Source organism: Talpa europaea (assembly GCF_964194135.1).
Source record: "Talpa europaea genome assembly, chromosome: 7".
Classification (NCBI taxonomy): Eukaryota; Metazoa; Chordata; class Mammalia; order Eulipotyphla; family Talpidae; genus Talpa; species Talpa europaea.
The window spans coordinates 118906571-119044731 of NC_140074.1; the positions used below are offsets into that span (position 1 = coordinate 118906571).

Here is a 138161-nt window from a genome sequence, read left to right on the forward strand (position 1 = left end):
GAAGAGGAGCCCCTCTCCTCCCCTGTGCCTCAGGCCCTGCCTCTCAACTTCTGCGACCCCCCTACCAACTCCGACCCCCAGAAGCCTCTACTGACTCATCTTAGAAAATCCTGGGAAATCCCACCTACACCCCTATCTCTCACCTCTTCCCCTTACCACCCAGTCCCCTTTCCTCAGGAGATGGGGCCTCCCCACTTCCAGGGATGCTCAGGGATGGGAGAAAAGACTAGGATGTAGGATATTTCGGAAAGCTGCAGCTTTCCCCCCTCTACCCCAGCTCTACCCTGGCCTGGGCCTTAGAAGCCTGACCCCACCCCTATCGCTCCCCCCATGAGTGCCTCCCCTGGCACCCTGAGCCTGTCCAGTCTGCTCCCCCAGCCCCTGCTAGAATCTAGCTGCAACCATCTCTCTGGGTTCTGGGAAATAGTGGGGGTTGGGGGAGCAGCTGGAGCCTGCGGCTCTGTCTCTGGTGGCCATTTCAGGAGCCTCCTTCAAGCCCTGTTCTCTAAACAGCAGAGACAAAGTCTGCAGACAGTCACTTCCCCAACGCTGACACCTAGTCCAATTCTCAGAGGGGAGCTCAGGAGGGCAAAGGAGGCAGGGAGTGAAGCTGAGCCTGCCACCTGCGACAGAGCGGCCCTGGAGCCCTGGGTAAGAACTGCTCTGCCGCTTCTTCCCCTGGCCTCCCTCTGGCTCAAATCCCTTCCCCACTCTGGACCTAAGACAGAAGGAGAAGGAAAAGAAGAGGAAGGACAAGGGGACAGAGAAGGGAATTTGGGGAGGTGGCAGGAGAGATGCTCATTAGCTCCCCTCCCTGGGGGTTAAGGTCCCTGCATCAGAAGCTGTGGCTTCAGCTCAGCCCATCACAGGAGACTGGACAGAGAGGCATCCCCACAGACTCAGAGAGGCTCCTGTGCAGAACAGTCACTGAACCCCTAAGCCCTTCCCTCAGCACCCTGGTCCACTGGGCAGGCAGGAGGAAGTGGCATAACTGGTTTCACCCCCATCCTTATCTCTGCCAGGGACCAGGGATCACAGTACCCACGTTCTGAGACCAGCTGGGCACTGGGAGATAGCTGGACAGCCTCCGACGTGTCCCCTCCAGCCCTTCCACCTGGTATAGAGGAAAAGGGGGAAACATTATAGGACCAACCTCTGCTCCCCCACTGTGCAGATCTAGGAACGAAGCCTCCAGGGACCAAGAGAGCCCAGGCACTCACCTGGTCCAGCTGGGAGGCCAGAACTCAGGAGCCTGGGGCAGCCCCCAGCTTGGCCTCCATGCACAGGCGCCTGCAATCAGCAGTTGCAGGGAGGGATAGGAGAAAAAGTGAGCCCCTCACTCAGCCCTCCCACCAGCTTCCTCCAGCCCTGTGGAGCACATGCCTGCAGGGGTAGAGAAAGCCGACACTCCCAGAGGGGGGCCCAGTCTGCCACAGAAACAAGAAGCTAAGTCAGGGAACTCCCAGACTAATGGAAGAAATGCATCGTTTCTCTCTGGGGAGCTCTAAACCGGGTGAGACCAAGATGTGCCCCAGATGCAGAGACTTAAGCTCAGCCGCGCCTAGTTATCTACAAAAGGAAGAGCTTGAGAGCATATAGATGGCGGCACAACCCCCTACTCCTATCCTGGCACTTGTGCAGGCATTTCCAGTCACCACTGTGCTCTCCTCCCATTTGGGGGGATGCCAGCCTCACCCCAGAAGCAACCCAGGCAGCTTACTCAAGAGGAAGGGCCCCACCTCCCCCCATAGAAGAAGGGTTGTAGCAACTGGACAGTGTCCTCCATGGCCGTGGGGCTCGCTCATGGCAGGGCTGCCACACCAGGAAGGTGGAAAACAGCAGAATGGGGGAAAAGGGAGGATGGAAGGTGGAGGCTGGGGGACTAGGGGGAAGGTGGGGGGGGTGGCTGAGAGCAGCCCAGATGCCACCACAAGGCCACTCGGCCATTCAACAGCATTTATTGAGTTATCACTGTGTGCCAGACACCTGCAGGTACAGACATGAGGAACACTGGGCCCCCTCCCCCAATGGGGACCTGACAGGTAATGCCTTGGTGATGGCAGCCCAAGTGGCAGGGGTGAAGGGCGAACAGGGCCCTGTGAGCCCAGAGGCGCATCTGAAGCAAACACCCACTGAGGTTCATGGACTTTGTTTACAGGAGCGAGCATGCAGACCCATTTATTTTGTCTTAGTTCTCATAATGCTGGGACTACGACTTTCTGCATACAACAGGTTAGACGCAGCAAGACGTATACAACAGAGTAATGTGGTCTGATGGCAGGGAGGGACATTATTCAAGTATTCATAAGAACTCAAAAAATACTGCGGGGACTCTTAGTCTCTGATAGATGGTCCTGTGAGGGCAAACAATTCTCCCTGCCTCAGGGGGGCCTAGCAACGTTGGCAAAATGCATATAACTTTGAGTTACCAGCCCAAAAGGTCAAATCTCAGTGTCCAATCTACAGGCGGGGAGCAGGTGACGCATTTGAGAAAAGGACCCTCTTCTCAGGGCAGAAGTCAATAATGCAGAGGGCTGTTGGGAAATGCTCTTTCTACCTGCCCTGCCTCCTTGCTCCTCCTCCGTGGGTGCCAGATCTGTCCCCAGGGCCAGACCGGAGCAAGCCCAACCTCTCTGGGGCACCACTACCCTCTGGATACATGATGGTGGCTCTGGAGTCCCCAGCACTTGGAGTCAGCACATCATGGTTCTCTGTTCTTGTCTCTGTGTCCTCATTTAATGTTCCACAACCACCCCTACACCTACATACCTGCCTTGGATCCCTGGAATCCAGTTTCTCTCCTCCAGTCACCATACTTATCTCTGCACTTAGGATGATTACCATCTATCTTCCTCTTGGAGAATACTCAAACAAGAAAATACATCTCCATATTAATTCTAGTGTTTCATTCACTTTCAGGGTTAGGGGCAAAGTATGCCAGCCTGTCCCGGAAGGTTTCCTGCAAAGGATGTGTGGGCACCAGCCCGGGAGCATCTCTGACCTAGAAAACTAAGACCATAGAGTCTACCGTCTTATGACAAACTATCTTAGTTAGGGGCAAAAGTCAAATTCCCTTGACATCTCAAACCTCAAACATTGAGAAGGATCTGGAAAACCTAAAAAGAGGTGAGCAGCAGAGTGGAACAGGAAGACGGGTTGAGGATTCCAGGCCAGGCGAGAGGAATGGACAGCATGGGCAGGCCCCACCCGGGACGGCACAGTCTGTCAGTCCCAGGGATCTTGGTTTTACAAAAGGCCCAGAGAGGGATGGAGAGTTTTCTGATATCACACAGGAAATCAGGGAAGACAGACTGAGTTGACTAAAATAAAAGTCTCAATAATAGACAGAGTTGAGTAGATATTCAAAGTGAAAATTTGAACCCAGGAAGCAGTCAGACAGGTTTTACTGTGAGAACTGTTCCAACAACTACAGGTTTGAGTTTAATTTATACAGATAGGAAGAGTGAGTCACTGACATCAAAAAGTGTAATTATTCTTGATGGGGGGCTTCTGGGGTTTTGTCTACAGGCTTATATCTTTCAATTTCCTAATTTATCTTGACTTAGAGAAATGCTGATGTTATCTATAAGCAGAAGAAGGCAAATGCTGGGGTTTAGTCACTTCCCTGATTTCTAAAGAATGCACTCGGGAGACACAAAGGCTGGGTACCCATGCTTAAGTCTTCTTTATCTGGCTGACTCCTTGGTATTAGTGGAGGTTGAAAGGCTGGTTTACCCGCAGGCAGCAGATTCTTACAAGGCTGCTTTACAGAACAGGAAGTAGCCAGCTCTGACTTAAAAGCCTATGCAGGAGCCTCCCTGGTGGTGCAAGGGGTTAAGTCTCAGCACTTCACTTTGAAGCTATCACTAGCCACTGCAGCATGAGTTCAAGTTAGTTCCCCTGGCCAGGGAGCTCAACCACATGGCACAGCAGACCTCTCCTATCTCACCTGCTGCTCCCCTCAGCAGTGTATTTCAGCAGATTTGCCTGCTCTGCTCCCCACTCTGTCTCTAGTGAATCCTCTCATGCCCCACACCTCTGGCCTGCATCCCAGATTTTGTATGCATAAATAAATAAAATAAATCTTTAAAAAAAAAAAAGCCTATGCAGACACTCTGTTCTTACCTGCTAGTCCACGGAGCAGGGTTCCCAGACATTTACATTATGTTCTCTATCCCTGTTTTTGGTCATCATCAACCTCTATTCATTGCATTTGTGACCACAGTTGCACCTTCCATACAGCAATAAGGCACCTGTCACCTTTCACCTGCACTTTACCTAACAAGGTATGTCGGTACTCAAGGTCCCAGCCACCTTCCCTTTGGTGGTAATGGGATTTGGAGTTCCCAGTGTCTTTGGCTGAGGGTACATGGTACAGGTCTGAGGTACAAGGTGAGAGGATTCACTAGAGACAGGGTAGGGAGCAGAACAGGGCAGATCTATTGAAATACACTGCTGAGGGGAGCAGCAGGCGAGTTAGGAGAGGTCTGCTGCGCCATGTGGGTAGCTCCCTGACTGGCCAGGAATTGAACTCGCTCTGCAGAGGCTGCAGATAGCTTCATAGTGCTGTGCTTAACCCCTTGAGCCACCAGGGAGGTTCCCTTAGCTATTGACATATGAATTAGTTGATTTCCTCCTTTTTAATTGCGATCTAAACCTTATGGTAAGTTTCTATTGCTCTGTGGAGAACATCGATGAGTTCATTGTCAAAAAGGTAAAAGTTTCTCCTTGGGTCCTTGGGTCTCCATGGAAACAATTTAACCAGGAGGTTTTAATTCAATCTCCTGGTCAGTGCTAGTGACTGCCCTTGTTGGTTAGTTCAGAGTCCAATTAAACACTTGTGTCCAATTCATGGAGGCAGCCCCATAGGTGGGTGCAATAATAAGAGATATTTCCATGGAAACAAAGGAGGGGAAGCAAAGGTTCAAGATTGAAGCAAACCACAAATTCAGCAAGGAGTTCTAAGGTCAGCCAGTCAAGATTTTTAGATATCTTCAGATGACACGTTCTTCTGGATCATGATGTCTCTGTCATCAGGTATTTCAAAAACAACATTCAGGCATGAGGGTGCTGGCTGCACAGCCATGGCAGTGACCTCTCTGAAGCTGATACCAAGTTCTCTATTTCCAGCTTTTGTGGTTTCAAAATAAAACCAGTGTTAGTTTTCAATTAATCCAAGCCAAAAGATTCAGACCATAATTAAGATCTGATTATAACACAATTGACAAGGAAGTTTGCTCAATTTTGTGACACACAATATTTTAAAGTAATAGCCAGATTTGACAAGTAATAAAGTTATACCAGAATATGTCAGACTTTTAGGAAGTTTCGCATAGTTTTTTTTTAGAACACTCATATTAATACTTAACCACCCGGGAGGACAAAGATTTTGAGAGCAAATGTATTTTTCTGAGGAGGCTCAGCTCTAGGCTGTGCTGAAGGATTAGATTTCTCTCTCTCCAGCTAATCAGAAGCCTTGAAGCACCAGATATTTACATTATTTAAACAGTTTACAATCTGTTATTAAAAGACCAACACAATTTAGGAATACTTTTATCCAAATTAGGAATACTTTTATCCAAATTAGGAATACTTTTAGGAATACTTTTATCCTTTAGCAGATGAAAACAATGTTTGGTTTTGAATAAGTATACTGATGATATTAATTTTGAAGAAAATATTCATGACAATTCATTTGATCTTATCCAGCTTTACCACATAAAGTTTTTTCTTGAGATTTCGCTGTCATAAACTTTTGACACATTCCTTTTACTTTTCCATTTTCTTACAGCATCTCATTCCAAAAATAACCAGTTTCATCTTGAGACTAAATCTTTCTTCTCCTTTAACAAAAATATCTCCATTCCTCTTGCCTTCCTTTTTTTAACCAAATACACACATTTTACCTTCTTTACATATGGAAATGTTTCCTTTATTATTTCCACTAGCTTTAATTTCATACTTTAAGTTGAATTCCTGACCCTTCAAACCTTTATTTCCTAATTTCTAAATTGCAAGCAATTATAAAAACTGTTAAACCATTATCCCTTTAGATCAGAAGACTTACAAAAAACTTTTCGTAATTTCTAGAATAGGTCCTTCAATTTTTCCTAGGTGACATGAGATATTTTATTCATAGATCCAAATTTCTCTAATTCCCTTGTAATAGGAGCCAAAAGTAAATCTAAGTTCAGTAATTTTAGCAGAATGATCTGGAATGAATTCCCATTATTAGACTTTGTAAAAACCTTAATTTTCCAAACAAGATTTGGGAAATTACTTAAATAGTATTAAAAAAAAAATTAGAGCCTACCCGGTGGCACAGTGGGTTGAATACCACGCTTTGAAGCTGTCCGCAGCCTCTGCAGTGGGTTCAATCCCGGCCGGCCAGGGAGATTCCCACATGGTGCAGCAGACCTCTCCTGTCTGACCCGCTGCTCCCCTCAGCAGTGTATTTCTGTCATCTGCCTGTTCTGCTCCCTGCTCTGTCTCTGGTGAATCCTCTCACCCTCCCGTGCATCTGGCCTGTACTCCAGCTCTTGTATAAAAATAAAATAAATAAATCTTAAAAAAAAAAAAGAAACAAATTAAAAATAGAGTTACCCATGTTAAACTTTTCTCAAAACTTAATAACAAAGAAATTATAGTTTCAATTCATCCCAGCAGTGAAATCCCCAATTCAATCAATCTGAATTAAATCAATAAAGTCATTTTTTGGGCCTCCTGGGTGGCGCAAGGGGTTAAGCTTCACAGCACTGTGAAGCTATCTGAAGCCTCTGTAGCACGAGTTCGATCCCCAACTGGCCAGGGAGCTACCCACATGTCTCAGGCAGAACTCTCCTGTCTCACCTGCTGCTCCCCTCAGCAGTGTATTTCAGTCCGTCTGCCTGTTTTGTTCCCCACTCTGTCTCTGATTCTAGAATAGGCTCTTCACCTATTCTAGGGGTGAATTCTAAGGATGAATCCTCTCACCTCTACACCTCTGATCTGTACCCCCGTTCTTGTATGCATAAATAAATAAATCTTTAAAAAAGAAATCTTGAAGAACTATGAGGCAGTCCTGAAAAGTCCTCCAAAAGCCAGGAGTTAGAGTCAAATCCAGAAGCCACACCACATAACATGTAACACAAACATAACACGGCCCAGCAGATGTCGAAAGTCTCAAGACCACCAAGAGAGAACACAACCAGATCCCACTTCTCCCAGAAGATTCAAGAAAAAAAAGTCCTTTTCTATCCAGTCTTTTACTTTACTTTTAGAAACTATGTGGGGGCCTCCCCAGTGGTGCAGCGGTTGAGCGCTGGGTCGCGAAGCTGCCCGCAGCCTCTGCAGCACTGGTTCGATCCCCGGCTGCTCCCCGGCCACCGGAGGAGGGTCCCGCATGGCGCACAGATCTCTCCTGCCGCCCACTGCTCCCCTCAGCAGTGTACTTCGGTCCCTCTGCCTGCTCTGCTCCCCGCTCTGGCTCTGGTGAATTCTCTCACCCTCCCGCGCTTCTGACTGTACCCAGTGCTTGTATAAATAAATAAATAAATAAATCTTTAAAAAAAGAGAAAAAAAGAAAGAAAGAAACTTTGTGGACCCCCTGGTAAAAGCTAGTAAAGCCAAGTTTGTAGACAATAATAGTTAATTCAAATTCTTTAACAAAACCTGCTGGATCCTGAAATAGACCTAAGAAATTCCTTAGTTATAGCCCTAAGTTCTGATTTTGTTCATGGAGCACAATGAGGAAACAATGAGGCTGTGCCTTCTTTCACAGTTGTAATCTTTTCTCAAAAGGGAGCCTCAGAAAATTCCAGAATTGAGCTCTTATTGTTTTGACTTCAGCAGGAGAGAAGGAGGCAGTGAGACAACATCAGGCCCTGCAGCTCTGAAAGCTGTGGAGATAATGGAGGTGTCAGAAGTTCTACCGGTTTGGGTATTAATCTACCTTTTGTAGTTTTCTCTAGTTCTTAGACAGTCTTGAACTAGGAAATTCCCTTAGGAAATTATTCTAACATTTCCATGCTCAGATACTTCCAGGAGCCACACAAAGTATGCATGCCATTCATTCTGTTTGACTTTTGAGCTGGCTTCTTCTAATTGTGTATACAAATACATAAACTTGGGCCATTCCTGTGTGCCCCACCTTGGCCACCAGCCTCGTCTGGTGAGACCTGTCCACTCTTAGAGCCACTTGTGTCCGTATGGCCTGCTGGAGTGCTCATAGGTGGTTAGTCACTGAATGTCCCACAGTTTTCAATTCTGACAGCTCGTTTCCACACTGGTTCAACAACTCAATTTTTTGGCTCAGTGAACCTGTTTGTCAACTTAAACATCTGAATAGGGAAAACGCAGGGTTGAGCCACAAACTTACTCCCTCTAGTTCTCTGGTTATTAGAGCCAGGAAAAACTTAGCACCAAAGTTTGGAATTTCCTGCAAGAGCAGAGGATGATCTTTACTACCCAGGCAATATCAAACAATTATCTAATAGACTCGAGGACTATCAACCATCAGCCTGGAGGTCCCAGATCTGAGAAGGACTCACCCTTGCCAAAGGGGTGCTCCAGGGAGGGGGTGGGCTCAGTGGGTCCTTCTGGTACCAAGGTGCCAGTCCTCTCTGCTCCAGGTATTCTCAGGTAGTTCTTCTGGGTCCCTTCATGGTCACCAACTGTTGATTGAAACAAAAGTCTCAGTAATACTTAGACAAAATTTATTAGATAATCAAAGTGAGGATTCAAACCCAGGAAGCAGTCCAACAGGCTTCACTCTGTGATGACTATTCCGACAATCACTCATTAAAGTTTATATACATAGGCATACAGAGTCACTGACATTTAAAAAAAAGTAATTATTCCAGACTGGGGGTGGGGGAAGCTTCTGTTTTTCATCTATAAATTCAGATCTTTCAATTTCCTAAGTGATCTTGACCTAAAGAAAAGTTTGGTGCCAGCCATGAGCAGAGGTGGGCAAATGCTGGGGTTTAACCAATTTCTAAAGAATGCACTTGGGGGCCTCCCTGGTGGTGCAGCGGTTGAGCGCTGGGCTGCGAAGCTGCCCGCAGCCTCTGCAGCACTGGTTCGATCCCCGGCTGCTCCCCGGCCACCGGAGGAGGGTCCCACATGGTGCACAGACCTCTCCTGCCGCCCACTGCTCCCCTCAGCAGTGTACTTCGGTCCTTCTGCCAGCTCTGCTCCCCGCTCTGGCTCTGGTGAATTCTCTCACCCTCCCGCGCTTCTGACTGTACCTAGTGCTTGTATAAATAAATAAATAGATAGATAAATAAACAAACAAACAAACAAATAAATCTTTGGGAAAAAAAAAGAATGCACTTGGGAGACACAAAGGCTGGGAACCCACTGCTTAAATCCTCTTTATCTGGCTGACAACTTGTTCATTAGTGGGGGTTGAAAGGCTGGTCTACCTGCAGGCAGCAGATTCTTGCATGGCCCCTTCACAGAACAGGAAATGAGCCAGTTCTGACTTAAAGGCCTACACAGGTGGCTTTGCTCTCCTGTCCCTAGGAGAGAAGAGGGAATTTCAGAACATTTATAATATGTTCATCCCAGTCCCTGTGGGGGACACACACACATATATACACACACTCCACTTCCCAGGGAATGAAATAGGGAGCAGTGAGGAGAGACAAGGGGCATCTAGGAGTGCAGCTGAGGAAACCAGGCATGGACAGGACAGGGTCTCACCCACACAAGCCAAGCCCTGCCCCACCCGCCACAGGAAGCTGAAGAAGCTTCAGGAGTGTGCTCAGAGCATGTGCTTGTCACTGAAGCCGTTGAAGGACGTCACCCTGGAGAAGGGGGACAAAGCCGGAGGGGGACAAATCCCCCCTCTTACTGCTATGGGATTCAAGGTTGGGAATCATCAGGATGCTTTATCTGACCCACCCCCAATCCATACACATACTTGCCCCCACTCCTGCTCTCCCATAGCCCTTGAGTCTCCCCTACATGCTGGCCTATCATTGGGACACCCGAATATCTCTCTCCTCATCCAGACCCACCGCTCTTCCAACTCCCCTAAAAACAGCATTTTCATCTTTAATAATACCACTTTTCCTGTTTTCTAAGGACATTTCCATCTATTATCTTACAAAACTGTGAGATAAGCTAAATTGCTGTTTTAACCCTATTTAGGAAACTGGCTCAGGAAAGCCTCGTGGCTCACCAGCTATTCGGTGAGTCTGTGAGCACAGGCGGGTTTCCAGGTTCCCAGTTGTGCTTTCCCCTTGCAGCTCCACGCTCACCCACTGCCAAGCTCCTCTCTTTCCTTTCTCAACCATCTCCCCTATCTTGCCTGTCTTTCGTGAGTTCTCTCAGTTCCACCATCTGACATCTTGGCCTCTCTCCTCAAAGGGCAGTCACTGGAAACAACCTCCGAGCTTGTTGGGTGCAATGTGAGGGGAGGTGGGGAGACAGACCTGGAACAGCCCCCAAGTCAGGCCTTTGGAGTCAAGCTGAAATCTGGGAGGTTAGGGTTTTCCATTCCTGTTCAGGCTCCCCCAAAAACCAGCTTATGAACCCAGCCCCTACTTGGTCCCTTCCCAACTCCTTCTGTGTGGCTCCCTGAGGCCCGTCTTCTCCTGCACCCACACTGTGTTGTGTATAGTGGTGAGGGGAACAGCCCAGAGAAAGCAAGAGGGTCAGGGAGTCAGCCAGTGCCCCCTCTCTTATCTCACAGACATTCCCCATTCAAAGACAAGGCACTGAAAATGTTCCCCTCTGAACGTTAAAGAAACTGAAGGACTCTTGTCCCCTTCCCCCATAATGTGATGGGGTCTGGGGAAAGGCTGACGAAGTCTTACAAGGCTAGAGGCACACAAAGACCCCTTTCTCCAGCAAAGAAAGAAACCGCCAAGTAAGGAACACAAACCCACAGCACCTTCTCAAAACCCAAGCAAGGTGGGTGGGATGCAAAAGGGTCCCTCACACTTCGACAGAAAGTGGAGATGACTAAGATCCCAGTGCCTGTTTCTTGGGCCCTTTGTCCATCCCCCTGCCCCTGTCTCCACCATGCAGATCTGGGCAGGTGAGGGCTGCTCCGTGCAGGCAGATGCCTCTTCCCTTGAGGTTCTCCGTCCTCCATCTCCATCTACCCTAGTCACCCATGTGTGTTGCCTTCCCCTCTCCAGAGAGGTGAATGTCTGCTGGAAAACAGCGTTAAGGACTTGAGTTCCCCTAACACCCCTCACCAGATCCTGCCCTATCATCGTCCCCTGAGGAGGGGTGCCTGAGGGAGGGCCCAGGATGCCAATTCCCAGACACCAAGCCACAGCCCCTGTGCCTGGGATGGGGGACCCGCTGGGTGAGGTCATGTCAAGGCGGATGGAAAGGGGTAGAGTCCTGGTCACCACTCTCCTGCAGCTCAGTCAATTCCACCCAAAGTTTAGTCCGGACCTGAGCCGGCGCCCCACACGCGCTTTCAGGTGCCGCAGGTTGAGGTGGAAGAGGAGCTGCTGACGCTGAAGGGCCTGACCGGGTTTCAGGCGACCGCCAGCCGGAGAAAAGAACCCGCGCGGCTAGCGCAGGCGAGGACGCTGCAGGCGCGGGAGGACAGGGGAGGAGGGGCGGGGGCGCCAGGGGCGGGGCCTGTGTGTATGGGCGTGACCTATGCGGATGGGCGGGATTTCCAGCAGCCGGGCGATTGGGAGGTTTGGGGCGGGGCTTGAGAAGGCTTGGGGCGGGGCTGGATCCCCGGAGGCGGAAGTCGGGGGCGGGGCTGAAATGCCGAAAGCGTGACTGGGAGCGCTGGGGGCGGGTCCGGGGCGGTTTTGGCGCGTGGGGCGGGGCTGGGCGATGACTGACGGAATACGAGAGCGAGGTGGGGCTCAGGAGCCTGCCGGGGCGTGGCTGCGGGCGACTGCCGCCCAGGGGGGTCTGGATGGGGCATAAACGATCTTCTTCTCCAGGGGGCGATAGCGGCCGCATCCACCTTGGGACAATGACTCGGCCCTTGCCGTGAGGAAATCCCCACTCTGAGCGGGTAAACCTGTCCCCCCTCCTGGGGAGTTTCCTGTCTCTGCCTGCAAGGATTTCCATCTGATCACTAAGCATTTCTCTGCCTGGAGGATGGCGCCCTGGATCTTATTGAACCAGCTCTAACTTTTGGGAGCCTGAGGGGCGGGGATGGGGACTCAGTTCTGAATGACCACAGGAGACTGTACGCATCTCCCATACTGTCTGGGTTCATCCTCTACCTGCTGGAGATCAACATGATAAGGCTAGGGAATGGGGATGGGGTCAGTCAGGCCAACCTGGTTAGGCCCCCATGGTATTGCAGGCCCTGCAATATAATTCATGGGCCCATATAAAATGAAAATGTAGGGCTCTAAACATCAAACTAGAAGAGAAATCAAGAAAGCAATCCCTTACAATCACATTTTAAAAAAAAAACCAGACACATGAAAAAATACTCATCATCTGTTGTCAACAGGGAAATGCAAATAAAAACCACAAGGTACCACCTCACTCCTGTAAGAATAGCGAATATCAAAAAAGGGGGGGAAAGGAACCATCATACACTGTTGGTGGTAATGTAGAGTGGCCCATCCACTATGCATAACAGCATGGAGGTTTCTCAAAAATTTAGAAACAGATCTACCAAAAATAAATAATAAATTAAAATAATCTACAATCCAGCAATCCCACTCCTAGCTTATCTACCCAAAAGATGCAAAAATACTAATTTGAAGGACTATGTTCATTTCTATGTTCATGTAGCACTATTTATAATAGCCAAGTTATGGAAACAACCTAAGTGCGCATGAACAAGTGAGTGAATAAAGAAGGTGTGTTGGGCCTCCCGGGTGGAGCAGCGGTTGAGCGCTGGGTTGAGAAGCTGCCTGTAGCCTCTGCAGCACTGGTTCGATTCCCGGGTGCTCCCCGCCCACCGGAGGAGAGTCCCACATGGCGCGCAGACCTCTCCTGTCGCCCGCTGCTCCCCTCAGCAGTGTACTTCGGTCCTTCTGCCTGCTCTGCTCCCCGCTCTGGCTCTGGTGAATTCTCTCACCCTCCCGCGCTTCTGACTGTACCCAGTGCTTGTATAAATAAATAAATAAATCTTTAAAAAAAAAAAAAAAAAAAAAGGTGTGTTATATATACACAGTGGAATACTACTCAGCTATTTAAAAAGATGAAATCTTGCCATTTGTGACAACATGGATGAAGCTAGAGGGGGGTTGCTAAGCAAAATAAGTCAGAGGGAGAAGGACAAATACTGGATGATTTCACTCATATGTGGAATATAGAAAAAACAAAGGAACAAAAAAACTAAGCCAAAACAAACTCTAGAAATCTGACTATAGAACTGAAACTGCCATCAAAAAAGATAAACACATGCAATTTGCAGCAACATAGATGGCGCTGGAAGGGATAATGCTCAGCGAAATAAGCCAGAAAGAAAAAGAAAAATACCGGATGGTCTCACTCATAGCAGGAATCTAGAAAACTTAAATAAGGGACCAGGAAAATGAATAACTATAAGAAAGTGAAAATCAAAATCAACAAAAAACTATGAACCAGAGACACTCTATGGGCAGTGAGGGGCAGGGAGGGGAGGGATTGGGGTCAAAATAAGGGGGTTGCAATTGTATGGGGAATATAAAAATAAAATTTATTTAAAAAAAAAAAAAGAACTGAAGCTACCAGAGAAGGAAGCTGGGGGGAGGAGAGTAAGGAGGATATGGAATATGGCAGAGGTTTATGGGTCTTTGGTGGTGGACATGGTGTTGAAACATACATCTGAAGAGGTGTGAAACATGTAATCCCAAATTATATATATTGTTGTAAACCACTGTTATGTCAGTAAAGATAATACAATAAAAAATAAATGAAAATGTAGGACTCCTTGTTAAAAAACTAAGAATTATCATTTAAGATGGCAGCAGTAAAAATTAAAACATGCCACTCACCAGCTTGCATGCCCTTGCAGCTGGCTCTGGTGCCAGGCTACTAGCAGAGTAAATCAGGGTCCAAACCTGAGGAGCTGAAGCTGAGCGAGGTCCTGGTGGGACTCTGTGACCTGGACATGCAAGGGATAGACCCCTCTGTACCTGGGATCCTAAGGAAGGCCTTGGCAGCACCGTGTGTCCTTTCTATCACCTAATCCACCTTTAAGGTGCTGGCCAACAACACCCAGCTTTCCCTAACCAGAGCTGGGGGGAGCAGAGAGGGGCATGGTGTGGACCTGGTGAAATGGTGTGGTGTAATGGAGAGGCACTGCCCATCCATGCTTCTCTTGGAAGCTGACCTTCAAAATCTCAAGCTCTAGTCTCTTTAGCATTGATCTGGGGGCTCTTTTCCATCAGCAGGACCAGCAATCACGTGGTTGGAGGGACACTTGGTTGTCTTTCATCAACCATGAAGTGGACAGAAGCTCAACTACCGACCCCAGCTGCATAATACTAAGTTCAGAAAGAGTTGAGATCCTGAGAGGATCAGGTGACAATGGAGGCTTCTTTGGTTTATACCGAGGGATGGTGCTGAGCTCCTTGCCCAATCAGCCTGCTGGGCCTGGGGGTTGGCAGCAGAGGGCTGACAGTAAGGGCTGACAACTTGGAGTTTGACGCTGACAATGTCTGTCTGCCTGCGTTGTCTGAAGTTCACTCTGTGAACCAGAGAGAAATTCTGGTTCCCAGAGATCGGGTGCCTAGGACTCTCTCCTCTAAGTCAATTCTCTTTCTTAATCCCCATCTTCTATGAACCACCCACACACATCACAAGTTTGGTCCTCACACCAGCAGTGATTACCACCCACTACCTCCCTTGATTGGCCAGCAGAGGGAGATAGAGAGCAAAGCCAGCCACTCACATCAGCACCACAAACCTCAGCCTCCTGTTTGATTAAGTTACTTTTGATTGACCTGAGGTGTACTTATGTATTAGTCTTACATCTCTTCCAGCATGATTTAAATCCTTCCCAATCCCCCTAAATGTAAACCACGACTCTGAGAAGGAACCTCTGGGCCCTAAAGGGGATCTGTGGTGTATCCCTAATGAGGATCCCTAATGATGGGGATATGGGAGTGTGACAGAGAGGATGGTTATCCTGGAGGCGGGGGTGCACCTGGAGGGAGGCAAGCCAAAGGGTGGGGCAGGGAGCAAAGACCCAGACGGGCAAAGTCCAGTTTTTTTAAAAGATACAGAAGCGAGATATAGGAGCAGCTGCCGTACTGGATGAGACTTTGGACCCAGAAGTGAACTATTCAAATTTAGAGTTTTGCTGAGTGTGGTGTGGTGGTCCAGTTCCCCCCCCCCACTCACCACCGGCCCCTCAAGAAAACTTCCAGTTAAGATCAAAATTACTCTTCATGGCTTTCGAACATGTTTTGTTTTTGGTGAGATAGTGAGGAGAGTCTTGAGGCGAGAACTGGAAGGCGTGGCTGTGTTCTGGCTGCACACACAGACCATCTCCCCATCTCCGGGAACCTTACTCGTGACTGTCTCGTCTTGTCATCTACAGTCCTGTGTAAAGTCCTCTTTAAAGTTCCTTCCAGGCAAGGACTTCAGACATGGCCAGTGCATAAGTGACCTACAGTGAGATGTCTGAACTCCCATCACAGACACATACTTGAGGACTTTCCACAGATTTCACTAAGCCTCTGCCTCTGTGTGTGTCTGTGTTTATGTGTGCATCTGTGTGTATCTGTGTATACCTCTATGTCTGTGTGTATATGCGTGTGTGTGTCTCTGTCTATATCTGTGTGTGTGTGTGAGCGCACACATCACAAACTCCATGAGGCACAGAGACGCTGAACAGGAAACAACAGAATCCATTTGGCCTATCTCCTTCTCCTGCCTACACAGACATATGCGTCTAGCAGGGCCGTGGATACATCCATGCAGCTAAAACAAATAGCGCGAGGTTGTCGTGTGCTGGCTGACAAGCAGGAAGATGGAGGACAACTCCTCAGCTGCTCTGCTCTCTGCTGGAATCTGAAGACACATAGGATTTCTTATCCCCTTATCACACCTCGAGGCCTCATCACAAATCCTAGATGCTTCCTCATGACCATGGTGACGTCAGAACAGAGATGGCTTCCCTCATCCCACACACACCCCACACACCCCAACACCTACTGCCTCTGCAGCCCATCTACCAAAGATGCCCTCCTTCCTTTCCTCTCATCCAGTCAACATTCATTTGCCACCTGTGTCTGGGCCCAGCTCCCCCACCCACGCTGGCACCTGCCTGGCAGCTCCCCACCCACCCCCTCAGCCCTTAGCAGGTCAGGGCCCAAGGCCTGGGGCAGGGCACACATGGAACAGGTTGATGCTGTTCTCCCGGAAGTGGAGCAGGAGGGGAGGGGTGACTGGGGCGGGCGGGGGCCCTGGAAGCCTACATCCCTGCCTCCCTAGAAGCATAAAGCATCAGCCTGTGCTGGTCATCCTGCAGACCGAGCGAGACCTGGGCCCTCACTGCAGACCCAGCTGCTGGACGGGACCTGGTGCTGCTCCCTGGTAAGAACGTGATGAGAGCCAAGGAGGCAGGAGGTGTCTCAGGGATGGAGAGGAGGTGGGTGGGACCAGAAGGGCCAGAGGGGCCCTGGGTTCAGCAGGGCAGGTATCCAGACAGGCCTTGGGAGGGAAGGGAGAAGTGGCCTGGGAGCCTGCCTGGGAGGAGATTTCAGTTACCTGAGCCCTTCCCAGGTGCTTTCTGGACACAGGGCTTGTCCTGTGCCATCCTGTCCCTCCTGGGCATGAAGGGTGAGAAAAGGGCACTGGACTCCTGTGGATGGCAGAAAGGCCCACGCACCTGCGCACAGGCCTGCTGTGTCCCTGCCTCTGTGAGGTGGGGAGGTAGGTGAGCCAGTTCCACGTCAGCTGGCGTGTCCTCTTTTGCCCACAGAGATGATCCAGCTGTGCCAGCTTTTTCCAGTCAGAGCACCTAGACTTGAACACAAAGCCACTGAGCCCAGGCTCCCGCAGGCCCACTTTGTCGGGGGCCCTCTCTCCCCAGCCTGTCTCTCAGGGTCGCATTCATCCACTCACATGCCCTTTGCTCGTTCATTCTCTCCACAAACATTTTCCAAGATCTGAGTCTACGGCTCCACACTCGGCACTGATGCCCCAGAGATGACTCAGACCCAGGTCCTGCCCTCTGGCAGGTCACAGTCGGGCAGGGAAGAGGTGAACAGATCCTAATGGCGGGACCTTGCAGGTGTTTCAGAAGGCACTGACGAAGGGCTTCAGGAGCGCAGGGTGGAGACCTTAGCTGTCTGAGTGGGTGAGGGAGGTGGACACAGAGGAGGTGACTCTAATTGAGTCTTTTCTTTTTTTTTTTTTTAAAGATTTATTTATTTATTTATTTATACAAGCACTGGGTACAGTCAGAAGCGCGGGAGGGTGAGAGGATTCACCAGAGCCAGAGCGGGGAACAGAACAGGCAGAGTGACGAAATACACTGCTGAGGGGAGCAGTGGGCGAGACAGGAGAGGTCTGAGCGTCATGTGGGACCCTCCCCAGTGGCCAGGGATTGAACCGGCACCGCAGAGGCTGTGGGCAGCTTCACAGCCCAGCGCTCAACCGCTGCGCCACCGGGGAGGCCCCCTAATTGAGTCTTAAAGGATGAATGTGGCTTCTTTAGCTGGGGAGGGGGCATTCTGAGCAGCGGAAGCAAAGGCAAAGCAGACAGAAGTGCCTGGATCTATTGGTCAGTTCATGGAGGGCAGAGGGTCCACTCACCCACGAGCCAGGATTGGCACAAGGGAGGTACAAGGCACAGCACAGGGACCCAAAATAAAAGGGCAGCTGGGTGAAGGCACCGCCTCCCCACCCCTGGGCCTTGTGGGCGGCCACCTGGCCCAGGCCCCCCTGGCCCTGGTGGTCACAGCTCTTTTCTGGGCGCAGCTGTGTGAGAGGAGCTGTACTTCCAACGGGAAAGGAAAAACAACTGGACTCCAAGTGTGTGTGGAAAATGAGTGCGGGGCCAGGAAACAGCCCTTGGGAAGAAAGGGAGGTTCTGGCTCCTCCAGCCTGCCCTGTGACCGCAGGGAGCTGCTTCAGCTCCTGAGGCCTTGTTTCCTCACCGTTATAAAGTGAAGCTGCCTTGGCTCTGCCTCCCTTCAGCTCTGAGTCCAAGTATCCGGCATCTCTAAGCAACCCCCCAAAAAAGAGCCCCCTGAGAGATCCCCCCAGGACAGCTGGGTGACCTCTCTCCGCAGGTGCCTTCCTGGGTCCTGGTCTCTCAACTTGCCACTCTCCATCTGCCGCCACCACAGACACAATGACCTTGTTCGAAAACGTCACCCGGGCCCTGGCCAGACAGCTAAACCCTCGCGGGGACCTGACACCCCTTGACAGCCTCATCGACTTCCAGCGCTTCCATCCCTTCTGCCTGGTGCTAAGGAAGAGGAAGAGCACGCTCTTCTGGGGTGCCCGGTATGTCCGCACGGACTACACACTCCTGGACATGCTCGAGCCGGGCAGCACACCCTCAGGTCAGCCTCGGGCGAGGACTCGGTGCTGAGGGAGGGGGCCAGGCACCCGCCATGAGGAGGACACAGAGCTCCCTCTACCCAGACGTGATCGGGTATCATGCAGCCCCAAGTTCTCCTTAGGAGCTCACACGTAGAGGGGGAGGGATGCGCTCAGCCCAACCCTTCTCACCTTCTCCCTCCTACAGATCCAACAGATGTGGGCAAATTTAGCTTTAAAAATATGCTGGATGCCCGAGTAGAGGGAGAGGTGGATGTGCCGAAGACCGTCAAGGTGACAGGGGCGGCAGGGATGTCCCGGAGCAGCACCCTGGAGGTCCAGACCCTCAGCGTGTCTCCCAAAGCCCTGGAGAACTTGCACCAGGAGAGGTGAGAGCGGGCACCACTGGGGGCCTGACGGGATGAGGTGGGGGGTGCATGGAGAGCGTGCTTTGGTGCCTGAGAGCCCTGAAGGCCATCCCACAACAGGGAAGCTTTGGCAGACCCTTCTGACTAGTGGGGGCACCCAAGCCATTGCCTAGTCACCCTCTCACCTTCCCATCCAAGACCACCCGCCCATGATTACACTTGAGCGTCCGCATGTGCAGATTTACTTGCTGTGATCACTTCACCTCTTGGGAACCTCAGTTTTCTTTCCTGAAAGAGTGGTAAGTTTGGGTGAAAATCTCTAGGGTACCTTCCCACTCTAAGACTCTATGACAGATACTAAAAAGGATGGGGTCTTAAGTGCTCCCTACTGTGGCTTGACCACAGCGTCTGCTCCCATAAACGAAGCCTCCCGCCTGGCCACCTACACACTCCAGGCTACCCTCGGAAAGGCTGCCCCAGCCGCACAGGGGTGTGGCAGATGCCATGGCGATGCTGGGGATCTCAGATGTTTGGCTTGACGGGGAGCAGGCTTTTAAGTAGTGGTTGAAAGAAGGAGATGAGGACTGCAAGGCAGGGGGAGGGCCAGGTGCTGGGGAAGTCACCCAGGCAACATTTTATATAGACTCCCTGAGTGCACAGCACCCTGCTAGGTGCTGAGATGCCCTCAAGCATGTTGTCCGAGAACCCTGTGATCTGAGATTACAGGACAATGGTAGCTGTAATCAAAGGTAAGATGTGTCCATGGGGGTGAGGGGTTGGCTGAGTCGGGGGACTTCTGGCTGGGGAGAGGACAGACTTCACAGAGAAAGCCTGATCTAGGTCTTGAAAGATGAGTAGAAATTGGACATGCAGGCTGGGAGAAGGGCATTATGAAGGCTTGTAGGTAAGAAACCTCAAAACCTGTCAAGTACCTTGAAATAGCCTGTTTGGCAGGAGCAAAAGAAGTGGGAGTGGAACAAGTGGGAGACGTGGGGGGGATGCAGGTCATGGAGGACACAGGTGCTCTGCTACGTGTTGTGACTAATCTGCCAGGTGCAGGAAGAGTCTCAGGTAGAGGATGAGGGGCGGGCCTTGAAGCAGGCAGACCAGGCAAGACCCTCTCTACTCTCCACCAGAGACATCAAGGGGAAAGCTGAGCCAGGAAGAGCAGGCAGAGTCAAGGAGGAATGGACACAGTCCTCTGGGGAGACAGGGCAGACTAGACACCACAGCTCACTGCAGGGTGAGGGCGAGGGCTTTGTCAACGATGATCGTGATAGGGCCTCCTTGGTGGCCTAGGGGTAAAGTCTCAGCACTATCAACACAAAGGCCTGAGTTCGAATCCCTGGGCAGGGAGCTAACCCACATGGCACAGCACCTCTCCTGTCTCGCCCGCTGCTCCCCTCAACAGTGTATTTCTATAGATCCACCTGTTCTGCTCCCCACTCTGTCTCTGGTGAATCCTCTCACCCTCTGCACCTCTGACCTACCCTCCTGACCCCGTTCTTCCAGGCAAAAATAAATAAATGAATTTTTTTAAAGATTTATTTTCGGGTCTCCCCGGTGGCGCAGCGGTTGAGCTCTGGGTTGCGAAGGTACCTGCAGCCTCTGAAGCTCCAGTTCGATCCCTGACTGCTCCCCAGCCACTGGAGGAGGGTCCCACACGGCGCGCAGACCTCTCCTGCCGCCCGCTGCTCCCCTCAGCAGTGTACTTTCGTCCTTCTACCTGCTCTGCTCCCCGCTCTGGCTCTGGTGAATTCTCTCACCCTCCCGCGCTTCTGACTGTACCCAGTGCTTGTATAAACAAACAAACAAACAAATAAATAAACAAATCTTTAAAAAAGATTTATTTTCTTTATTTATGCATACAAGAACTGGGGTATATAGGTCAGAAGTGCGGGGGAGTGAAAGGATTCACCAGAAACAGAGTAGGAAGCAGAACAGGCAGATCTACTGAAATGCACTGCTGAGGGGAGCAGAGGGTAAAACAGGAGAAGTCTGCCGCACCATGTGGGCAGCTCCCCGGCCAGGGTTCGAACTTATGTCAAAGTGGCTGATGATAGCATGATAGTGCTGAAACTTTAACCCCTGCACCACCAGGGAGGCCCGCAAATGAAATCTTTGAGAAAAAAAAAAAAAAAAGATGCTTTTGATAGAGACCTTGATAGAGACCAAGATGACTATCAATGATCTCTATTGTACACAGGAAAGTTAAGAGGGTTGATTTCACTACACATACAACATGGTAACCATGTGATGAGATGGATATGTCCAGTACTTGGACTATAGTGGTCATTTCTTTGTGTATGTGTACATGGAAACACCATATGGTGCACTCTAAATATATACAAATGTATTTAAATACAGAAGATACATGATAAGCTTTTAAAGGATGACCCAAGTGGTAAGAAATAGGAAGACAGAGACGGCAAGCAAATTTGGAAAGGAAGATCATGAGTTCCTTTTGGACGCTTTGAGTTTGTGGCTCCAGTGGAACATCAGCCGAGAGTGTTGAACAGGTAGTTGGAAATGGGATGTGGCGCCCAGGAGAGAAAGCCCAGGTGAAGACATAGGTGATGGTCAGCAACATCAAGATTAAAATTACAGAATCAGGAGAAGAAACTGTTGCGGGGAGCTCAGAGAACAGAATCTTAGAAAACATAACATTTTAGGAAGCCAAAGAAATGAGAAAATGAGATGCAGGCAGAATGGATAGGATTTAGAAGCCAGAAAACCAGGAGCAGAAGCGGGAGGGGGGTGGGGGGAGCACAGTGCCATCGGAAGCCGGGAGCAGGCAGCATGGCACTGGGGAGGTTGGATGGCAGGGTCCGAGGCTGCAGAGGGAGAGAAAAGGTCTTAAATTTGGTGGGTGGGAGATCCATGTAATTTCAATTGAGGAATGGAAATAGAAGCCAAATTATAAAGAACTCGAAAGGGGCAAGACAATGAGCAGGGGCAGAGCCTGCAAGAGACATGCTAATGAAGTAAAAGAAAGAAGTAGATTAGTAATTCCAGGGCGTAGCAGGACATGCTCCTGCATGCAGGCAAACAGGAGAAAGGCCTGGTGTAAATCACGAGAGGGTGAGAGATACAGAGAGAGGGTCCCACAGAGATGAGCAGGACTGAGAACAGGGAGGAGAGGGAGGGAAATCTCCCCTTAGAATGAAGGAAGAGCAAGAAGGCAGCAGCCAGGAGGCCCTGTTTTGAGCCAGGTACTGTGCCAGGTGATTACCCAGTGTCTCTCTCAACAACCTGGGAGGTAGGTGTCATTATCCTCATTTTATAGATGAGGGAATGAGGACTCAGAAGCTGCCCCACCAGTAAGCGGGAGACCAGTGTCCACCTCAGTTGAACTTGGCACCCTCGTCCCTCCCCTGACACCACCTTGCCTTCCTTCTGGAAATGACAGAAGGTCCTCGCCGGGGCGGGGGAGGAGCTCTGAGCCATTCCCTTGGGCTTCTTCTGCCACAGGAAGCTGACGGAAGAGCACCCCTTCCTGAAGGAGATGCGGAATAGAGGAGAGAACCTGTATGTGGTGATGGAAGTGGTGGAGACGGTCCAGGAGGTCACTCTGGAGAGAGCTGGCAAGGCAGAGGGGTGCTTCTCCCTGCCATTCTTTGCCCCATTGGGGCTACAGGTTTGGCACTGCACACACATACACACACACTCACACACTCACACCCACTCTATTCAGAGGGAGCATTAACTTTGCACCATCAGTGCCCAGGACACCAAAAAGGACCCATTCCTTCCCCCTACCCTTCAAGATCCAGGCCTCAGCTGGTGAGATATAGGCCCCAAACTCTGGTCAGTGGTGCCCAGTGTGGGCCCATCCCTGTGCCCAGGTGTGGCAGGGAACTATCAGGAAGGGGAAACTCAGAGCCATGGGTTTTTCCTCATGGTGCTTCCAATTTAAGGGAGAGACATCCTTGCCCTCAGAAAGTTCTTGTCTCATAAACAGGTGACTTAAAGCCCAGAGAATCAGGCTTGAAAAATTTAATGTAATCAGTGATGCCCTACATTCCTATATCTATTTTGTATAAATATTCAAGTGATGAGTTGTAACTGGGAGTAGGGGTTAGTCATGGAAGGCTTCCTGAAGGAGGTGTGCACGGGACAGATGGCAATGAAGAAGGGACCAAGGCCTGGATGGGAGCTCTAAGGTAGGACAGAGATGCACAAGCAGCTGATGGAGCAGGTCTGCCCAGTTCCTTCATGTGTCTGACTCAGGAAGTAAGATACAGATCTTTAGAGGGATGATTAGTGGACATGAGCAAAAGGGCTTTGAAGTTCACTCCATGGAGCCTGGACTCGAGACACCCCTGAAGGGTCCCAACTTCTTATCTCCCCAGAGGCACTGAGGCCTGGTCCCCCCACCTCCCAAACCCAAAATCTCATTTTTGGGATTGCTGCAGATTCACAAATATTCCTTGTCTAATCCTAGGGATCCTTAAACCACAAGGAGGCTATAACCATCCCCAAGGGCTGCATCCTGGCCTTCCGAGTGAGACAGCTGATGGTCAAAGGCAAAGATGAGTGGGGTGAGCAGAGACCGCATATTCTCCCCTCAAGCCAAGAATTACCCACACCAAAACTAAGGCATCCTGGTCCCCTCTGGAGGCAACATCAGGGAAGGAGTGCAGATGCGTGCTGCGTGTTGTCCAGCTGCAGGGGCTGCTCTGGAGAGGGCGGAGGGACTCCTGGGCTGAGAGCTCTGTGGCCAGGCACCGTGTGCACTGGGGGAGGGAGACACAGAGATGATAAGCCAGCAGGGTCTCTGCTCCAGGGAAGTCCGTGGCCAATGGGGGTCGTAGACACAGAAACAGATTCAAGGATGCAAGACAGAAAGTCATGTTATCCTCGAGATGGATTCACAGGGGAAGAAAAAATGATTTCTAGCAATAGAGGCAGAGCAGGGGCTGGGTAAGGCATTTGGGGGCAGGGTCCTAGCCCTTAGCAGAGCCCAGGGACTTGACACTAGAGCAAAAAAGGTGAGGGCAGCTGTTAAGAATCCTCCTGCTCCCCTCTCTCTCTTGCTCCTGACAGATATTCCGCACATCTACAATGATAACATGCAAACCTTCCCTCCCGGAGGCGGTAAGTGAGATTGTTCTCTGGCTCCCCACATCCCCTGCCCTAGCCCTGACCTTTTCTGCTAAAATCCTGCACCCTCTCACTGCACACACTATTACCACCCACCCTCAGAGGTTTTGTTGCCCAAGTTCCTTAAATATCAACTCCCAACTTTAGGAAAGACAGACAGAGGCATAGACATTCTGCCCAAGAAAGGCAGAGAGGCAGAAAGAGGGAGCAGGGAAGGCACAGCCGGAGCAGGAACGCGCCTGGAGACAGCGTGTGTTCCCAGATCGCGGGGGCGGATGAGCTAACCTAATCTCCATGTGTTTTCACAATGATCACTGATAAAGCTGCCTTGACAACTGCGCTAGATAAAAAGGCACAGACAGGTTTTATGCTGACATGTGTATGTTTTTCTGTCTCCAGGAAAGCCAGAAGAGGAGAAGTTCATCCGTAAGTGTTTCCTTTCATGTCACTGCAACTTTCTTGACTCAGAATTTTAAAACTCCAGTCTTTTCCTTCCTTCTCTGCGGGACTGCTGGGGGAAATGGCAAGAGCAGGTCTCAGCCATCAACTATCCCCGAACTGTGGCAGAAATTCCAATACCAGGGAAAAGGCAGTGGGTGGGCAGAGTCTTTGGACAAGATGCTTGGGTGGGCGACAGCTCCAACCTCTGTGCTTGGGGCCCTTTGTCATTCTGGCCTGTTACACATCTGTGGGGCGGAGCCTCTGCGTCACCTTGATGCCCACTCAGTCCAGATGTCTGGCTTCCATCACGTTGGCTTCTCCCTGATCCATTCCTTCCTCCCACGAATGGAGCAAGAGGACCCTTAAGACAGATGTTGTCTTCCCTGGGTGTGGCTGCCATTGTGGGGGATGGCATTCTTACTGTGATTTCTTTTTCCCCTCAGTTATCCAGGCATGTGATGCTGGTATGGAATTTTGTGAGTTTCCCCCAAGATGTTGGCTTGAAGGTAGTGGAGATGCATTGGGGTGAAGGGACGGGAAGACAAGTGCTGAGTCCCAGGTCCTCCAAAGCAGGCTGGGACGCCTTCCCAGGATGCCAGGCCCCTAGAGGGTCAGGTTAAGGGTCAGGCGATCCCATCCACCCACATCCGCGATAACGGACTCACTGCTCTCCGAAGCAGTGCCTTCACTAGGTCGCCAAGGCCACTCTTTATCAACTAACTCATCAGTTCATCCTCAGCTTGTAGCTGGAGTATTAGAAAAAGGGAAATCCATCACCTCCTGATCCGGGAGGGGGCCTGGGATCTCCTGGAGAAAGACAGCCTATTTAGATGTTAATACAGGTCCTGGCTCACCACCTCCCTACAAACTCACCACCACCAATACCCCAAGTCAGGGCTGGCAGATAACTTCAAAACCACATTCCTTGGCCTCCCACAAGGGGAGCAGAGCACAGGGATCTGAGAAGGGCCCCAGAAAGGAGCCCCACAGAGGGAATCTGACTGAATCCAAGTGGGAAGGAGGCCGGCTTGGGGGGGGGGGGTCTGCCACATTTCCTGTCCCACAGGGGAGGTGCATGAGGACTTCAAGACACTGAAAGAAGAGGTTCAAAGAGAGACCCAAGAAGTGGAGAAGCTGAGCCAAACAGGGAAACGCTCCCTGCTCAGCTCCCTCAGCAAACTTCTAGGGAAGAAAAAGGAGTTACAAGACCTGGAACATACAGTGCGTCCCAATGGAAGGAGGGAGGAGGGAGGGCCTGGTGGGGTGCGCACAGTGGGCACAGCAGCTGGCCGGGGAGTTGACTGCCAGACTGTCATCAGTGGCCAGGGGAGTGGACTCTGCATGCCTCCTCCAAAGCTACCAGGCTGCTGCCCCTCCACTGCTCCTCCCCTAAGCCAGACCCCCCAAAGCACATGCTTCTCTGGGGACAGAGGGTAAGCAGCAGGCAGAGGACCCTCTGCTGGAAAGAGGCTGGAAACTTTGCAGAGTCAAGGCTCAGGGAACAAGGGACCCAGGAGTTCAGTATTTTTCAGGACAGGACTAGAAAGGGAATGAGGAAATGGGAATGTCAAGACATTTCAAGGGGTGACGAGTGCTGGGCCCTTTACCTGCGCCATCTTACCTGCCCACCTTTCCCCACAGCTTGAAGGGGCTCTAGACAAAGGACATGAAGTGAGCCTGGAAGCGCTCCCAAAAGATGTCTTCCTCTCCAAGGACACTACAGGTGCCATCCTCTATTTCCTTGGAGCCCTCTCAGGTAAGTGGGGAGCAAAGTTCTCATTGATACTTCTTGGTGGTGGTAGGAGTGAACCATTGAATTCACTTCCAAATGAATGAATGAGTGAATGAATGAATGCCAGGCAGACAATGCCCCAGTTGACTAGCTTGTGTGCACATTTTAGAAACTGGTTCCATCCCCAAAGATTTACCTGGTCACCTTGTTGTCTAAGAAGAAACAGCCCTAGTTTTATCAGTCACAGATTGAAAACTTCTGCACCGGGCCTCCCCGGTGGCGCAGCGGTTGAGCACTGGGTTGCGAAGCTGCCCGCAGCTTCTGCATCGCCGGTTCGATCCCAGGCTGCTCCCCGGCCACCGGAGGAGGGTCCCGCATGGCGCACAGACCTCTCCTGCCACCTGCTGCTCCCCTCAGCAGTGTATTTCGTCAGTCTGTCTGTTCTGTTCCCTGCTCTGGCTCTGGTGAATCCTCTCACCCTCCCGCGCTTCTGACTGTACCCAGTGCTTGTATAAATAAATAAAATAAATAAATAAAAATAAATCTTTAAAAAAAAAGGCATTATAAAAAAAAAGAAAAAGAAAACTTCTGCATCTAGCTAAGCTTATCCCTGTTACACAGCCACACCTGTTAATTTTCATTTCAGCAATTCTGACCTTGCCCCTGAATTCTCTTCTTGCATGAAACATCCCCCTCACCCTGCCACCGCCCAGTCCTTTAGGGGTTCAGCTGAGATGTTCATTCCAAGAAGCCGGCCCCCTACTCTAAGACCAAGGCAGACCCCTCAGCTCTGGGCTCCCCTAACTCTCCAATGTGATTACACATTACTTTGTTTTTTCACCATACTCCATGTTCCTTCAGTGAAGGGAATATGACTATTTCCTAACACCCGGCAAACGTATCTAGCACAGAGCAGGCATTCAACCGGGGTGAATGGATAAATTAATTCATGATGTGATTCTGGAAGTGCACCCATTTGAAAGTGGTAATCCCCTTTGCACATCTCTCTCTCTACTTTTTTCTCCAGAGCTGAGTGAAGTCCAACAGAAGCTGCTGGTAAAATCCATGGAGAAAAAGATTCTACCCATGCAGCTAAAGCTGGTGAGAAAAAAACAGCAGATGCCAGGGAGAGCTTGGGAGGGAGTCAGCTAGAAGGGGAGGAAAGATACAGATCTGGCCCAATGACAGACCTGTCCTGTCCCCCAGAGACCCTGTCCCCTCCAGGAGCTCAGGGTCACATCTCGTTTCTCTTAGCTTTTCTTCCTTTTTGCTGCCTCGTGACCAATGATGAGAGTGGCTTTCTAGGTATTTACCTGGGGTTTTTAACCTGATCTTGGGAAAAGAGACACGAGACTGACTTTGCTTATTCCCAGGCCAGTGATGCGAGCAAATCGCTTTGTGTCTCTGAGTCAGCCTCAATTTACTCCTCTGTAGAATGGGGTTAAAAATAAACATGCCCCAAAAAAGATACATAAATAATAATTTTTTAAAAATAAAAAATAAATAAACATGCCACCCACTATACAGGGTTGTGTTAAAAAGCCCCCACGGCATTGTAAGGCAATGTCGTGAAAGGAGTTAGAATATGAGAAATACAGCCTTCTTTGTGATTTGTAAGAGACCACAAAAGAGAAAGTAAGAGCGATTTCCAGTTCTTTCTTTTCTCATGCTATTTTGGTTCCTTCCAGGTGGAGACCACCATGGAACAGAATTTCCTACGGGATAAAGAGGGGGTTTTCTCCCTGCAGCCTCAGCTGCTCTCCTCCCTTGGAGAAGAAGAACTGACCCTGACTGAGGCCCTTGTGGGGCTGAGCGGCCTGGAGTTACAGAGATCAGGCCCCGAGTACACGTGGGACCCAGACACCCTCCCCCACCTCTGTGCCCTCTATGCTGGCCTCTCCTTCCTGCAGCTACTGACCAAGGCCTCCTAACTTACTGTTTGCATCTGCTTCCTGCTTCCCTCAAGCCTTCCCTCCCTTCCTCCTCTGTGTTATTAACACCTCAGAGCCATCAGGCTGAGGGATGGAAACCCTAGCTGATCACCCCAGATTCCCACTTCCCCCGTCCAACCCTGTAGCTCCCCCTGCTCCTACAACCCCACAGCCAGATAAGCCTTCTCTGCTGATGCTTACTCCTCTAAGAGTGGAAATACTCAAGCTTTTAAAACTACATGAAAAGCATTTCTGCAAAACCAAGTAAAAAAAAATTAATTTATTTCGTCTCCCAATCCCTCCTGCTTCTGCTTCCAAAAATCAAGCTTCACTGGAATTAATGGCAAATATTATTTTTGGATGAGATGTCTTTGTTGTTGCTCTTTAAAGAATCTACCACAAGGAAATTCTTAATTTGTTCCAGAAAAAAAGAAAGGCATACTACATATAGATTATATGTATATAAACGCTCTATGTTCTTCAGACCAGAAAATGTTCAAAGAAGAACTTTGAGGGTATAGCATGTGGAATCTAGATTCTAAAGTAAGAAAACCATGAAAGCAGATTGCCTTCAGAGAGGAGCCTTTGGAGTCCTAAAGACTTGGGTTGAAGCCTGGGCAAAAGCAAAGACCTAGAAATATGTGGCACAAGCCCAAAACAGGAATAAGACAACTTAAATGTTTAGGGGCTAGAAAATGTAGGCTTTTCCCAAAAATATACCTAGCAGTGCATTGCCTGCCTGTGTCTGTGCGGGCGTCTCTTACCTTTTTCTCTTTTCCTTAATAAACTTGCCTTGTTCTGATGAACAGGAATGTCTGCTAAGTTTCTTTCTCAGAGGAACCCAGGAATCCCACACACTGAACCCCCATTATCTGAACCCCAACAATCCTACACATGGATAATTCCTCCCAATCTTCATTATTTTTCCAGGTAGTTAAAAGAGGGATGGTTGCTTCTGCAATTAGGTAAAGGGTATAAGCTTCTTCACTGACCTCACTGCCAGAGCAGGGTGTCCTGGAGGTCACCTCAGAGAATCCTAGGGAGGTCACTGCCGAGCACCTTCAAGACAGACTCAGAGGGGCATCTCCCTGGTGGCCTAGGGGTTAAGTCTCAGCACTATCACCACGAGGACCTGAGTTCAGTCTCAAGTTCAGTCTCAGCCCGGGAGCTGACCCATGTGGCACAGCAGATCTCTCCTGTCTCGCCCGCTGCTCCCCTCAGTGGTGTATTTCAATAGATCTGCCTGTTCTGCTCACCGTGCTGTCTCTGGTGAATCCTCTCACTCCCGGCACCACTGACCTATGCACCAGTTCTTCTACGCAAAAAATAATAAAATCTTAAAAAAAAAAAAAAGACTCAGAGGATTTACTAATTGTTATATAAGGTCCCAACCACAAAGGTGCTCATTTCCACCAGATACATACAATCACAATAGGAATTTATGGGGGGGTCTACATTACAGCCATATGAGCATATAATTCAGCTGCATTAAAAGGAGGGGAGGGGGCCTCCCCGGTGGCGCAGCAGTTGAGCGCTGGGTTGCGAAGCTGCCCGCAGCCTCTGCAGCGCCGGTTCGATCCCTGGCTGCTCCTCGGCCACCGGAGGAGGGTCCCACATGGCGCGCAGACCTCTCCTGCCGCCCGCTGCTCCCCTCAGCAGTGTATTTCGGTCCTTCTGCCTGCTCTGCTCCCTGCTCTGGCTCTGGTGAATTCTCTCACCCTCCTGTACTTCTGGCTGTACCCAGTGCTTGTATAAATAAATAAATAAATCTTTAAAAAAAAAAAAAAAAAGGAGGGGAGGGATACAGACCTCTTTGCAAGGTTCAGAGACTGATGACACAGAGTAGGTGGGCTTTGCAGAGTTGCAAGCAGCCTTCTGTTGACGGAAAGGGAAGGACCACTTCTCAGAGCAGAAGTCCCAGCTGCTTTCTCCAAAACCTGGGGAAGACTTAAGTACCGCAGTCATGGTGTCCACGCACATCAAAGTGGCTTAATTTGGCATCTATATTTATACCACTCTTGAGAGGCATATTATCAGGACCACCTGCTAATTTTCACTTAGGTGAGGTCTCTCAGCACAGATAAGTTTTATCTGTCCTTGCCTTTTGAAGGCAACTGTGTTTATTAGAGTTTATCAGCGTCTTCATAAGCAAGTGGTGGCTTTTTTAAATTGATAACTTAAGTTGATCCATCTCAATTTCCCCCCATTTCTGGATTAGTCAATGTCAATACATATAATATCTTGAACAATCAAGATCACTGCAGTATCACAGTGTCTCCTGGAGCTATGGCAGGGCTGGGCAACAGGAAAAGACCCCTAGGAGGACAGGAGAATTAAAAATATATGTACCCAAGAGTAAGACTGACCCAAAAGCTGAAAAACAAACTGTGATATCATCTCCTTATCTCCCCTTTGCCCACTATGCCCTCAGTTTAATGGTATGGGTGGCTTGGCATATGGAACTACTAATATGGACATTGCAATTTCCTAAAACTGCTGGGTTCATACCATTCTTCTCTACCTAAAGGCGGGTTTTAACGTCTTTCATCAACCTCTTTTAAAAATACTTGTATGGGTGGAGTCATTTCTCCAAGGTTTTTGGCCCAGGAGTCAGTCTCTCCCCTTCTGATCCACCCCCTGCACAAGCTAGTTCCCTCACTCACCAAAGAATTCATGATCATCTGCCAAAAGCTTTGTGTTAAGCCATCCTCCCCCATTCTGGGGCACCTTCCAAGTCTTTGCTATATTGTTCAAGGACAGATGGGGGTGATTATTTTTCCCTTGTGATGTAAACTTAATAAAGAGGTGAGCTAACATCCTAACTATCCAGATGGGTTACTGCATAAGGATGAACAATGAAGGTATTGTGTTTTCTGCCTCTACCATTCCCACCCACCTTCACTTCCAGATATGATGTTAGGAAAAAGAGACCTTAATGAGTTTATTCCTCTGGTGATTCAAAAGTCCTGTTAGCCAGCCTCCACCTCTGAGGGCAGGGAGACAGTTAGGGAGGAACTGGTCCCTAAAACTGTAGCACACATTTTTTCTAGTTAGTGGCTATTTATTGCAACGAGCTATTTGTTGCAATCGTATGAGAAGGAGGATACAAAGAATACATAGGATATACTCTCTACATATAAAGCAGAATAGGGTTAAAACATATTCTCTGCCCTCTAGGACCTTACAACAGGGCAAGATGGCTTGTAGCATCAAACCTAGTCTAAAACTCAAGACTTACATTTATGAAAGAGATAAAAGTTCCACGAGGTGAAGGAGCTTCTGTTTTGTGTCTTATGATACCAGGTCTTGCATCCTTCTCCTGATTTCATCTACCCTGCAGAATCATTGACCGGATCTTTTAAAACACATGTGTACAAGGTTTATGGTCTAACTATCTTTCCCTGAAAGATTTTTTGGTCCTCGGGGACACTGATATTCAGCTCCCCATCTCAGCATCGGTCTGGATGCACAAAGGCAAAGAACTCCCCGAAACCCCCACCAATAAGGACTGCACCTTCTTTCCTCCTGCATATGGCACCTTGGATCATAACTTCCACTGGACTCCATTCTGTAGCTGGTTTTGTTGTTGCTGTTGCTGACAAAAAAACAGCTAGCCCTGGGTGGTACTGAGAACGGACCCCTAGATTTCAGGAAACCGGAATGCGTGTGCATAAGTGCATTCTCCGGGCTGGGGGTTTCATGCTCTATGTTCAGCCACTGCTGCTCTATGTTCAGCCACTTCTTTCTCAAAAGGAAGTCTGGATCTCACAAGGTTCTTCCTACTCTCCAGTTCGGTTTTATTTTAAGCCCAACAGCCCAGTTTCACATCTTCGCAGCTTCTTTTTCCCTCGTGCCCGCTGCACCCGGCGGCGGTTGAGGACAGCCTCGCGGATCTGGAAGGCGCCCTCTGCCGGGAGCAACCTCAGAGACTTTTGCTCCAGAAACCCACCTGGCAACTCGTGATGTCATCACGCCCTGCTCTCTGATAGGCCCTCTCCACTCCTCGCGGGTTGGCGTGTTCTAGAGTCCTGTGCAACCCAGTTTGGCGCCTGCGGAGGCCTCTAGTGGACATGAATGGAAGTGCATCCGAAAGGAACGTAAAATCAACCAACTTAAGCGCTCCAAAAAAAAGGCCAAAACCCATTCAGGCTCCTCCCCGGTCGCGTCTCCAAGATCCGCCTCCATCCTGCACTTCTGCCGTTGATTTCTTTCGCCTTTGTTGACTCGGTCATCGGCCCGTCTGGCCTGGGGTTTCCCAGAAGGCCCAGCGCCGGGAAGGGGTTTGCAGCTGCTCCGTCATCGTGCGGCCCGACGCGAGGAGCCCGCGCTCGTGTGCAGGCCCGTCTCGGCCCCCGGTCTCTGGCGTGAGGGTTCACGCGAGGCCCCGGCCTCGGCCTCCGGACAAGGCCGCGACCCCGGCGCCATGAAACAGGAGGGCTCGGCGCGGCGCCGCGGTGCGGACAAGGCGAAGCCGCCGCCCGGCGGAGGGGAACAAGACCCCCCGCCGCCCTCGGCCCCCCAGGACGTGGAGATGAAGGAGGAGGCGGCTGCGGGTGGCGGCTCCGCCGGGGAGGCCGACGGCAAGGCGGCGACGGCGGCGGCCGAGCACTCCCAGCGGGAGCTGGACACCGTCACCTTGGAGGGTATGAGAGCCCGGGCCGGGGACGCGCCGTGATCGCGGGTGACAGCGCCCCGGTGACCCAGGCTCTCCTGGGGACCCCAGTGTGGTCTCCACCATCCCCGGTTTCTGGGATCACCCCCAGGTCCCCGCCTCCACTGCCCTGACACGCCCGACCCCATCCCCGATAACTGAAACTTTTCTCCAGGCTCAGGACTTCTCCCTTACACGCGTTCTCCACCCACTTGGGGGTGCATCTAGAACTAGATCCTACTGGACTGTGGACCCCTTGCGTTAGGTTTTCCCCGCTTACCCACTTTTGCATCCCACTGGATTAATTCTTGCGTCCCTAATATGTGGTTGACCCCTTGATCAACCAGCCTGTGTGTGTGTGTGTGTGTGTGTGTGTGTGTGTGTGTGTGTAAAAGGGGTCAGGATGACGCAGAATACTGGCCCCTGAGTTTTAAGGATGGGAATGTTTTCTGTGGTCTTAGCTACCTTTAGCAACTGTCCCCTAAAGGAACTATTTCTACCTGGCTTCTTCCTTCCTTGTATTTCTAATTGAGTTGCCCAAATGATCTCATTGCTCTTTTCCTCTTTCTTCAGGCCCTTACTCCTACTGTTTCTAAAGGGCTGAACACCCTTAAACTTTGAACTTTTTAGGTGTCATCTTTGAGTTCCTAATACTCACCTGCCACCTAAACAGCATACCAAGCCCCCATTTCTTTTCTCCTAAGACCCTGTTCCCAGTTTCTTACCATCCACTTGTTCCTCCTTGTTTTTAATGCACTTTTCCCAATTAGAACATCTTGTTCACTTTGGAGCAAGTGGAATGAGCTTCCCAGTTCACCCTGTGCTGTTTTCCTGGTTCTGGCTCAAGTGGGACCTCATTATTTACTCTCTATCTCTACTAAACTGCATGAGAAACTAGGCCCAAAATAATGAGATAAAGTTATACTCCTGGGTGTTGCTTTTGAGGATGCGGTGGTGGTGACTACTTCAACTCCTGGCTCTAACGTCTGGCAACAGGATCAGTATCAATAAAGATTCTTTTACCTAAAATAATGATCGTCAGCTAGTAGCAAAGGTACTGCTCAGCTTTACCTACTGGGTACATACACATGATTCTTATAAACATTTCATTTTATTAAAAAATAAGTCATGTTCACTATAGAAATTTTGGAAAATATGAGAAGGCTAAAGTAGCCAAAGAAAAACTTCAACTATGCTTAACATTTTTCTCCTGTGAATTCCTAAGTTGCTCTCCCATAATTTAGATTGAGTTAAATATAAAGTTTGGAACAACTGGGACCTCCCTGGTGGCTCAGGGGGTTAAGTCTCAACACTATGAAGCTATCCACAGCCACTGCAGCATTCATTCAATCCCCAGCCAGGGAGCAACCCAAATGGTGCAGCAGACCTCTCCTGTCTTGCCCACTGCTCCCCTCAGCAGTGTATTTCAGTAGATCCGCCTGTTCTGTTCCCCACTCTCTTCTCTAGTGAATCCTCTCATCCCCCACATTTCTGGCCTGTACCCCAGTTCTTGTATGCATAAATAAATAAATCTTTTAAAAAAATGTTTGGAACAACTAAGTATTTAACTAAATAGAGGTGATTTTGTGTATTTTCATTTAACATAGCCACAAACATAGTCAGTGTTCAATTTATCCCAGAAACATTTATTGAATAACTGATATAGTAGTTTAAGAGGACAATCTCTGGAACTAGTTTCTTTGTCTCTATAAATGAGGCTAATAATACCTACTTCGTTGCGTTGTTAGGAAGATTAAAATATTTAGAAACTGCCTTTCCCACATGGTAAATACATTGTAAATTCTCCGTAAATATTAGCCCTTGTTATTCATATATCATAAGCATGACCAAGGAAGTGTCAATTGATTGCATTTTCTTATTCCTGGACATTTTAGTTGTTTCCAGTTCTTACGTTTCAAGTAGGTATGTAACAGTCTTCTTGGTACCAAGTTTTTAGCCATCCTTTGTAATTATTTCTCAGGATAAACTCTATGCCTGGTTGACTATTTAAGGTTTCTTGTAGATGTTATCCAGCAAAAGAAACTAGTGATTTACATTTTGCCATCAGAAATGTCCTTTGCACCCATTCATTGTTATCATTTTTTAAATGTTACTAATGTAGTAGTTGAAAAATATTTTCATTTGTGATTTTTCAAATACAGGTGAAATATATTTTTCATGTTTATTACCTATTTGTTGTGCCTCTGTCTTGTCTGTTCATGTTTATTTTGATCTTAACCTCTTACACAAGTTCTTTGTAAAGTAAGAATATGAATCTTGATCATATCTGTTGCAAATATTTTTGTTTACATGGTTATTCAGAAGATTTTTTTTATGAAGTCATGTTCATCAGTCCTCTGTGTGTGTAATTTCTCCCATCCACATTTTAAGTCTTTTCCTACTAAGAAATCTGATAAATTCCATGTGTGTTTGTTCCTTATGGTTATTTCCTTCATATTTCTGTCACTCCCTTCCCTCTGAGCACTTTCTTTCTTTGCCTATTCGTTTTATATTAAATCAATGTTTGGAATCTGCATGTATGGCTTAAGGCAAGAAAGGTAAGATAATTAGCCTTATCTTGCCCCTTGGTAAGAGGCTGCCTGGAACTACTTGATATTGGAATAGGAGAATTTGAAAACAGCATACTTTTGTTTCCTCTGGCCTTCCCCAGACATCAAGGAGCATGTGAAACAGCTGGAGAAGGCAGTTTCAGGCAAAGAACCTCGATTTGTACTGAGGGCCCTGCGGATGCTACCTTCCACATCTCGCCGCCTCAACCACTATGTCCTGTATAAGGCTGTGCATGGCTTCTTCACCTCAAATAATGCCACTCGAGACTTCTTGCTACCCTTCCTGGAAGAGGTGAGCGGGTCAGGCCCACTTGAAGGATGCGGGCTTGGCCTCAAATCTCCCAGGTGTGATTATTTCCCATCCTGAAGACCTGCTGTGACAGCGTGGTGATGCAAAGCCGCCCACTTTAGTATTCGTTTGCCCGCTAATGAGAAAACATAGTGTCATTCTACTGAGTCCAAGAAAAGAACTGGGAAACAGGACCCTTCCAGCCAAACTCATTTTCCACTGTCACCAAACACAGACCCTTCCTCCCATTGGGTGCGGTCTCCGTTGTCCTAGTTGATGGTGTCTCCACCTCTGCCTCTGAAGCTTCACCATGGAGAGTGTATAGAACCGTGGTTAAAAGCACAGGGTTTGGAGCTAGAGTCGAGTTTGAATCCGTACTCTACCAGTTGGTAGCAGTGGGATTTGGGCCACAGTGACATATCTTTGGGCCTCCTTTTCATCTGGTAAATGTGATAAGTAGATTTGGGGGCAAGGAGAAGAGTATGTATGAAGCTCTTAAAAACAGTGCCTGGCATATAGTGAATGCTGGTAAAGTTAGTTCCGTAGTGGTCTCCATGCCAGGAGACCTTCCTTTCCTTTCTGACCATACCCTGTACCCTTTATTCATGGTACAATCCAGGTCCTGCCCCTTCCAACTGCCTTCATCTCCCTGAAGTCTTATATGCATATAGTGTATTCACAGATAGGAAAACCCAGAAAATCCTTTGAGTAGAAGGATGAGTTTATTGTTTAAGGAAAGGGGAAAATGTACGCTTCCCCAGCCTCACCTGGAATGTTGTTTAACCTTTATGTCTCTAAATTCATCCAACATGATTGCTTTTTTTGAGCCAATTGTTATACATTATTACAGTTTCTGTGGCTGGGTCTGAAAATAATTACTACACCATTTTCCCCAAATTTCCTTTGTTACTGCAAAAAAAAAAAAAATTTTTTTTTTGTCTCATTCCAATTTCATCTCTAGAATTATATCATTTGTTAAATCCTGTCTGATAGGATTTGCAGTGGTTCCAGGTATGATGGTTTAATCTGCTTGGATTGCAGTCTCTCCAGGGAGTCCTTACATCGCCCTTCTGGCCCCATTACATTCTGTAAAGATGTCTTCCTGTGAGCCTTCATTATATTTATTGTATTGCCAACCTCCTTGACTTCTTAGGAAGGAGATTGTATTATCTTTATTTTGTATCCCCAGCACCTCAAAAAACCTTTGCACATAGTAGACACTCAACAAATACTTGTTGGAATACATAGCGAATGCTTAGTCGAGTCCGATTGGTTGATCTGAGCTTTCCCCTGGTAACTCCTGTCCTCTCCTAGCCCATGGACACAGAAGCCGACTTACAGTTCCGTCCCCGCACAGGAAAAGCTGCATCAACACCCCTCCTGCCTGAGGTGGAAGCCTACCTGCAGCTGCTCATGGTCATCTTCCTGATGAACAGCAAGCGCTACAAAGAGGTATCCCAGACCAGGAGGGCGCGTGATATGCCATAAGCCGTCCGTTGGCTTTGCAGGAGTGATTGTCTCTAGAGAAGAAAGCATGATAATTGTGGGGTTATTCATACTCCTCCAGCCTCTTCCCATATGTGGGAATATGCCTGACCCCACCTCTAGGAGAGAGCCCTCAACTGCAGCTCAGGCACCGAGGCAAAGCGCTGGCAGCAGTCATTCTGTCCATCTGTCACAATACCAGTATAGTGGATTCTTCTCAGAGAATCACATTTTTAGGAAAATCCAGGGGTTTGGAGACAGAAGGACCTGGGTTTAGATCCCAGCTGGACCTTAGGCAAGTGAATGTCTCCTAGATATATATATAATGGGGGAAAACAGTGCCTGCCTTACAGGATTACTGTTAGTATTAAAATAACACGCTGAACAATACTGACACAATGATCTGGCTTTCACTGTGCTTCATAAATGGCAGCTATGGGGTCCAACAATTCCACCTTAGAGACTACATTTCCCTTGCTGCCTTCAGCTGGGGCCACCTTCCTGTTAGTCATAGCCTCTGCCCCAGAGCATCCTCAAGAAATGACAGGTCCCACTCCTCATTTTCCTAATTGGGTTTTTCCTTTCCTCGCCACTGGATGGGTTTGCGTTTGGTTTTGTTCTGGTTTGGGTTTTTTTAGATAATATAATTCACCCCCTTTAAAGTCAGTGGGTTTTGGGCCTCCCCGGTGGCGCAGCGGTTGAGCGCTGGGTTGCGAAGCTGCCCGCGGCCTCTGCAGCGCCGGTTCGATCCCCGGCTGCTCCCTGGCCACCGGAGGAGGGTCCCACATGGCGCGCAGACCTCTCCTGCCGCCCGCTGCTCCCCTCAGCAGTGTCCTTCGGTCCTTCTGCCTGCTCTGCCCCCCGCTCTGGCTCTGGTGAATTCTCTCACCCTCCCGCGCTTCTGACTGTACCCAGTGCTTGTATAAACAAAACAAACAAACAAATAAATAAATAAATAAACATGCCTCTATAAAATTAAAAAAAAAAAAAAGTGTTTAAAAAAAAAATAAAGTCAGTGGGTTTTGGTATATTCAGTGGTTGTGCAGTCATCATCATCTAATTCCAGAATATTTTAATTGCCCCCAAAAAGAAACACTTTGCCTACTGGTAGTCACTTTCCTCTTACCTCAGACCATTCAGTTACTTTCAGTCTCAAGTAGATTTTCCTATTTGGGGGCATTTCATAAAAATAAAATTATGTAATACATGACCATTATATCTGGCTTATTTTATTTAGTATACCTTGTTTGAGGTTTATTGGTGTGTAGCATTATCAGTTTTCTATTTCCTTGTAAGATTTATTTTTATTGATGCATACAAGAGCTGGGGTGCACGTCAGAGATGTGGGGGTGAGAGGATTCACCAGAGACAGAGTAGGGAGCAGAACAGGCAGATCTACTGAAATACACTGCTAGGGGGAGCAACAGGTAAGACAGGAGAGGTCTGCTGCGCCATATGAGGGTTAGCTCCCTTGCTGGGGGTTGAACTCAGGCCGTTGCAGTGGGCCTTCTCATTGGTAGTGCTGAGACTTAACCCCTAAGCCACCAGGGAGGCCCAGTTCTCTACTTCCTTAATGGATGACTAATGCTCCATTGTACAAGTCAACCACATTTTGTGCTGTTCATCAGGTGATGGACACTGGGGTAGTTTCCATTTGGGGGTTATTATGGATAATGGTGCTATGAATGTTTGTGTACAAGTTTTTATGTGAACGGGTTTTCAATTCTCTCAGATACACACCTAGGAGGAAAATTGCTGGCTCGTATGTTTAACTCTTTGGGAAGCTGCCACTTGATTCTCTTGTCTGCCTGCCCAGGCACAGAAGGTCTCTGACGACCTGATGCAGAAGATCAGCACTCAGAATCGCCGGGCCCTGGACCTTGTGGCCGCGAAGTGTTACTATTACCACGCCCGGGTCTACGAGTTCCTGGACAAGCTGGATGTGGTGCGCAGGTATGGGTGACCCTCGGGGTCAGAGACAGAGACATGGTCAGTCACGTCCCCAGACTTGAGTGCTTGCAGAGAGTCATGAGCTTGTAGGTATGGGACCCCCAGGAGGAAATGAGGGAAATGGTTACTGTGCCCTAGACCACGTGAGAGGTTGAGAGAGTGGCTGATGGTAGGTGAAGAAATGGCGATACCACCGGGTGGGTAAGACCTGTCCCCCAGGCTCTTCCCCTCACCCCACATCAAGGCAGGACTGCTTAGTGGGTCAGGAGTAGAACAGTCTGGAAAACTTTTTTTTTAATATCCCTTTGCTTAAAAGCCAGAGTCCTTAAGATAGCTTGTAAGGTCCACCATGATCAGCTCTTGTTACTGCCTCCTTGACTTTATCTCCTGCTGTTCCCTGACTCACTCCACAGCCACACTGACATCCGTGCTCTTCCTTGGGGTGCCACGCACACTCCTCAGTCTCTGTACCACCTTTTCCCTCTGCTGAGGACGCTCTTCTCCCTCCCTCCTTCAAAACTTTGCTCGAGTGTTCCTTCTCAGTGAATCCTGTCCTGACCACTCACCCCTGTCCTCTCATCCTCGATTCCCCATCGCACTCACCCACTTTCCCCGGAGCCCCTACCTCCGTCTGTCATGTCTCATGATGTATTTATCATAATTGGTGCCTGCCTCCCCCACTAGAACATGAACAGGTTTCCTGAGTGCAGAGCTTTGTCCTCTTTGTGATTCAAGAAGTAGATCCTGGATACTCAGTGAATGACTAGAAGAGCCACTTTTATCACTTTTTTAGGAATTGAGAGAGAGAGAGTTGCAGGTTGAGGCCTTTGACATCTTTCTTCTTTCCTTGAAGCTTCTTGCATGCTCGGCTCCGGACAGCCACCCTTCGGCATGACGCGGACGGCCAGGCCACCCTGCTGAACCTGCTGCTGCGGAACTACCTGCACTACAGCTTGTATGACCAGGCCGAGAAGCTGGTGTCCAAGTCCGTGTTCCCTGAGCAGGCCAACAACAATGAATGGGCAAGGTACCTCTACTACACAGGTGAGCAGGAGCCCACCCCCCGAGTCAGACGTTGACTTAGGCTCACTTGCTGCAGATTTCCTAAAAATTTGGTGCTTAAGTGGTGTCCAGTTGACACTCTGTTTTGCAAAGGGGGTTTGGATGAAGCCATTCTCTTGACTCCCTCTCCTCTTTCCCCACACACAGGGCGAATCAAAGCCATCCAGCTGGAATACTCAGAGGCCCGGAGGACAATGACCAACGCCCTCCGCAAGGCCCCTCAGCACACGGCTGTGGGCTTCAAACAAACGGTGAGCTCTCAAGAGGTCTCATCCCATCTCCTGTGACCGGCATGGCTATTTCCCTGTAAGAGGGGCCAAAGAGGGCTTTCTTAGCCATCATTTTCCAGAAGGTGGCAGCAGACAGCTCTCTGCTCCCTTGTTAGAGCAGTGTTTGCAGACACTACCTGCACCCCTGACAGCTTATGGTCAAAGTATTCTTCTTGGTAGGTAGATTTAGAAGATTCCAGATTTCCTAGCACACCTTACAGTCGTTCTAGGTATGGGCCTGGATTGTGTTGATAAATCCCAGGCTCTTACCTCATCCCTCACATGCCCATTTGGGAGCATAGTTCTCTGTAAATCTCCATAAACTGACTGACTTCAGTGGAACTAAACCATAGCCACCTAAGAGCTGTCAGTCACCCAGTATTTTAAGTGCTGACTTTGGTATTAGGCACAGTGAGGGATGAAAAAAGCGGTGTTTGCCAGGAAGATGAGTGTTCTTGTGGCCTGTGTAAAGTCACCACAGTAGCCAGGATTTGGACCCACCTTTCCCAATTGCAGACCTCTGCTTCCACCTTAACACAAACATCTACCTCCTGGTGCCCTTGACAGAACAGGATAAAAATATGCAATGATTAGGTCAGTGTCATGGGAGATTTAGTTTGTTTTAAAATTTAGAGAAAGACAGTTTTGGTTGTGGTCAAATAATTAAAGGAATCTTAAAGAAAAAGTTAAATTTTATCTGGTTTCTGAATGGGCAGAATTTTCACAGAAAGGAACAGCTTTTCAGATACACAGGAAATGTGAGCAGAATGCCAGATTCCTTACAACCTAAGACACTACAAAATTCCTTTTAAAAGTCACTAAAAAGGGCCTCCCTTGTGGCACAAGGGGTTAAGACTCAGCACTATGAAGCTGTCGGCAGCCACTGCAACATGAGTTCAATCCCCAGCCAAGGAGCTGACCCACATGGTGCAACAGACCTCTCCTGTCTCACCCACTGCGCCCTTCAGCAGTGTATTTTAGTAGATCTGCCTATTCTGCTCCCCGCTCTGTCTCTAGTGAGTCCTCTCACCTCCACGCTTCTGGCCTGTACCCTAACTCTTGTATGCATAAATAAATAAATCTTTTTTTAAAAAAAGTATTTTCAAACAAGATTTTACTGAGGATGGATAAGATTTCAGAGTTTTCTGTGGCAGAGCCAGGTGGCAGGAAAGAATGGAGAGAGCTGGAGTGCGGGCTCAAGTCCATACTTTGTTGGTGAGGTGGCTCAGAAGAGCTGGAAAAAACTGGGATAAAGAGCACAGATAGAGGGGGCCTCCCTGGTGGCATAGGGGTTAAGTCTCAGCTATCAAGCTATCACCAGCCACTGTGGCATCACGTGAGTTCGACCCCCAGCCAGGGAGCTAACCCACATGGCACAGCTGACCTCCTGTCTCATGCGCTGCTCCCCTCAGCAGTGTATTTCAGTCAGTCTGCCTGTTTTGCTCCCCACTGTGTCTCTGGTGAATCTTCTCAACCCCCCGCATCTCTGGCCTGCACCCCAGTTCTTGCATGCATAAATAATACATCTTTAAAAAAAAAAAAAAAAGCATGAGAAGCCAGCTTTAAGTAGCAGAGGGAAGGTAAGAAAGGATCAAGAAAGACATCATTTGAAATGGAAACCACAGCAGAACACTATAAAAGCTTAACGGTCTGTAGTAAGAGCCACGTTCTCTCCTTTGAGATTTCATTTGCTTTCCTAGCTTCGTTCTCCATGATGTTTCACCAAAATCCATTGCTGACTATCCATTACTACAGTCTCAGCTCTGACTGCCTTAACAAGTTACCACAGACTTGGTAGCTTAACCATCACAGATAGGTTACGTCACAGTTTTGGAGGCTGGACGTCCCAGATCAGGAAGTCAGCCCAGGCACTTTCTTCTAGGGCCTCTCTTGCTCATAGATAACTTGTCTTCTGGTATCTTCGGTGGTCTGCCCTCTAATGTCCTGGAGTCTTTTTTTCATAAAGATGCTGGCCAGACTGGATTGGGGTCTATGGATGTGAGCTCCTTCCACCTTCATCACCTCTTTAAAGCTCCTGTGGCCAAATACAGTCACATTCTACCATTGGGGCTTAGGTCTTCAATGTGTGATTTTGGGGGTTCACAGTTCAGCCCATAATACTAGATCTGACCCCTCTCATGAGCTCTCGACCTACAAATCCAACTTCCCACCTCACATCTCTACAGAAACTCCCTGGCTCCTCACATTCAAATTTAACCAGAGCCAACCTTCTGGGCCTCCCTGACCCATCCTCCCGCTCTCCTGACCCAGACAGGAGCCTCGGACTCTTGTCCCCACCCTCCTTCCCAAACAGAAGTCAGCGGACTTGCCCTGCGTCTTCTGTCCTTGCCTTCTATCTGATGTGGCCAGTTCCCCTGTAGGAAACACTGGTGTTTCTGGTCATCACCCTCACCACCAGTCTGGCTCCCATATGTTGCTTCATAAAGCCGACTCTGGGCCCATCATTGCCTTGCCCAGAAGCTGGCACTGCTTGCCCAGTGGAGGTTCGCAAGTCTTGTGAGGTAGACAGGCAGTCAGGTATTGTTACCCTGCCCATTTGGGGCTGAGCAAACCAAAGATCCAGTTGCTCAGTGATTCCTTCCTAGTGATGAGACTGGACCTCATAGCCTGGCACTCAAAACAGCACATCCCCAGACTGACTCCCCCACCTCTCCTGACAGCCCCCCACATATGGAGTGTGTCCTCACACTGGCCTGCCTCTTTTCTACCCTGTTTGCATGACTGAAACATTCTGTCATCGCCTTTTGCTTCATCAGAATCCTTAAGGCTCATACTAACTTCTCCATTTCCATGGGTTTCCCTCACTCGCGGACCACTCCAGGGAGAGGGTGGCCTTGTGGGTGTATGCAGAGAGGTGAAGAGACCTTGCCCAGCTGCAGCATGATCACATGCCACCCTCCTGCTTGGCAGGGAGCATCTTCATTGGTAGGCATCGTCCCCTCCCCTGTAGTGTTCCTGCACGGTCTTAACTCCACAGTAGGCACTTTCCAGAATACCTCACATTTTTTGGAGGAGGGAGGGCCCGATTCTCCAGCCAGCCTTCTCCCTTCATGCTCTCTGCTCATTCACTGAGCTTCTGCCTTTCCTGTGCTCCTGCCTCTACCCAAACAGTTCGTTCTGTGCGTTATTCACTGCCTGTCCCCCAGGGACAGCAGCCTCCCTCACCAGCGTCTTTGGCTCATTCACTTCCATTCCTAGGCCTCTGGGCCCTGCTCCCTCCACCATTTCTGAGCCACAACCTGCCTATCTGGCCTGTTTTGTGCTTTGCCCTTTCAGAGTGGTGCACACTGGCGGCCAGGGCGGTGAGCCTGGTGCTAGGGTGGGCCAGCTCAGATATTCCCTGTCCCTGTGCCATGAGCAGAGATCCGCGTCCACGTTCAGCACAGGGGCTCAGCTTGAGCCTGATCATGGTGCCATCTTTCCCCACTTCTCTATGTGTGTGACTGACTTAAAGCCCCATTTCATCTGCTTCCTCTGCCCGGTGGGGCTCCCTGCCCATTGCCTCCCTGTGTCTCGCCCTGCTAGGTGCACAAACTGCTCATCGTGGTAGAGCTGCTGCTGGGGGAGATCCCCGACCGGCTGCAGTTCCGCCAGCCATCCCTCAAGCGCTCGCTCATGCCCTACTTCCTTCTGACCCAAGGTAAGGAAGGCCAGTCCCCTCCCGGAGCTTGCCAGGCTCCTGGGCACCATGGCCTCTTTGGTGTTATGACCATTTGCCTTGTCTTATCCTCTCCTCCTCTGCAGCTGTCAGGACAGGAAACCTCGCCAAGTTCAACCAGGTCCTGGATCAGTTTGGGGAGAAGTTCCAAGCAGATGGGACCTACACCCTAATCATCCGACTGCGGCACAATGTCATTAAAACAGGTATGGGCCAAGGTCTGGGCAGCCTCTCTGGGGTGTCTGAGGAAAGGTGTGGGGCCTGTGCCCACCGACCCCGCCTTCCTCTCCCAGGTGTGCGCATGATCAGCCTGTCCTATTCCCGAATCTCCCTGGCCGACATCGCCCAGAAGCTGCAGCTGGATAGCCCGGAGGATGCAGAATTCATTGTTGCCAAGGTGGGGCTGATGCAGGACGTGGTTCCGGGGTGGGCTGGGAGGAGGTTGGGCCCACTCACTGTGCCGACAGTGACCCAGGAAGTTGCTAGAGAGCGTGGGAGTACAAAGGGATGTATCCGATGGTGAGGGCTTGGAAAATGGGCTGTCTGGTGATTTTTCCTCCCTGTGGGGGCCTGCAGGCCATCCGGGATGGCGTCATTGAAGCCAGTATCAACCACGAGAAGGGCTACGTCCAGTCCAAGGAGATGATCGATATCTATTCCACCCGAGAGCCCCAGCTTGCCTTCCACCAGCGCATCTCCTTCTGCCTGGACATCCACAACATGTCTGTCAAGGTGAGAAGCCCTGGCCGGGCAGCGGCCCAATCCACCCTCCACATCCCAGAAGTCCTCGGAGATCTGTTCAGTTGGTGGCCACTTCCCAGTGCATCTCCAGGTCACTGGGTAGCAGGCGGGCAGCCAGGGGGGCTTATGGGCCTGTCACATCTATTGTTTTTAAGGAGTTGGGCACCAAGGAGGACCAGACAGGGATTCAGGGCATTGGTTTCTGGATTTGGCTCCAAATTTGAGTCATTTAGGGACTATAAGGGACAGGAGGAGGTGGGGGGGCCATCACTCTCCTACTCTGAGCCTCTTTCTCCGCCTGTGGGGCTGATAATGAGGAATGACCCACCCTCGTCGGGGCTGATGAGATTAGGCAACCTCGGCAGGGGCACCTCCAGAGGCTGTTAAGTCCTTCCCTGTGTCAGCCACTGCCTTAGATGCTGTTGCTGTTCGGTGGCTGTATTTTCTTCCGGTCTCCTCCCAGGCAACCAGGGATAATTGCTGCCTTGCTTAAAAGCTGGCAAGTGCCATGCACCTCGGGAAACTTGAGTACCCTCTATCATCTGGTCCCCCCGCTACTGCCCCTCACCCTTTTCTCCTCGGCCCCTCCCGCCACAGCTGGCTCCCCTGAACTCAGCCAGCCTCTTTCCACAGGCAGCTCCCGCCAGGGCGCGCCCTTCCCTCCACTAATCCTTTCCTCTCCTCCCTGCCCAGTCCAGAGGGTTAGTCATTTGTACCTCTAGATTCTCCTAATTCTTTTTCCTGCACTTTCCACCTGGCACTGTAACAGTCTCCACGTCTGGCTCCCCGCTGGACTAAGCTGGGAGGGACTGACCTGTCTTAGTCCTTGGTGCGCAGAAGCAGCGCAGCGAGTGTGGGCTAAGCCAGGGCTAAGCCAGGGCCGCGCCTCATGTCTGCTCTCTCCTGTGCTTCAGGCCATGCGGTTTCCTCCCAAATCCTACAACAAGGACTTGGAGTCTGCAGAGGTAAGCCGCCTCCCGCTTCCAGCAAGGCTGCCAGGGGAGAGGGCGGTTTCTGGAAGACTGGGGGAGTAGCTCTGGCACTCTAGCAGTCCCTCACCTTGGGGTGGGCCTGGTGGGTGAGCCTCTGAGGGAGCGCCCAGCCCTCGCCCTCTCTTCCCCCAGGAGCGGCGTGAGCGAGAGCAGCAGGACCTGGAGTTTGCCAAGGAGATGGCGGAAGATGACGACGACAGCTTCCCTTGAACCCGGAGGGCTGGGGAGGGGCGGGGTGAATGGGGACTGGATCTTCACCTTTTCCCCGGGGGGTCCCCTCTCCAGGGGGCCCTTTTCCCACACACACTCGCAGACTGCATATGTGCAGAGGGTGAGGGGTGCAGGGAGCCGGCCACCCCCACCTCACGCCAGGGCCCCTCCCCAGCCGTGTGACCCAGCACAGAGCGGGCAGTAGGCGGGCAGGAGCCCCCAGGGCAGGGTCCTGGCTGACAGTGTGGGCAGCACTACACTCTCCTCCCGGGAGCAGGGGCTGGACTTGGGACATGCATTGGGTTGTATGTTTTTTGAAGCTTCAATTATGATTTTTAAACAATAAAAAGTTCTCCAGAACTCTTCGTGCATCAGTTCATTACTGTGCTCGGCTCTCATCACCGTATTGACAGGCCCAGGTTTTTTCCTGATCTTGGGGTACTAGTCCTGGCCATCAGAGCACCCAAGATAGCAGGGGATGAAGAGGAAGCTGTGTACAGGATGGAGGAACCCCATTTCCTGGTGGATTGGCTCAGATTCTGGGCAAATCACGGCACCTCTCGGGCTCCCTTCCCACATTTGAAGTGAAGGCTTAGACTCTGGGACCTCCTGGCTCTGAGGTTAGGAATCTAGGTTTCTGGGGGATCAAGGAAGAGTGAGGTCATGGAGCAGAGAAGGGACTCAGAGGCGCCACAGCAGCTTGAGAAGGCCTTGTCCACTAGTCGCTGGGGGCTGGTGAGTCAGGTCCCCTGTGGCCACCCTCGCCCTGCTCCAGCGGTGTGGGTGGGAAAGTGCACCTGCCCGGGCCTGGTCTCCCAGCCCATGCCAGTCACTGGGGTTATAACCTGTTCTTGGGCTGGCTGCGGAGGCCCTGCTGCCAGCTTGCTCTATCCCAAGGACTCATCTGAGCAGCCCTGGCAGTGGCTTCAGCCTCTGCCGTCTGCTGTCCCACCACACTCATTTCCACAGGTCTGCCAGGCCCCATGCCTCATGGGCAGTGAGCCCCTGCTTTCTGTCTCCTTCTCTGGAGGTCACTGGTCCAAAAGCCTAGTTTCCAACTAGTTTCTAAGTTCTCAGCACGGGGCCTCCCCTTCCCGGGCCTTGGCCCATACCTGCCACTGGGTCGGACATAGTCTTGCTTCTCAGGAAGGTGGGCCCTGCGAATCTTCACACCCCTTCACACATCTTCCTATTCCCAGTGAAGATGTTTGACGCTGGCCTTGCTGTGGGCCTGTTGCCTGCTTCCTGCTCCTGTCCCCCCTCTTTGTGATGAGACTAAAAGGTTGACTTTGTGGGAGATGTTTGTTGAGCGTGTGAGGAGAGGTACAGGGAGAGCAGGGACCTAACCTGTAAACATACCTCATAATTAGCGCTCTCCCCCACGATGCCCATCCTCCCTTGCACCCTGCCAGAGCGCCTCTCAGCTGGTGGGGCCCAGGAGAGTATCATCCTCAATGGAAGGTTGAGGGTCACGTACCGTGATTTCCCGCTGCTCACCCTCCTCCTGGCTCTTGGTCATTGGGCGTTTCTTGCAACTCATCCCCGTGAGCTGGGCTCGCTTTTCCTTGGAGAATCTGAATGTCACGTTTATGCTGAGAGAGTTCACTGTGTTCCCACCTTCTGTGTTATTTTTTTAATTTGAAAACTACAGAGAAGTATAAAGAATAGCATAACAGGGCCTCCCTGGTGGCACAAGGGGTTAAGATGCAACCTATGAAGCTGTCCACAGCCACTGCAGCACGAGTTCAATCCCCAACCAGGGAGCTACCCACATGGCGCAGCAGACCTCTCCTGACTCGCCCGCTGCTCCCCTCAGCAGTGTATTTCCAGTCATTCCGCTTGTTCTGTTCCCTGCTCTGGTGAATCTTCTCACCCCCCACACCTCTGACCTGCACCCCAGCTCTTGTATGCATAAATAAATAATCTTAAAAAAAAAAAAAAGAATAGCATAACAAACAGCCATGCACTTTCCACTCAGGTTTAACCATGTTCACCCTTCGTCCCGTCAAGCTCAATCACAGCTAAGTCAGAAGTTCATCCTGTTCCTTCTCCGCCTCCCCTGAGGTGGTCAGTCACTGATGAAACCCTCGGGCAGCCTTACAGCTTATCTTTTCATACTGTTACTACCAAATACGGTATGGTTTTGAGTCTTTAAATCTTCGTAACTGATGTAGCACATGAATGTAACTTGCGGATACGCTCCTTTCCTGGTGGAGTGTCCATGCTGGGTTAACTCTAGCCGTTCCCCAGCTGCCGGACGTGGGCTTGCATGAGCAAATGCACTGCAGAAGGGTCTGCGTCTCCCCTACACATGTGCTCTGGCCCAGTTGGCACATTTTCTCCTCAAGGACCGGAGATCACACTGTTTAGGCTTGTGAGCTTCACAGTCTGTCACAGCTAAGTCTCTCCTGCCCTTCTAAAATGAAAGCAACTATCAAAAATATGTAAACAAATTATGAACACTGTCGTTTGAACTTCCTATGATTTTGACATGTTATGTTATGAAATAATCTTTTGATTCTTTTCCAACCATGTAAAACTGTAAAACCCATTCTTAGCTCAGTGCATATATCTTGGCCCACAGGCCAAGGCTGCAGCAAATGAGTTACCAAGAGATGTTCCAAGCCAGTACCAGATGAAAACAGGAAGTGTCGGGGGAGCTGCCCACCAGTCCTGGCCATGAAGAAATATCTGGGGAGCCTTTAGGAAGCTGCACGGAGGAGCAACAAGAGCTCTGGAGCCAGGCCCTCTGCCAGAAGGTCCTTCTGCCCCCGCTCAGCCGGCCGTGCCACAGTGGCTGCCACACATGCTTTCTACCTGGTCTCCGCTGCAGAGGGACCAAAGTCCTGGCAGAGCCATTACTTGAGAAGTCCAGCTCTCTGAACAGGAAGGGAGTGTAATGGAAGCGAAGGGGCTTGGGAAGCCGGCCGACTGCAAGTCCAACCTGGCTCCCCTCCCACCAGTTCGGTGGTCTTAGGCCAGGCCCTCCCCGTCGTTGACAGGAAGAAACCACACTCTCCTGCTTGATTGATAAGACAAAATGACACAGTGTGCAGGGCACCTGAGGGCACCTGATATAAGAGGCACCCAATAATTGCCAACTTGGGCCTCCCTGGTAGCACAGGGTTTAAAGTCTCAGTGCTATCAAGCTATCAGCAGCCACTGCAGCACAAGTTCGATCCCCAGCCAGACCTCTCCTATCACTTCCCTCACAGCAGTGTATTTCAGTAGATCCTCCTGTTCTGCTCCCCACTCTGTCTCTGGTGAATCTTCTTGCTCCACCACAGCACCTCTGGCCTAGACCCCAGATCTTGTATGCATAAATAAAAATAAGTCTTTTTAAAATAATAATTGCCAACCAGGGCCTCCCCGGTGGCGCAGCGGTTGAGCGCTGGGTTGCGAAGCTGCCTGCGGCCTCTGCGGCGCCGGTTCAATCCACGGCTGCTCCCCGGCCACCAGAGGAGGGTCCCACATGGTGTGCAGACCTCTCCTGCCGCCCGCTGCTCCCCTCAGCAGTGTGCTTCGGTCCTTCTGCCTGCTCTGCTCCCCGCTCTGGCTCTGGTGAATTCTCTCACCCTCCCGCGCTTCTGACTATACCCAGTGCATGTATAAACAAAACAAACAAATATAATAAATAAATAAATAAAAACATGCCTCTATTAAAAAAAAAAAACTATATAAAAAAAAATAATTGCCAACCAACATTCAGGTTTTCTCCCTGAGAAAAACTGTGGGATGGGTGCCAGGATACTCCTGAGACGGGAGACCCACTTCCAGAAGCAGCTCACACCTTCCAAACCTCTGGCCATCAGGAAGCACTTTGCTTCTGTCACACTGAAGCACTGTCTGTGGCTCCCACTCCCTGTCCCACTTCTAGCCCTGGAGACCTCACAAGCCCCTCCTCCTCTTCCACAGGTGAACAGTCAGTGTACTTCAAGTCCTTTCACCATGTGGCCACCCTTGCTAGGACTGCCCAAACCTCTAACATCCAGGCCTCCTGGTGAAAACAAGTTTGGGCCTGTCTGGTCATGGGCGAGGAAGGCCAACCTTGGTTAAGAGATTTGGTGGTTAAACATTTAAGATCTCAGTTCTGCCCCATGGGCAAGTTACTTAACTCCCTGAGGTCAGATTCATCTGCTGTAAAAGGGGAAGTGCTTCTAGTGCTTTCCTCATAAGCCTATGGAAGGGAAGGCACTGGGAGTATGGAGCACCTGCCACTTAGTCTGGGCAAGCAGAGTCCTCTGCAGGAAGGGCAGGGACGTTTGCAAATGTGAATCTCCTTCCAGCCACAGTTCTGTTGAACCCCAGCTTCTACTCCAGTGGAGCTGGGCACGGGCGGGGGCGGGGGGGGGGGCGGGGGTGTCAATCAGCCAACTGCCAAGACTGCCACCAGGCAGGGTGGACCAGGGCTGGAAGGCATCCATACCAGTTGTGGCCACCAGGGGGTATCCCAGGCCCAGAAATGGTCTTGCACAGACAGGCACATCCCAGAGCGGCTCTGTTCCCAGACACGTTGTTGGGTAAACTGGGACAGAGTGACAGCCTTGGGTTACTTCGCATAGGTCACTTCGCACCGGTCAGGCTGCCCTGGACGGCCCCATGGTTGTGGAGCACTCTCAGGCCCCGAGCGGTTGCAACTGACTCCCTTACCCATGACCTGGACCCCCTCAGAGAGTCCACCGGGTTGGCCCAAAGTGCTGGGCAGTGCAGTGGAGAGGGGCGTTGCAGGAGGAAGGGGAGGGCAAGGTGAGAAGAAGAAGCCTCCAAGATCCTTGCTTCATTCAGACATCCGTTTCCTCTGGTCTCTGCCAGGATTCCGGGGGCTTAAAGGAATGAGTCAGAGGGGGCAATTGGGGGAGTTCCCAGCTAGCCAACTCAGGACAGGAAGGCCTGAAACTTGGGATGATGCCTATCAAAGTGTGAGTAAGACCCCAACATCCCTCTCTCAGGGCCCTGGCCTCTTGCAGGGGACCCTGAAGTCAACCTCCTGGGAGCTTGGGGGTAGGAAGGAACAAGCTTCTTCCCTCTCCGGTTTTGGAGGTCTAGGGAGCAGGTGGCTTGAAAAACCCAAGGGAGAGTGGCAAGGGGGGCTGTACCCACAGATCTGCCTGGGGGGGCCTGGGAGGCTGGCCTCTCACCAGGTAAGTGGAGCTGAGTTTGCCTCCAAGACGTCTGTCAGAAGCCAGAGGTTCTGTTCAAACACCCTTGGGCAAGTCGAGCCTGGGTGGGGCCGAGGGGGAGGAAGGGAGGTTGAAGAGACCTTCAAGACGTCAAAGAAGGATCAGAGATTCCACAATTTCACAAAGCTTTCGCAAACAAATTTTCACCCCAGCCCCCCTGCATTGCCCTGGATACTAAATTTGCATAAATCATCCTGGAAATTCATTACTAAGCCTTAGTCTCAGCACCAGGTAATTTCCTCCCGGGCCTCCTGGGGTGATGTATAAAGGTCTGTGGAACTGATCCCTGACAGAGCCCTGAGCCTGCTGTCCAGAGCCACCCAGCCCCTCGGCTTAGCCTGCTGCCCCAGACCCCATGAAGCTGACGGGTAAGTATCCTGGCCCCGTGTGGGCGAGCTGCCTGCCAGGGCAGGGGAGAGAGGCTGGAGTGACAGGGAACTGGGGCGCCCAGGTGGACGTGGACAGCCTGTCCCCTAAGCCCCTCTCTGCTCCCAGCCCTGCAGCTGCTGCTGTGGCACAGCATGCTCTGGATGACAGGAGAAGCCACCCCTCTGGGTCCTGCCCACAACCTGCCCCAAAGCTTCCTGCTCAAGTGCTTGGAACAAGTGAGGAAGATCCAGGCGGATGGCACGGAGCTTCAGGAAAAGCTGGTGAGTGGAGACAGGGACAGAGGCGTGCAGGAGGGGGGCTGAACTGAGGGAGACAGAGAAGGGGGTAAGAGCTCAGGGAGGCCAGGGAAGGGTGGGGAAGGCCCTTCAGGAAGGGATATGGGAGGGGAGGAGAGACATGCGGGGAAGTGGAAGGAAATCAGGAGAGGTGGGAGGCTGGGAGGGAACGGAAAGAGGCTGCTCAAGGACAGTGCTGAGCAGCTGGGCTGGAAGGGGAGGGCAGGATGGGGCTGAGAAGCCTGGCATGGGGAGGAGGGAGAGGAAGACCTCTGAGGGGTGGGGAGGACCCATGGAGGACGAGCAGCTGGCCAACCCTCACTCTGCACCCATCCCATGCCCAGTGTGCTAACTACAAGCTGTGCCACCCGGAGGAGCTGGTGCTGCTTGGGCACTCTCTGGGCATCCCCCAGGCTCGCCTAAGCAGCTGCTCCAGCAAAGACCTGCAACTGGTGAGTGCCAAGTGTCGAGGGGCACTGGGAAGGGCAGGGAGGAAAGGATGATCTGGAAGTTTCCCTAGATCTCCAGGCTCCAACCCAGGGGCCTGAGGAGCGTACAAGCAGCAGCCCCTAACTCTCTGTCCTGCCTCCCCAGACAAGCTGCCTGGGCCAACTGCACAGCGGGCTCTTCCTCTACCAGGGCCTCCTACAGGCCTTGGCAGGGGTCTCCTCTGAGCTGGCCTCCACCGTGGACCTGCTGCAGCTGGATGTCAAGGACTTTACCACCAACATTTGGCAGCAGGTGAGCCTCGTCGGGAGTGGCCATTGTCAGGGGCCTATACAGAGCAGAACCCCAAAGGCAGTGCTGCAAGTCTGGGGAATCCCAGAAATTCTTTACCATTCCCAGTGGTATGGGGGGCTGTGTGTAGGGAGCTGCCATCACATACCAGGAACCCCATGCTGCGGCCCTGCTCCATGCCCCCTATATGAGGGCAGGAGCCCGTCACTGGACCTTGAACAGACCTGGGCTCAAGTCCTGGCACCACTGTGACCTGTGCGAGCTTCTGTGGGTGGTCTCGGGTATAGTAACACCCTCTAGGCGGGGCCTGATTGCTGACCTTGTCTTTCCCCCACAGATGGAAGACCTGGGGGTGGCCCCTGCTGTGCAGCCCACCCAGGGCACCATGCCAGCCTTCACCTCTGCCTTCCAACGTCGGGCAGGAGGTGTTCTGGTTGCTTCCAACCTGCAGAGCTTCCTGGAGCGGGCCTACCGGGTTCTGCGCTACTTCACTGGGCCCTGAGCAAAGCCCTCCCCACCCAGTGTATTTATCTCTATTTAATATTTATGCTTATTTAAACTTAATATTTAAAGACAGGGAAGAGCGCAGAGTCTCAACTCCTGGGTCCTTCCCTCTGCCCCTAAGTTTCGTTCTCCTGCCTGTAGCAAGGAAAAACTCCTGTCCTCCTGTCGCCCGACTGGGAGGCCGCTAAGTAAATACCAAGTATTAAGTCCTGTGTCTGCTCCCTGGCTGGTTCCACGGTGGGTACCGGGAGAGCTGCAGTGAACCCCAGCCCCGGGCTACCCACCCCAGGCCCCTGGAAGCACAGGTCTCCCACGTGGGAGACAAGACATCTGTTTAATATTTAAACAGCAGTGTTCCCCCACCGGGTCCCGCGCCCCTGCTCCGGGCCTCCACCCCGTGGCTGGCTTTGCTCCCCGCACACCCGCTTCCATGCTGAAGCCCAGGGGAGGAACCAGGGCTGGGAGAGTCGACCCTGGGGTCCCAGGAACTGGCTGGGAAATCTAGTTTTTTTTTTTTTTTTTTTCAATTGTTTTCGGGTATATTTGGATTCCCTACATGGGGAGCCCAGTAATCACCAATGTGTCTTCACTTTCTAGCTGCCCTGTCGGGACAGCAGGGGCTCGGGACACCCGACTTGCCCCCAAAGTGGAGTCTGGCTGGGACTCACCCAGGCTTGGGGGAGGGCATGCATCTGCCTTGCTGGCTGGGGATGGGGAATGAGGGCGGGAAAAGATGGGGGGATTACACGATGGGGAGTGTGAGAGGGAAGCTCAAGTGTTCACTTTCCGCCTCTGCTTTCCCACTTTCTCACTGCAGCCAAATGTTCTGATAATAAAGTATTTGTTTCCAGTAAATGTCTTCCTCCTTGATTCCAGCTGAAGCCTGACCAGGAGGGGAGGGGGGCCAGGAGTTGAATGGTGGGCGAGACCAGAGAGAAGGACAAGAGGGGAGGGGAGGGAGGGGGCAGCCCCTGGCTCATCCCTTTGGCGCTAAGTGCTAGGGACACAGCGGAGACCCAGGCAGGGGTCCTTGAGCTCATGAAGGGGCCTGGGCCTGGTGGGCTGTCAGAAGCAGATGGGTCCCTGGTGGCGGGAGGGGCGAGAGCATATGGCTGACGCAGCAGCCCCGGCAGGCCAGATGTGGACAGCCCCAAGCAAGGCGGCATTTAACATCTGCACAGGGCTGGCCGGGTTGCCATCGCCACAGACAGCTGCCCACCAGGACTGAGCCATGAAGTGCCTGTTGCAGATTCCAGTTCAAGTGACAACTCGGACCAGAACTCAGCTCCAGGCTCTGCACCCCCACCCTCACCAAGCACAGTCTCTAACCTCTGGCCAGCATGCCCCTCTCCAGCTGCCCTCAGCTTGCGGGCTGGAGGCCTGGGCTCACATGGGGGGGGGGCGTGGGGGGAGAAGTGGAGAGGGGAGCAGCGGCTTCAGGCTTGTGTTGGTCTGGGGGCTGGGAGGAGCCCTTGGCATGTGGTTCCAGGAAGCTTACCAGCCTGGGGAGACTCACCAGCCTGGGCAGTCCCTCTCCCAAGGCTCTTGTCAACTCACTTCCCTTCCCCACCTGGCTCCTTAGAAAGCAGGGTCTGTCTGGGCAGGCCCAGAATCTCAGGCCACAGCTGTGGGGCTCAGGGTCCTTCTCTTCCAGTGGGTTCTGGAGAACAGGGTCCCTGGATGCATGGGGCAGGGGAGGCAGAGTCCTCACCCTGCACAGCCCGTCCCTTCCTGGAAAGGACAGGCCAGACTCGGGGTAAGTCAGGCTCAGGGCGGGGCTGGGCCGGTTGGGGAGCCCACCCCCAGCACCAGGGGGTGCTCAGCAAAATCCCTTTTCAGAGCAAGCTGACTCTGGGACGTGGGTGGGCAGCCAGGTGGGACTGACCTGCTGGGGTCCACCCTCCCCCTCAACCACATCACAGCTCCTGGCACACGGGGTTCCAGAAGACACTGTTCCCCCTCCAACCAGACCTAGGCAGCGACAGTACTTAGCCTCACAAAGGGGTCCACAGTGTCTTTATTTATAAATGAGCTGAGGTGAACTTCCCTTATGTATTACAAAAAAATAAATACATACATACTCTGCGCGCTGACAGTTCCTCAGAGGTAATCTACTCTCCGAAGGGGGTCACAGCACCAGAACGCAGTGGTGTGGGGCGACCACCCAGGGCTGAGGAGCCTGGCTGCTTCAGCCAGGTGAGGAAATTATGCCAGAAAGGAACTGGGAGACCTTAGAGGTCAGAAGTCAGTAGCAGGGGAAAGATCTGGAAGCCAGCAAAGGGCTCCTACATCCTATGGATGTGAGTGGTAATGCCTCATCTCTCCTTGCAGCTCCCTGGTGGGGCACAGGGACAGAGCTCCCCAGGCCCCTCAGAGCGCTGCGATGGCCTTGGCAGCCACCTGGCGGCCCAGGGGCAGGCTGAGGTCCGTGATGGCCAGAACCACCTTGGGGCTGGACATGGCAGACACCTTTACCAGTTCCGACACCTGCCACAGACAGACAGACAAGTTTTCGGAGCAGGACTGCCTCAGGGGCGGGGGCCATGTCTGAGGAGGAAGGAGGTCCCGCCCCACCCCTAGGGCTGGCTGCTGACCCTGAGAAACCCTCCCAGGGAGGGCCAGAAGGACACTCACGGTGGTGAAGGGCATGAACTGCAGGATGCTGCCCCGGCTGCCCTGCTCCAGGCAGCCCACGCACTCCTCCATGAACCACTGCACGAACTGCGTGTGCGGGCCGGCCGTGCGCGAGCCCAGGACAGACGAGATGAGCAGGAACAGGTTGGCTGTGCACAAAGGGAGAAAGGATGAGAGAGGAGGTTGGACTTCAGGAGCAGGTAGAACAGAAAAGGGGAAAGAAATTCATGCAAAGAGTGGACCCAAAAGGGGTTATGGAAAAGAGGAAGGGGGCCTCCCTGGTGGCGCAGCAGGTTGAGCACCGCGCTGTGAAGCTGTCCGCAGCCTCTGCAGCGCAGATTCGATTCCCGGCCGGCCAAGAAGATACCCACATGGCGCAGACCTCTCCTGCCTCACCCGCTGCTCCCCTCAGCAGTGCTTTCGGTCCATCTGCCTGGTCTGCTCCCCACTCTGCCTCTGGTGAATCCTCTCACCCTCCCGCGTCTCTAGCCTGTACCCCAGTTCTTGTATAAATAAATAAATCTTTAAAAAACAATAAAAATAAAAAGAGGACAGGCAGCGGACACTGGGGGCAAGTCAGGAGGGGAAATGGGAGGCTGAGGGAGGCTGAGAGCCGGCCCCTTGGGGGATGGAGGGAAGAGGGAAGGTGGAGCTGGGCGAGGGGCACCTTCCAGCTGATGAGGACTCTCTGCCACCTCCTGCTATGAAGGGGGCTCTTTGCGGGAGGGGGACTCACCCAGGACTCGGTTCAGTGGGTCTCTCATGTTCACGGAGTGGAGCTGGGAGGCTGACAGGGAGCTGCTCATGGACCGGTCAGCTGTGGGGTCAGGTGGAGGCCGCACTGAGAAAAGGGCTGCCTGTGTCCCGGGAAGCCCCACCCGTCAGGCCTGGAGTTACCACTTGGGGCCAGAGTTCCAGCTGGGAGGGACCCCGTGAGAGATGAGAGAAACTACCATCTGGGGGGCACAACCATGTGCCAATCTGCAAATTAACCTGCTGGGCCCTCACAAAAGCTCCACCTTACAGACGAAGAAACTAAGACTCAGATTTGCTAAGTCACTAGCCAAAGATCACAGCATCTGTAGGTAGCAGACCCAGTCTCTTTCCTTTGTGTGCGCACAATTCACCCCCTAGTCCCTAACAGATCTCAGAGAAACTTCCAGATTCAGGAGAAATCTCTGGAAACGGAAAAACTAAATGCCACAGCAGGAACCCTTGGCAGAGAGGGGGCCATGGCAGGACATCTGGAGGAAGGAGAGGACAGCAGACAGTGAAGACATGTGGGAAGGCAGGAGGGGGAGGGGCGCTCCTCAGGCGGGAAGAGTGGGGAGCAGCTCCAAGTCCCAGCCTGGGCCTGCTTCAGGCCTCAGGACATGTTTGAGGCAAGGAAGGCCAGAGCTGGTGAGTCAGTGGCTGTGCCCAAGGCAGTCACTCACTCCTCAACCCTGCGGAGCGGGGAGGGACAGCGAAGTCCTGGCAAGGGTGGGAGCTGGAAAGCAGAGCCCCAACCCTTAGGGAGAGACCCACCACACCCCTGGGGTCGGGACAGAGAGGCTGGAGGGGCCAGGACTGGACAAACCCCTACCATGCCCTCTGGTCGCAGGTGGGGAACCTTGCCAGGCAGCTTGCCCAGGCAGTGGCGATTCCCAGGAGAGGAAGTGGCAGGCCCAGCCCCCTCCTCACTCACTGGGACTCGAAAGGATGTTGGTGTCCTCCTCGTTGGAGCTCAGCAGGCGCATCAGCTTCGAGGGCTGAATGTCGTCCAAGGGGAAAAGGCTGATATAATCCTAGAAGGTGGGAGAATCACGAATACCCCAACTCCCTGCTGAGTGAAGAGATGACTCCCCACAGGCCCCTGCTAGCATCCCAGGGGGGCGAATGGATGCTCTTCATCTCAGTCCCTCTTCCCCCTTCTGCTCCCCTGCCCCCGTCTGGTTTGAGACCTTCTCACAGTTACCCCTGCAGACGCTTCACTAATGGAGCCCCAACACACAGCTGCCCAGGAGCAGGGGCCGTGCTGCTAGCTTCACCTGGGAATGCACCCTTCTCAGAAAAGGTTCAGTAATTATAAGCAGAACAAACTGGGGAACAAGGCAGGAGGGGTACCTACCTCAATATCCTCACGGTGCCTCTTCTTTTGGCGGGAGGACGCCTGTCCCTTGTGAGAGGAGTAGGAACTCAAGGCACACCAGACGGCTAGCCTGGCAAAGGATCACAGGAAAAAGTCAGACCAAAGGATTTCCTGGGCCCCCCAAGATCAGGCCCCATCTCATAGGCTGCCCCACAGTCCAGGGCCCCTGGGGTGGCCCTGGTGAGGGCGCCCGACTTGGCTGTGGTGACTTGAGGCCCTGGGTGAGGTCCTACTTGGCAAGGGCAGTGCCAGGGGGGTCCATGAGGCTGTGCCACTTGGAGGAGTCAGTGAGCAGGCCAGGCAGGATGTGGCCCAGCAGGACCAGGGTCACTTGCTGCATGTCCAGACAGAAGATGGAGTAGAGCAGCTCCACCGCCCGCAGCGTGTGCTCCTTGCGTGTCTCCTTCAGCAGCTCCTGGATGGGCAGAGCGGGGGCACTGAGGAGGGAGGCCCACCCACATGGCTGACACCTCCCCCACCACCCGCCAGGCCCCCTGGGAGGTGCAGCTCCATCTTTATGCTGTACCAGCCTCAGGCCAGAGCTACCAGAGTCCAGGGGCAGAGAGGCAAGAGAGTGTCTCATGGTGTTAGGAGCTCCCTACCTGCTCCCCCCACCCCCACCCCCACAGTCGGAGCAGCCCCTCAGAGAAGCCCGCTGACCTGTTGGGCAATGGGAATTCAGAGGATAGGGTTCTAGATTGTCAGGTTTTTTCTGAGGGAACCTGTGTCTGCCCCTGCCCCAGTCTGCCGGACTCCGACAAGTACCTTGATCAGATTGTTGCAGAACCAGTAGACGCCGCCCATGTGCAGCAGTGTATCAAAGATGTGGATGGAGCGGCTGTCCACCCACCCCTTCTCCAGCACCTTGGCAAACACATCGGTCAGCACCTCCTTGATGGGTCGCTTGGGGGGCAGCAGGTTCCAGTAGGGCATGGTGTCCACGCCCGTGGATGGGAACTTGATCTGCGTGGCGGTCTGCTGCAGCACATCAGCACACATGTGCTCCAGGATCGAGCTCATGATCACCACCCTGGAGTGTGGGGAGGGGCAGGACCTGAGCTTCAGGACACATGGGTTCAAGAGTCAGGGTGGGGAGAGGAAGAAACAGCCAGGCCAGACTTTTCCCAGGACTTGGGTTACGGAAATACTCCAGGGGAATTAACCCTATGCTGTGCTCAGGGAGGAGACAGGGAAGTTCCAGTCCCCCAGCAGACCTGACCCTGCTGGTTCTGGGGGCAGGATGCTCATTGGCTGAGCACAAAGCTGGTTTGGGGGGCCTCCCCACCCCCAGGTTAGTCTGACAATATAATTATATTATCCCTCTCACTCTCTCTCCAACTTCAACTTCCCCCATCCCCAGGCCTGGGCCCTGCCAATCCTTTGGCATAAATAAATATGATCACTTCCCTTTGGGCTGAGTGCTTACAGGGGTCCCCGCCCAGCCCTGGCGTCCTCCCAAAGTAAACTGTTACTTCCAGGACAGGGGCCCAGGACTGCCCCACAGGAGTCTTCCCGGCCCTTGGTAGCTGGGCACATGTAAGTATATATCCAGGAAATTTCTCGTGAAGTCTCCAGCTGTGAATTCAGAGCTGGATCTGGGTGTGAGCCGTTCCTGGAATGCGGGTGGCATGGGGAAAGTTGCTAGGACTTTGAGTACTTTTTCCACCTGCATGCTGGAGCCACAGATTTCCCACACCCCTCACCAGATAGGAGTTTGGGTCTTACATGGAGTACAGCAGAGCCAACACCTCGGTACACGTGAGAGGGGGAGAAAGGAGAAGAGGCAAGGGGAAAACAGATGTAACTTTACAGACCCTCCCCAACCTCATTTCAGCTCCATGTTTCCACTTCTCCACATAAGATGTCTCCAATATAAGGCATCCTCTGTGCCTGCCCTTTTCGGAGTTGCCACTCATAACTTATTGGTTGGTGCCTGACCATGGTCGTGGCAGCCCATTCATGACAAGCAAGAGGTGGAAGCAACCCAAGTGTCCATCCACTGATGAATGGATAAACAAAATGTGATCTATACACAGTGGGATATTATACAGCCTTTAAAAAAGAGCGTCTGTCACATGCAACCACAAGAGCATGATGATAAGTAAAAGAAGTCATAAAAAGACAAACACTGGGGCCTCCCCGGTGGCGCAGCGGTTGAGCGCTGGGTTGCGAAGCTGCCCGCAGCCTCTGCGGCGCCGGTTCGATCCCCGGCTGCTCCCCGGCCACCGGAGGAGGATCCCACATGGCGCGCAGACCTCTCCTGCCGCCCGCTGCTCCCCTCAGCAGTGTACTTCGGTCCTTCTGCCTGCTCTGCTCCCCACTCTGGCTCTGGTGAATTCTCTCACCCTCCCGCACTTCTGACTGTACCCAGTGCATGTATAAACAAAACAAACAAACAAATATAATAAATAAATAAATAAAAGCATGCCGCTATAAAAAAAAAAAAAAGACAAACACTGCATGATTCCACTGATATGAGGTATCCAAAGTAGTCGACTTCGTAGTTGACTTCATAGAAGCAGTGAGTAGTTACCAGAGGCATAGGTGGAGGGGGTGCCAGGGGGGATGGTGGGGGGAAAGAGGGTTGTTGCTCAATGGTTAGTGTTACAGATTTGCAAGATGAAAAAGTTCTGGAGATCTGTTTCAATCCAATGTGAATATATTTAACACTACTGTACTGTCCACTTAAAAATGGTCACAATGGTAAGCTTTACGTTAGGTATTTCTAACCACAATTAAAAAGAAAACTTATTGGATGGATGAATGCACCAATACCACTGAATTCTACATAGCTGAAGTTGCCAGGAAAGTCCTCCAAGTCTCTGAAAAACTGAGGCAGTACCATGTCACAAAAATAACCAGGTGGGAGGTGGAGAGTTGGGGAGGTGGGGAGATGCCCAAGGCATGAGAAATGTATAGATGGTTCATAGCTCCTTTACAGTGACATAGCTAAGATTATGATTTGTTCTTCTGTCCAACTAGTTCTCTAGAGTGTGAGCCCTTTTCGGGCAGGAACCATTGCTGTCTGGGGTCTGTCTTTCTGGGAAGTAACAGAGTTATAAACACTCCTGGCACAGAGACACACACGAGATGTTGCTGAGTCAGTGAGTGAAAACACGAAGAAGGAAATGAGTGATCAAAGGAACAGCGTGTCTGGGGAGGTAAGAGAAGAGGGGCAGAGTGGTTACTGGAGGTGCTGACTTCTCACAACAGACCTACGGTGTTCCACAAGGGAGGGGACGGGTGACTGACCTCTCATTGTAGAACTGCAGGGTGTTCTCACTATACAGCGGCCCTGCCAGCTGGCGGATCATCTGCAGCGACTTCTCACGCTCATCCAGCCCCAGCATCCGCACGTGGGCTACGAGCCAAGCCACAGCACACACAGCCAGACTGCATACCTTTCCCTTGATATTATCTGTGATTTTCTGAGAAGGGAAGAAGGTGACTGGAACCACTTCTTTGGCCATCACTTTTCCCAGCCTCTGTGGGCAGCTAAGTGTGTGACAGGTGGAGATATAGTCCACACCTCTTTTCACCACAAGTTTGATTTTCCCAAAGTGGGTGGGTCGGGCTAGCTAAGAAAACTACAATCACAAGGAAGATGTACAGCAACGTGAGCTCCTGGATTAGGGTCTCCTTGTTCTTACAAAATATAACAAAGTCAGGCAGGCCTCCCTGGTGGTGCAGAGGTTAAAGTCTCAGCACTATCACACTATCACCAGCTACTGCGGCCTGAGCCAGGGAGGTGACCCACATGGCGCAGCAGACCTCTCCTGTCTCACCTGCTGCTCCCCTCAGCAGTGTATTTCTGTGGATCTGCCTATTCTGTTCCCCACTCTGTCTCTGGTGAATCCTCTTACCCTCTCACCTCTGGCCTGCACCCCAGATCTTATATGCATAAAATAAAATTTAAAAATCTTTAAAACATATATACATACACACACACACACAAACACACATTTACGTGTGTATAACAAAGTCTCAAAGACAGGTCTCATATAACAAGGTCTCTTAAGACAAGCTCTGTGACTCAAGGAAGAGAGAAGGTGGCTGGAAAGTTGGGCTACCTGGATGGACTCAAAGGCCAGTACCCCATTCTCCCAGGCATTGAGGATTTCCAAGATGGCTGCTGAAATGCTGAAACAGGCCTCATGCCACTTCATCTGCCTACAAGGGGACAGATGGGAGAAAAATCATCACAGGGGAGGGGAGGATGGACTAAGGGAGTGTGGTGGCCCTGCCCCACCGCCACCCTCAGTGAGGGCACCCAGGCACTGACACCAGCTTCATCTCCGAGGAGTTGTTGAGCAGGGCCACCAGGGACTCTACTTTGGTGGAGTCAGGACGGAAGCATGGATGGTCAGGGTTCAGGATTTTGCCTTCCTCAGGCATGCAGGTTTGCATCCAGGTCTCAAAGAAGGGCACTTCTGTTCCTGTGCTTGACTCGGACAGAATCACCTGGGAAAAGAAGGGAAAGACACGCCCTGCACCTCAGTTTCCTGCCTCAGTTGCTTCCCTTTACTAGAGCTGGGGACAAACTGGTCTAAGGGAAGAAGACAAGGCGATGTTGCCACCTAGTGGTCAGTGTGGGTGGAGAGACTGGGCTGTGACCAAGAGGACATCTTTAGACTTCCCCCAGGATGGTCAGCAGGACTAACTGGCTTGGGAGACTGATGGGGGGGTCAGGGGAGGAGAGGTATTGGTTGTGTCCTTGCCCTTTGCCTTACGCACTTGGTACCCCGCATCCGCCTGTTCTCCTCACTCACCTCAGAGCCATAGGTCTGGGCCACATGGCACAGCATGAGGAAGGAGATGTCAAAGAGCAAGGCTCGAACCGAGGCTGCTTTGGCTGTGAAGAATAAGGAGGCTGAGCCGCAGCCGAGGGCAGAGGCCTGGGGCCCGCATCTGAGTTGGGAGGGGATCAGGATTTGCCTTAAGGAAGGTCAGAGACCAAGTGGCTCCTTCAAAGCTCTGAGGCTCAGAATCCTTTTCTTGGGTCTTAATTGAAACATCATCCCTTCCTTGTAATCACAACTCCTGACACCCTCCTCTCCCCTCATAGCTAACCAAACCATAAAGGGGGAGGGATAAAAACAAAGGGTGGTCTTAGGGAATCCTTTGCCCAACATTAACTGGTTTCAAGGCTCCCCAAAAGCTTCAGTCAGTCATCGCTCATAGGACAAAACAGCCTCTCCAGGGTAAGCAAAGGCATCTTCCCTGCCCTTGTACTCTCCCTGTCACCCCTCTTTCAGTCCCAAGCAGGCCTTGGGGACTCAGAGCAGACTTACTGCTTTCTCCACTGCTGTGTGTCGTGAATTCATTCAAACTGCAGAAGGAATGGAAAAAAGGCCGCATCAACCAGGGCAAAACTTGGGCAACATCAGGCTTAGTAACTAAATCTGCTCAGAGAGTGGTCACTACAGTCTGGACTACAGGTTAAACTTAAAGTGAATCACCAATACAGAAAAAAGAATTCTATTTTTAAAAGATTGCCAAGATCTAGAGAATGGCTCATTGAATGGAACAACCAAAAAACTCCAGGCCAACCAAAAAAGTCAGCAGAATCTAAGAGGTCCACAAGTGGGGCACACACAGAATCCCACCATGCCTACTGATGGCGGCTGGTCACTCATCAGAACCCCCCCAACTTCATCCCGGCTGAAAAGGGCACTTCTGTCCAGACAGCCACCTTCCCCCAAGGTCCCCAGCAGATGCTCCACCTTAGCAGGGTCTCTCCGGGAAAATGCTGGCCCCAGGACATCACCTCAATTCTGCTACCTCCTCAGACATGCTTCCTCTACCCCAGCCTTCCTTACTTGATGAATTTCCGGGCAAAGGACTTAAGCTTCCCAGTGGCAGCGGCGGCAGCCAGCAGCAAGTCCAGGCTCTTCCCAGACAGCATGTGGCCCAGGACCCCCAGCAGCCCCTCAGGGGACTTGGAGTGGTCTGCATCCATCGTCTGAGGACACAACAGGAAGTCAAGTCCTGAAGTACACTGAAGGCCCCCCTAGATATAGCCTAGCCACAATTTCTCCTGCACGTCTCTGTTAAGTAGGATATCGCGACCTGCGGTTTAATCTGCATCTTTCTAACTCTAATCTGGAATAGATTCTAACCCTACTCTCTGCTCTGTGGCTTTCAACTAAACTGGAACAACAGCGGTGGGCTTGGGGTGAGTGTAGTCCTCGCTGTGAGGATCTCCACTGCTTCCACACACCCTGACTTAGGTAAAAGCCTCTCTCAGTGCCCAGCCTACAAGTGAGCTCAGCCAATGCTAGTTTCTGACAGCAGCTGCCCTTGCCTTTTCCCTGTCTGTACCCTCAAAGCAGCGATGTAAGAGGCAGGGACAGTCGACTGTGACCTCTATTACCTGGAAGTAGGAGCAGAAAGGGAAGAGATGGCCCCAGCACTGCAAGGAGGGCATGCTCACCTTGAGGATGTTTGTGACGGTGGGCTCTGCCCGGAGGATCAGCCCGGGGTTGGGCTGGATATTGGCGTTCTCTCCTGACTTCAGCTGGGGCGCATGCTCCCGGTCTGCCGTCCTGTGGCCAAGACCAGGGAAGAGGAAGAGAGATAAATTCCAGTTATGTACCCTTTAAGTCCCAGAAGCAGAGGCACAGAGAGGTGGGACATATGGGAACAGCTTGGGGTTGGGGTGATGTCTGTAAACACGCATCTGATACTGCAATCAAAGGTCGTTCATTGGCTATTACATCTATTTTGAAAGTTCACTAAGGGTTGAAGGAAGATATGGGCATTTTATTTTGATCACACAGGACAGTAAGAGTTAAAATGTGATGCCTAGGAGCATGAAATCCTGCTGTGGGAAATCAGGGTCTCTTGTCCCTGGTAACTCCAGACCTGCAGCCCAGACGCTAGAGGGAAAAAGCACCCAGGAGCCAAACCTGGATATGAAAGAGTGAAGTCAAGGGTATCCTGTGGACCACCCATGTGACCTCACACTTACCGCTTGGCCATAAGGTTGTCCACACTGGCCTCAGACAGAAGCCCCTGCTTGCTGCATTCCTGCAGTAGGAAGTCTGTGCAGTCACAGCTGTGAAGGGAAAGAGGATGAGGTACTGGGCACACAGCAGGGATTCCTGGGAGGGAGCGGGCAGCACCAAAGGTTCCCAGCCCAGGAGCCTCCCTTCTTCAGAAAGAAGGCCTTTGGAGGGCCACCCTAATGGTGCAGGGATTAAAGTCTCAGCACTATGAAGCTATCACCAGCCACTGTGGCACGAGATCAATCCCCGGCCAGTGAGCTGACCCACATGGTGCAGCAGACCTCTCCTGTCTCGACTGCTGCTCCCCTCAGCAGTGTGTTTCAGTCAGTCTGCCTGTTTGCTCCCCACTCTTGACTCTAGTGAATCCTCTCACCACCACCAACCCCCACACACCTCTGGCCAGTTCTTGTATGCATAAATAAATAAAAATAAATGTTTAAAAAAAAAAAGAGGGCCATTGGAGGGTAGAAGGGCTGGGATCCTTGGCAACCACAAAGGGCTTGCTCCTTTGGTTCCTGCCAAGGGAGCAAGGAGGAGACAGTCCCCAGGCTGATCTGGCAGACAAGCAGGGGACAAGCCAGGAAGAGGGCAGGGGAGCGGGGCTCATACTTGCAGCGCTGGTCAGCTTTGTCCAGCAGGGGCGTGAGCTTCAACAGGAACTCAAAAGCACAGTTGACATCCTCAGTAAAGTCCTGCAGAGTCAGAAACTGCTACCTGCCTGCAAGGTCCTCCAGTGCCCCCACACCTGGGATGCAGGCCCACAGGGACGCCCTGCTGCATATAAAGGCCTACAAGGCTCTGTACCCATAACTGACTGCCAGTGACTGGAGGAGACGGAGCATGAGGAGCCAGTGGCCCCAAGAGGGCCTCCTGGCGAGGGCATGTCTGAGGATGCAGGCAGACACTCGGATACACAAGCTGCTGGTACCCCCAACCCTTCAGGTACCTCCATGGCCCTGCTTCTGTGGGGCAGACACAAGGACTTACCTGCACCCATGCCTCCCATATCATCTCTTCAACTCACCTTGTCCCCGTGAGAATATTTCTTCAACTTCACCAAAACCTGTGGGATCTGGAGGGTGAAGAGGGGGGAAATGGGAAGCTCAATTTCTTCTCTCTTTCACCCAGAACTAAAGGCATCCCCTCACCCCCTGCTCTGAGCAGAGACAAGACCACTCCCATCCTGAAATGAAAGCACTCCTTGACAGGGGCCTCCCTGGTGGTGCAAGGGGTTAAGTCTCAGCACAATGAAGCTATCACCAGCCACTACAGCAGAAGGTCGATCCCCAGCCAAGGAGCTGACCCACATGGCGCAGCAGACCTCTCCTGTCTCACCCGCTGCTCCCCTCAGCAGTGTATTTCAGTTGTTCCAGCTGTTCTGCTCCCCACTGTCTCTGGTGAATCATCTCACTCCCCTGGCACCTCTGGCCTACACAGGAAGGAAGGAAGGGAGGAAGGGAGGGAGGGAGGAAGGGAGGGAGGGAGGGAGGGAGGGAGGGAGGGAGGAAGGGAGGAAGGGAGGAAGGAAGGGAGGAAGGGAAGAAGGGAAGAAGGAAAGAAGGAAAGAAAGAAAGAAAGGGAGGGGAGGGAGGGGAGGGAGGGGAGGGAGGGGAGGGAGGGAGGGAGGGAGGGAGGGAGGGAGGGAGGGAGGAAGGAAGGAAGGAAGGAAGGAAGGAAGGAAGGAAGGAAGGAAGGAAGGAAGGAAGGAAGGAAGGAAGGAAGGAAGGAAGGAAGGAAGGACTCCTTGACAGACCAGTAAGCTGACAGGGACCTGTGTGCCAGGTTTCCTCAGCCTTCAGGATCCAGACCTCCCTCAATAGGTCGTGCACGAACAAAGTGGAGCCTTGTTCTGAGGTCCAGGACCCCTTCCCTTACTCGCTGATGCCTAAACCGTCTGGCTGATGACAGAGCTGCACAGCGGCTCCGTGCTAAGAAAGGCAGAGGCCTGCCAAGTGGGCTAAATATAGCCCAGAGACTTGCAGAGAAAGCAATCGATGGGAACTTGTGCTGGGGGACCTGGCAGACTGGGCACGATGCCAGCAGGGAGACGCATGGGGCAAAGGTCCGGGGTGTTCACACTCTTCCTGAGAACATCCTGGACCAGCTGTTGCTCGCATGTCGAGTACCTTAAGGAAGGTGAAAGCTGTCCACTTGAGCTCCTCCATCCCCTCTGGAGACTCGATGAGCCCCACAAAGCAAGCTTTCCAAATCTCCAGGACGAAAAGTGGGGTGGGAATATGCTGTGGCAAGATCAAGGATGAGGTGTAAGAATGTGCACTCCATAGTCATCTCTGAATGACCAGGAGGTTCTGGCTGGGCACGCTGTTGCCCAGCACCCCCACTCTAATTCAAGGACCTGGGTTGCCAGGCAAAATGGCAGCACCGTGCAGGACAGGCCCCACACTGCTCCCAGAAGGGCCAAAGGAGCTTCCTCCCACCCCCGCCTAGCCAGGGCCTCAGGGATAAAGGAGCAGCTCTGGCCCCCCACCTGCATGCGCTTCACCATCATCAGCTGTTCCACTAGGGGTTGCATCTCGCCAGTCAGGTTCATGGTGCCCTCGAGCAGAACCACTGCGTGCACCGTGGGGAAGCCAGTCTTGTGCAGCTGCTCCGAGTGCACAGACAGCATGGTGGGGATGCTGAGGGCAAGACACACAGGGGCAGGGGGCGGTGTTAGGGGAGCCAGGAAGAGCCAGAGGGCACAGGCGCTGGGCTGGCACCACCTCTTCCCACCCACACCCACTGGCGGGCCTCTCGAGCTTCACCACAGTCTCCCTGGGAACCAGGTACCTCCTAATGAGTGTGCCACACTGCTCAGCCTGGCTCCGGAGCTGGGGGTTGCTGAGATTGGCCAGGATCTCCCCAAGCTTCAAGAGAGAATGCTCAATGGCCGTCCAGGAGGCTGGTGGAGAAAAGGGAGTGCAGAAACATCATGGGGAACAGAGCGGGCACTGGCCCCAAACGCCGAAGCACCCCCTAGGCCCACAAAACCAGGAAGGGAGGCTTCCCCTGAGAGTGACCTGAAGGCCAAGAGCCTGAGGACAGCATGCACTGTTTCTAGAAGGGGGATGAGCACCAACAATGAACACCAAGAGACCATTCCCAGAGGCCTGGCCTCTAGGGGTGGCACACAGATGGCCTTAGAGACCAGGTCTGGCCTATCATGGGCAGAGGTGGAGGTCAAGGGAGGCAGGAGGCGAGTGACTGAACAGGGAGGGTGGCCACACCTCACTTTAGGGCACCAGGCAGTGGCATGACTCCTCTTCCCAGGTAGCTTCCCTGCCCCCCACTCCTTGCACACCTCTGCTGGCACAGCTCCCCCCTTCGGAGATGCCTTTCCTCCCACCTCCCTTCTCACACCCTCACTACCCTTCAAGTCTTGGGTCAAGCCCCAGCTCCTCTCACCACTTACCCAACTGTGCAACCCCCTGAGCGACCCTCCTAAATGCCTGCACGCACAGTCTACACTGCACCATTTAACACTTAATCAGAAGTCACTTGTCCCACAATTCCAGAGGGTCAAATGATCAACAGTGGCACCAACTAGCCCATCAACCTCCATGTAGCATGGAGGTTGGGGAAGGAAACAAAAACATAAGACTTGAGGTCCATTAAGTTAAAAATTCATTCACTTTTCAGTCAAGAAACATTTGTCAAGTACTCTAGATAGGTAAGAAACTGCCAACACCTTCACATCGTGATCATCTTTCTAGACTTTTCACAGACAATACAACATGTTTTGAGGAATAATATACTAATCATACAGAAAGTTCTCCAGCCAGGGGAGAGAACCTCAGGTCTCCTGAGACTGGGTATAACATGGCCTAGCAATCTGATAACTGGAGAACAAGAAAGTCTTAGGGGTCCCAAGCCATAGCAAGACTATGGTCTTTAGGTCCCATGTCCAGAAATACCAGTCTTCCCTCCTATCAGGTGATCTGTCTGTTCTCAGGCTCTAGAAGCTTCCCTTGATCCACACCAGCACTTGAGTCAAGAGGTGAGTAGCACAACAGGCCTGAGGGCAGGCAGTGCCCACACCTAACAGGCCAGCTTAGGTGCCACTCACACACCAGAGCCACTGCTTCATGAGTTACCATGGAGCCAAACACAAGGCGGGGCGGGGCGGTATGCTTGTCTCATCCTCTCATTTTTTCACGTATACTGCATGCTAGTCTCACTCCCCACTGGCATGTATGCTTGCTGAAGGCAGGGACCCTGCCACATGCTCCTTTGGTAGCCCCCCCGCCCCCCCGCCCCCAGCACCTGGCACAGTGCTGGGCATATAATAATGCTCAGTAAATACCTGTTGGTTGATTGGCTCGGGTGCCACCCTGCCCAAGTCCCTGGGATGTATGCAATGCTTATGGGGAGAAAAAAAAGGAAGTGGGATGATTTCGGATCCTTCTGGAAAGAAGTGGGATGGCATCCTGCCTCTCCCCTCTCAATTAAAGAACCGGCTATGGGAGCAATGGCAGGTGGGGCACAAGGGAACCAGGGGACATACAGGCCTCCTCTAATTTGGCGATGTGGAGCAGGGCCCGGTTCTTGGTGCTGCTGAGGGTCTTCTCCAGGCGCTGCAGGCACATGGCCAGCTGCTTCTCCCCCGAAGTGGGAGTGCCTGCCTCCAGCCCCTCCCGGAGCCGCTCTGCAGAGGCTGCAGTGCAGCGCAGCAGCCAGTGGAGGGCGCTGAGAAGGGCCCGACACAACCCGATGCACTCCTCAGCTTTGCCATGACAGCTAAAGGGAAAGAAGGCAAGCAAGATCTGTCTGGGCTCCAAAGGCTGAAATCTGACCCACACCAATGTTCCCGGAGTGTCTGGCCCTCCCCTACGAGGGAAGAGAGTTGGGAAGCCAGCAAAGTCCTCAGGAAGACACTTTGCCCTGCTGGCTTCCTTCCACTGGACAAGGTTTCAAATGAGCTACCTGAACAGGGAGAGGTTTCCTTGTCCTCAGAGAGTAAATGGGAAGGGATGGGGATGGGTGGATAGATGAGCATGTGGGAAGAAGTGTGGGAACCCCACGGCTGGTCTCAACCTATGCGCTAGGAGCTTCTCCCTCACACAAAGACAATGCTGGGAGGTGGGAGATCTCACCCTGCATTACCTTAATCGGTCACAAAACATATCCATGATATCCAGCAAAGCCTGGACGCACAGGTCCCGGGAAAAGTCATCAAACTGTGGAAAGAATGGTGGAGGTGTGGAACGCCCCAGTCAGCGCTCCCCCCCCACACCCCGCCCTCTGGTGATGGCCGCACATGGGGCAGATGCGCTCATTCAGGACGCCTGCTCATCTCTCCTCCAACCTCAGGTTTCCTTTTAACACTGGAATCGACACCTACTTGCCAGTCCCGTTTCCTAGGGCCCCATGCCACCAATGGAAGCAACAAGGCGGGCAGAGCCATGTGAACTGCCTGTCAGAGGTCACAGGACCCCCGAGGTGGGGCCCTGCCTGCCACTAGTGGGCCTCTGTTACCCTCCCCCACCTGGTGGCCATGGTCATACCTTACTGATAGCTGTGAGGACGGAGGAGTAGGACACCATCTGGAGGGAAGGAATAAACATAAAGTTCAGACCACCAGAGCCCCACAGTTATGAACAAAAACACCAAAGTGGCTGCAGCTCTCCTAAAACCTTAACCCCTTCAAGTGAGCTTCCTCAACCCACTAAAACAGGGGCAGTCACACATGGCATTGTCCCTGTCCCCGCTTCTATCAGACCCAATGCAAATGACATCATCAGCATAAACCCATGGAGGTGATTTGGGGGCACTCAAAGGTGCCACTCAGAGCCCAATCTATGCAAGGCTTGATTGACTGCAAGTGGACAGAAGAATAAATGAGAACGAAGCCTCGTTACTTTTTCCTGCAAGTCCTGCCGAGGGTGATTTTATTCACACAAGAACCTGAGACAAACACACACTCTGCACCAAACAGGTAGTACCTGCACCTTGAAACAGGCAGTGAGGCTCGTTATCCACTTTCACTCATTCTCGAGGGCCCCTCCAGGCACCTTCTCTGATTACGCAACCTCCCACTCAAAGCTGAAATCCTTCCTCTGTGCTCCAAGTAATCCCCTGATGCTCGTCATTACACAGGGGGTGCTTGTTGCCCCCACCAAATCAGGACCTCCTTGAGGACAAGGACACTTCTACCCAGTGACCACCATGAGCTTGCTGCTAATGTTTGTAGAATGAATAAGTAAAAACACATTTTTAATCACCATTTCCCAAAGTAACGTCCAAAGGGGCACTGTCCAATTGGGAAACCACTAGTCACATGTGGTTGTTTGAATTTAAATTGAAAATTTATAAAATAATAAATTATTAAAATTTATAAAATAAAATTTACAAAATAATAAAATAAAAAATGCACTTCTACTAGCAACATTTCAACCACTCAAAAGTCACATGTGACACTTCCATCACCATTGAAGTTTCCACCATGTTGAACCAAAGGGCTTTTAAGATGTTAAAAATTTTTACACACGTGCACACTGAGAGCACCTGTATGATACAAACTGAAGAAAATTTTTATGAAACATACATAAAGAGGTTTCTTTCTGTAGGAATTCTCAGGACCATTATATAGTTATTTGCAATGAGAACCTCTAAGATGACTGGGGATGAAACAAGGACTACTTTTCTGACTTACTTGATCAAGGAATTTAATTTAACTGGCATTTCCAAATATATTTTGGGAAATTCGACCTGACCAAGGAACTCCCTGCGAACAGAAACAGTGTTGAATTCATGTGTCTCTAGCACTAGCTCAAGGACCAACACATAGTAGGTCCTCAGTCAGTTTTTATTGTTTTGGATTGATGACTTCGATTAATGATGACTACCTGCATTCTGATAAAATGTTAACTTCAAACAAATTTCTGTTAGTAAAACCCGCTCTTCACCATCATCAGATTTGGAGACATTCAAAAGAAAAAGAATTTGTCCTAAATGAAATTAAATCCTACAGAAAAATATTTTTTCAAGTTGTTATTTTTTAAAAAACATTATTCGAGCATGCTGATAAAATATGAGCTAGACCACGGAAAGTAGGTACAATGGTCTACTCAAAATCAGTGATAAAAGGGCCTCCCCGGTGGCGCAGCGGTTGAGTGCTGGGTTGCGAAGCTGCCTGCAGCCTCTGCAGCGCCGATTTGATCCCCACCTGCTCCCCAGCCACCGGAGGAGGGTCCCACATGGCGCGCAGACCTCTCCTGCCGCCCGCTGCTCCCTTCAGCAGTGTACTTCGGTCCCTCTGCCTGCTCTGCTCCCCGCTCTGGCTCTGGTGAATTCTCTCACCCTCCTGCGCTTCTGACTGTACCCAGTGCTTGTATGAATAAATAAATAAATAAAATAAATCTTTAAAAAAAAAATCAGTGATAAAAGACACCATAAAGCCTCCCTGGTGGTGCAAGGGGTTAAGCACCGCACTATGAAGCAATCCGCAGCCTCTGCAGCACCAGTTTGATCCCCAGCCGCTGGGGAGCTACCCATATGGCAATGCAGACCTCTCCTGTCTCACCCGCTGCTCCCCTCAGCAGTGTATTTCAGTCAGTCTGCCTGTTCTGGTCCCCACTCTATCTCTGGTGAATCCTCTCACACACATACCCCACCCCACCCTCACATCGTTGGCCTGTACCCCAGCTCTTGTATGCATAAATAAATAAATCTTTAAAAAATAAATAAAAAAGATACCAAAAAAACCAAAAAAAAACCCAAACCAAAAACAGGAAACAGTGACAGAACGTCAGGATAATCAGCTGCCTCATGGGTTGTCTTAGCAGAGGAACAGAAATTTCCAAGATTTTAGAAAGCTAAGTCAGCCTGCATGATCTTATTGACAAATTTCATGCAAGGCAAAGCCTTCCGCAATTTCTCCATCATGTGAACAGAATGCTCTCTGCTCAGACTTCTTTAACCAGTGTTCTTGGATAAACAGGAACAAAACAACAGAGGACTTGAGTACACGAATGGTGCTCAGTGCCACTCTGGGCAGGACGCACTGGCAAGTCCCAGGATGTACTAGGAAGCCACAGCTGGTGTCTGACAGTGACCAGAAAGTTGGGAGCCTGCCTGGGCAGGATGACCATGCATTCGGGCCAATGCGTGTTTATTTATAACCCATGTCCCCATAGCAAGCACCTGGCAGGGCACTGAGCCTTGCTGGATACCAACCTGAAGGGGGAGCTGGACGTCCCCACTGGAAAGGGACCCCAAACCACCAAAAGAGAAAGCCCCAATTCTGTACCTTCTGAGAGATGCCACCAGTTAAAATGAATTAGGCTTTCCAAATTCAGAATTCCATTTGAGAAGTTTTTCCTAACTGTATCAATAAGGCACAGCTACTCCAGACGCCTAAAAATACTTGCCACGTGGTGAAGTGTTTTTCACAGCAGGATTTAACCTATTTCAGTCTTGGTATATCTATCAACAGGGAAGCTCTACACCACCACCGTCCCAGGGTTGGGGCTGCATGTGCCCCACAGACACCTGGCCCGCCCGGGCTGACCCCGCAGCTGCTCGCTAATCCCGCTGCTCTTCTTCCTATGCGACACCCTCAACCCTGAGTGCTCTCCACATGTGGAGCCCTAGGCCCAAGAGCCTCTTGACACTGAAGAAGAATCAACGACTAACTTGGCAGAGCACTTCACAAGTTGTGAAGGTCCTGCACATGTATTTATTTCCCTCTCAGGCTTACTTCAGCCTCTTTCTCCCTCCTGTCTTTCCCATCAGTGTTTACACACCTCAAGATTCTTCTGTTTTTAAAAGAACTTCCTGCTGACCCCACATTTCCAATTAACCACCTCCCTCTCCAGCTCTTCATAGAACCAAGAGTTCTCCGCATTCACTGTCTACCTGACCACCTTCTGTTTGCCATCTGTGCACTCCAATCACCTCTGTCCTCCGGGCCACTCCGGGAATCTCCTGGTGGGTCACGAACAGGCTCCTGGTGTTGTGCCCCATGGCCCCTCCTCCAGGCTGAGTCTCCGCAGCATCTGACATTACACTTCCTCATCTTCAGTCCTCTCCTACCTTGGCTTTTCTTGAGCCCACCTTCTGCTGCTTTCCTTCTCTCCTCCTGGCTTTTCAGTCTCCTATAAGGAATTCTTCCCCAATGTGCCTTCCTAAATCGTGATGGGTTCCTCAGGAACATGGCCTGGGTCACCTGCTTGCTCACTCTCCACACTCTTGGAGCCGTCTCACCCATACCCATGGTTGCAACCAGCTCCTGCGATGACGATTCCTCAATCAATATCTTCAGCTAGCACTCTCCTTCTGAGTTCCAGACATATATGGTCAGTGTCCACTGAGCACCTTCTCTTTGGTAGCCCCCAGAGGGGCCTATACCTAACAAGACTGTAATTGAAGGTATCATCTCCACCCTCCCTGTATCCCAACACGGACAAGAGCGTTCCCCTACAGCCCTGTGCTCCACAATCCCACAGCAGTCTAGTAACCAACCAGAAGCCCAGGCACTAGCCTTGATGTCTCCCTCTTCCTCACATCTCACACCCATGGAATCACCACATCCTCTCAATGCCACTTCCAAAATTATTCCTAAATTCATCTTTTTTTCCTGTTGTCTCTCCCCAAGCTTATATTGGTATCATTTCTTCCCTGAATCACCGCAATAGCATAAATCAGAGATTTGAAAACCAGTCAGAGCAAGACCTGGCTTATCACCTTTTTGCAAATAAAGTTTTATCAGAATACAGTCATGTCAACTTTTTACATAATGTGTACCTCTGCTTTTGAGCTAAAATGACAAAATAGTGGCAAAAGAGACTATACAGCCTACCAAGCTAAGATTGCATTTTTTCCGTTACAGAAAAAATACTCCAGGCTAAACGATCTCCTGATTTTGTCTCACCTCCCTCCAACTCTTTCCAGACCACAACCAAAGCAATGTTTCTAAAATTAATCCGCAAGTTCCCCAAATCCAGAAAGTCAAAGAAATCAAAATACAATAGGATTTTTTTAAAGGAGTTAGGAAGGTACTTTTAAAATTTGTCAGGAAGGGGCTTCCCTGGTGGTGCAAGGGTTAAAGTCTCAGTGCTATCAAGCTATCACCATTCACAGCAGCACCAATTAGATCCCCGGCTAGGGTGCTGACCCACATGGTGCAGCAGACCTCTCCTGTCTCGCCTGCTGCTCCCCTCAGCAGTGTATTTCAGTCAATCCACCTGTTCTGCTTCCCACTCAGTCTCTGGTGAATCCTCTCACCCCCTATACCTCTGGCCTACACACTTCTTGTATGCATAAATAAATAAGAAATAAATCTTTAAAAAAAAAAGTCAGAAACAACTTTAATTACAGTACACATCAGTATGATACAGCAGTTAAAAAGAATAAGATAAATGACTACATGCTAATGTGGAAAACAGACATGAAGCCAAAAGGAAAAGGAAGCATAAGAACTATATGTCAACTAAGGAATACTATTCAGTTACTTAAAAAAAGAATGAACCACTGACATACCTAACAACATAAATACATCTCAAAAATATTTATGTTAAATTAAAGAAGACAGAGTCTCAAGAGTATACACTATATGTGGGCCTCCCTGGTGGCGCAACGAGTAGGGGTTAAGCACAGCACTATGAAGCAATACACAGCCTCTGCAGCACAAGTTCTATCCCCAGCCAGCCAGGGAGAAACCCACAGGGCAAGGCAGACTTCTCCTGACTCGCCACTGCTCCCCTCAGCAGTGTATTCAGTCAGTTTGCCTGTTCCGTTCCCCACTCTATCTCTGGTGAATCCTCTCACCCCCCACATCCCTGGCCTGTGTCCCACCCAGCTCTTGTATGCATAAATAAACAATCTTTAAAAAAAAAAAAAAAGTATACACTGTATGATTCCATTTCTATGAAATCCAAATATAGGCAATGTTTTTTATGGTTACAGAAATCATTTTGTGGCCGTAGGAAAACAGATTAGAAAGCACACAAGGAAACTTTTTGAGAGAATGAAATACTATGCATCTCAATTTGGATGTTAGTGACATGGGCGTACGCAGTTGATAACACTTACTAAATTAATTTTAAGATCTGTGAATTTTACTGCATGTTAAATATATGTACACGTGTGCATTTTATTGCATGTAAAATACATGTATGCACACATGTATAGACACACATATACACACATATACCATTCCTCTACTTAAAACCCTTTAAATGATTATTACTAGTCAAGTCTAAACTCCTTAGCATCAGGGCCTCCCTGGTGGCGCAGCGGTTGAGCGCTGGGTTGCGAAGCTGCCTGCAGCCTCTGCAGTGCCGGTTCGATCCCCGGCTGCTCCCCGGCCACCGGAGGAGGGTCCCACATGGAGTGCAGACCTCTCCTGCCGCCCACTGCTCCCCTCAGCAGTGTGCTTCGGTCCTTCTGCCTGCTCTGCTCCCTGCTCTGGCTCTGGTGAATTCTCTCACCCTCCCGCGCTTCTGACTGTACCCATTGCATGTATAAACAAACAAACAAAACAAACTGACAAATAAATAAATAAAACATGCCTCTTAAAAAAAAAAAAAAAAAAAACTCCTTAGCATCACTCGTAAGTTCATTCTGGCCTAACCTCTATCCTCAGTCTCATCAAAGTGTTAGCCCAGTATTTCTCAAAGTATGAACCAGGAACCCCTAGGTTCTGGGAGATAAAAACTAGTTCTAAAATACTACAAAGATATTATTTGCCTAACTCACACTCCTTCTCACAATTGTACATGTAATGTTCCAAAGGCGCCATTGACATATGATATTATATCACATGTCAACAATTGGAATATCTGTATAAGTCAGTTATGGATATTTCCCAAATGACTAATCCATATTATGAAATCATGCATGAAGTAAAAAAATCTATTAAAAGTGCAAGAGGGGGCCTCCCTGGTGGCGCAAGGGGTTAAGACGTAACCTACAAAGCTATCCGCAGCCACTGCAGCAAGAGTTCAATCACAGGCCAGGGAGCTACCCACATGGTGTAGCAGGCCTCTCCTGGCTTACCCGCTGCTCTCCTCAGCAGTGTATTTCAGTCAGTCCTCCTGTTCTGCTCCCCACTTTGTCTCTGGTGAATCCCCTCATCACCACCCCCTGCACCTCTGGTCTACACCCCAGCTCTTGTATGCATAAAGAAATAAATCTTTCTTGGGCCTCCCCGGTGGTGCAGCGGTTGAGCGCTGGGTTGCAAAGCTGCCCGCGGCCTCTGCGGCGCCGGTTCAATCCCTGGCTGCTCCCCGGCCACCGGAGGAGGGTCCCACATGGCGCGCAGACCTCTCCTGCCGCCCGCTGCTCCCCTCAGCAGTGTACTTGGTTCCTTCTGCCTGCTCTGCTCCCCGCTCTGGCTCTGGTGAATTCTCTCACCCTCCCGCACTTCTGACTGTACCCAGTGCATGTATAAACAAACAAACAAACAAACAAATATATAAATAAAGCATGCCGCTATAAAAAAAAAAGAAAGAAAAAAATCTTTCTTTAAAAAAAAGTGCAAGAGAGTGACTAGTAGCTTCAATATGAGTATAAAAAGTTCACTGAGGTGGTTTCACATCACCAGTTGAGTTTTAATGCAGTATGTTCAGTTATTTGAAAAGCTTATTAAAATTCCCCTCCCTTTTCAAATTCTCTGATGTTGTAAGGCCAGATTCTCTTTTATCATTCAACCAAAATAGCCTATTACAACAACTAAATGCAGAACATGAGAATTCAGCAGTCATATTAATTTTTTTAATTTTTTTATAGAGGCATGTTTTATTTTTTTATTTATTTGTTTGTTTGATGGTTTGTTTATACATGCACTGGGTACAGTCAGAAGCACGGGAGGGTGAGAGAATTCACCAGAGCCAGAGCAGGGAACAGAGGGTGAGAGAATTCACCAGAGCCAGAGCAGGGAACAGAGCAGGCAGAAGGACCGAAGTACACTGCTGAGGGGAGCAGCGGACGGCAGGAGAGATCCGTGCGCCATGTGGGACCCTCCTCCGGTGGCCGGGGAGCAGCCCGGGATCGAACCGGCGCTGCAGAGGCCGCGGGCAGCTTCGCAACCCAGCGCTCAACCGCTGTGCCACCGGGAAGGCCCTCAGCAGTCTTATATTAAGTTAGGCATTAATAAGATTTGCAAAAAGTAAAACAATGTCACTTTCCTCATTTTTTTAAAAAATGCTATGTGGTTATTTTTCTTTTTCTTTTTTTTTTAAAGATTTATTTATTTGTTTATTTATTTATTTATTTATACAAGCACTGGGTACAGTCAGAAGCACGGGAGGTTGAGCGAATTCACCAGAGCCAGAGCAGGGAGCAGAGCAGGCAGAAGGACCTAAGTACACTGCTGAGGGGAGCAGCAGGCTGTAGGAGAGGTCTGCGCGCCATGCGGGACCCTCCTCCGGTGGCAGGGGAGCAGCCGGGGATAGAACCGGCGCTGTAGAGGCTGCGGGCCACTTCGCAACCCAGCGCTCAACCGCTGCGCCACCAGGGAGGCCCTGTGTGGTTATTTTTCATTAAAAAGTTATTTATGTTGGGCCTCCCAGTGGCGCAGCGGTTGAGCGCCGGGTTGCGAAGCTGCCCACTGCCTCTGCAGCACCGGTTCAATCCCCGGCTGCTCCCCGGCCACTGGAGGAGGGTCCCACATGGCGCACAGACCTCTCCTGCCATGCCCGCTGCTCCCCTCAGCAGTGTACTTTGGTCCTTCTGCCTGTTCTGCTTCCTGCTCTGACTCTGGTGAATTCTCTCACCCTCCCGTGCTTCCGACTGTACCCAGTGCTGTACCCATACATACGTATGTATGTATGTATGTATGAATAAATAAATAAATAAATAAATCTTTAAAAAAAAAAAAAGTTATTTATGTTAACACAACAGTATTTTTTACTACTTTTTTTTTTTTAAGATTTATTTTATTTATACAAGCACTGGGTACAGTCACAAGCGTGGGAGGGTGAGAGAATTCACCAGAGCCAGAGCAGGGAACAGAACAGGCAGACTGATGAAATACACTGCTGAGGGCAGCAGTGGGCACGGCAGGAGAGGTCTGCGCACCATGTGGGACCCTCTCCGGTGGTCGGGGATGGACCCAGCGCTGCAGAGGCTACAGGCAGCTTCACAGCCCAGCGCTCAACTGCTGAGCCACCAGGGGAGGCCCATTTTTTGCTACTTTTAAATAAGTCCATAAATATTCTTTTGACTTGTTTTAATTTCTAAAACTGTAAATATGGAAAGAGATAATAATGTATACAAACAAAAACTCTGTGAAAGCCTATAATTTGTAAGTGTATAAAAGGGTCCTGAGAACAAAACTGTTTCTCTAGCCATACCAAAAAATAATGTTTTTTTCCCTTAAATAGCATCATGTAACTTTTGCCTCCAAGATTTTACATATACTGCTTTGTATACGTTCATCAATCTACCTTCTAGTCAGCATTCAGGCTTTGGGGCCTCCCTGGTGGCACAGCCAGTTGAGCGCTGCACGGTGAAGCTGTCCGCAGCCTCTGCAGCACGGGTTCGATCCCGGGCAGCCAGGGAGAAACCCACATGGCACGGCAGACCTCTCCTGTCTCGCCCGCTGCTCCCCTCAGCAGTGTATTTCAGTCAGTCTGCCTGTTTTGTTCCCCACTCTGTCTCTGGTGAATCCTCTTACACTCCCGCACACCTGGCCTGTACCCCAGTTCTTGTATAAATAAATAAATCTGCCCCAAAAATTTGAAAAAAAAAAACATTCAAGCCTTGATTTAAACATTACTTTCTCCAGCAAGCCTTCCCTGATTCCTCAGACTGATTCAGGTGTCCTTCCCATGTATGCCCATAGTACTCTGTCCTACCCATATCATAAACCATCCTGTGACTGCTTCTTCCAGTCTGTATTACCCACTAAAACTCCTTATGTGTTGGGATCAGGTTTTGATCACAGCAATAAACCCACAGACAAGAATTCATGACTATTAATTGAAAGAATAAGTTAATGACATAGTCACCACAACCAACAAGTATTACTATTTTCATGAGAAAACAGCTCAGAGAAGTGATGTGTTCAAACTAATTCTCCGAGAAAGTATGAGCTGCATTTGCACTCCAAATCTTTTACTTTCAAACCCTCACTCTCTGGAGAAGATGGGCAGTTTACCTGGGAACTAATGGCATACTTCAGGTAGGACAGGATGAGAGGATTGGGGGAAGGTCCAATCATGGCCTGCTCCAGCAGTGCTTCTGCAAGGGTAATAACAAAGAAAGACTGAGTATGTACAACTTTTCTGGGTTTACCCCTCCCATCCTTCCTTCCTCCTTCACTTGAGACCTGCTAGGTTGAGAATGTCCCAGGTAGCTCCTTTGGGAAAGAATTTCTTCATGTTGATTGCCCATTGATAGTCACTCCATCGCTCCTTCCAGGCTTGCAGAATTGCTTGCTTCAGGTTCACCACCTTCATGATTTCACTCTGAGGACGAAGGGCCGGTGGCGGTCAGCTATGAGGTGAGAGCTACCTAGCTCGAGAAAGAGAAAGGCGACTCTGAGGAAAGAACAGGGGAGGAAATAGTTGAACGGAGGGCAGAAGATGCAGGCAGATTTAAGGCAGGCAGAGGTACTACAAAGAAAAATAGGCGAACAGGGCGGGTTAAGGGTCCTCTCAAGCTCTTCCCTTCTAAACCATCTTTCCTTGAACTGGAGCACTAAGGGGAGGGAGTCAAGGAGGCTTGATACAAAGAGTAAAGAGGGCAGCAAGGGGTTAAACCAGTTCCAGTTCCGTGGAACAGGCTGAGGCTGCGTCCCTCAGCCCAAATCCAGATTTCCCTTCACCTTCCCCAATCTTAAAACTATAGCTCCCTATTTTCTTTTCATCCACCACCTCCCCAAATTTAAGCCTACCGGACGATCTAGTTCTAGAGCCTAGGCATCGCCATCTTGGCACTTATAAAAGAAACAATTTTCTATTGGCTGGGAGTAGCAACCATGAGCCAATAGGAATACAACAGGAGACAGGTCGCGCCAGGATGTCTTCTGGGAATTGTAGTTCCTTGTTCTGGGCTAGCGAGGGAGCTGAGGGACTAAGCTAGCGAGCTTATTATTTCTCTCCTTTAGGATCCGACACACAGGATTTGAGGCATCATAGAGATCAGGGGCTGATGGGGGCGGGAGTAGGGGTGGTCTCGAAAGGCCCCTCGCAATCAGATGTCGCCCGATGTCGTCACCGCCGTCCGGGCATTTAAATCCTCTTCTGACACCCTTTCATTACCCGCTAGTTAGCAGGCACAGCCAGGGTGTGGCGTTCCTTTAGCAATATGGTTCTTTCTCTTTCCTGGCCTGTTTTTGTTCTCCTAAATCCCTGGCTCTACCAGAGTTCTCATTCCACGCCCGTATTTTCAGAAAGAGCATTGAGGCTCTGTCAGTTGCACACACATCACCACATGACTCCCAAAGCTGAGGGTCTTCCCAGAATCTCTGGCACTGCACGCTGCTTGAATAGAGGGAGAAGTAAGGAGGAAATGAAGAAGGAAACTGAGATTTAGGTTCTCAAAAACAAGGACAGTCTCAGGAACTGCCATAGCCAAGAGGACCTAAGGATGGTACTAAATGTAACCTGGTATCTGGATGTGACTCTGGAACTGAAAAAGAATGGTAAAAACTAAGGAAATCTGAAAAAAAGCATGAACTTTAGTTGATACTAATGTATCAATACCGGTTCATTAATTATAGCAAATGTACATATTGTGTAAAATGTTAACAAGTGGTCCTCCCTGGTGTTACGCACAGCATTAGGAAGCAATACACAGCCTCTGCAGCACAAGTTTCATCCCTGGCCAACCAGGGAGCAACCCACATGGTGCAGCAGACCTCTCCTGTCTCCCCTGCTGCTCCCTTCAGCAGTGTATTTCAGTCGATCTGCCTGTTCTGTTCTCCACTCTGTCTCTGGTGAATTCTCTCACCCCCCACACCTCTGGCCTGTACCCCAACTCCTGTATGTATAAATAAATCTTTTTTTTAAATGTTAACAAGAAGAGAAATTGAGGCATGTGGGACCCTCTATATCTTCTAATTTTCTTCCTACCAAATAAATTTCCTATAAATTTATTCTTAAACAAAATCATCAAAATCAATGTGATGTCTCACTTATCCTTTGGAAACATATTAGGAAAATTAAGTCCAGGACTTCAGGCATAAGCCCTTCTTTCCCTGCCAGGGAGAAGCCCAAAAGCAAATACTACCCACCTCTGGCTACACTGTCTGCGTCTCCCTACACACAGCCCTGCCCCATGGACAGATCTTTCTCTAACACTAATACAGGGACAAAAGAAGACATGGGCACCTTTAGCCAGTGTCTTGCCACCCCTATTTTCAGCCCCTACCCCATACCCAAAAGAGCCTGATACCCCAATCCTTCAGTCAACGCGGCATCCATATTCCCCAACCACCATTCTCTGACCACCTTTTCAGTGATAAAATCAGTTCCCAAGGGGAAGAATTTGGGAAAGCAACCCACTCCACCTCTGTAATCAAACTTATGGTCTTTAAGGTAGAGAATAACAAGATCCTGGGTATCTGGAATACAGTCTAAACAGGGAGACAAAGACTCCTGTTTCAAATGAAGGGGAGCATGCAGCTGGAGGAGGCCTGGATCACATCCCTGTAAGGTCATTACTGCCTCTGGACCATACACCCACACCCCCCTCCATTCTGTTCCCTTTTGTGCCTGCCCAATTGACACCGCTGGGAAATTGTGTTTATACAAAACAGCTGCCAAATATGTGTAGCCAAAACTTCCAAAGCAGGAAAAAGGGACAACCCAGACTCCTCACATTTTACCTCCAAACCCCTCGCACCCACCCCACCCCACCCCACACACACATAAGATGGCCACAAACCAATTTCTCTGGCGAATCTCACATACCTGGCCTCCCTTCTTCTCCCACACCCCTCACTCTATCATTCCTCTCCTCTCAATCCTTTCCTGTTACAGCAGCCTCAGATCCCCCACCTGAGCCATTCTGGGACCCTGCAGCTCCTTCCCCAGCCCTCACAGCCCAAACTGCCTGGCTTGGAGAGACACTGTCAACAGTCAGTGCTCCTGACTGAGTTAGTGGGTGTTGGGTCTGCTCCACATGAGAGTAGAGAATGTTTGGGCCCTGAGGGTAGTGATATTCTGAGCTCAAACTATTCCTCACTGGCAGGAAGCCTGGCAGATCTGAGGGGGGGAGACTCCCCACTTCACAGTCACTTGGAAATGGCTTTTGTAGCCGGGTCATCTGCCTTCCTTGTTCCCCACCACCAGCAGTGCCTTCTCTAGGCTTGGCAGGGTTCCCCTGAGGACTGGCCCCTAACGGAGAACATGGGCTCCCTTAGCTCTGGGCAAGGGCCATTTTCAATTTGTCTAAGTTGACTGTCCTGCCTTTCTTGTCTGTAAATATCAGAGACAGTCTTTTCTCACACCACCTCTCCCCCCTGCACCATGAGAGCTTCCCAGGACCCACTGGAGCTCTCTCATTGCCCACCACCAGGACAGGACTCCATGAGACCCCACTAGAGGGTGAGAGAAGAGAGGCTAACATCCCCCATGGGTGTAAAAGGAAACCTTTACCCCACATAGCCCCTCTCCAAGCACCACTTACTTTGTTTTCTTCTGGCCATATTATCGTCTCACCCAGCCTGATGAAGGCTGAGCCCCCATCTGTGCGCTCTTCACCCCAAACCCCAGCCTCTTCTTCTAGTGGGCTGGTCTGGCTGGAGAAAAGGGGCAGGTGGAAGCCAGCCAGGCAGAGTGACATGGCAAGCTGGCCTTGGAGCAGCCAAGGAGCTAGACAGGAGTGGGGCATGGGATGGGGAAACCGCATTTTGAGTACCCAGGGGGAAGAGGACATTCCTTATCTAGGCTAGTTAGAAGTGTAAAGAAAAGTGGCAAGTCTAGACCCAGAAACCCAGAAACACTGAAACACTTGGTAAGGATAAAGGCACAGAGGGCTTCACCTCCCCTTTTCTCCAAGGGAAACTGAGTCATTCCCCTACCCTTATTGAACTTTCCCTCCCCCCTTTGGAAGCCTGCCTGGCCCCCTCCCCACTACGGAGAGTGCATTGGCAGCAGGTGGATGGGGAGAGACAGTCCCTCCACACAGTGATACATAGCGGGCCCCAGCCCCGTTCCCTTCCCCTTGCCAGTGCCCACATGGAATCCCCGCTTTCCATCTATCTGGGGGAAGAGAGGGTGAGGGAGAGGCCTAGGTAGGGCTGGCCCTATCTCAGGCACAGGCCCAGGTCCCCTCCAGTTGCCTTCTTTGTTTTTCAACTGTCCCTGCTCCCTTTCTGGAGGTCCAGAAACAGACCAGCCAGGATGGTGGAAGGAAGAATTTGAACTCATTCTCAGAATTGAACCATTTTCCAACACTCTGAAGGATGCCTTCCCTCTCCACGGTCCCAATCCAAAGAGGCCAGATGCTTTAATGCCAAGGCCAGGGGTGGCAGGGAAGCCTACATTCTCTTCATACTTCCAGCCCCCCCACCCCCACCCTTCCAGCCCAGGTAGATCCTAGTCTCCAAGCCAGCCTGTCCCATCCTCTCTTCCACTGGAGAGGAAGGGCTGCAGGACAGTAAGCCCAAACTCTGATGGTACAGGACCTGCCCCCTTCCCCTCCCCTCTTCTCTCCTGCCACAATGGCAGGAGGAGGGGGTTCTATGCAGAAGTAAAACCAGAAGCTAGGAAAGTTTAGGGGATCCGATCCTTGGAGCATATTAAATTCTAAAAATAAAATAAAATAAAATAAAAACACCTCCCTGTTGGCCCAAGGGGTTAAGTCTCAGCACTATGAAGTTATCCTCAGCCAATATAGCACCAGTTCGATCCTCAGCCAGGGAGCTGACCCATGTGGTGCAGCAGACCTCTCTTGTCTCACGTGCTGCTCCCCTCAGCAGTGTATTTCAGTAGATCTGCCTGTTCTGTTCCCCACTCTGTCTCTGGTGAATAAATGAATAAAATAAATCTCTTTTTTTAAGATTTATTTATTTTTATACAAGAACTGGGGTACAGGCCAGAGGTGTGGGGGGGTGAGAAGATTCACCAGAGACAGAATGGGGAACAGAACAGGCAGACGGACCGAAGTACACTGCTGAGGGGAGCAGCAGGCGAGACAGGAGAGGTCTGATGGCCATGTGGTTATCTCCCTGGCCAGCCTGGAATCGAACCAGCGCTGCAGAGACTGCAGACAGCTTCAGAGTGCTGTGCTCAACCCACTGCGCCACCAGGGAGGCCCAAATAAGTCTTTTTTTTAAAGATTAGTTATGCATACAAGAACTGGGGTACAGGCTAGAGGTGCAGGGGTAAGAGGATTCACCAGAGACAGAGAGGGGAGCAGAACAGGCAGATCCACTGAAATACACTGCTGAGGGGAGCAGCAGGTGAGACAGGAGAGGTCTGCTGCACCATGTGGATTAGCTCCCGGCCTGGAGATCGAACTCATGCTACAGTGGCTGCGTAGTGCTGAGACTTAACCCCTTGCACCAACAGGGGAGCCCAATAAAATAAATCTTTACCAAAAAAAGCAGGGTGGGGGAGGGGAGAGTATGTCAAATGAACAAATAAAGTGGGAGAAACCCTGAAAGAAAACCTGGAGAAGACATCAGTTTCTTTTTTTCCACTTCTTGCCCTAAAAGCAAGGCTCAGCCAGGCCTGACTCCTTTCCCTGGCTCCCTTTTTGTGACCCATAACCAGGGCACCTAATGGGACCATGGTGATTGATAGGAGGAATTAAGTGGCCACTTTACTCTTAACAGGGTAATTGTTGGCTAATTTCCCAGTCTCTCATCTTTGCCAGCCACTTGATCTCCAAATCCCATAAACTTTCCTCCTTTCTTCCATCTCCATCATCTTTTCTCAGTTGAAAGATCACTAGGGAGAGAACATCAGAGTAATGCTTCTCATAGCTGGTGGTATCTCCATTTCCTATCTTTCCAGAGCTCACCGATAAGTGAAACTGTGTCTACAGAGTCAAGGGGTGTCTGTTGGATGCCTCTTCATTTGCTGACATCACAGAGAGCCCAGGAGATCAAATGAAATGAAGGGGAGAATTCCTGAGGCCCAGGCCGCAGAGCTAGTTCCCGGGCAGGCTGGCAGAGGGCCTGTCCTCCCAGCCACTCAGGGCTTCTCCCCAGGGGTGGAGGATGCTGTCTGGAGTCTTAGCTTCCAGGCATTTGGAGGAAGCACTTCAGAAAGATAGCTAGATCCCCTTGTTTCTAAGGCTGGGACCCTTGAGAAATATTGGGGTGCTTCCTAGCAACAGACTGGGAGGGAGAGGAGGAAGAAGGAAGAAAGGGAGGGGCCTGGGCTTAGCTGCTCTGATGGGAGCCCAGAGAACAAGCTGTTCCTGCTGCCTCCTTGGCAACCAAAATCTAAGAGGGAGGGAACCATCCCTTGGAGGGTCTCTAGCCGTCCTCACTGTGCCCCACCCTCCTGCTGTCCCTGTGGACTTAGCCCTGAAGCAGAGAGGAGAGGGTTGTCAGGAAACAGCCTGGGTGGGGGTTTCATGGGGAGGACAGCACAGGAACTGGGCATGAAATGCATCTGAAAAGAGCTAACTTTGAGAAATGGGGATAGGCAGGGTAGTGGGGTGCATGGGGAGTGACATAACACAGGACAGAGGCTAGAAGCCTGGACCTGGCCTGGATCCTGGATCTGGTGAGATGTCTGCTTGGAGACAGTGTGCCTTTCACTTTGCCCTTGCTGGGGTCTGTTACCAGTCCATTTCGGGAGCCAAGGAGCAGGAGATAGGTGAGAAGATGAGAAAGGCGAAGTCTTGTCTTTGCACTTAAGGTGTCCCCCTCTGGCCCTGGAGGAAAGGTGGATCTGGAGGCACTTCATTTCTATGGCTCTGGGTCTGGGATTTCAAAAAGTATCCTCCCTCGCCCCCCCCCCCCCCCCCGCAAAGCTTTAGGGCTTTTCATCCAACAGAGATGTGATAGGGAGAGCCAGAATGGAGGGGAGAGAAAACCACAGTACTTTCATCTCCCCTCTCAACTCCAATACCCTGCCCTAATCCAGATCACTGCCAGACCTCTCCATTGCCCACTGAAGGGTGCAGAGTACAAATGTGGCTTTTCTCATTAATGTCTCATGCACTGGGATTCTCTCCCAACTCCTTGGGCAGCCCTATCCCCAGGGACTATTTCCACACAAAGTAGAGCGCATACCCTGAGCACCGCATGCACACCGCAGCCCTGCTCCCCAGGGTTTCAGCCTGATCACCAGGGAGGTGGCAGATAGCCACCCTCAATGCACCTAGCATTGTACACTGTCCTGGCTCTGCACGAAGCAGCAGCCTCCGGCCCCACACTGCAGCTGTTGCATGTCCACTGCCAGCTCAGGCTGAACCCACAGGTTCGCTTACTGCATGCTGATTCGGCACACTGCCGCTTGCACTGCCACTGCTGCAGCCACCACTGCACACTGCAGGCTCCTGTGGCCCACTGCACACCCCTCATGGCCACCATTCCACTCTGCATCCCCTGGGTTTCAGACCAGCTGCCCTTCTCACCCAGGTGACTCACAAGGCACCTCCCCTCCACCCCACATTACAAACCCCCCCACACACCCCCAGTAAGAGAAGAGACTCCAACAGACCTGAGGAAGCAGGTGGCTGAGACTAAGATGACAAGGACAGCCCAACTCAGGTAGGCTGTTGTTGGTCAGATCCCCACACTAAGCGAGTGATCTGCCCAGTATAAACTGGGTGATTGATAGAGTAGCTTCCCTTAACACACACACACAAACACACACACACACACACCCCTCCCCAAGAGCCGACAGTGAAGATAGGGCCCCGCCCTGGGAGCCGTGGGAAGGCTGTGGCCCCCGCTGGTAAAACTGAGCTAATGACAGCGGGGAAACCGGCGGGGCCAGGGGGGGTGATGGGGTAATTAGAGCTCTGCCTGGCCTGGGAGATCCCAAGATAAAAGGGGCTCTGGCGTCACTAGAATGGTTTTATGTCCATGAATGCAGGTGTGTGTGTGTGTGTGTGTGTGTGTGTGTGTGCGCGCGCGCGCGCACATGGGGGATGGTACTGACATGATGGAGACCTTCCTTTGGGGAAGGGGATCTATTTTTGTGCAGCCCACTTTACGCCTTAGATTGGCCCTGGCAGCATTTGGATTCTGGTGGGGGAGGGGGTACACACAGGCGGAAAGACCACCTCCGTGAAGCTGAGTAGAGGGGGTGTGGCAAGCTTAGCCAGGGAACCAGATTGCTGAGGAAATGACTGGTAACAGTGGATAGAAAGAGCCTATGTTGGAGGAGGTGACATTTGAAGTGAGAGGGGAAGGAAGGTGATGGGAAGTAACCCCCCCCCCCAAAAAAAGGACTTTTTAAAAAACATAGGATGATTGAAGTTAAAAGGATCTCAGGGGTCATGCGCCAGTCCTGCATTCTAAGGTTGAGGAAGCTCTGCCGCTGAGAGTGGTGGTGATTTGCTCAAGGTCACACAGAGAGCTACTGGCAGAGAAGGGACCCGAACTCAGATACAAACTCTAAACCTCTGGGGTTAGGTATTCAGACTTTCTCTCCACGTAGAAGGTGCAGGCGCCTCGTCTACATTCCCCTCGCCATCCCCACGGTGCAAACCCCCAAACCTCCCATTCTTCCAGCAAGCGTAGGCTATTTCCTAAATGACATCTTTTCCAAAATATGTCACCGAGCACCACTCCTGCTGGAGATGTCCGGAGTGGGAGGGCGAGTCCGAGCAGGGCCGGGCGGCGGCGGCCGAGGGGCGGCTGGCCCGGGGCCCGGGGCGCGGCGGGGGGCGGGGGCGGGGGCGCGGGGCGGGGGCCGGCGGCGGCGAGGCGGCCTGCAGGGAGCAGCCGCGAGCCGGCCGGGCGCGCCGAGCTCGAGCCCCAGCCGGAGCGGGGCGGGGGAGGGAGGAGCCAAGAGCGGCCGCCGCCTCTGCCGGAGGAGCCGCGGGGCCGCCACACTCGCCCCCCGCCCCCCCGCGCTCACTCGCACTCACACCCGGGCGCAGGAGGCGGGCGGCCCGGGCCCCACCGGCCCCCCATGGACGCCCCAGGCTCGGGGCGCTGAGACCCCGCGTCGCTGCCCAGCCCGGTCCAGCGCGCCACGCCGAGGTAAGGGGGAGGGAGCGCGGGGGTATTAATATGCAAATGCCTCGCGATTGATTATGCAAAGCCGCGGTGCTCTCTGGCCGGCTCCCAAGCGGGCTGGGGGCGCCCGGGGGGTGCCCGCGGGCAGCCTCAGCCTCTCCCGGCGCCCCGGTGACCCTGTCACAGCCCGGGAGCTTGCAACTTAAGCCCTGGGGAAGGGAGGTGTTGCCGGGAGGTCGGTGGGCCCCGGGGTTCGCCGGCTGAGATGGCGTCCAGGCCTCCCCCTCGAGGGCCCGCCCGGCCTCTGTCCGGCCCGTCTGCTGCGCATTCCCCGACCCGGCCCCGCTGTCGGCGGCGGGAGCTCCCCCGCCCGCCGCGCCGCGGTTTGTTTACGGTGCGCCGGAGGCCTGCCCCCCCAGCCCCCACCCCTAGCCTCGGAGGCCAAGGCCGAGTGGCCTTTGCAAAGCAGCCTTTACCCGCGAAGGGCAGCATGAGTGGGGCGTAGGGTGGGCTTGCGCGGGCCCCGAGCAAGGGAAGTCCCCCCCAGCAATTCACCCGCCTCCCCATTTGAGCATGGCTCTCCGGTTGCAACACTCCTAATTGCAAAAACGCGGCTGGCGGTGGGGGGGGAGCGTGTGCGGTATGGGGGAGAGTGTATTTGAGGGTCCCTGGATCATTAGGACAGCTGCGAGCCAGGGTGGTTGGGGAAGTGGAGAAATGGCCCTGTGTTGTGCGTCCCCCCTCCCTTGTTTTTCCTCCCCTTGCAACGTGTCTCTGGTGCCCCTTCCCTGCCGGGGGCCCTCCCTTGTCCGGTGTGGAAGAAAAGGGGGGGAGGTAGGGGTAATGGAGGGAGAGCCACCCTTTCCAGGGGTGGAGGTCGCAGAAGGAAAGCCTGAGGGGTGGGAGTCAGCCCCTCAATGCTGGCTCTGGCCCCAGGAGGGGGAAGGGATGCAGGGGGCTGTTGTCCAAGCTGAGGGGGGAAGCATATGTGACATGCAGACAGAGATATGCCCGCACAGACAGCCACATGCACTCCCGGGGACACCCAGCAGACTCAAGGACAGGAGCTGCCGGACACACCCACATGGGGACAAGGGAAAAGGCAGGCAGCGGCTGCACTGGGGAGCTCAGAGGGGCGGGACACACCCACGGGAGACCAGGAGCAGGGAGACCGACCCATGCACATACCCACGCACAGGGTCACACGGAGAAGCTGTCACACACAGGGGCAAGGAGGAGTCGTCATCACCCACACAGAAAAAGTCACTATCACACGCATGCATGAACACAGAGCGGTTGCACACAGCCGCACATTACAAAAGACCCTGTCACTCAGGCACACACGTGCTCGCATGAGCCCAGTCCCATGGCCATCACCACCTGCCGCGACAGTCACCCTCCCCCCGACAAAGGTACACGCAGTTACACATCAACGTGTGGATGTGGAAGTCAGCAACAAGTATTTTCCTAGACTCCTGTGGCGCTCTGGGGTGCTGCGTACAACAAAACCCCTGCTCCCTGGCATAATGGTGCAAGGCAGACGGGCCCCATGAGAGTGTCCATCGATATGGCTGGTCATCCCACTCCACTCGATGCCTCCTGTGGACCTGGGAGGATCCCTGGAAGAGCTCTCGACCTATCCAGAGCCTAGCACAGGTCCTCTGTAATGACATGTGAATTGATTGACTATGGGCACTCCAGACAGGTGCACATCACTCATCTGCCACGACCGGGGACCCGGTGCAGAAGGCCTTCGAGAGGCTCAGGTCCATGCGGTCACAGGTCTGCGCCAACAACTGGCTGGCCAGGTACCCCCACTAGCCAGGCAGTCAGGCACAGCCCGAGGAGATGTATGTGCTGTGCAGAGGGGTCCCCCTCCAGCTTCTTGCTGTCTTCCTCTAGGCTCAGGGTGTTTTTTGGTTTTTAATTGTTTGGAGGGTCAGAGAAATTAGAGCTAAGAGAGCGGGACAAGGGGGTTGCAGAGGGCCGAGTCAGGGGCCTGAAGCAGTGTCCAGTGGCTTCTAGTGGCTGGGATTATCCTGGCTGCTGCGAGGAAGAGGGAGGGTCTTGGGGAGAGCTGGCTCCTGGGGAATGGTCCCTATCCCTACCCCAAAATCAGGCAGAGGTGGGGGACTAGCTGCCCTGCTGAGGGTCATTGGCCTGAGCCTTTTCTGGGGCCCCTCACTCACCCCCAGCTGAGCTCTAGAGCCTGGCTTCTTTTCCCACCTCTGCCCTCCTGTCTAAACTTGGATGCCTTCCTTAGGGGGCCGTATGCTGGTGAGTGTCTGGGTGAGTGATGTGTATTTTTGACTTGGAATTCCTCTGTCTCTCTGTTGCTGTCTTGCTGTTTCTGCTCTCCCTCTCCTTGTCTCTCTGCCAGTCTCTCTCACCCTGTCGCTGCCCCTGTCTACCCCTGTTCTTGTCTCTGTTTCTGCCCCAGCCTCCTTTCTCAGAGCTGGGAACTGGCAGTGATGTTCTTCATACTTTTCCAGTTGTTAATACTCCAGCTCCGCCCCTTGGCCTGCCCGCCCTGCCTCTGGGGTCAACGAGAGGTTGGAGTGGGGGGCGGGGGGCTCAGCTGGCTGTTCAGGACATCCTGAGCTTCCTCAGAGCTGCAGTTGCGGCCAGCAAGTTTTGGGGGCTGGGATTGGTCAGGAGGGGTGGGGGTCAGCTGCTGCCCCTGCTGACCTCTCAGGCTGGCAGACTCAGCCCGGACACCACCTCTGCGGTGGCCCTGGGTGTGCAGGCTGCAGCTGGCTAGTGCCTAAACAAACCAGTGAGGAGCTCCCCACCACATTGACCTGCTGGAAAATAATCACCCCCGCAGCCAGTGGCGGGAGTGGGCAGGACTAGCTGAGCTGGGTCTGTGGCAGGACTCATAGTGGCCTTTCTCCATACCCCTGGCAGCTGAGGCCCACCTCAGAGATGCCCAACAGCTGTGCCCTCTTTGCTAGGCTCTGAGGGTACAGCTGCCCTGACTATATCCTCTCCCGTGAGCTCAGGCTCCAGCCTGCAGTGGCAGATCCAACAACTCTACCAGAGGGGAAGATTTGAACAGGGGCCACTGGGACAGCAGGCACCAAGAATTTCTGAGCATGCTCCTCCCTAGCCCTGATCTATTCGAATGAGGAGGCACCGGAAGTGACCCTTCCATGGAGAATCTGTGGCCTGCTACAGAAAGGGAAACTGAGGCTTAGTTGCAGGAAACGAATATAGAGGCACCATTTCTCTAGCAGGTAAAGGTTAAGAGCAGGGATATTTTTAGGAGCTAGACTGCCTGGGTTTGAATCCCTGCTCTGCCACTTGCTGGTTGTATAACCTTGGGCATGTGATTTAACCAATTTAACCTCTCCCTTGCCTTATTTGTAAATTGGGGATGATAATATCTGCCCCATTCAGCTTTTTGAGGATTAAAGGAGTTAGAACTTATAAAATGCTTTAAAAAGCGGCAGGTGTATCAAAGCACTTGTGTGTAAGCTGTGACTGAGGGAGCCTGGGGGGCTGGGGTCCCCTGGATTTCTCTGAAGAGCTTCTTGGAGAGTTTAGTCTCCTAGACATCCCAGGAATGGGACTAGGTGGGGGACTGGAGGATGGGAGGTTAGTGGGCCCCTCATTTCCAGCCTCCTTGCCTTCATGTCACCTCTTTCTCTCTCCCCCTCTACAAGTATTTGCCACCTGGAGCACCTCTGCCCTGCCCCCCTCTGACCCTCACCTTCTAGCTGCTTCTTAAAAAGGAGTCCTTGGCATCTGGGCTTAGGATATCCCTCCCCAGAGAGGGGTACATGCATCAGTGTTTGGGCATCACTGCACCTGTGTTGGGATAAGTCTGAGCCCTGGGGGTGGAGGAGAGAAATACCAAGGAAAGTACACCCTCACCTCAATCCCTAGGCCCCAGCCCTGGCTGCAGGACACCAGACTCCCTACCCCTGCATGGAGGGGCCATTAGTGTGAAGTGGCACCCAGCAAGGCCCAGGGTGGTAGGTGTGGCACCTTGAGATCCAGTGTCTGTCCTGGGTTGTCGCATTCCCTCCTTGAGTCTAATGATAAGACCCCTGTCTCCCCCAGATCCCTTTTATTTAGTTCCTTCAAAGTGCAGCAAGGGCAAGGGGTAAGCTGGGGGTGTGTGTGTATGTGCCTAACTTACCTCTAGTTCTCAGGGCTGCAGAAGTGCTGGGGGGGGGTGTCTTTTGTGCCTCTGAGGGGAGTTGAGGGGGGAGCCAGCAGGAAAGACCACCAGCTGGAAGTTGGGAGGCTGAGTTTTTGCCATTCACCAATTGTTGCCTTTGGACTTGGGTTTTCATCATCTGGAGACAAGGATGCCTGAGAGCGAGGTAACATAAGGCAGGAATGACACCTGTGCTCTCTCCGCGCTGCTTCCCTCCAGCCTGGTGAGCACTGCCTATGGAGTCTCCTCTCCTCCTGGGGCCTGGCTGTCTGGGCACTGGGAATATGCGTGCCCTGGAACCAGAGAAACAGCCCTGTCTCTCACGGAAGCATCTGGGGCTGGTGTGTGGCCGGGGGCATATGGTTTTCAGGCATATGGTGTTGCCCGCCCTCCCCCCTGGCAGACCCAGGCGGGGGTACCAAAAGGGACCTCCCTCTTATATGCCATTGTGTGAGGTGGGCCAGAGGGAGGGGTCAGAAGTTCTCTGGCTAGACAAAGGCAGCGAGATGGAACTTACTGGGGCCTAGGAAATGCTATGCTATGCACGGTCCCCTGCCTTGGCGGTGTGGACACCTAATCTGGGCACCAGGGACTGGACTGGAAGGTTAGTGCCACACACACACACACACACACACACACACACACACACGCAGCCAGCAGTGTGATTGGACCAAGTCGCCAGCCCACCTCCCGTGCCTCTTAGGGAAGAGAGGAGCTCTTTCTGCTCCAGAGCCTTCGCTGCCTGTTTCATTTTCTCTTTTACCCGGGCGCGGGGGCTGGGGAGGGGCGCCGGGGCCCGGAGGCCCCGGTGGCTATCAGTTTTGTGTACACATCAGCGAGTGGGTGTGTTGTGTGCGCGTCCATGTGTGCGTGTTTTGTGCATGTGTGGGCCGAGGAAGGCTGTGAATATCTGCTGGAACGGGACGAGCCCGGGGCTCTGCGCATGCGGGGTGAGTGTGCGTGTGTGTCTCTGCACGTGTCCGTGTGTGTGCCGGAGGCTCAGCTGCATTCGCCTGCGCGCATGCGCACACTGGCTGCTGCCTGCGCTGGAGCGCGCGCTCCCCCCTCGCACACAAACACACACACACTCTCAGTATCTCTTCCCTCTCTCCATTCTCCCTCTCCCTCCCTCCCTCCCTCCCTCCTCCAGTCTGCCCCCACCATACACACACAAATTCTCAGTATCTCCCCCCTTCTCTCTCTCCATCCTCTCTCCCCCTCTCCTTGCCTGCCTCTCCTCCCTCCTCCTGTCTCCCTTCCTCGCTAGTTCTGCTCGAGTAGGGGCTAGCTCCTGCTCCCTGGGGTGCCTGGAAGAACATTCCTGCTTTTCTTTCTCCCTCCACCATTCCCTCCTCTCCTGGGTGATGCTCCCGGGCACTTGCAGACAGCGCCTCTCTGCTCGCTCTTCCTCCTCAGAAGAGGGGAGTGGTGGGGAGGGGAGGACCCCAAGCCCTGTGCCCAGGATGCCATCTGTAGCGGGCGCCTTGGCCCCGTGACACTCATGCCTCCAGCTGCCCCAGCTCCCAGCTCCGATTACCCGCTGGCTGCTGGCGGGGGAGGGGGTGTGTGCCATGCCCAGCTTGGGGGGTGCTCCTAAATCTGCTTTCTTGGCTACTTGGATGTCCTGCGTCCACTCCTGGGGGCGTTGGGGCACGGGTGCGATGTTCTGTGGGCTAGCAGGGGGGAGGGATGGAGCTCTTGGGTGTGGGTGTCCCACAGCCACCCTCAGTGGTCTGGGGGGATGGAGGTGAGCGCCAGACCCCAGCACCCACCTTGATGTCTGACTGGCAAGGGCCTGGGGTTTGAAAGGGAGAGGAGAGCAGCAGGTGGGTGAGGTTCTAGTGGGGGGGGGGAACACAGTCTTTGATGTTCCTACTGGGCATCTGGCCCAAGTCAAGGCCGCTGTTTATGTCTTTCTGTCTCTGACCTGCAGGGGCGAGTTTCCTGTTATATTCTTTGGGGGGACAGGATCCTTTGTTTAAGGAACCAGTCTCCCCCTTATGTCATATCCCCCACCCCATCTCCTGTTCTCTAAACTCCAAGGCTCAGGAGTGCTAAGAGATTGGACTTAAGGGTCACTGCCCCTTAGTTCCAGAAATCCCATCCCCCCCTCCAGGAGAGCTCCCTCCCCGCCTCCCATCTACCAAGCAGATGCCTCTGTGCTCCTCTCCACCTCACACCTGCCAAATAGTACCTTCCTTCCCGCCTTCACTCCCCCTCTCTTTTCTGGCACTAGGATAACAAGGAGTTGGGTGGGGCTGCCCTGCTCAGTCCATACCTGAGCCATGGAGGGGGAAGGTTCTGGAAAGGAAAAAAGAGGTCCCAGCCCTGAGAGGCATGTAACCCTCAACATGGGGGCTTGCTTGGCTGCTGCCACCTCCACCGCCTCCAGATTCCCAGGGGCTGTTCGTTTCTGTGGCTGCCCATGGGAGCCATGTTGGCACGGGTGCCAGTGTCTGCACCCAGTTGCCTGTGTTTGCCTGTGCATGCCTCTGTGTGTCCATGTGTGTTTGTGTGCATGCATGTGTGTGTTTGGGCTACAGTGGACACAGGGTCCCTTAGCATCATCCTTCTTGGCTCCCATGATGTGGGTTCAGGGCCTCAATGCCAGGTAATTGGGAGTAGGGGGGAAGTATCCCCTCCCAGCGGCAGGCAGAGGGGAAGGGGAGAGGGAGGTGTGAACCTACCCACAGCACTATTAATAGCCCACATGCCAGGCCACCAAGAACCAGCTGTCACCGTGGAAACCATTTCTACTCCCCCCTCCCCCAGCCTCCATGGGGTGGGACTGAGGCGGGGCATGAAGCACCCCCCACCCATCTTTCTTTGTTACCTTTCTCTCTTTGTCTCCCCTCTCCTTCATCCGTCTCTCCTCCCCTTATCTGTCCTCTGCTCTGCCTCATCCCTTGTCTCCCCCACCCCCATCTCTTGCCGCTGCTCTCCCTTCCCCTGCGTCCTTGTCATCTCTGCCTCTACCCCACCCTGCCCTTCTCTTTGTTCCCACCCCTCCTGTCTTTCCTCCCCTGCACCCCTCTGCTCCTCTTTCTCCCTTTTCCTCAGTCCCTCTATCTGTGGGTCCTTCCCTCTGCGGTTGCCAGCAGGAGGGCTGGGCTTTCCTTAGAAAATTAAGGACAAAGTTCAGGGGCCTCAGACAGGTGGGCCAACACCAAGAGCAGACACGCAGGTGAGAAGCATCTGCAGAGTTTGGGGGGTGAGATTCTGTGCACAGAGTCTTCTCTGGCTGCCCCAAGAGTCCTTTGGGGGGTGTCCCTTGGGTCCACAGGACTTGGAGTGGGGCAGTCAGTGTGGAACCCTGGCCTGGTGCCCATGGATGCTGCACTGGCCTCTCTTCCCTGCCCCCAGCCCCCCCCCCACCACTGTAGAAGCTCATCAGCTTAATGAAACGCTTCCCCCTCCTTGGGCACCTTGCCCACACTGACACCCGGCGGCTCTTATCTGACAAAGAGGGAGTGGGTGGCCAGACCAGCCGACAGGTGGGTCTGCCATCCGGCTGTCCAGCCTAGTCTCAGAACCCCGCAGCTCCACCCCGCCACCAAGTTGGGGCCCAGCCTCCTCCTCTCCAGGGGATGGGACAGGGAGGAGCTTGGGGAATTAAGCTGGATTCTAGGAGGAGAGAAAGGCTGCCCTTCAGGGTGGGTATCCCTGCCCCTACCTGCCCCGCTCCCACAGACTCACGTGGTAGGTGCCTCCCCACGTGCTGGGCCTCTGCTTGCTCTGTGTGGCTCTGGAGGCCCTAGAGAGATGACAAGGGATCCTCAGGGGTTCCAGCCTCCTGCTACATACCAGGCAAGGGTGCTGGAAGCATCGAGGTCAGCGCCTTGCTCCCCTAGCCCCTGCCAGAGGCTAAGCATAGCCCAGGGTGCACTGACGGGCACCCAGACCCCTCCCCTTGGCCCAGAGGTAGGGCAGAAAGGGAACCTGTCCCTCCCCCCAGCGGGCACGTGCAAGCCCTTGGCAGTACCCAGACACATTTGGAGTTAAGGTTGGGCTGGGGAGGGGGAAGGGAAAACAAACATGGTGGCTTAGGTTGGCACTACCCCAGGTGTGCCCTGTAGCAACTGGCAGTGCTGAAGGTGCAGGGGGAGGGGGTTCTCCAGAGCCATGGGCCAGGGCGGGAGTGGCCCCTGCCCTGTAGTGGCTGTCGGGTGCTCCCTGCCGCCAGGCCACAGCTGCTAATTCCCATTCCCACACACCCTGGCCCTCTTCGCCTGCCCCCAGGGCCTGCTCCCCAGGGCTGTCCCTCTCTCAGCATGCCCACTCCTGTGCCTGCCTCCTCCCTTCCCCGGGGGCGCTTGGGCCTCCGGCTGGCGAGTGGATTTTTCCAGCTTCTGTAAACAAGTGGTGGCAGCATGCCAGGTGGGCAGGAGACAGGCGGGGGCAGCACCGCAGCCAGGGTGTGCCAAGCACCGAGGCACAGCCTCGGGGGGAGACAGGGAGACACCCAGGCCCAGAGAGACAACACACAGAGAGAGGGAGACATTCAGATACAGTCAGACAGATGAAACGAAGCCTCGCTGGGCCCAGGCAGAAATGGAAACAGAGGCAACAGAAAATAGCCCCTCTATTGTCCAGCCCATCCCCCACGGCTGCCCGGCCCCTCTCCTTCACTACTCTGGCTGAGAGCAGCAGGCCCCAGTGCCCAGTCCCAGGGCATCCCCACCCACTTCTTCCCCCACCTCCACCCCTTAGCGCTGGCTACGCCATTATAAATTTATAACAGGAATTTCTCCACAAGCCAAGAAAAACTTGACCTACTTTCTTGACGGCTCCCTGGGCTAAGGCTCCTGCTTGCCCCCCCACCCCCAGTCTCCTGTCCAGCCCCTAGTGCCCAGTCCTGGTGTGGGGGTATCAGAGGCACAACAAGCCACCCTCCAGTACTCCTGCCATGCTCCCCACACTGGGGGGCCCCCTAGGGCAGAGGCCCTGTTCCCCTGTCCTGCCCTGCCCAGCCTAGTAGCCTCACTTATATTTCCCTTTCCCTCCCACCCTGGCTCCTTATCAGTATCTAGGGGTGGGGCCTGGGGGGCCCAGGGGCGAGGTCTTGGGGCAACAGCCATGTGATGGAAGTTGTATGTGGGGAGCTGCACCCTTTGTCCCCCCTGCATGCCCACACCTGCCTTTGCACGCAGACCGGAAGCCCCAGGTCTGCAGCCGGGGTCCGAGGTGCAGCACAGAGGAAAAGGTGGGCGCCGGTTTGCACTGCCTGGACTCTGGGTAGCAGAACCCGGCTAGCATTGGAGCCGGGCTTAGAGTCACTGAGCTCCTTGCTAACAAGTTGTGTGAACTTGAGAGAGCGATCGAGTTTTCTGTGACTTGGTTTCCTTATCCATAGAGTTCCAGGTCCACTTCAGAGGACGCGTATTATCTAGTCAGTGAACGTGTGTTCGTTTCCCGCCCCCTCCTTGCCGTCCTGCTAGGTGGCTGCCCACCTCAACCAACTGGGCAGTCTGGACCCTGTTTGGGAAACTCTCTGGAGCTCTTGGGGCAGGGGCTGGGGAGTAGCCCTACCTCAGCAGCATGGGGGTGGGGGGACCCTCTCCCACTCTGTTCAGGGTCTTTCTTCAAGGCCCTCAGATGGAACTGTGGATGACCTCCACCCACCCTTCCTCCATGGGTCCCCCTCGTACCTGAGCGGAAGCTCAGCTCTGGTTCCCTCTTGCTCTAATACTGATGAGTTAGGAAAAGCTGGCTCATGTTAAGGGCCGAGCACTTGATTGAATATGAGGATTGAGACATGGTACATGGATTACCTCATAGTTTCCCTTCATCCCTTTCCATGTCTGGGGTTTAGGATGTGGATCTCCAATCTCGCCTGCTGTACCTGTTGAACTGAGGGGTTATCCTGGGCCTCTCCCATGCCCACTACCATCTCATTAGGGGCCCCAAAATAATGCCACCAGAGGAGCCTTATCCACCCACCCCCTGGCACCTTCTTATCCCTGCCCCTCTTTTCTCTCTCCACAGGGACCTCTGGACAGTACAAGACTCTGAAGCTACTCCCCCAGCCCAGGACCACCCACAGACCCTGCTTGCCCCCCAGCCCTGCCACCTGCCACTCCCTGGCCCCTCTCACCGCCCGCCCCTCTTGGGGTGCAGGGCATGGTGTGAAAGGCCAAGTGCTGAGGCGGGCACCATGGGTGCTATGCCCTAGGGCCTGGGTGGCAGGGGGTGGGCGGCCTGTGGTTGTGCCGGGGGGGCCAGTGTGCCCACCCCAGTCTCTTGGCGTGCTGGAGGGCATCCTGGATGGAATTGAAGTGAATGGAACAGAAGCCAAGCAAGGTGGAGTGTGGGTCAGACCCAGAGGAGAACAGGTAACAGGTCCCACCACTGGGTCGTGTCAACTCTTAGGCCACAGGCAGGGTGACCTGGCAACCGAGAGCTGAGCCTGGGCCCTTTAAGCACCTCTAGGGGATGGGCATGAGGCCAAAGAGCCTGCTGCCTACCTTTGCCCAGGAGGTGAGGTCATGTTCAGATTCACAGGGAATTGGGCACCTGGATTGAGAGATGCCCATTTTGCAGAGGGGGTGGGTGATGCAGAGCAGAGTAACTGCAGGCAGCGGGCACCTACATGGCTACTGCCCCCATCTCCTCTGACACTGCTGCCCTCACCTGAGTGTGTAGATTGCAGACGGCCTGCTGTTGTCCTCCTGTTCTCCCTACCAGCCTGTTGGCATCTACCCACTGCTGCGCCTTCCACATGCCACGGTGTATGTGACGTGACATTCAGGGCACGTGCACCCGTCACCATTGGTCACAGCCCACGCTTATGTTTGGAACCTATTGGGAGCCCCACAAGCTCTTCCTTGTTCGTGGGCAAGGGCGGGCGCTGTCATGGGCTCCTCCCAGGAAGTGGAAGTGAATGCCAACTAGGAGAGTTGTGCTCACATGTGAAGGAGGCAGCAGCCCCATACACAGAGAGGGCCAGGTTACCTATGCGCTGCATTGCCCTCCAGGAGCCCAGAGGGTCTTTGCCTCTCCCATTGGCTCCAAGTGGCACAGAGCTCTGTCCCAGTTGGCATGGTGCCCCAGGAGCTGGGTACAGCCTGTGCCTATGGCCATGGAGAGATTGGGGGAGGGGGTGCTCTGGGGAGCAGTGTGGCCGTTGCCTAGGAGACCAGATCATGAGCCAGAAGGCCTGAGGCCTGGCCAGGCAAAGCCTTGGGGCCCAAGACTGCGTCCCTGGAGAGGTGGAGGCAATGGATGGTTCTGGCAGTTAGGTAGGGAACCTGGGGTACCCAATCCCAAAATCCTCACCCCAGAGGGGACTCTGAAAAAGATCTGACCTATCACTTCATAACTCTTGCTTGCAGCCTTTGTACCTTCCTGCCCAGGGTCTATGGGTCAGGGAGGGTCTACTCCTAACTGGAGAAAGGCGGGAATGCCCCCCACCCATCAAGGCTACAGCCCCTCCCCTGACACCCTCCCTCCCCATGTCTCTGCGCCACCCTGTGGCTTTCCCTGGAACTACACCCAGAAACTGTGAGGTTAGTTATTGCTGGAGCTGCCAGCTCACCTGGGACCTAAGTGGCCAGGAGTTCCCCACACCCACCCGTCCTGGAGGCCGGAGGGAGGTCTGACCCTCCAGCACAGGGTAGTCCCCAGGGGGGCATGAAACACAGTGCCGTCTGTGACTGTGACCCTGGCCAAGGTCACTGTGTCAGTGTGTTGGGAGCTGCATCCAGCTCCAGGAGGAGGGGCCCTGCACCCTGCCCCTCACAGGGTGGGCGTAGCAGGTTATACAATTGAGCGTGCATGCATGTCGAAGGCTTATGTAACCTGTGTGTGCTGCGGTTACATAACACGTATGTGGAGAGACTGGAGACATATATGTGCCATGGCTGAGAATTGCTCACACCCCACATGAAGGGGCATTCGGCCTGTGCCAACTCTTCCTCCAGTGCCCAGTGTCACCAGGCCAGCGGGACCTCGGTTGCTGTTCTGTGAAGTGGAGGCCGTGGACACTGGGCTTCTGGCAGTCCCTTCCTGCTCTCTCATTCCTGGTTCTAGGTTCTAGTTGCCGGGCACTGTTTTCAGTCTCCGTGGTTATTTAGCACAAATGCCTGGCCTGGAAATCAAGCAGCATGTTCGTGGGGAGAGGGGAGGGGACAAACTAGCGGTCATATACACGTTCTTAATGTCCTGAAAGTTGCACAGATGTAGATTCTTGTATTTATCTGCCACACCTGGGTTTGTACTGACAACCACACATGCTCTGGTGTATGTAGCATGCGCGCGTGTGTGGAAAGGTTATGGTGCTTTCAGTGTGTCCTGAAGATTCCTTCTGCAGGTGTCATGTACTGAGGCTTAAATATGTGGATATCTTGTGAAGTGTGGGTGCTTAACCTTCTATGCTTGTGTGTGTGTGTGTGTGTGTTGGGGCACTGGATCATACTTGTGCCCCAGCCAAACACCTTATCTCTGTCCCCTGCAGCTTCCAGATTGCTGGACCCTTCTCAGCTTTGTCAGCTGACCTGGGGGTGGGGGTTGAACAAGGACACAAGATGGAGGGAATTGGGTCGGGGGGATTATATAAGCCTATTGGATAAGAAGGGAGCTGCCCCCACATTGTTCTGTGACTCTGCCCACCTTGCCCCCATCCAGTGCCAGGTCACCAGATGGAAAGCGAAAAAGAAAGAACGGCCAATGTTCCCTGAAAACCAGCATGTCAGGTGAGCTTAGCTATGTGTACCCTCCACCCCCTCCTCTCCCTCCCCCCAACCAGGCCAGGCCTCTCTGGGGCCTGCACATGTGTCGGCAGCTCCTGTGTCCCACGGGGACAGCCTCCTAGAGGGCTTGGGATGGACTTGTCTGGAGGTGAGAGGGCTTCTGTGGGCGTGTGGGTTTTGAGGATGGATTAGACCCCTTCCCTTTCATAACTCCCTTTGTCTGAGACCTCACCAGGGTTAGGGTCTGGGCCAACAGGCTGGGGGCTGTATTCCTCTGAGATGAGCCTGCTAACATTTGCTTCCTCTCCTGCCTCCCCTGACCCTTGGCTTTGGCAGAGAAAACCCCAGAATGGACAGTCAGATGGGGATTCTCCTTGTTCTTAGGGAAAAGGCTACATATGATAACCTCTGATATGTCTCCAGGACCCCACCTGCAGACAAAGAACCGTACAGGGAGGCTGGTGTCAGGGATGGGCCAGAAAGGAAAAGTGAGGAGATGGAGTAAGCATAGTAGCCTCTCTGCTATGGGCCCGAGCCATGCCTCCCTGCCTGCCTCCCTTCCTCCCTCCCAGGGTATATCCCTAGTTACCTGGACAAAGACGAGCAGTGTGTCGTGTGTGGGGACAAGGCAACCGGTTACCACTACCGCTGCATCACTTGCGAGGGCTGCAAGGTATGGACCAGCCAGTTCCTGCTCTGCCCCCTACGCGTGACCCCATCTCTCACTCAGGCCCTCAGCACCTGGTACAACCAACAGCTCTTTAAACAGGGAACCTACGACCTGCTGTTTACAACATTATTTCTTATTCATTCATTTGTTCATTCATAATCCTTGCTCTAGCCTTCCTGGGCCTCAGTTTCTTCATGTATACAAGGAGCATAGTCATGTTGCCTATTTTACCTACCTCGTAGAGTCTTAGGGGAAATTCAATGATATCTTTCACATAAAGTATTTAAAACAAAGGACGCACCTAGTCCTCATCAGCCGCCAGCCAGCCAGCCAGCCAGCTAGTGTGTTATATGTGAGGGGTTAGTGTCCTGCTCACCACCTGCCAGGCAGACAGGCTTAAAACAGATGTCATGTTTTTCTGAACGTGGCTCCTGGCTGCCTGCAGGGCGAGGGAAATGCAGACCCCTAGGCCTCAGTCCACCCCTACTTGATCAGAGCTTTTTGTGGTAGAGCCCAGGAATCAGACTCCCCAGTTACTTCCGATGCACCTGAAAGGGTGAGGATGAGGAGATCAACAGGGGCATAGCAGGGGCATTGAGGAGAGGGTAGCGGTGCCTTGGGCAGAGAGGACAAGGGCAGAGACTAGGGCAGCCCTCATGAGCGTTCGCTTTGGTCAAGACAAACTGCAGGGGTTTCCTAGCCGTCGTCCTGAAAATGTAAGACCTTCCAAGAAACAGAATCATTTAAAATTTGTGACGGCTTCAAGTTCCTTTCTTTCTTAGAGTCGAGATCAGCCAGGATAGAGTTCCATGGCAGTGTTCCTGGAGGCATTGTGGGCCACATAACATAGAGCGAGGAACCTTACCCTTAAACACATGAGTCCCGGGGGAGCCCCAAAAAACCTAGAGGTGCTTTGGCCCCATCTCTAGAGAGTCTGATGATGTAGGACTAGAGTGAGGCCCAGGAATCTGTATTTTTGGTGAGGGTCCTGAGGGATTTTAATGTGCCCCAGAATCTGAAAGCCCAGACCATGAGATGCCCTCCCTCAGGTCCAGTTCTGGTGCTGCTGCCCATTTAGCCAGGCAACTTTGGGCAAATTGCTTGAAGTCTCTAAACTTCAGCTTCCTAGTCTGTCAAATGGAGATGATCACAGTTCCTACCTCCTGGGGGTGACACAAGTGCTAACTGCAATGATGCATGAAAGAAAAGGCTTCAAATGCCCTGGCACATAGTAGCTCTTCTTATTGCTACCATCTGGATACAAGCTTTTCCCTTTAAAGCAGACTACATGTTTTTATATAAAATAGAAATTTTTCTTTTAAAACTTCTAGCCTTCATACCCAAGGCCTTTTCTCCACTTTTGGACCCTCTATTTCACAGATTCCACCTGCACAGCAACAGCCATATGAGGATAGCTTTGGGGGTTGGTGTTGTTTTAGGGTCTTTTAGCCAGATGGACTGTAAGGTATTAGTCAAACTTCTCAAGCTGTTCTTCCTTTGGGCCTTGTAGCACCTCATACCATCCTAGGCCCAGATGTCTCCATCTTTACGTCCCACCACCACTCCCCATGTGCCCCACACTCGGCAGCCTGGGGTCTGAGGCCCCTATTTCTAATGTCCTGTGCCTAAGCCCAGTGACGCTGCTGGGCTTCTAGGTCAGCAGGATGCCAGGCTCCCTCACTCACCTCCCCCACCCCCAGAGGACTGCAAGCTTGGTTCAGGAAGGAGAATGCATACTCACAAATTGCTTTGTTGTCCTCCCCATACACACCTCAGGGCTTCTTTCGCCGCACAATCCAGAAGAACCTCCATCCCACCTACTCCTGCAAATATGATAGTTGCTGTGTCATCGACAAGATCACCCGCAATCAGTGCCAGCTGTGCCGCTTCAAGAAGTGCATCGCTGTGGGCATGGCCATGGACTGTAAGGGGGCGGGTAGGGGGAGAGCCCGGTGCCTGCAGGGGAGGGGGTGTTCAGATATGGCAGGCCCCTTCCAGGATACCCTCAGGGCCCACAGGGCAGAGAGACAATCCAGGTTGGGCTGATGGGGAGGATGAATGCTCAGAGTGTAGGTCCCTGCTGCCTTCCTCCCTGGGGAAAGGAAACCAAGGGTCACTCTGTGGGTCCTGCGTGTGGGCTCCAGTGCCTGTCTGCCCCGTACCACGCAAGGGCCTTATGGAGGGAGTCACTGGATAGAAAGACGCCCTCAGCAACCCCCACATTATCCCTGACTGCCAGAGAAGGCACCCCCTCTTCTGGCTGAGAGAGGGCATCTCACTGGCTGATAATTGGATGGCAAGGTCACTACTAACTGCTATCACCAGGACGCTGTACACTAGAATGTGCCATTCCTCCTGAGCAGCCCAAATTGTAGCTTATGTCCCAGTGGTCATCCCTATCCCAGTTGTACCCATACCTGCTAGCTGGTGTGGGAATCACTGAACCTCTCTCAGTTTCTCCAGCCTGCACCCAGGAAGAATGGTTTCCGGGAGGGGTGTGGAAAGTGCCACACAAAGGCCGTGTGTCTCTGTTGACAGTGGTTCTAGACGACTCAAAGCGGGTGGCTAAGCGCAAGTTAATCGAGCAGAACCGGGAGCGGCGACGGAAGGAGGAGATGATCCGGTCCCTGCAGCAGCGACCAGAGCCCACTCCTGAAGAGTGGGATCTGATCCATGTTGCCACGGAGGCCCATCGCAGCACAAATGCCCAGGGCAGCCATTGGAAGCAGAGGCGGAAATTTCTGGTAAGGAAAAGGGGGGTGTGGAGAGAGAAGCTACCAAGTGGCTGGGAGAGGAGAGCGAGCTCAGAGTCTTGCCTCCTCCAGAAAGCCACCTTGGATTAATCAACCCAAAGATGACTCCCCGCCACACACACACCTTGAAACTGTATTTTTTGGCAGCTGCTGAGTGCCAGGCATTGTGTTAGGCCCTGGCAGAACTGAGTTCTAAGTGAATGGTCAGCTTGGGAGGAGATGGACTGTTGGTTATAAGTGGGGGGTTGGGGGGAGGTAGAAAACTGGTTTCTGGTTCCTGGTGGCCCACACAGGGAACAGTGTGCTGTGAGGAGCACGGTCTCTGACACCAGGCAGATGTGTGTGTGTGAACGACAGGAGTCAGGCTCCTGGGTTGAAACCTAGTTCTACCACTTACTGGTCATGTGACCTGGGGCTGTTACTCAAGTGTGCTATGCCTCAGTTTCCTCCTCTGTGATGGTGATAATTATAATATCTTCTTATAGGATTGTGGTAAAGATTAAATGAGATAATATATATAAAATATGCTTAACTGCATATTAAATAACCAACAAATAAAGCTTCCGTTATTACTACATTACTTCTACTGCTAGGATCATTGTCATTATTAGCCAGCTTGGAGCCCTGGCCATGTTCTATGCCTCAAGGTGAAAGAGAAGCCTTAGGTTGGGGCTGGGTGGCCCCTCTTCCCCAGGCTGCCCTGGAGCTCCCCCTGGTGGGCAGGGAGCCTCAGTGAGAAGTTGAAAGGGGTCTGCAGCCCCAGCTGACCTCGGTCTTTCCCTCTAGCCTGATGACATTGGCCAGTCACCCATAGTCTCCATGCCGGATGGAGACAAGGTGGACCTAGAGGCCTTCAGCGAGTTTACCAAGATCATCACCCCAGCCATCACCCGCGTGGTGGACTTTGCCAAAAAACTGCCCATGTTCTCCGAGGTGAGTGGCAAATGGGAAGAGAGATGTGGTACCATACTGGAGGGACGCTGGGGTTTCCTGATACCTGCATCTGATCACCTTGGGTTCTCTGGCTAGGGAGCAATAGCTCAGTACACCCCCAGTGTATACCCCATGCACATGTGTGCATGCTCTTGAGTGCACATGCCTGCACACGCACACACATGCACTTACACCCTGGGCTAGCTGATCCCTGGGGTGGAGCCAGCAGGCTAAGTGCCCAGCCCCACAGCCCCTCCCAGGCCTTCCCTGACCCTCTCCCCACGAACTCTGCATGGCCATTCTAACTCTAGACAGCTCGAAATTTGTCCTCATTTTATTTATTTTTTTAAAGATTTATTTATGCATACAAGTACTGGGGTACAGGCCAGAGGTGCAGGGGGGAGTGGGGTGAGAGGATTCACCAGAAACAGAGTGGGGAACTGAACAGGCAGATTGAATGAAATACACTGATGAGGGGAGCAGTGGGCAAGTCAGGAGAGGTCTGCTGCACCATGTGGGTTGCTCCCTGGCCGGCCAGGGATTGAACTCATGCTGCAGAGGCTGCGGATTGCTTCATAGTGCTGTGCTTAACCCCTTGCGCCACCAGGGAGGCCCAGTTGTCCTCATTTTAAAGAGCACTAACTCTGGCGACAGTCTGTCCGATACCTGCTAGCTGTGTGATCTTGGCCACGTTATCTGGCTCCCTGTCCTGCGGTTTCCTCATCTGCAGTAGGGATGGAGGTAGAGATGGGACCTAACTTGGAGACTTGTGAGGTTTGATGAAACAGGCAAGTCTGCTGCCCAGCACAAGGTTAACTGTTCAAAGTACACATTCCTGGCTGAAGCCGCTGTTGACTTTGAAGCCCCCAGAGGACATCTAGGGGATTCTGGTGGGGAGAGGCGTGCTGAATGTGCCTGTGCCCTGCTACTCCACAGCTGCCTTGTGAAGACCAGATCATCCTCCTGAAGGGGTGCTGCATGGAGATCATGTCCCTGCGGGCAGCTGTCCGCTACGACCCCGAGAGCGACACCCTGACCCTGAGTGGAGAGATGGCTGTCAAGCGAGAGCAGCTCAAGAATGGCGGCCTGGGCGTCGTCTCCGACGCCATCTTTGAACTGGGCAAGTCACTCTCTGCCTTTAACCTGGATGACACGGAAGTGGCTCTGCTGCAGGCTGTGCTGCTAATGTCAACAGGTACCTGCCCATTGGCTGGGAGGGCTCGGCAGCTTCTGTGGCCCCAGAGCGTGACTGGCCCCGGGCCCAGAAAGGGCTCTTGTCCTTTCTTAGACCGGTCGTGTCTCTCTGCTCCCTGGCTTCTCCACCTCCAACCCCACGCCTACTCTGTCACCCAGGCCTACTCTGTCACTCAAGCCTACCTGTTTCCTGTCTCCTGCTCTGTCATCCATGACCCTGCTGTTGTCTTTTGCCTCCTGATCCCGCCTCTGATCCTCCTGTCTTCGTCCATTCTTCCTCTCTGCTGCCAGCCCATCTGTCGCCCACGCTCCCTTCATGCCCCACCTCCACCTTGTTCCCATCACCTCCTGTCCCCATCCTGCCTCTTCTCAGTCCTGTCTCTTGCCTCCATCCTCGCTTTATGCCTGGTCCAGCCTCTCCGACCACCAGCCCTTCTCTCTGCTGCAGGTTTCCTCTCTCTTCCCAGGCCCACGTCTCCACCCTCTGTCCTCGCTCCTTCTCCTCAGCCCCCTCTCTCTGTCCCTCTGCTGCTGTCTCGCACTCACCCTCATGCCCCTCCTCCCCACAGACCGCTCGGGCCTGCTGTGTGTGGACAAGATCGAGAAGAGTCAGGAGGCGTACCTGCTGGCGTTCGAGCACTACGTCAACCACCGCAAACACAACATTCCGCACTTCTGGCCCAAGCTGCTGATGAAGGTGACTGACCTCCGCATGATCGGGGCCTGCCACGCCAGCCGCTTCCTCCACATGAAAGTCGAGTGCCCCACCGAACTCTTCCCCCCACTCTTCCTCGAGGTCTTTGAGGATCAGGAAGTCTAAAGCCTCAGGCGGCCAGAGGGTGTGCGGAGCTGGTGGGGAGGAGCCTGGAGAGAAGGGGCAGAGCTGGGGGCTGAGGGAGACCCCCACACCTCTTCTCTCCTTCCTCTCGCCCTCGGATAGATTCAGCTCCCACACACACCCGCACTGCCCCCGTCCCTCCTCAGAGCCTCCAGCCCTGGGACAGGGCACACAAATGAACTTGCTATGAACAGGACAGTGTGGGAGGCTGGGGAACCGTGTTCTGCAGTTCCCAGGACCCCGTCCTCTGAGAAGGTAGGGGAGGGGAGGGAGAACTAAGAGCCATCTTAACTGTAGGGGAAGGAGTGACTGTAAGGGACAGGAATGTGGGGTGGGGGAAGATGCCCTCAACTCACCCCCTACATAACCCGAGCGAGAGCCCCCCCATTCCTTGGCCTAGGTTCCCCCTCCAGGCTAAGGGCCTCTTCCCCAGATGCCTGGGTGCAAAGAAAGGTTTGGCTTGGCTCCTCCCCTGGAGGTTAAAAATTATAGTCATTCTAACTGCACTTTGGATACCAGGCAAGGGGACAAGATAAATGAAGAAAAACTCGACAGAGAGAAAAAGAAAAAAAAAAAAAAAAAAGATTGAGCGATTGAGAGAGAGAGAGAGAGAGAGAGAGAGAGAGAGAGATGATATTAAGTTATTAACTGAGGCTGGCCAGAGGGGAGGACCCCCCCCTACCACCCCCATGCACTTTGAGAGCTGCCCCATCTCCCCCCAAATCAGAGAGAACTGCCCCCCATACCAGGTCCCCAAGGGTAGGGCTGCCGATCAGAGCTGTGAGTTAACACAACAGGGTCCTGGCCACCCCCCTTGCCCTGCCCTTCCCTCTGTGCCCCTTTGGCACCCCAACCCCAGTACTCACTCTGCTCTCTGCCACTCGTGCCCGCTGAGTTCCATCTACCTCTCACGCTGGATGCCAGCTGGCCCCTCACCAGCCTGCCCTGCTGCCCGCACAGCTCCCCTTTCAAGTGCCCAGCCCCAGGGGCCTCTCCCTGTCCCCCTCCACTCCCTCCACACCTTGGCACCCACACAGGAAAAACTGTGGCTCGAGCTCCCGCCCTCCACACATCCTGCAGTATTAGCTACAATCCAGATGCTGCTGCCCCGGGGGAGGGGGGTTTGCCTGAGCTTCTCCCAGAGCCTCTACCCCCTTAGAATCCTGTTCCCATCTGTCTTCTGGGCCCTCTGACCTCTGACCTCCTCCTTCCCCCCTCCTACTTGATGCACTAACCCAGACTCTGGGCAGGCAGGCACCAGAAAGGGGGTGCTTAGATAAACGGCACTTAGTTGGGGGCCCAGGGGAGGGGGTGGTTGGTGCTCATCCTTTTTTATTTGAAGCTCTTCAGGCCAGCCCCCACCCTCTGCCCCTGGGACCCCTTCCCCTCTACTTTTCTCTAATTCAGGGACTTTGGCTTGAGCCACCTCCCACCCTCCTGGTGAGGAGTGCTCTGTTGGTCTGCACTGGGGTGAGCTGCCCACCTCCCCCTCCCTTTGGTTATCACCCACTCCTTAGGGGACAGAGGAGGAGGTGGCCCTCCGCAGGTGGGGTAGGGGAGGGCAGGAGGAACAGAGCAGACCAGAGGGCCCTGGGCTCGGCTGCATGTCGGCAGGGATGGATGGGTGGACATAGATGCCCCCGGAAGCCATGGGGAATGGGGCAGGGGGGCGGGGGGAGGGGTGCCAGGGCTTCCTGCGCTTTGCACTATTGGGGCAAAAATGTCTTAAGCGGTGGGGAACCTGCCACCCCACTCTGACCCTTAGCCTGCCACAGCCCCCTACACACACACACACACACACACACACACACATAGGAAGGCAAGGCCATGCTGCCCATCGGGGTTCCGTCCTTCCCCCGCTGTTCAGGTGTTCCAACAGGTGGAGGGCCTGGAAGAGCATCCATTGTCACCTGTGCATGTGCCTGCCCCACACCCCCTCGGGCTTCTGGGCTGCCCTTGCTGTCTTTGTCTGTCTCTATCCTCTCTCTCTCTCTCCTGGGGTTCTGATTCCTGTATTACTCCAGTCCCTTGGATAAGCCCTCTCGTACCTTCCTCCCACCCCCGGGGGCCCGGTGGAATTCCTGACCTGTCTGCTGTCTCCCCCGTCCCTCATCCCCTACCTCTCCCAGTCATCACCATTCTCAGCCATGGCCTCTTATAGGCACTTGGGAAACCCCCCAGCCCGTCCCCAATCATATCAGCTGTGATCCCTCAGTACCCCCGCCCCGGCCCCCACCCTCTCCCCCTCACTCATTGACGTGGGGTGTATGTGTGCTTTCCTCTGCGTGAATGTGTGAGCGAGTACACGTGGGGCGGGGAGGAGCCAGGGAGACTCAGGAGTGCCACGCACCTGCTCTAGAGGGGCAGCTGTCCCAGTCCCTGCTGTGAAAGTGGGGGACAGGGCCCTCTCCTGGGGGCCATTGGTGCTAATGAAGGGGATGGCCTTGATGTGGGTGCTCAGCATGCCTCCCCCAGTATTGGCCCAGGGCACTAGGGCAGGCAGGGTGGGGCAGCAGGTGCAGTATTGGTGGGAGGAGGGACTGCTGGGAATAGGATGAGGGGGCCAGGCCAGGACAAGGGGGTGCCAGAGCCATGACCACTACCCGCCCCCACCACCGGCCTCTCCATCTCAGTATTCCCCCTCCTATCACTCATAACACACATACCTCATCCAGCCTCCTCCCTGCTCAGACTTGGGGAGGGTGGGGGTGGAGGAGCCCCTACCCCTTTCCTTGGTGGCGGGCCTACAGGGCTGGGAGAGGGCAGGGCGTGTGACACAGACACCGTCCATAAGGGGGACAGTAATTCCTGCCCTGGGAACTCCTGGGTGGGGGGAGGGGACTCTTCCCTGGAGGCGCTACTGAATGTATAAGAAGCTGGTGCTGGGGTGGGGGGAGGGGGGTAATGGCCAGAAACAGGGAAGGAGGTAGGTCCCTTCCCCAGGGAGGGGTGGGGCCAGTAGGGGTGACTTGGGGGCTCCTACTTCTGCCCCACGTTGACAATCAGTATGTCTGTTATGTGCGATTTTTCACCCCGTTGTGTTTTGGGTCAGGATTTTAAAGAAAGATATTTTTATGGTAATTGTTGCTCGTCTATTTTACTATATATTTATGTAATAAATATATGATGAAAATAACCCCCTTGGGCAACCCCCCTTAGACTTGTGTGCTGTTTCCCTGCATCCTCCCATCTGCTGGCAGAGTACCCGTCCCACAAACTGGCCAGATGGAGAGGTGTCCCCCCAGCCTTGGCAATATTTCCACCCCCCTAGCCTCCCCCCAAAACGAGCACACACCACAGAAGCCAGCTCAGCTGTGAACTATTGGATTTGAGACAGGAATAGAACAAATTGGGGGGGGGGCCTAAAGAATAAGGGGGGGGAGAGTGGTTTAAATAGGGGAGGATGGGGAGGTTCAGTGATGGGGGAGGGAGGCAGGTATTTACAAGAAGGCTCAGGGGGCCAGAGGCTCATCTTGGAATATTTTATAACAATATAAATAAGATTCTGGTTTGCTTTTCCTTTTCGTCTCGTAAAGGAGAGAGAAGTGCAGAGTTCGATTCTGTACAAGGGGGCAGCGGCAGAAGGCCGGCCGGGCGGGTCACTGGGCGTCCACCCGGAAGGACAGCAGCTTCTCGGAATGCATGTTGTTCAGGGTCCGCAGGTCCGGCAGCTTGAGCAGCAGCTTGGTGAAGCGGGAAGTCTCCAAGGGCCGGTTCTTCAGCACCAGAGCCCGAAGAGCCCGCAGCAGCGTCTCCTGGAGCTGCTCCACCGAAGCGGAATTCTCCATTCCCGAGCGGTCTGTGGGGAAGACGACAGCAGTGAGGCAGACTCCCTGAGCTCCTCTGACGAGGACCCGGAGGTCTGCGAGGACACGGAGGAGGACGCGGCGGAGGCGGCTGCGGCAGGCAATGCAGCCTCTCCCTAAGCCCCTCGGAGGGCCCATGGGAAGGAGGAGGGGAGCAAACCCCTTCCCCCAGGCCTCTGCCCCCACCCCCAGCAGAAGCCTCCCCTTACCCCCCCAGAGCTGGGAGCCCGGGCTCAGCAAGGCTGGTCGCCTCCCACCCCACAAGGCCACTCTCCTTTCCTGAACAGGCCAAACACGCCCCAGCTCCCTTGCTTTTCGCTCTCTAGTTCCCTCTGCCTGGGATGCCCTCCCCACCCCCCTGCCTGGCAGTATCGTACTTGTCCTTTGAGGCCCCACTCAAGTGTCACCTCCTTCCCCAGCTCCCCCAGGCAGAAATAGTTGTCTGTGCTTCCAAAGCCCTTGGTTCATGCTTCTACTGTGACACTTATCTCACTGTTTTATATTTAGTCGGGCATGAGTCTGTCTCCTAAGCTAGACTGTGTCTGAAATCATGTCTGTATCCCCAGAGCCCCGTGCAGGGCCTGGCATAGAGTAGGTACTCCATAAAAGGTGTGTTGAATTGAACTGCGTCCGCCTCCTCCCCGGGTCAGGGTCAGGCGACAGCTTGACCTACCTGCCGAGACGAGCACCACCGCGGTGAAGAGGCCCAGCTCCTCCTCGGTAAGCGCCAGGGAGTTGAGCTTCTCGCTAAAGTCAAACATGGCACTGAGCAGGTCTCCCATGCCCATGGCGCCGAGCTCCTGCAGGCTGTAGGTGGTGCGGCTCAGGAACATCACTGTCTGGTCCTTCACGTTGAACAGCGATGCAAAGCGCACCATCAGCACCTAGAGAGGGGGGATAGTCATCCTGGGTGGGGTGGGAGGAGCACTTGTCAGCGGTCCCTAAAGTTTTCTGAAGTACTTACTGGTTCAGCCTTAGATTTCTCTGTGGAGTGTGGGTGGTTTATGATTGGGCACAGGGGGGGCATGGGAGCCCAGGGTAGGAGGAACATCCCACTGGCTTAGGACTCCAAAGACCTGAATCTGAGTCTCAGCTCTCACTACCTTGGGCGAGGCCCTTCACCTAAGCAAATTTGCTCAGGCCTACAATGGGAGGGTGGCACTGTGTCCCAAGGTGTCATTATAAGGCAATGGGATGTGCTTAGACCCCAGCTGACATGACAGCAGTTCCAGCTGTCCAGCGGCAGGAGCGGGATGGATCTTCTTCCCTCCCCCCTGCTTTGTTAGTCAAGAATCTACAAAGACAGATACTGAAGTTTCAGAGCCCCTTCCCATCCCAGACACCAAGCCTTTGTGCTAGATTGTTCCTAAGGTCAAGAACAGGAGACACAAAGGAAAACTCACCTCAAAGGTGCCAGCCTTCAGCAGAGTGACCTGGTCATGCTGAGAAAGGTCACGGAAGCCAGGGATGTGCTTGGCAAACTCTACCACCTCCCGCACAGCGGGCGTGAAGCTCATGGAGAAATCCTCCCAGATCTCTTGCACAGTTCGCCCACTGCGTCCATGCGGGTACATGTTCATGGGACATGCCTGGGGGAAGAAGGGACTTTGGGAATGGAGCACCAGCCGGGCTGACTCAGATGGGTCCCTCAAGCAGGGCCGGACCCCAGATTCTGCCCGGGTTTGGGCAGAACCTGTACCAGGTGAGGTGGTAACCAGGTACCAGGTGGAGACCAGGGGTTCCCAGACAAAGCCCTATTGCAGGGCTGAGCATCCTCCCCTGGGAAAAGGATATCCCGAGTCTCCAGGCACACCCAGCTGCCCTGTGCTAAATCCAGTCTTCCAGGCCCCCTGCCCACCTCACCCCCCATGCCCTCACCAGCAGAATGTTCTTGGAGTTGCCCTGCCGAGGACTGTTGGCAGGTGCTTCGCCTTCTGGGGCTGAGTACACGTGGGTGGGGCAGAGACGGTGCCCATTGCTGTTAGGCTGGTGGCAGCTGTGGTGGGCAGGACCAGGGGGCCAGGCGGGAGGGTAGGAGGGAGCCTGGCGTAAACTGTTCAGGGCTTCGTTATGACGCTGGGCAGCCAGGGCGTTGTCATTGGGCGCAGGTGGGCAGCCCTGACTTTCCCAGCGATGTGGGGTGGTGGCCTGAGGGCTGCCAGATGCATGGTTGGCATTGAAGTTGCCAGGTGAGGTGCCCAGCTTGTCATGGGCGTAGGTAAAGATCTCTCGGTGGGCCCGAGCCACCTGGGATATCACATCCTCAACTGTGGGCTCGGGACTTGGGGATCGGGGAGGCGTCAGCTGCTGTGGGAACTGGGAAAAGCCCACCAGGGGTGAAGGGGCCGGAGCTGGGGGTGGAGAGGGGCCCATGGGGCCTGGGGTGGGGTGCTGTGTGGGCGAGGTCTCCAGCGGGCACTGGCTGCTCAGCTGGTTGTTGGCCAGGTTCATAGCACTCTGCATCTCAGCCAGCATCCGCTGCTTCTCTCGTTTGGGGATGCGCCCAAAACGCACAGCTGTGACAGGATGAGAGCAGTGTCAGGAAGTTCTCATACACACTCACATGCTTCTCTTCCTTCCTTCTTCCTGAAAGGGCAAGACCCTGAAGGCTTGGGGTTCCACGTCAAAACTAAAACCAGCCAGGCCACGCCCATCGAGGGGGTTTTCCAAGTAGGGACTGCAGGAGGAGGTGACCTGAGGGACTAATGGGAAAGAAGTGTGTGTTTACCCAGGGGATGGAATACTGGCCTCCCCTACACAGATGAGATTTGCAGGAGGATGTGGGACTTTTTGAAGGGAGGGATTAATTCAGAAACCAGGTGGAGGGAGGGGAAGGGTGCGTGGACACTGGTGGGGCAACGGTGCGGCCTCACCATCTCGAGACATGCCCACGGAGAGACACTTCTTGAAGCGACACTGCTGGCAGCGGTTGCGATTAATGCGGACGATGGAGCAGTTTTCATTTTTCAGACACCTCTTGTACTGGATGTTCTGCTGGATACTCCGACGGAAAAAGCCCTGGAGGGAAGGGGGCAGCTGGTGAGCATCTCTGGCTAGGCCTGGCCCTTGTGTCCTGGGGGCGGGCTCACCTGCTCCTGCTCTTACCCCCACCTGCCTCACCTTGCAGCCCTCACAGGCATGCACGCCGTAGTGGAAGCCTGAGGCAACGTCCCCACACACTTTACACAGCAGCACCATGCCATTCAGCTCTGTGGGAAGACAGGGGCAGTGGGTGAGCAGCAGGTGGGCGATGGGTGACCCAAGATGTGGAGGTTTTCCAGGCTGGAGATTCTTGGGGGGAAATTTGAGGAGTTCTACTATCTGGGGGGCACTCAAATGACCAGACTGGGCTGGACAGGGGCTGGTGCAACTCTAGGAGAAACCCCCCAAGGCCAGAGCAAACCCAAGAATGGCTATGTCATGTGAACACCAACACCCAGCCTAGGACTGGCTGCCTTCCCATCCCCCAAAGCATCTGGAAATTTACTCACTGGTGATGTTGCTGGTGCTCTTGCTGGGGGACACTCGGCTGCTGTCTTCTAGGGCCACTTGTAGACTCCCTGAGGGGCTCCCATTGTAGAAGGAGGAGGAGGAGGAGGATGTTGAAGAAGGAGAGCCATCCTCATTCAAGCTGGGTGGAATGCTCCCAAAGGGACGGGCTGGGTCCTGGGTGAGGGAGCCTGTGGGTGACGGTGGGAAGTAGGCAGGGCAGCCTTGGGTCAGGGACTGGAAGCTGCCATTCGAGCTGTCACTGTAGAGGGATTCCGGGCTGGTGCGGCTCGGGGAGGAGCCACTGGAGCCAATGTAGGTGATAACACCACCTGGCAGGAGAACACAAGGGTTGCGGAGACTATATATTTCCATCCTCGGGCACAACCCTGTTCACCAGACCCCCGCCTCCCCCCAAACACTGCTGGACACTCTCAACCATGAGGAAACCCTAATCTTGGAGTCCCCCGAAAAAACATAGTAAGAAACTCTCCAACACATACTAGACAATACTGTGACCCTTTGCAGGATATATTTGGCATCTGCCTTGGGTATGACTCAAAGCATGACCCCTGTTAGCACCTGACATATGTGCCCACCTGCCCTGCAGGCAGGCCTTCTCTGGGATTATCAACTGCAACTAATAACTTAATTGTTAACAATAGATCTGGGGACATATAATGCCATCCTCTCCCACTCCCCCCAAAATGCTGATTTTAGAATCAAGACTATTTTAGGAATGAGCCCGCGGAGGGGTAGCTAGCCAACAGGGAGGAGAGTGGAGGTTGTACAAGCACAAGACAGGCACATTCCCCCAAAACTGGAAGATGTATTCTCCAAAGGCACAGTATCTGCTCAGGTGGGTTCCCCTTAGGGGTGAGAGAGAAAGTGGACTCTACTCTGATTTCAGAAAAGACTTAGCTGTGCAAGTTGTAGGAGGTGGAGTGAAGGACAAATTGTCCAGCCTAGGGTTTTGGAATTCCCCCTTCTAGATCTCTCAGCTTGGTCACAATGACCTTGGCTCTCTGGTCATTCAAGGACTTTGGCCCTCTGGTTACACTGCCAACCAGGTGGCTGTGATCCCGTGGCATTAGAAGAAAAAGGTGACCTGCCTACCACACCTTGCCAAGCACCTAGATTGGCCTGCCATGGGCGGGGTGAGAGAGGGAGGATCCCCGGACACGTGTGAGCCAACACAAGCCAGGCCACCTTGTCTACAGAGGCACATGTCTTGCTCACCCACTGACACACACTAAGCTGGGCAGGGCAGCCTTAAAATAGCTCAAGGTTGGTCAGGGTGAACCCAGTTCCCTGTAAAACAGTTGCACAACAGATGAGCGCCTATAGTTTCAGGACTCAGGTGGGGGGATGGGATATTTATTTGGTGGTAAGTGAACTTGATCTAATTTACCCATTTCCAAAAGGAGAGTAAGACCTTCATCCAAAGAGACTTCCAAGCTGGAAGCAAGGGCCATGATCAACAGTTTGTACTTCTAGATCTGTCACCACCAACTTGATCTGAGAGCTAAAGGAAATCAACTTTCACCTCTGGCTCTCAATTCTCCTTTGTGTAGGGGGATGAAAAGATAAAAAAGACTTGACCTTTCAGCTGTGACTCTGGGCTGTAGTTGTTCAGGGGCAATCTTTAGAAGGCAAACTGCTGCCTGTTTGGTGGGGATGGAAAGAAAAAAAGTGCAGGAATAAGGAGAGATACTTGGGGACCAGTGACAATTTGGAAAGTGGACAAGGTGAGTCTAACGGAAGTGCAATGAAGGAAGTGCAAGCAGAATAAAGAGGGAAGGAGAAGGCTGCCTAAATGTGAGGTCCCTTTGAGGAGTGTAAACAGGAGGCCAGGACAGGTCAGGGATGGCCCCATCTTACTCTTCTTCCTCCATGGAGGGGGCAGGCAGGCGGACAGGAAAAGAAGGCGGGCGGGGGTGGTGAGTCAGCCCAGCTTCACCCAGATCTCAGTGGGGCGGGGCGGGAGCCGGGCCCTCAGCCGGCCTCACGTCCCAGCTCCACGTGTGCCTCTCGCACGTGGCTCCCCAACGAGGAACCCCGGAACTCGAGGCCCCGCCCCCCCGCTTCCCGTCAGTCGGCAGCAGCAGCCCCGCCTCCGCCCCGCCCCTCGGCGTCCGGGTCTCGCGCTGGGCCCGGAAAGTCGGCGGGGCCCGGACCACCGAGGGGAGGAGAAAAGCGAACACGCGTTGCCAGGGCGACGGGGGGCGGAGCTCATTATGTAATGGGGCCGGGAGGCAACCACCAATCGGGTGGCGGCCACGGCTTCTGCTGAATGAAAACAAACGCAGCACGTGGGCCGGGTTCCGCGGCCATGTGAGCCCTCCAGGCCGCCCCGGCGCTGTGGGTGTCCTCCGTGGGGCTCCGCAGCACTCTCCGGGCCCGTCAAGGGCCTCCTCCCCACGGTCACCGAGGATTCCCCGGTGAGTCCGGCCAAGCATTACCCCGGGACCTCCAGCCTGCAGCCACACTGCCCCCCAGTTCCTCAGGTTACCTTGAGCCAGAGGGAACTAGGAAAAGAGGAAGAGGGAATTCTCTTTCCGAGAAGTCCAGGCATGCCACAGCTGCAGGGGTGGACAGATGGGGGCGTCTCGGGGCGCTGCTCCAAAGCTCCCAACACCTCCAAACTGCTCATCTCGCCACACGCACCCACTCGCCCTTTCCTCCTGCCCGGGATCCTAGTCCTTGAAGCTCCAGGGAGCTTCGGGACTCCAGAGCGGGGGTGGCGTGCTTGAAGCGCACTCCCAGGCTAAACAACCTGCTCTGCATAGCCCAGCTGATGGCAGCAGGCTAGCAAAGCCCGGGACTGATTCTCCAGTCCCTCATAAAGTTGGGGGGTTTTTTTGTTTGTTTTTGTTCTAAGGCGTCCATGGAGGTGAGGAGACAGTGATAGAGAAAGAATGCCCGCAAGCGGCTCTCATACCTGTGTTGTTGTTGGAGTCCAGGGTCGTCATGTCTTCACCGGCTGAGAGCGGTCATTCAAACGGGACCTTGACACAAACTGGAGGTTGCAATTGCCACTGTCGCCCCCTGGATACAGGCTGAGGGCGGGGAGTGGACCCCGCGGCTCACGATCGGGATCGGGGGCACACTGCAGCAAGGTCTTGGGGTGGCCGAGCCGCAACCCTGCGGAAGGGTGGGACGCTGAGGCAACGGAGGTCTGCTTTGCATGGGAAGAGCAGAGAGAGGAGCGGAGAAGCGGGTTCAGTCCGCAGCAGTTCTGGTTAGAAGGTAGCAAGAAGTCGGATCTCTGCAGTGCACGGAGCAGTACTGCTAGAAGGCTCCGCAGCGCTGCAGGGTAGCGAATCTGGAGCTCCTGGGGCAAAAAGTCCCAGAGGGAGAGAGGTTGCAGTCAGGAAATAAGTAGGTGATGAGGAGAAACCGGGCACCCAGGCGCGAAGAAGCGAGACGTGTGCCCTGCTACGATCTCTCGGCAGCAATATTTCACTCTGCCAATCTCAGCCGCCTTTTGCCCCAGCCTTTTTCCCTGGGACAGAGGGCTCTGCGCAGGCGCCAGCAACCCCGGGTTCCCGGGCCGCACGCGGCACTGGAGCAGGTACCATGTGATCCCAGGGAGCGCCTCGTGCCCCAGTGACACACTTTTCCAGCAGCAGGCACGTTGAGCTTGGTGCGCCTGCGTGTCGCTAAGGCTGTCGGGATTTGTAGTCCGCTGGCAAAAGAGGCTGACCGTGTATATTTCCTCCCTTTTCTGCCTTGCAGAGCTCTAGCCGGCTGGGGAGGTGCTGAGAGCCGGGTGGGGCGGAGAGCGCTGAAGAATCTGGATGGTGTGTTTGGAAAGCCCGTATGGCAGAGGCATGTGAATTCCTGGGGCGGGACTGCAGGCTTGACTGCTCCTTGGAGAGCAAAGCTAACAGCCCTTTCTGCAAACCTTGCAAACGTGAGGACTTCACGTGATTGCAGGACTGACCTCGCCTTGAGGTTACTGGTGACACAGAGGGAGAGACAAGTAGGGGGCGGGGGAAGTGGGGGACATAGCCTTGGACTCAGGAACTTAGGCTGAACTTATGCTATAGGACTAAGTCCAGAAACCCAAAGGAAATGTGTTCCCTTTTCCCTTCTATTCCCCTGAGGGAGAGCACCCCTAGGGAAAGGAGTTGCCATGGGAGCAAGGATGTCCCTAAGGACTCCCCGTTGCTTATGGGACACTACCCCACCCACTCAAGGTGACTTTAAGGTGAGTCATTTCCCTTTACCTGGGAAATAAAAAGTACAAGGGAGGGGAACTTTACGGTGAAAGTGCTTTTAGGTCCTAAATACCCCTGAGGTGAAGCAGGGTTCAGAGGGCAGAATGACACCCTCTCCCTACTCCCACTCCATCCAGCAGTGCTGGAGGGTAGCATATGGATTCCACAGAAGGTAACTCACAAGAGAACACAAAGATTATTTTTACCCCACCTTCCTTTACTGATAAGCAAAATGAAGCTTAGAAATGACTGGCCCAAGGTCAGACATCCATTGCTCACCTGCCCCCCCTAAATAAATATCAGAGCTATGGGAAGATGAGCATTTGAAACAGTGGACAGAGGCTAAAAACAGCCAGCATCTCCCTTTGGAGCAACAGCTGCCTTGTTGGTGAAAACAGGGTCTTAAGCAGAGGTCTGTGCTGCTGGAAAGGACTTCAGTCATGGGAAGAGATGGAAGCTTCTTCTCAAGCAGCACAGTGCATCTCAGCCTGCTCATCACCTGATCATTCCTCCTTCCCCCATGCTTCTAGGGAGGGTTGTGTGTTTTGTTTTCTTCCCTCAGCCCCCCAACTACACACACACACACACACACACAGAGTCCCTGTGGCAGCAGCACTGATGAGTGGCAGGACACATAACAGACAATAAAGAGGTAGAATAAAGGAGGGGTGTGGGCACCAAAGAAGGAATAAGCTGGGCAAGCAAAAGTGAGCAAGCTGAAAGGACAGTGGGGTGACTGAAAGGAGAGAGCCTGGCAGCTGACATGACCACTGACCCACCCCCCCACACCCCACCCCCAATTCCCAGCAGAAATGGGCTCCCTACAATAGGTTCCTTAGAATGGCCTGAGATTTAGCTTGTTTCTCTGCCCCCAAGAAAGTAGGAGAGGGCAGTGGGCCTGCCCTGGCCCTTTTGCCCAGAGCTGGGAAGCTGCCTCTGAACTGGGAGGAACTGGGAGGGGTTAGACAAACAAGGAAAGAGGCTTTTCAGGAAAACTTGGTTCTGAACTCAGCCTCCACCCGTCTCCCTCCTCCTGCTGGGCTCGGGATAGGAAGCTGGGAGGTGAGCTGCCCTGTCCTGAGTTGCCTGCTCTCTGTACCCTTCTGGGCTACCCACCAAAGCCAGGGGGCAGAGCCCAGGGATCTGCCAGGACTTAATTCTAAATCAGGTCCTAGCCTCCCAACAGCCCCAAGGCCCCATTAGCACAACTCCCTTTAGTGCCCTGGGTCCTCTCCCTCTCAAACACCCACAGCTAACTCTGCTGCTGCTGTGGCCATCCTGCCCACCCCCTGTCCTACTGGCCAGTCTTTACCCCTATAGGGGAAAGGTCAGGGGTCAAGACTCCCTCCCCAAGTTTGCAGCCAAAGAGAGGGAGGAGGAAGCAGCAAGAGCTGAAATTCAGTCAGCCTAAGTCCTTTTGGCAAGAAGCTGGGTTGTTTTGCAGCCTGCCTGAGGTATGGAGGCGGAGGCCAGGAGGAGGGAGCATGCAAGGGGGTGGGGTGTTACCTCTGCTCTTTCCTTCCTCTGCACTTCTTATAGGACCCTTGCTTTTCTCCATGATAAAGCAATAACCTTAAGGTCTTCGTTTTAAAATTGGAGAGGGTTCAGAAAAATGAAAAGGCAGGACTCTCCCTTGGCTCCAGAAATTTCTAGCCAATTCACCCCGCTGCTCCTCTCTCTGCCAACAGCTGCTGGGAGAAGGGCAGATACTAGAGGACCCAGAGCTACCAAAAGGAAGAGGGAAAGGCTGGGTTGTCTGACCTTTAGGAATCTGAAGTAGAATCTAACTTTGGCCTCTCTTTGACCTCCACCTTGACAACCTTTAGACAACAGATGCAGCTGAACATAGCCTCCTGCCAGCTAGACATTCCTGTTCACTTTTGTGTGTACACACACACACACACACACACACACACACTCATACACACGAAGGGACAGAACACTTCAACACTGCTCAGATTGGAACTGTATGGAACAGATATAGAACAAGGCCTGGCACTCCACATTGGATACATTTCTACCCAAAAACATCTAGGATTCTGGGGGACTGACTTCACCATTTAGGAGCAGGATTGGAACATGTGTGTGTCCAAATATCTCTCTAATATATCTCCTAGATTTCTTTGGACTGGGGAGGACAGCAGAGAGAAGAGGAAAGAAAGCTACAGAGTTCTAAACTCTGGTCAGAGTGTGTCTGTGATTGTGTGATTGTGAATTTAGTACTGCACAAATGTAAGTATGAGTGGTGTGAGTGTGTGCTGGATGTGCATGTTTGATCCAAGATCTAGTCTCCTTGCCAGCAGGTTGTTCTGGGTAATAGGGCTACGCCCTGTGCAAATCCTAAGTGGCCTAAATCTTGGGCCAACTGCTTGACTGACTGAGGGTGGGTCCTTGCTGGTAACCAGGTCAGCCTTTAGTGGGTGATTTCCCTTCCCCCTCTTTTCTCACCAAACCAACCACTGCCCAAGGTAATAACCTGCCTGCCCTAGTAATGCAAATCTGAGACAGAAACCTCTGGGATTCCCCAGAATCAGAGAACCAGCCATGTGCCTAGGAGGTTCTTTACCTATTCTCCAAAAGGGCAGCCAGCTTTCCCTATCACACACCATGCCTTGATATCTTGGGGGAGAATTTTCCAAAACACATCACCTGATGGTCAAAGTCTAAGTTGATTTGTTCATTAAGGGAAATGGAGAGAGAGAGGCATGATCTAGGGCTGGGTGGCATGGATACATTTTTTCCTCAGATTCTCTCATTACTTCTCTACCCCTATTCTAAAGAAAGGAAAGAATGTATGTTAAGTACCAACTATATGCCAGGCAGGATGCTAAGTGCTTTGCACACATGTCATTTAATATATCTACAACCAGGCTATATAGTTGGTCTCATTCTTAGAGATGGGGAATCTGAGTCTTAGAGATGGGGAATCTGAGCCTTAGAGATTTTTTTTTTTTTTTTTGAGATCTATATTAACTTGCCCAGGTTGCTAGAGACTACCCGATTTGCCAGGAAGCCATATGTGCATAGCACTTTACTTTAGATTGAGAGCATGTTATGGCAAAGCACAGTGGAGTTGATGGAGATCATTGAAGGAGCTTAAACTCCCCCCAGCTAGTGCTCAGAACTACCATTATTAAGGCTCAATGAAAATGGTAATGTAGGGCCTCCCTGGTGGCCTAGGGATTAAGTCTCAGTGGTACCACCTCAAAGGCCCACCGTGCTGGCCTGAGTTGGCCCACCATGATGGCCTGAGTTCAATCTCCAGCCAGGAAGCTAGCTCAGCTGACCTCTCCTGTCTCCCCCTCACCCCCCTCGCTGCTCTCCTCAGAAGTGCATTTCAGTAGATCTACCTATCTGTTCCCCACTCTGTCTCTGATGAATCCTCTCACCCCTACTCCCACAACAACTATACCCCAGTTCTTCTACACAAAAATAAATAAAATCTTTTAAAAAAAGAAAATGGTAATATAGGAAGTTTAAAGCAAGACTGCCATTTCTGGAGAGAATGATCACTCTGGCTGGAATGTCTAAGCTGCAGCTCATCCTGGAACTCCCTAAGCAGTGGCCGTGCTTGGAAGTAAGGTGGATTGTCAAGAAGAGAAGCCTAAGCAGCCCTTGCTTCTGCCCAACGATACCTCAGCTTTCCAGAACCACTCTTTTACTCCAACCACATCTCTTATGTTCTCCCCTCTCTCCTTCCTATGATCCACTCTTCTGGTTGGAAAGGTAGAAGGGAACCAGAATAGGTGCAACAAACAAGAAAACCTTTCCATAGACCGGTAGAGAGGTGAGTAACTAGCAGGGATCTGACCTCTCTCTCTTTTTTTTTTAAGATTTATTTTTATTTATTTATGCATGTAAGAACTGGGGTGTAGGCCAGAGGTGTGGGGGAGTTTGGTGAGGGGATTCACCAGAGACAGAGTGGGGAGCAGAACAGGCAGATGTACTGAAATACACTGCTGAGGGGAGCAGCAGGTGAGACAGGAGAGGTCTGCTGCACCATGTGGGTCCATTCCCTGGCTGGGGATTGAACTTGCTTCAGTGACTGGTGATATACTGAGACTTTAACCCCTGAGCCACCAAGGAGGCCCTGAACTCTCTTTTTGACCCAAGACCCTGAGGTCGGGCTCTGCAGCTGGTGACTAGGGCAGAGGGCTGGGTAGGGCAGGGCCCTTTAAAACACTGTTTCCGGGCCTCCCCGGTGGCGCAGCGGTTGAGCGCTGGGTTGCTAAGCTGCCCGCGGCCTCTGCAGCACCGGTTCGATCCCCGGCTGCTCCCTGGCCACCAGAGGAGGGTCCCACATGGCACGCAGACCTCTCCTGCCGCCCGCTGCTCCCCTCAGCAGTGTCCCTCGGTCCTTCTGCCTGCTCTGCTCCCCGCTCTGGCTCTGGTGAATTCTCTCACCCTCCCGCGCTTCTGACTGTACCCAGTGCATGTATAAACAAAACGAACAAACAAACAAACAAACAAATAAATAAATAAAAACATGCCTCTATAAAAAAAAAAATAAAACACTGTTTCCTTCCAGCAGATGTATTAAGAAAGATCTGTTCAACTGGAGCATGAAAGGCCTCCAAGGACAGACAGAACTGGTCTTTTTTTTTTTTTTTTTTTTTCATAGTGTTGGATAATTCTTTTTTTTTTTTTTTTTTTTTTTAAAGAGGCATGTATTTTTTATTTATTTTTTTGTTTGTTTGTTTGTTCGTTTACACATGCACTGGGTACAGTCAGAAGCGCGGGAGGGTGAGAGAATTCACCAGAGCCAGAGCGGGGAGCAGAGCAGGCAGAAGGACCGAAGTACACTGCTGAGGGGAGCAGCGGGCGGCAGGAGAGGTCTGCTCGCCATGTGGGACCCTCCTCCGGTGGCCGGGGAGCAGCCGGGGATCGAACTGGCGCCGCAGAGGCTGCGGGCAGCTTCGCAACCCAGCGCTCAACCGCTGCGCCACTGGGGAGGCCCCAGAACTGGTCTTAAGGAAAAACATCCCATCTCCCCCATTTACCTGCCAGAGCAATGCAAACATCAAAAACAGCCATTCAAAAGCCACTGGCCATTCTGGGTCAATGCTGCTTCAATAGAAATTTAGGGGGAACCCAAAGGAGGATTCCCTCTCACAGTCCAGGACCCCACCTACATCATTGGATCCTGGAGGTGGCATGGGCAGTCCTTGTCAGTGAAAGGCTAAACCCTGGATTACCCTTTTTCTGGCATGGGGTTCCTCCTCCTTGGCTGGGGGGAGGGGTGGCATTCAGCACATTCCATGCCAAGACCATCCTGTTTGTTGTGCTACTGCTGGACCCCACTGGTGATGTCACTTCAGGGTCCCTACACCTGCCTCTTGACTGTCCTTGAGCCTCTGCAGGATTATGTGTATTGGTGAGGGTAGGGTGCAGAGGGGATATGCCTGTGTGCCTGTGTCCTGTCCCTACCCCTTACCCTAAGTTCTATCTCAAATCCTCCTCTTATCCAGCATCTCCCCATTCCTTGGGCCTCTGCAGATCTGCATGCAGCTGCCTGGGGAGCTAGAGGCTCATGACAGTCCTCGGTGAGCAGGATGGCCCTCGGAGGAGGCAGGGCCAGGGCAGGCGTTAGGGGCCCTGTGTGGATTCTGGAAAGCTTACATAAACACTCCTTGGGATGGGGAGGGGAAAGGGGGGATGCAATGGGCTGCCCAGGGGAAAAAACAAAGCAACCCCCGCCCCTCCAACTCAGCCTGCCTGGAAAGAAGGAACAAGGTTCCTTTCCCTCCTCCCATCCCTCTCCCCTGTTTTGCAGCTGTTATTTGGGCTGGAAAGACTGCAGTATCTTGGGGGGGGGGCAGATTGTAGGGGGGCTGCAGGGGAAGGAGAGAGAGGATGCTGAGAGCAATTTCACAAATTTGGGATCCCTCCCCTTCTTCTAAATTGGGGGGAAGGGGAGAGAAACAATTTGTCAGAGATTTTCAATGCCACAGGAAGGAGCTTTGGCTCATTAGAATGCGCAGTTTGCACCCTGAAAAAAAAATCTGTGCTGGTTGCAAAAATGCAGACGTGTGTAAGGGCACAGTGGAGATTAAAAAAAAAAAAAAGTGCTAGCTCTGCAATGCAGGATCTGCAAAGTTTTGGTTCGGTCGGAAATGTGGGTCGTGTTCATTTCATTTGCTTGTTCCTGCTAACCTACTGTCCGCCTGACTCCAGCACAGTCTCACGTCCCAGCAAGAGGCACCATGGCTCAGAAACCCAGAAACCGGGTCACAGGTTGGGGGCTGGGTCACAGGTTGGGGGCCAGATCGCAGGGCTGGAAGTGGGGGTCTGGGGTTAGAAGGAGAAGAAACTGTGGGGCTTGGAGAGCCAGGTAGGTGGGAGAGGATGCTAGAGAGGAATGGAGGTTGAACTTGTCTTCCACACCTGTGTGTATTCCAGCTGGACCCGGATTCCTGTGAAGCTCTTCCAGTTACACTCTCTCTCTCTCTCTCTCTCTCTCTCTCTCTCTCTCTCACTCCTCCCAAAGGGACTTTCCTTTTCCATCCCCTAACCCCACAGACCACCCTTGCAGAAGAAATCCTAGCTTCCTGGCCCTGAACCCACAAATCCCTGAATTCTCCTCGTTCTAATGCTGGAATGAGGAGTTGCTACAAGAATGTGTGGCATCGTCCTCCCTAAAATCAGGTAGCCTGATTTGGGGTGTGCAGGCTGCAGGGAAACCAGCCTTGGCTCAGGACTACATCCTCATACGATAGGAACACGGTGGGCTGGTGCCCTTCTGCACTCCTGGCTGGGGGAGGCCTCTGTGCACCGGGGCTTAGGGGCTACCTGGGAGAATACACCTGGGAAAAAGTGTTTCTTTCCGGGGTGCTTGCTCCCCCGGTGGCTCAGGAGAAACAAAGGAGCCAGCAGCGGAATGAAGAGCCAGGAGACAAGGGGCCTGGAGCCCAGTGCCCTTTAACACCTTCCCCATCTCGCCTGCGCCTCTCAGGCCGGCGGAGCAGAGGGTTCAGAGTGTTTGTGCCGCGGCGGCTCACGCGGGCCGCCCGGGTCACATGGCCCGGGCATGTGCAGCCTGCTCCATTTCTACCACAACAACTCGCTCATAAACAGCCCGGCTGCTGCGGCGCTGGCGGTGGAGACATGTGCGAGCGAGGGGGTGGGGCACGTGGCTCTGCCCGAGCCGAGGGAAGGCTCTGGCGCCGCAGCACCGCCTCTCCCCTCCCCGCGCTGGCGCTGCCTGCCACAGGAAATTCCTAGTGCTCCGCCGCTGCTGCTGCTGCTGCTGCAAAACATGTTTGGGGAAGTGACTTTCAATAAGCATGGAGTCGATGAATTATCTGAAAAAGGACAGAATGGATACCCACTTCCAGAGGATACTCGGCTCCAGAACCACTGATGCCTGCCTCTGCACTCTTGCCCAGATCCTTGTACCCACTGGGGTGCAGGGCAGAGCAGGAGTCACGTGTTCGCGGCTCTCACCCGTTTCTTCCTTCTAAACGATATAAAATTGGCACCAACCAGGTCCCCATGGTGAGCCCTGGGGTAAGGGGCTGCAGTTCTCAGGTCCATTGGTGGCCCCAGGTGGGTCGGCATCACCTGAGACCTGTTGGCAATGCAAATGCTCTTGGCCCTGCCAGGCCCACTGAATAAGAAACTCTGGCTTCAGGGTGGTAAAGGTCAGCATGTTTGAACAGGCCTTCCAGGAGATTCAGTGCAAGCTGAAGTCTGAGAACCAGTGCTTTTTTTGTTTTGTGTGTGTGTTTTTTTTTTTTTTAAAGTCTTTGTTCCCGGGCCTCCCCGGTGGCGGTGGCGCAGCGGTTGAGCGCCGGGTTGCGAAGCTGCCCGCAGCCTCTGCAACGCCGGTTCGATCCCCGGCTGCTCCCCGGCCACTGGAGGAGGGTCCCACATGGCGTGCAGACCTCTCCTGCCGCCCGCTGCTCCCCTCAGCAGTGTACTTCGGTCCTTCTGCCTGCTCTGCTCCCCGCTCTGGCTCTGGTAATTCTCTCACCCTCCCGCGCTTCTGACTGTACCCAGTGCTTGTATGTATATATGCATAAATCAATCAATCAAAAATATAATAAGTTGACAAAAGTTATTAAAAGATTAAAAAAATAATAAATAATAAAAAAAGTCTTTGTTCCCTAGCCATCTCCCCTGTAGGAGAATCTAGCCCAGGATGTGAGGAATGTCCACCTTCTACTTTGGGGCATCTTCATCTCAAAATTTAGCCAGAGATCCTAGCCAACGGAGTGCCCGCTGTGTGCAAGGATTCTGGAAGTGAAGACAAATGAATAGTAAGGGGTGAGCTGAGAATGCAAGGACAGGAGAAGGTACAGGGGGGAGGTGAGGGGAAGAGCATGTTAGGATTGTGATTGTTTATGCCTTCTCTTTACCTACTTTTCTTCCTGCCCTGAGGCTCCTATTAGAAGAAAAGATTGTGGCTTAAATTGTTTTGAGGCTGGGGGTAAAAATTGGTCCCTTGTCTATTTTTGTTGGCATTGGGGACCCCAGGCTAGTTACAGCCATAAGTCCTTGACTCCCCGTGCATAACTAAAGGATCTGTGCCCATACACACAAAACCCTATACTCCTTGGGATCTCAGAGGCCAAGGTAGAGCGAGCCAAGACAAGGAATGAGGTCCCGGGGGTTGGAAGCACCCCAGTCAAAATGAATTTAACAGATAACAAGCAGGAAAAGTCTTTCAGTGGGGGAGGGTGGGGACAACCCTGGCCTACTCCACTTTCCTGAGACCCAGAAACTGTGACCAGAGGAAGCAGAGGGGTCTCTAAGGCAAATCACAAAGGCTCCTGGGAATGAAACCTGAGCCTCGAAAGCAAAGCAACTGCAAAATGGGGGACAGGTGAACAGGGCAAGGGTGGGGCATGGAGTAGGGGAAGCCAAGGATGGGCGCCATGTTCGGCCCCTCTCCTCTGACTTCCCTCCTTCGTCACACACAGAGCTCCCATTACTGTCTCAGATGTGACCAGTTGACTCTTGGACTCTCTCCCTGCTTCATTTTTTCCAGGAATATGCTTTCCTCTGTTCTCATAGAGCCCTTTCTCTTGCTTCTCTGCAAGGCATCCTCTCTGTGCCTGAAAGGCTCCGGGCTCAAGAAACAGACAGCCCTGCAGCTCAGCTGCAGTGACCTACATCGGCTCTCCCCTAGGCCCTGGGTGTGGGGGCTGAGGTTTCAAGGCAGGAACTTGGGAATCTGGCAGAGGTCTACAGACGGTGACGTCAGGGAAACAGGCTGCAGAAGTGGCACTAAGGTACCTCGAGACATGGGGTGCCGCTGGATTGAGTTCTCACTTTATTTGTGGACATTATCAGAAGACTTACGTTGTTTCTGAGCAATGACCCTTTGGATAGGTGCCCGACGTCTCTAACAGACCAGGTCTCTATTCATTAGATTTGGGGATTTTTTTTCTTCTCCCCATTCTTGCTCAACCCACCCGTTGGCTGCAGCTGGCTGGAAAGATTTCCTTGGCCTGACGTGGCCCAGTAAATTCAAATTTCAGCTGATTTATTTCAGAGATGTGAAAGCTGAGTAGAGGTGGTCAGCGATGGAGACACCTTTCCCAGGCTGTACTATAGAGACCTAGGTACTTCCTTAGACCCAAACGTTCTGGAAAAGAGTCAGAAGGAGGCTCAGAGCTGAAACACCATTTACAAATCCCTTGCCTTAGAACCCCTGCAGCTGAACCTCCCTTTCCAGCTACAGGGCTTCTGGAACAGGGAAGGCAGGTTCTGAAATAGGTGCTTTCCCTCGCTCTCTATAAAACCAGTGTTTAGGATGCCTACTGCCTCCAGATTGTGGATGTTTTGCCCTGGAAAGGAAATCCTATTGTGGAGGGAAGGAAATTAGGTGGTGGTGAGAGAATGATAGATGAGACGAGCCTTTTGCTTGGAAGAGAGAGCGAGCGCGCGCGCGAGTGAGGAAGCGAACAGGCTGTTTAGGACTGGGTAGCGCTCCCGTCCAAAGGGCTTTCCCTCAGCCAAGCCCCACCCCAAAGCCCAGGAAGTCCACAGCTTGGCACCCAGCCAGGGTGAGAACATTCCTCAGGACTCCTACAGGCCGTGGGGGATGGTGGTGGTGTTCCCACCACCAGGATGGGGGAGGGGAAGGAAATGAGGAGGGGAGGAAATGACCACAGAGAGGGGGGTGAGGGCTGGGGAGTTAGTTCCCAGTGCCACAAGTCCCTTTGAAAAGGAGTCGTGGCTGGACGCCTTCCCAAGGGCCCTGAGAAGGGTCTGTTGCTTCAGAGCAGACGGCAGATGACCCCTAGGTCACCTCTTTGCTCGGGGTCATCACTGAAATCCCAAACTGTCCTCTGAAGGTCTCTTTCTCCTCTCTCCCTCCCTAACTCCCTCCCTAACTCCCTTCCTCGGGGGCTGTGGTTGAGCTCGGGAGCCCCCCAGTGGCTAAAATCTGGAACTGCGGCGAGACCGGGGGCGGAGCCCATTGGGTCTCCCTCTGTCGCTCCACCAGGGCCCTCCCTTTAGGACTCTGGAAATAGCACCTGGTAATGGGAGCGTTGACAGATGCTGAGTTATAGGAGAGCAAGTGTTTCTAGTCCTTAACGCTCTGACTTGATCGCATCAGGACTGCTTCGCTTGATAATAGGTACCGAGGACTCATTCCCTTCCACACAGTGCTCCTCAGCATGCCGCCCTGGTGTGTGCATTTGGCTACAGTGAGATTCCCTCCTTGGGCTGCAAGATTTGTAACTCTGTGCTATTTAGAATTCATGACCTGTATGATATTTTGGAGGGATAAATAATCCCGTGATAATTCTGATTTTAAATTTACCCTTCCTTCTCCGAGCACTGCCAGATGCACTACTCTTTCTTCCCCTCAGCCTACAACCACATCCCAGCCACCCCTCCAATTCCCTACTGAAACTCTCAAACCCACATTTTATGTAGGGGGAAAGGAGTGGGGAGGGAAATGGAGAAAGTGTAGGTCAGAATTTTCCCCAAGGAAACCAGTTCCCTCTGTTTAGCTTCACTTGACCCATTTTCTTGTTTTTCCTGGTTTTTCCTTTGTTCCCTGTACCAAGTCTTACCACTGGACTTATTTTTGCTGTCCGGACCATTTCCCCTTCCTCCAACGTGATCTCCTGGGGCTCTTCCCATCCAGGGCAAACGTTCCCAACAATGAGAGAGGAGGAGACTCCATTTTGGAAATAATTTATGTCAGGTTGAAGAATCTAGCCCATGGAGAGGGAACTGCTTCCAATGTTGTTGGGGAAGAGGAGGTGGAAGAGGAGGCAAGAAGCAGAATCTTGCCTAGAAGAGGCCCTGTTCCCATTATCCAGCCCATAATTAAAGGATTCTTGGCTCTTGTCTGGTATCGAAGGATCTCAGAAACCTCTGCCAACACTATGAAAAACTCTAGGGGAAATGAGGTTGAGGTAGCCAACTTTGCAGCCAGGGAATTAAAACTTTGCCCGACTCCACCCTCAAAGTAGTTCTCCTTGATGCCATCCTTTCTCTTGAATCTGCTTCATCTTCTGCATGACCCTTCAACTCACTCTCCGGGGAGTTCTAAGGAGCTGAAATCATTTTTCAGCAGAGGCAGCGACCTTCCCCGGGGCCCGCCAGACCTCAATCAACGTTTACCTCTCCCAGGCTGCTGCCCCACATTCGCCCTGAAGGGGGCAGTTTCGCTCAGTCGTCAGTGGGTGCCAGCGAAAGGGGAGCCCCAGGAAGGAAACACAACAATTGGTCACGTGGAGCGGGTGGGGGCGCCGCGGGGGCTGCTGGGACGGAGAGGGGAGGTCCACGTGGAGGGGGCGGGGCTCGCTGAAAGTTTTGGCGGGGCTGGCAAAGGCTGCAAAATACCCAAATTTGAGTTGTGATTTTATTTAAAAAAAAAAAAAAAAGGGCAGCAGGGAGGGTGTGTCCTGCCCTGGGCGAGGCCCCCGCGGAGGAGAAAGGGGAGCGGCGTTGGCGCAGCCGGCTCGCCGGGGCCCGGGGCGCGGGGCATTATTTCTGCCAGAGTTTGCTGGGAACCTGGCCGGCCGCGGCGCCGGAAACCTCTGTGGCTCCATGCTGTTTCCCCATCCCCCCAGAAGGGAGAGGTGGCCTCTCCAGCCGTGGTCTCTTTTCAGTGCCATGTGGGGCCGGGCTCTCCCCAGCCAAGCAACCCCAGTCTTTATTTACCTTTCCAAGAGCTTCAGGAAGCCGCCCAGAGGAATCCTGTCTGTGGGGAGAAGCCCAAACTAGTCTTTTTACTACCTAGTTCGGCCCCACTCTGCAGGAAAACACAGCTTGTAACAGTTTTTCAAGCCGGAAGGGGCCTTAGAGATGATCTATTTCGATTTTCTTTTTGCCCTGGCGGAACCCAGACCCAGACCGGTAAAAGGGCTTCCTACATGCCCTGTCTGTACAGCAGCATTCCTTTCAAAGATTATGGAAGTGAACTCAGTCAGCTATTCTTAAAAAGCTTTGGAGGGACCGGTGAGTGAAAGTGTTGGCTTTAACTCCACCGGTGCTCTTAGCCAGAGGGCAGAAGAGATGGTCATTATCCCATTAGGGGGTAAAATAGGCAAGGAATAAGGACTTGATTTATGTTATGGGTCCTAAGTTTTCCTCCTGGCTAGCAGCTCCACTTTCTCCCTCTTGACGCTTTACTTGATCGCTCCCTTCCTTATAAGTCTTAGTTTAGGGATTACTAGTTTAAAATCTAATGGTTTGGAAGCAAGAATTATCTTCCCTTCTTAGAAGGTCTTCTCTTCCTGGATTTCCCAGATGATTTATCCTCATCCTGTGAATTGAGAGCAAGACCATACCTCTAATCCAAAAATTCCAGCCCCTGGCTTTAGGGGAGAAAAGTATGTTTACTTGGTCTGGAGTAATGAAATGCTACACATTGGATTTCAGAGTTGTAAAGTTTCCAGAAAAAAAAAATGTGGGGGACTGATATAGGATTGCCAGCTTTTTATTTTGCCAAGGACATGAAAAAATTGCCACCACCAATTGCTATATCATTTCAGAAAAGCACATTTTAACACAAAATAGGAAGCATGTAATCTCAGAATAAATAACAGTTCTAAGCCACACTGCGTTGATTTACAAGGGTACTAAAGAGTGCTCCCCTTCGTGCCCTCCCTCCCCCCAGTCTTTTTTTTGGAAGATTAGCTCCAGTTTGGTCTATTAGCTCCAGATCACTGGTAGGCAAATCACAGCCATGGGCCACATAAGCCCAATGCCTATTTTTCTTAAAGAATTGTTAAATGGTTGAAAAACCTAAAATAGAATTTCATGACACATGAAATTCAAATTTGTGTCTCCCTAAATATTTATAAAATATATATATATTTTTTTTGATTTTTTTTTTTTTATAGAGGCATGTTTTCTTTCGTTCGTTCGTTCGTTCTTTCGTTCTTTCTTTCTTTTTTGTTTATACATGCATTGGGTACAGTCAGAAGCGCGGGAGGGTGAGAGAATTCACCAGAGCCAGAGCAGGGAGCAGAGCAGGCAGAAGGACCGAAGTACACTGCTGAGGGGAGCAGCGGGCGGCAGGAGAGGTCTGCGCGCCATGTGGGACCCTCCTCTGGTGGCCGGGGAGCAGCCGGGAATCGAACCGGCGCCGCAGAGGCCGCGGGCAGCTTCGCAACCCAGCGCTCAACCGCTGCGCCACCATGGAGGCCCCTAAAATATATTTTTTTTAATAAGCAATTTTTTTGGAAGCATATGGTCTTTATTTTTTTTTAAATAATAAATTTTATTTTTATATTCCCCCATACAATTGCAAACGCCCCATTCTGACCCCAATCCTTCCCCTCCCGCCCCCCACCCCCCAAAAAGTGTCTCTGGTTCATAGTTTTTTGTTGATTTTGATAAATATTTATAAAATAGTGGAACTGTGATTGCTGCTTGCAGTCACAGAAACTTTGCCATCTATCCAGCATTCTATCTAAGCGAGCCTCTGCTTTTAACCATTGGGTCTCTCATCTATCATTCCCTCTTTATCCCCATTCTCTTTTTGGATTCCCCAAGTGATTTATCCAGTGCCAGTACTTTAGATCAAGGCTCATCACCAGCCGCACTCATTCCTTTACCCACTACCTCCCTTTTGCACTACAATGGCAGAGTTGTATAGGGCAAGAAATACTATGGCTGTCAAAGCCTAACATATTTACTGTCTGGCCCTTTAAGAACAGGTAGGCCAACCCTAACATATAGTATGGACTGCAAACCAGTGATTTCCAAACTCGAGGTGCATCAGAATCACCTGCAGGGCTTGTTAGAACACAGACTGTTAAGTCCCTCCTCCCCGGGAGTTTGTGATCCATTAGGTCTGGAGTGGGGTCCCAAGAATACACACTTCTAACAAGTTCCCATGGGATGCCAGTGGTGCTGGTTGAGGACCACATGGTTTAGAGAAGAAAACATGCAATTTGTTAATGGAATTGTCATCTGTCCAGCCTTAAAAATCTTGACCATAAAGTTCTCCCTCACCTCCATCTACGCTTTCTGTGGAGCAACAAATTCTGCCATTCATAACCACACTCTCAAGCATTACAAGGTGCTATATGTGATGATAAACATTCACATGGATTATGTCATTTAACTTCACAATCACCCTGAGTTTAAGATACCATTATTCTCAATTGAGAGATGTGGAAACTGAGATATGTAGAGGTTAATCCCACAGCCAGTAAATGGAACTGTGATTGCTGCCTGCAGTCCTTTACCAGAGCCTGTGCTCTTTGAAGGAAAAAAAAAAAAAAGGGCCTCCCTGGTGGCACCAGGGGTTAAGCACCACACTATGAAGCACTACGAAGCAACCACAGCCTCTGCAGCACGAGTTTGATCCCCGGCCAGCCAGGGAGCAACCCACATGGCAAAGTGGACCTTCCCTGTCTCTTCCGCTGCTCCCCTCAGCAGTATACTTCGGTTGGTCTGCCTGTTCTGTTCCCTGCTCTGTCTCTGGTGAATCCTGTCACCCCGCCCCATCTCTGGCCTGTACCCCAGCACTTGTATGCATGGATAAAAAAATCTTTAAAAAAAATTATGAATACAAGAGCTGGGGTACAGGCCAGAGGTGTGGGTGGGGTGGGATAAAAGGATTCACCAGAGACAGAGCAGGGAACAGAGGAGGCAGTGACTGAAATACACTGCTGAGGGGAGCAGCAAGCAAGACAGGAGAGGTCAGCTGCGCCAGTGGGTAGCTCCCTGTCCAGCAGATCAAGCTCTTGCTGCAGAGGAATGGATAGCTTCACAATCAATGTTGTGCTTAACCCCTTGTGCCACCAGGGAGGCCCCAGAGCCTGTGCTCTTAACCATCCAGTTTTCCAACCTGTTGTTCCCTCTACACCCCCATACCACTGGGACCTTAAAGTTACCACTCTTCATTTCACACTGAACCACCTTCAGGTTGATGTCCTGCCTTCAGTGCAAAGATACACATATTGAATTAGTGTTCAGAAACACAAATCTAGGGCCTCCCTGGTGGTGCAGGGGTTAAAGTCTCAGTGATATCTAGCTATTACCAGCCACTGCAGCATGAGTTTGATCCCCAGTCAGGGAGCTACCCACATGGCCCAGCAGACCTCTCATGCCTCACCCATTGCTCCCCTCAGCAGTGTTATTTCACTCAGTTGGCCTGTTCTGCTTCCCACTGTCTCTGGTAAATCCTCTCACCCCCCACACCTCTGGCCTATATCCCAGTTCTTGTATGCATAAATTTTAAAAATGACGTTAACCACCCCCACCCCCCCAACAAATCTAATCATTCCATACATTGCTGGAAATCTATGGTTCACTATACCTGACAAATTATACATTCCTTAATTGGGCCTTCAGCCCTTTATAATCTGGGCACAATCTAGTTTTCCTGCTTTATTCGCTATACTCCTCATTATTCAAGCCAACTTCTTCTATTCACTCTTTTTATCCCATACCCCTATAGTGCTCTCTCGCCTGAGTGAAATATCCTCTCCTGGTCTTAACCTTTAAGACCCACCTCAGTTGTCACTTTCTCCATTCTGTCTGGTCACTGTTTTATTTTCTCTTTGCTCCTACACTTTATTATTCCCTAGATTTCACTATTTTTCACATATTAATGTCATATGATTGTTACTCAACCAAGTTAAGGATTAAGGGTAGATGCTTTCTTTCAATATTTCTAAACAGATCATCTACACATTTGATGACTATTTACTAAGTTCCTACTTTGTGCCAGATATGGCTGTAGGTGTGAGGAGACGGCAATGAACATGAAGCTTACATTATATGGGGCAGGACAATAAACAAGGTAGATAAATGTCAGGTGGTCAGAAGTACTATGATTTAAAATAAGGTTTGTAATAGGGGGAAGAGCAAGTTTGGAAGGAATTGTGAGTTTACAATAAGGGAAGATCTTATGAAAAGATAATTAGTAAGCAGCTGAAGGAAGTGAGAGAGGAAACCACGTGCAGGGCAGGGAACAGTAAGTGAAAAGATCTGAGCAGACAAATAGCAGGTGTGTTTGAAGGAGAGAGCACAAGGTAGGAAGGGAGTGAATAAGTAGATAGCAGTAGGAGCCCAAGTCAGAGTACTAGGAGTCAGATCCTACAAGCAATAATGATGAATTTGTTTTTACTCCAAGTAAGATGGAAAACCATCTTTGATCAAAACATAACCTCACTCATATCTTATCAGGGTCACTATGGCTGCTGTGTTGACACAGATTTAAGTGGGAAAAGGCAAAGGTAGAAACAGAGACATTAGTACAAGGTTACTGCAATTAAGTGATATGATTATAGGGCCTCCCTGGTGGTGCAAGGGGTTAAGTCTCAGCACTATGAAGCAAATCAGCAGCCATTGCTGCACAAGTTCTGTCCTGGCCAGGGAGCTACCCACATGGCACAGTAGATCTCTCCTGTCTCCCCTGCTGCTCCCCTCAGCAGTGTATCTCAGTTAATCTGCTGTTCTGCTCCCCACTTTGTCTCTGGTGAATCCTCTCCCCTCCCCCCCCCACCTCTAGCCTACAGCCCAGCTCTTGTATGCATAAATAAATATTTTTAAAAAGTGATCTGACTATGACTTTAAAGAGTAAGTGGCGAGATGCTGCAAAGTTTTGTGGTAAATTCAGAATTGTGATGTTAGACATGCAAGTAAATGTGTCTCCTAGGCAGTTGGATCTAGGATTTTTGGAGTTAGCCAAGAAGATGTAAATCTTGGAATTATCAGTGCAGCGATAATACGGAATGCCCTGATACCCGAAAGAGAGCAGCATATTTTATGTGCGTCCCACCACAATCCTCTACAGGGGGTTCCCTGACCCCAATCTTTCCCTTGCAGATCTGAGGCCAGAGACTCTGATGGAAGAGGGCTGGGGCTTTCTTGGCTTCTTAACACATTCACACCCACTTGTTTAAAATTTCCAGCGCTTCATGCTCTGGTTCCACAAGGCAAAGACAATTTTAATTAGAGGTTCTCACATTAGGCCAAAGAATGTTAGTCACTCATCTCCTTATGGATTGAAGAAAATACACCTCGACAGGAAAAAAAAATCAATTAAAACAAAGTTCGTCCACGAGGAATTGTGAGGACCTGGCTAAAGTTGCCTGGAAGGGAAGACACACACATGGAGAGATAGACGCGCTCAAGGCAGGATAACCTAAAATATTGCTATTCCTAGTAAAGGTGTAAATGCCTTTGCTTCAACCCTTCATGAAGCTCTAGGAGATGCTAGAAGACTGGGGAAACGGCCGTTGGGAAAGAACTGTTGGTAGTTGGCAATACTTCCCAGAGAGGCTGTGGCAACAACTCCCTGGGCAGCAGACATCATGGATTTTCCTCCCTCTGGGAACCAGAGGTCCCTCCGTTTCTGATCCGGAGCCCTTAGAAACAAAGAACTTCATTCTCTCCCGTAGCCGTGTGGAGCTGCCGGGGAGTGGCCCAGGGGTTACGCTTCTCCCCCCAGGAGCCCCCCACAGGCCCCAACCCGAGCCCGCTCCAGCCTCGGGCCCAGGAGGCGCGCGGGGCCGCGGGGCCCAGGCCGGTTGCCAAGGTGCGGGGGAAGGGCCGCCCGGCGCAGGCAGGTCGTGGGGCGCTGGGGGCACCTCCACCCTGGGCGCCGCAGCCCGCGGAGCCCCTTCCTTCCCCTCAACCCCATTCTCTCGCGCTCCTTTCTCCCGCGGAGCCCCCGCCTTCCCGCACACCCGTCGCCGCCCTCGCCCTTTCTTCCCTCCTCCTGACCCTCCCCCGGCTCGCTCCTCCCCCGGCAGCCCACCTTCACCCCGCGCCTCCGCCGGCTCCCAGGTCTCGGCCCCTTCTCCCCGGCCTCTCCTCGCCGGCCCCCGCGCCCCGGGCCCCCGCAGCCCCCTCCGCGCCCCCTCCAGGCGGCGGCGGCCCCTTTCACAATAGCGCGGCCCTCCCTCCGCGGCGCTCGGCGCTCGGCGCTCGCTCCCGCCCGCTCCCGCCCGGCGCATGCGCCCTGCGGGCGGCAGCGGCGGCGGCGGCTCCGTGCGGCTCCGTTTTTTTAAAGGGAAACGCCGAGGCGCCGGGGGTGACGGTGGGGGAGGGGGACCCCGAGCCGCGGAGACCCCCGGGGGCGGCGACAGACCCCCCCTCCCGGAGTAGGAGGGCTTTGGGCGGACCCTTCCCTCCCACCCCCTCCTGAGGAGGAGGGGGGGGAAAATGGAGGCTCGGGGCGGCTGAGG

The 138161-nt window shown here is 52.5% G+C and overlaps 6 protein-coding genes across 11 annotated transcripts; 4 read left to right on the forward strand and 2 right to left on the reverse strand.

Annotated features, from left to right (window-relative positions):
* Nucleotides 1–18219: 18219 nt before the first annotated feature.
* Nucleotides 18220–27986, forward strand: GSDMA (gasdermin A; the record flags this gene model as incomplete). 3 transcript variants are annotated; one of them, XM_084238673.1, is made up of 11 exons in its annotated part: nucleotides 18220–18434; nucleotides 18620–18800; nucleotides 22251–22416; nucleotides 23224–23320; nucleotides 23826–23876; nucleotides 24282–24308; nucleotides 24767–24787; nucleotides 25390–25544; nucleotides 25965–26079; nucleotides 27083–27156; nucleotides 27744–27986. In XM_084238673.1, the coding sequence occupies exons 1-11, from the start codon at nucleotides 18221–18223 to the stop codon at nucleotides 27984–27986; spliced, it is 1344 nt and encodes a 447-aa protein (XP_084094799.1). In that variant the 5' UTR covers nucleotide 18220. The 3 variants fall into 3 exon arrangements, with proteins under 3 accessions (XP_084094799.1, XP_084094798.1, XP_084094800.1); XM_084238672.1 differs by lacking the exons at nucleotides 24282–24308; nucleotides 24767–24787 and having other exon boundaries at nucleotides 23826–23880; nucleotides 25343–25544; XM_084238674.1 differs by lacking the exons at nucleotides 24282–24308; nucleotides 24767–24787.
* A 4423-nt stretch (nucleotides 27987–32409) lies between these two features.
* PSMD3 (proteasome 26S subunit, non-ATPase 3) lies at nucleotides 32410–46159 on the forward strand (the record flags this gene model as incomplete). Its single annotated transcript, XM_084236713.1, has 12 exons — nucleotides 32410–32629; nucleotides 35309–35499; nucleotides 36811–36948; nucleotides 38798–38934; nucleotides 39785–39975; nucleotides 40141–40244; nucleotides 43809–43923; nucleotides 44028–44147; nucleotides 44235–44338; nucleotides 44518–44673; nucleotides 45597–45647; nucleotides 45807–46159. 12 exons carry the CDS (start codon nucleotides 32410–32412, stop codon nucleotides 45882–45884), a joined length of 1605 nt encoding a protein of 534 aa, XP_084092839.1. The 3' UTR covers nucleotides 45885–46159.
* A 5361-nt stretch (nucleotides 46160–51520) lies between these two features.
* On the forward strand, nucleotides 51521–52969 carry CSF3 (colony stimulating factor 3; the record flags this gene model as incomplete). Its single annotated transcript, XM_084237730.1, has 4 exons — nucleotides 51521–51714; nucleotides 52074–52181; nucleotides 52324–52470; nucleotides 52805–52969. Exons 1-4 carry the CDS (start codon nucleotides 51586–51588, stop codon nucleotides 52967–52969), a joined length of 549 nt encoding a protein of 182 aa, XP_084093856.1. The 5' UTR covers nucleotides 51521–51585.
* A 2372-nt stretch (nucleotides 52970–55341) lies between these two features.
* On the reverse strand, nucleotides 55342–80235 carry MED24 (mediator complex subunit 24; the record flags this gene model as incomplete). 3 transcript variants are annotated; one of them, XM_084237384.1, is made up of 26 exons in its annotated part: nucleotides 80015–80235; nucleotides 79844–79926; nucleotides 70248–70286; nucleotides 69847–69920; nucleotides 69248–69480; nucleotides 69047–69103; nucleotides 67534–67645; nucleotides 67232–67382; nucleotides 66870–66983; nucleotides 65768–65815; nucleotides 65353–65435; nucleotides 64707–64793; nucleotides 64170–64281; nucleotides 63556–63698; nucleotides 63028–63065; nucleotides 62506–62588; nucleotides 62015–62197; nucleotides 61807–61902; nucleotides 60989–61164; nucleotides 58502–58766; nucleotides 57970–58151; nucleotides 57716–57806; nucleotides 57293–57392; nucleotides 56342–56422; nucleotides 55606–55754; nucleotides 55342–55458 (listed from the first exon to the last, which is right to left on the reverse strand). In XM_084237384.1, exons 1-26 carry the CDS (start codon nucleotides 80142–80144, stop codon nucleotides 55342–55344), a joined length of 3027 nt encoding a protein of 1008 aa, XP_084093510.1. In that variant the 5' UTR covers nucleotides 80145–80235. The 3 variants fall into 3 exon arrangements, with proteins under 3 accessions (XP_084093510.1, XP_084093511.1, XP_084093512.1); XM_084237385.1 differs by lacking the exon at nucleotides 69047–69103; XM_084237386.1 differs by lacking the exons at nucleotides 69047–69103; nucleotides 70248–70286.
* Nucleotides 80236–99227: 18992 nt separating this feature from the next.
* On the forward strand, nucleotides 99228–108084 carry THRA (thyroid hormone receptor alpha; the record flags this gene model as incomplete). 2 transcript variants are annotated; one of them, XM_084237053.1, is made up of 8 exons in its annotated part: nucleotides 99228–99280; nucleotides 101571–101638; nucleotides 102208–102308; nucleotides 104082–104229; nucleotides 104844–105049; nucleotides 105845–105991; nucleotides 106928–107186; nucleotides 107755–108084. In XM_084237053.1, 8 exons carry the CDS (start codon nucleotides 99228–99230, stop codon nucleotides 108003–108005), a joined length of 1233 nt encoding a protein of 410 aa, XP_084093179.1. In that variant the 3' UTR covers nucleotides 108006–108084. The 2 variants fall into 2 exon arrangements, with proteins under 2 accessions (XP_084093179.1, XP_084093180.1); XM_084237054.1 differs by having other exon boundaries at nucleotides 101577–101638.
* A 3512-nt stretch (nucleotides 108085–111596) lies between these two features.
* On the reverse strand, nucleotides 111597–118290 carry NR1D1 (nuclear receptor subfamily 1 group D member 1; the record flags this gene model as incomplete). The annotated part of the gene is made up of 8 exons (XM_084237051.1): nucleotides 111597–111822; nucleotides 112503–112713; nucleotides 113233–113418; nucleotides 113708–114345; nucleotides 114703–114847; nucleotides 114950–115038; nucleotides 115321–115650; nucleotides 118260–118290. 8 exons carry the CDS (start codon nucleotides 118288–118290, stop codon nucleotides 111623–111625), a joined length of 1830 nt encoding a protein of 609 aa, XP_084093177.1. The 3' UTR covers nucleotides 111597–111622.
* Between the last annotated feature and the right edge of the window lie 19871 nt (nucleotides 118291–138161).